The following is a 143,148-nucleotide window of genomic DNA, read 5'->3' on the forward strand; positions in this document are numbered from 1 at the left end:
GGGCTCAAATTCACAAACTGCGAGATCATGACCTGAGCCGAAGTCAGATGCTCAACTGACTGAGCCACCCAGGCGCCCCCCAAAATATGTTTAGTTTTATAGAAATGCCAGAGCATGTTCCAAAGTGGCCGTGTCATTTTGCATTTCTACCAGCATTGAACAAAGGGGTTCCTGTGCTTCTCATTCTCACTAGCACCTGGTGTTGTCAGTGTTCTAGATATTGGCCATTCTACTAGATGTGTAGTCGTATCTCATTGCTGTTTTAATGTGCATTTCCCTGATGGCATATGATGTTTAGCATATTTTCATATGTTTATTTGCTCTCTGTATATCTTCTTTGGCAAAATGTCTGTTAAGGTCTTTGGCCCATGTTTTTACAGTTGAAAAATTCTGTTTGTCTTAATGTTGAATTTTAAGAGTTCTGGGTATATTTTGGATAACAGTCCTTTATCAGATATGTCTTTTGCAAATATTTTCTTCCAGCCTGTGGCTCGACTTTTCATTCTCTCAACAGTGTCTTTTGCAGAGCAGAATTAAAAAAATTTTTTTTAATTAGAGAGAGAGCACGTGAGCTGGGGAGAAGGGCAGAAAGAGAGACAGAGAACCTTAAGCAGACTCTATGCTCAGCACGGAGCCCATCATGGGGCTTGATCCCATAACCCTGGGATCATGACCTGAGCCCAAATCAAGAGTCAGATGCTCAACCAACTGAGCCCTCAGGTGCCACAAATTTTAATGAAGGGTGACATCAATTCTTTCTTTCAAGGACTGTGACTTTGGTGTTTGTATCTAAAAAGTCATTACCAAACCCAGGGTCATCTGGAGTTTCTCCTGTGTCATCTTCTAGGAGTTTTATGGTTTTGTGTTTTACATTTGGGTTTGTGATCTATTTTTTTTTTAATTTTTTTTTAACGTTTATTTTTGAGACAGAGAGAGACAGAGCATGAATGGGGGAGGGTCAGAGACAGGGAGGCACAGAATCCGAAACAGGCTCCAGGCTCCGAGCTGTCAGCACAGAGCCCGACGCGGGGCTTGAACTCAAGGACCACGAGATCATGACCTGAGCTGAAGTTAGCCGTCTAACCGACCGAGCCACCCAGGTGCCCCATGTGACCTGTTTTTTTTTTTAAGTTTATTTATTTATTTATTTATTTAAAAAAAAATTTTTTTTTTCAACGTCTTTATTTATTTTTGGGACAGAGAGAGACAGAGCATGAACGGGGGAGGGGCAGAGAGAGAGGGAGACACAGAATTGGAAACAGGCTCCAGGCTCCAAGCCATCAGCCCAGAGCCTGACGCGGGGCTCGAACTCACGGACCGCGAGATCGTGACCTGGCTGAAGTCGGACGCTTAACCGACTGCACCACCCAGGCTCCCCTAAAGTTTATTTATTTATGTTGAGAGAAACAGAGTGTGAGTGGGGCATGGGTAAAGAGAGGGAGAATCTCAGGCAGGCTCCTCACCATCAGCTTTGAGCCCCATGCGGGGCTAAAACTCACAAAACTGTGAGAACATGACCTGAGCCAAAATCAAGAATCAGACACTTGACTGACTGAGCCACCCAGGTGCCCCGGCCTGTGATCCATTTTGAATTAATTTTTGTGAAGGGTGTAAGATCTGTGTCTAGATTCTTTGTGTGTGTGTGTGTGTGTGTGTGTGTGTGTGTGTGTGCATTTTTTGTCCAGTTGTTCCAGTACTATTTGATAAAAAGATGCAATTGCTTTTTAAATGAGTTGGATGAAAGAAGAAATGTGCAATTGCATTCTTTTATAATTACCTACATAAGGACCTTTGCTGCAATTGCTTTACACATAATTTAGAAGAAAGGAATAGAAATACACAATTACATTTTTTATAATTGCATACATAATGACCTTTACTGGCACACTGTTTTGTTGCATATGGATTTGAATTAATGTTTTCAGTCTGAAGAAGGTCCTTCAGAATAGCATTTTAAAATAAGGTAGCACTGCTAGCAACAGGTTTCTCAGATTCTGTTTGTCTACAAATGCCTTTATTTCATCTTCATTTTTTTTTTTAATGTTTATTTATTTTTGAGACAGAGGGAGACAGAGTGCGAGTGGGGGAGGGCCAGAGAAAGAGGGAGGCAGAATCTGAAACAGGCTCCAGGCTCTGGGCTGTCAGCCCAGAGCCCGATGCGGGGCTCAAACCCATGAACCGTGAAATCATGACCTGAGTTGAAGTCAGACACTTAACCAACTGAACCACCTGAACCCAGGTGCCCCAATTTCATCTTCATTTTTGAAAGATAGTTTGGCTGGATATAAGAATCTTGTTTCACTTTTTCTTTCATCACTTTGAATTTGTCATCCCATTGGCTTTGGCCTTTACTCTTTCTGATGAGAAGTGAACTGTTAATCTTATGGGATTCCCTTGTATATGATGTAGTTTTTTTCTTGATGTTTTCAAGATTTTTCTTTTTGTCTTTTGCTTTTAACATTTTGACTATGATGTGTATGGATCTCTGTGTTTATCCTACTTGGAGTTTGTTGAGCTTCTTGGATGTGTAGATTAATATTTTTCATCAAATTGGTAAGTGTTCAAGAAATTAATTCTTTGAATATTTTTTCTGCTTTTTTCTTTCTATCCTCTCCTTCAGGTATTCTCATTATGTGTATGTTGATATGATTAACGGTGATATGATTATCTCTCTGAGGTTCTGTTTATTTTTTTCTTCATTTTTTTCTCTGTTCTTCAGAGTATTTAATCTCCATTGATTCTTTTTTTATGCCAGCTCAACTGTACTGTTGAGTCCCTCTGATGAATTTTTCATTTTAGTTTTTGCAATTTTCAACTCCAAAGTTTCCATTTTGTGGTATTATTATTATTATTATTATTTCTATCTCTTCATATTCTGTATTTGATGAGACATTATCATCATACTTTCCTATAATGCTTTAAGCATGGTTTCCTTTAGTTCTTTGAACATATTTATAATAGCTGTTTTGAAGTATTTGTCTCCTAAATCCAATGTCTAGACACCTCAATGGCAGTTTCTGTTGTCTGGCTTTCTTTCCCTCTGTGTGGATCATACTTTCCTATTTCTTTATATGTTTCTTTTTTTTTTTAAGTGTATTTTATTTATTTATTAAAAAAATTTTTTTTAGTTTATTTATTTATTTTGAGAGAGAGAGCACAAGCAGGGTAGGGGCAGAAAGAGAGGGGAGTGAGAGATTCCCAAGCAGGCTCCACGCTGTCAGCCCTATGTGGGGCTAGAACTCACTAACTGTGAAGTCATGACCTGAGCTGAAGGCAGATGCTTAACCAACTAAACCACCCAGGTGCCCCTAAGTGTATTTTATTTTTGAGAGAGAAATAGAGAACAGGGTAGGAGCAGAAAGAGATCCAAAGCAGGCGCCACGTTGACAGCAGAGAGCCCAATGCGGGGCTCAAACTCACAAACCAGGAGATCATGATCTGAACCGAAACCAAGAGTCAGATGCTCAATGGACCTAGCCACTCAGGCACCCCATCTTAAAATGTTTCATAATGTTTTGTTGAAAACTGGACATTTAAGGTAATATAGTAACTCTGGGAACTGATCATGACCCCTCACCCCCACCTTAGGACTTTTTGTCATTGATGCTTGTTTTGTTGTTGTTGTTTAGTGACATGGGTGGAAAAATTCAGTGAAGTCTGTTTTGCTTGTAGTGCAAAGCCTCTGATATCACTTTTTGGAAGATGTAGCAATGGACATGAACTCAGTCTCCCTTCCCTCCTGGGACGGTTCCAGTTTTAGCTGGGTTCTCATTGGCTGTCTTTTTTCCTGATCTCCCTGTTAAGCTTCTGGCTGGTCTGCCTCTGTTGGTTTCACACTCAGCTCTAATCTTCACTAATTGATAGCTGATTGTTCTGTTATTTTTCACAATGTCCTGGGGCATAAATTGCTCCACATCTGATCCAATAAATTTGGACCCCTTTGCAGGGGTAGTTCTTGAGACCAGTTTTTGAGGCTTGCTCTGTCCCCAGGTTTTAGCTCTTTCCCTGGTTTTCTCTGTTAAACTTCTAACTGGTTTACTGTTTCACTTGTTCCATCATGGAACTACCTAAGCCTCCTCTAAATTACTTACCACCAAGATTTCCATTGTCTTCAACAGTGCCTTTAGACTTGAACTTCCTCACACTCTGTTCCAAATAAAATCAGGCTCCTTAGGCTGAGCTACAGAACTCTTTGTCTCTCTATCTAAGGCAGAAACTTTGTGCCAGTGCTCACACAGAAATAACACACTTCTCTTGGAGTGATACACCTTTCCAATGAACTGGAAGGGGATGAGAGGAGGGGGTAATAGCTCCTTGTCTTCTCAGCTTGCCTCTCCCTGCCTGGAACCTCTACCCCACAAGTGAGCTGGGACAGGGTGATTTGGTTCAGTATTTTTAGCCTGCTACACCTAGGTTAGAACTTTTACTCTTCAGGAAGGGACTGGTTGGAGGTAGGGAACCTCAGATCTCTCAGCTGTGCTTTTTTGGAATAGAATTTCTACACAGGAAGCTGGGGGAAAGGGGCTGTATTAGAAAGCCCTTCCTAGGGAGAAACCATTATCCTAGCCTAGGAGATGGGAAGCCCCTTTTTCTTGGCAGTATTCACATGAAGTAGTTTCTGTCACACTCAGCTAGGGGAGGGAGGGAGCAGGTTGTGGCTTAAATGCCACAGACTCTTGCTGTTCTTACAGAGATTTAGTGTACTTTATTGAATAAATGTTTTTCTATTTGCTGGATGCCCTAAGACTATTTTCAGAAATTTTGAATCATTTGTCTGGTTGGTTTGGTTTGTTGGTTTTTACCTCCCTCCATCAACCCTCAGTTTGTTTAATGTTTATTTATTTTTGAGAGAGAGAGACAGAGAGACAGAGCACGAGCAGGGGAGGAGCAGCGAGAGAGAGACACAGAATCTGAAACAGGCTCCAGGCTCTGAGCTGTCAGCACAGAGCCTGATGCGGGGCTCGAACTCACAAACTATGAGATCATGACCTGAGCCAAGTCAGTGCTCAACCAACTGGGCCACCCAGGCGCCCCGACCCTCAGTTTGTTTAAATGGTTGTTTTTTATAGTTGCTAGCAGTTATGGCTGTTTCACTGGGGAGCAAATTCACAGAGATCCACACACTGCTATTCTTGGATGTAATTCTCCCTGCCTTGTTCTTTTCTTTTTCTATACTATTCTTTTTCATAGCATTCTTTTTAAAAATGTTTTTAATCATTGTAAACTTATTGGTATTATAGCCATCATCTGAAGTTCTTGGTGGTGGGGGGAGGGTCTAATCTTGCTGTATATTTCATCTGCTGGCTTTCATTCATGATGGATTATTTCCTTATGTGTTTTGTAATTTGGGATTGTGAGCTCACTTTTGCTGGTGTTTTATCTATGGGACTTCTGTAAGGCCTGTGTTGAAGGTGTGTCTCTTCAGAACTGTTTTATATTTGCTTTCGGTAGGTATCTATGTTCATTGTCAGCCTACAACCAATATATATATATTTTAATTTTTTTAACACTTATTCAATTTTGAAAGATGAAGAGAGACAGAGCATGAGCAGGGGTGGGGCAGAGAGAGAGGGAGACATAGGATCCAAAGCAGGCTCCAGACTCTAGAGCTGTCAGTCAGCACAGAGTCTGACATGGGGCTCGAACTCAAAGACTGAGAGATCATGACCTGAGCTGAAGTCGGACGCTTAATTGACTGAGCCACCCAGGTGCCCCAATATATATATATTTAAATAAAGTATATTTATTTTGAGAGAGACAGAGAGAGTACAGGGGAGGGGCAGAGAGAGGGAGAGAGAGAATCCCAAGCAGGCTCTGCAATGTTAGCCAGGAGCCTGATTAGGGGCTCAAACTCATGAACCTTGAAATCATGATCTGAGCTGAAGTCAGACACTTTAACTGATTGAGCCACCCAGGTGGCCCAGCCTATAACCAATATGTATGTTAATTTTTAGCATAAGATCATTGAAATTCTAAATCTATATGTGGTGTAGGCTCATGGTAATGAATTCCCAAGGGGGGGTTTTCCTTGTACTTCTAGCTGAGGCCAATCCTCATTAATTTCGATGTAGTCTCCCTATTTGGGTGGTAGATTTGTTTTTCTAGTCCATCCTTTCTTTGAGGGTTCTGGTTTTATGTAGGAAGCTCAGCTTTGCCTTCTTGCCTCATTGGGGTTGAATGCCAGGTCTCCTGTCTGTTTGGCTATTAAATCCAAGTTCCCATCTGTGTGGTCCAATAGAACGTGCCACAGTGATGGAATTGTTTTGTATCTGCTGTCCCATATGGTAGCCACTAGTCACATGGGGCTTTTGAGCACTTGAAACGTTGCTGGTGAGACTGAAGAATTGAATTTTAGGTTTTAATTTATTTCAATTAATGGCAATTGAAATGAATTTAAACCTAGATTGCTGTTTGTGGCTAGTCCCTACCATATTAGATAACATTGCTTATCTAAGAGACTACATATGTGAAGACAATCAAAGCATCATTTACTTCACTTATCATTTTGGTTTTTAGTTTCCTCTTTATTTATGGCCCCAAGAATTTATCTTACTCTCTTAACTGGGCATTTAAAAGGACATTCACTTTTATCTTGTATTTTTTTGCTAGCTGGAGAGGTTTTATGTTACTTAGTTCACAGTATTGCCAGAAGTAGAACATAGTCTCTGCTTTCACTTTCTCTCCCCTCCAAATCCATCATCTTTACTGCAAAATAACTTTTCCAAAATGCAGATCTGTTCTTGTTACATCTCTGCTCTCAAGAGTTCCCTATTCTGAGGGTGCCTGGGTTGAGTGTTGGTTGAGGGTCCGACTCTTGATTTCGGGGTTGTGGGATGGAGCTCCATGTCAAACTCCGTGCTGAGCATGGAGCCTTCTTGGGATTCTCTCTCTCTCTCTCTCTCTCTCTCTCTCTCTCTCTTTCTCTCTCTCTCTCTCTCAATCCCTTTGCCCCTCTCCCTGCCCTCTTTCTCTCTAAAAATAAAAAATAAAGAAATAAATCACATCCTAAAAAAAAAAAAAAAAAAGAGTTCCCTGTTCTCTCAGAATGCAGTCCATTCTGCATATGGGCTGGCATATGAGGTCCTACCTGTTTCCTCAGCCTTATCTTGTATTGCATCTTCTTGCACCTCATATTCAAGCAGTGTCCCATACTTGTAATTCCTTAAAAGTGTCCTGCTATTTCATACCTTTGGTACTTTGTTGATCTTGCTCCTTCTACCTGGGATGCTCTCCCTATCCAGCCCTGTCTGCTATCTGCTAACCACCATCTGCTCATGTTTTACAACAGCTTTCATACCCCATCCTCCTTGAATGCTTTACTGACTCCTATTTCATACCTCTTCTGGACCCTATATAACATTTGGTCATAACATTCATAATATTTTATTGTGTCTCCCTCCCAGTGTGGGTTCCTAGGAAAGGACTTGCCTTGTTTTAGTGTCTAGAATCCCGACACCTAGCCTGGGGACTGATACATGGAGTTGCCTCCTTTCCCCAAGAGGGTAATGGCATGTCTGTGTGACATCTGTGGGACAGCTCAAGGCACAGCCTTGCTCCAGGTATTGGAGGAGCTCTGAACTGGGGCAGGAGGAGTGTCCATCTTCAGAGAGCTCTAAAAGCAGTTTTGAGGCTCCAAGTTCCTAATAAGCCGCACGCAGCTTCACAGACTCATCCTGTCTCAGTCCCAGTTCCCTGCTAGCTTCCCTTTCATTTTCTGATAGTCAGTATGGTGACTGTGTAGTTGAGAACCAGAGATCCCTGCTTGTGTCTTTTCACAAGTACCTGTGAGGTTCCACACACCCCTCTGACAGTTCTCTTTGGACCTGTTCTTTATTCTCGCTATGAAGGTGAGAGAGGGCAGTGATAGTGAACTGAGAATGGATCGGGAATGAGTGGGGTCTTGGTTCAGTATTTGGAGGGGCTGGCCCTGCCTCACTGAACCTTCCTATGCTGCTGAGCTGGCAGGGATATCTTTCCCTTACTCCTAGTCTGTCTACTGCTGTTCCAGGAGGACAAGAATATTAGGTCCCCAAATGAACCTTACCCAGTACCTAGTGTTTAGCAGGTTCTTAGGTAAGTATATTTTGGTTTGAAACCTGCTTAGTTTGTCCCTGTCCCCCAGGATGCCCATGAGTGCTGCCATCCTGGAGAGTGGTACACAGTGAGAGCACTGGGCTAAGAGAAGTCTAGATCTAACCCTAACTCTGCCCTTAACTGCTGTGTGACTTGGAGTAAGTTGTTTTACCTCTCTGTCTCTCAGTTTGAGAGATATCTAGCATAGATCCTCAGGGCTTATGAGGTCCTTGGCATCTGTATCTTCCCTTTGCTACATCCTTGTAGGATATTTGCTCTCACTTTATATATGAGGAAGTCTTTTTGTCTTCCTTCTTCTTGTCATGTCTTTGTCAAGCCCTTTCCAGGCTGAAGCAAAGGCTGTGTGTGTGTGTGTGTGTGTGTGTGTGTACACAGAAGATTAGAAAAAACCCAGTGCAAAGAGGAGATCCTTCCAATACCTAGGCCACCAACTTATTCTTTCATGTACTCGGATTTCTTATCCTTATTATATGTGGTCTTTTATTCAGGGCCTCAGATCTGAAAAAATTGGGCTAAAAGATCTTGTACAGAAAGTTAATCTAATCTGGGGCACCTGGGTGGCTGAGTTGTTATGTGTCAGACTCTTGATTTCAGCCCACAATTTGTGGTATCAAGCCCCGCATTGGGGTCTGCACTGACAGTGTGGAGCCTGCTTGGGATTCTCTCTCTCTCTCTCTCTCTCTCTCTCTCTCTCTCTCTGTGTCTCTCACTCTGTGCCCCTCCCCTGTGTCCTCTCTGTCTCTCAAAAATAAATAAACTTAAAAAAAACCAAAACAAGAAAGTTAATCTGATTGACAGTATATTTCCCAGAAATACAAAGGATAACTTCAAAGTGCTGTTACAATTCAAGTGGCTGGGGAGGGAACCTGTCCTGGAGGCACCTGTGGGAGGAGGGGCTGGGCCTGCCAGGTGAGAGCAGGAGGGGAGTACTGTGAGTGGTGAGTGGGTCGGTAGCCGGCAGGTGTGGGGAGTGGGAGCAGATCTCTGAGTGTTCCCTCAGAAGCCCAGTTCTTTGCCTTCATCAGCTGCTTTTGTTCCTTCACCTTCTCTTCATTAACTTGAGCAGAAGGCTTGGGTCAGCTTTCAGGTTAGTTGTTGGCTGGTGTTTTCCCTGGGGGAGAGCTGGGAGATTGGCTATAATCACTCCCATTAGCACTTGGCTGCTCCCCAGTCTGCTTCTTAACCTGGACTGTCTCAATCCTGATGCCTGCTGGGTCTGCTGTGATGCTCACACCTGAGTGCAGGCTGCATCCGCTGTATCTTCCCCATGTGGAGGGGCCTTGGCACCAGCTGCCATAGCGGAATCTCTCACACTGAAGTCTGTGAAGACCAGCTCCAAGAACCACTGTCCTAATGAGAGTGGCTTTGCTCCCTGGCACTTCCCAAAGTGCAAAGCTGTGGGGGACAGAACTCTGGATGTGGCCTCAGGAATCCAGCCCAGAAAACCATCATTAGTGGCCTGTACCATGAGTAAATGTTCCTTGGGACGTTAAGACAAGAGCTAAGAGGAATTAGGATACACCAGCTGCCTTTAACTGAGTACATACTCTGTGCCAGGCACTAGGCTAAAACCTTTGAATTCATGACCTCTCTTAATATAACAGCCTGTTAAGGTAGATGTTGGTCCCTTTTTACAGTTGGATAACATGAGGCGCAGAGAGGGGAAATAACCAAGCTAAGTGGCAGAGCTGAGGCCACCGACCCCAGAGCTCACGTTCTGTCTGGCATGATGATTGGACATAGAACTTTTGAAAGGCTGTATGTGACAGAGGCAGATGGAAAAGTGAAGGCTGTGGTTCTAAATCCCACATTTACCATGGCTTAGTTGTACAGACTGGAGAAAACAAGTTTGGCTCAAACTGACCCTTATTCAAGAGGCAGATTTAGGGGCAAGGCCTGGGCTTTACTGTTTCCTCCTCCCTGGCACTGCAGGGTGTCATCTAGGAAGGGAGCCCCAATGGCAATGAAATCAAGGCAGGGAACTTGGAGCCTGAAGTATGTGGGGAAGGAGGAAGGGCCCTAACCCTTGCCAGGATGTTTGCATTATACATGAGCCTCGGATTTTTTTTTTGAGCCCCAAATGCTCTAGTCATTTCTTCTCCCCTAAATCTGTAAAGCCAGAGCTCTACCTGCTGCCTTTCTGAGTTGCTGGTGGATATCTAGCCCCAGTCATGGAATAAATCCTAGGGGCTGAGTCAGAAAGAGCTCTGAACTGGTAGCTGCAGGCCCACTGTGACTTCTGTCCACAGTGGCTGGTTGTTAACATTCCCCATCACTGTCTTTGAGCTTTTGTTTTTTATCAAGGTACCCATACCTCTAAAGATGCCTTTATTTTACTCTCTGCTATGTACATCTTTATTAGTTGCAATTACCACTTTAAAGACCTCTGAGAATACCAAAAGCCCCACTTGGCTGGGGCCACATAAGTAATTCCTTTACCTACCCTCTCTCCCCCAGCAGTTATATTCAAAGAACTGATCCATTCACTGGAAATTGGAACCTCTCTGAGGGTCTATCACTGAACTCAGTGCGGGGGCACATGAATATGTGGAAATACATGACTGGGCTGGTCCTTTTAAATTGTATAGCCTGACGCCTTCATTAGTTTTTAAGTGCCTGAAGGAGAGGCAGGATGCCCCAGCCAGCGGGCACTGGACAGAGCCAAGGGGCCAGAGCTGCCTTTCTGCCTGCAAAAGTGTGCTGACCAGGAGGAGAGGCCTGAACCTGTCGTCTGTGTCTGGTGCTCAGGCGCATGGTCTGCACTGAGACCAAGGGCATCCAGTTGTTAACGCTTCAGCAGTTCAGCTAGTGGGATCTCTGAACGACTTTCCTAGGAATCCTATGCTCGGGTTAGTCCTCCCAGCGCCACCACCGACCCCCCCACCCCGCCCCTTCCCGATTCCCAGCCCCTCCCTCCTCCCCCCCTAGGCCCACCACAGCGCTCCCCACCCAACTCTTGTGTCTCAACAACCCCTTCCCCCTTTTCTTCCTGCTGATCCAGCGAGCCAGGCTTTCTCCTTCTCTGGTCTCTCCTCCTCCTCTCCCCCTTGAATCCAGTCCTGGTTTCCCCGCCACCAGCCTCCCTTTTCTCTCGGGCTCCGCTCGCTCCCCGCCCCCGCCCCCGCCCCCGCCGCGCCCGTCGTCACCGCGGAGGGTTCAGCTCCTCGCCTTCCCCGCTCCCAGCCACCCGGGGCTTGGCTCGCCCAGTCCGGTGGCTCCAGTCCGGATCTCGCTGCTGCCCGACCCGGGTACGAGTCCCAGCCGCTCCGGAGGAGGCGGCGGCTGGCCCCGGCTCCCCTCGGCCGCCTAGCCAGCCCAGGGTTGGCGGGGAGGGAGCAGCTGGGCAGCCCCCGGAGCCCCTTGGAGGACAATGCACCCAGCGCTCGGCAACCCCCGCTCGGTCTCGTCCTCGTCCGGCTCCTTCCCGCCGCCCCCCGCCGCCGCCCGGCTGCAGCCCCTTTTCCTCCGGGGGGGTTCCTTCCGCGACCGGAGAGGCTCGGGCGACAGCAGCACCAGCACCAGCACCAGCCGGGGGGGAGGCGGCGGCAGACGCGGCGGGGGCGGCGGCGGCGGCGGCTCCCGCTCCCCCAGCAGCAGCACCGGCGCCGAGCGAGAGGACGACGACGAGAGCATCAGCATCAGCAAGCCGCTGGTGCCAGCCACCGCCGCCGGGCTCCCGGGACCCCCGGCTCAGGGGGGCGCCCCAGCCGCCGACCCCGCGCCCGCCGCCTTCTCCTCCTCGGCCGCCACCTCCTCCTCCACCTCCACGCCCACCTCCTCCTGCAGCATGACAGCCGCGGACTTTGGCGGGGGCGCGGCGGCCGGGGCCGTCGGGGGCCCCGGGGGCCGCTCGGCTGGGGGCGCAGGCGGCACCGGGACAGGCAGCGGCACCTCCTGCTGCTCGTGTTGCTGCTGCTGCGGTCGCCCGACCCGGTCGGGCCGTAGGAGTCGACGCCGCGGCTGCGCCCCCAGCCCGGGGTGCCGCTGGGGCTACCAGGCGCTGTCCGTGGTGCTGCTGCTGGCGCAGGGCGGTCTGCTGGACCTGTACCTCATCGCCGTCACCGACCTGTACTGGTGCTCCTGGATCGCCACTGACCTGGTGGTGGTGGTGGGCTGGGCCATTTTCTTCGCCAAGAACAGCCGGGGCCGTCGGGGCGGCATGGCGAGCGGCGCGCACAACCACCACCAGCACCACCACCACGCCGCGCCGCCCCTGCACCTGCCCGCCTCCTCCGCAGCCTCCGCCGGGGCTGCGGCAGGGGCCAAGGCGCGCAGCGGCCGCGGGGGCGCCGGTGGCCCTGGGGGCGGCCCGGGGGCTGTCGGGTCAGCGGGCGAGTTCGCCTTTGCCTACCTGGCCTGGCTCATCTACTCCATCGCCTTCACGCCCAAGGTGGTGCTCATCCTGGGCACGTCCATCCTGGACCTCATAGAGCTGCGCGCGCCCTTCGGCACCACGGGCTTCCGCATCACCATGGCGCTGTCCGTGCCCTTGCTCTACAGCCTGGTGCGGGCCATCAGCGAGGCTGGCGCCCCCCCTGGCTCGGCGGGACCCCTACTCTTGCAGCCCCAGCAGCACCGAGCCGCCGGCTGCTTCCTGGGCACGTGTCTGGACCTGCTCGACAGCTTCACCTTGGTGGAGCTGATGCTGGAAGGCCGCGTGCCGCTACCCGCGCACCTGCGCTACCTGCTCATCGCCATCTACTTCCTCACCCTCTCCTCGCCGGTGCTCTGGCTTTACGAGCTCAACGCCGCAGCGGCAGCTTCGTCCTGGGGCCAGGCTTCAGGGCCGGGCAGCTGTAGCCGCCTTCTGCGACTGCTGGGTGGCTGCCTGGTGGACGTGCCCTTGTTGGCGCTGCGCTGCCTCCTGGTGGTGAGCTACCAGCAGCCCCTCTCCATCTTCATGCTCAAGAATCTCTTCTTCCTAGGCTGCCGTGGCCTGGAAGCCCTAGAGGGCTGTTGGGACCGGGGGAGTCGGGCCTCCCCCAGTCGGGGGAGAGGGGGCTATGGCGCTCCGCCCTCTGCCCCACCGCCGCCGCCACCACCACCACCACCACCTCAGGGAGTCTCTCAGCTGGGCCACTGCATCTCGGAGAATGAGGGAGGAGCCCATGGCTATGTCAATACCCTGGCAGTGGCCTCCCAGAATTGAGGAGGGATAAAGGAGAGGGGCTTACTTTGGGCTTGAGAGACCCCAGCCCCTTATCCTCTGACCTTCTCTCACCCAGATTTGATCAGGCTCCATTTGGAAAAGGTAACTGTCAGTAGGGCTAAGGGCCAGTGTGTCCTTCTGCACCCTGTGAGTCAAGACTGCTTGGAGGGAGACCAGCCGCTAATGATGAAGGAGGAAGGTCCACTTGATTCTCCCTTCTCCATATCCTACTCTAATCTAGCCTCCAGGGGGCTGGATACCTCTGCTTCTTGCTTTTCCCACTGCCATCCTAATTCCTGTCCATTGTGGGGGAGCATGGAGTAAAGGTGGTGCCCAGGCAGGGGGTGCTGGGCCTTAAGCCTTCCCTCTTGCTTGGAAGTGCCAGCTTCTTATAGGCTGTGGTTAGTGGTCACTGTCCCATGCCTTGAAACTGACCCGGAATCCACTGTTCCCCTGATGTGTCTATTGGATTTTTTTCCCCCAGATAGTAGATGCAAAGTCTGTGTTTGTCTCTGTGTGTATAGTGTTGTTTTCTTGTGTCCACACTGTGACCCCTTGCAATCAGTAGATCTGGGAGGCCCTGCCCTCCCCACCACACATATGACCACTCTCCTCATTGCTACCTGAATTTGTGGCCCTGAATTCCCAGAAAGAGCTGGGCTCCTGGGAGTTGCCCAGTTGCTCTCCTCCGAGGGAGAAGCTCACCCAGGACCTTCCTCAATTCTACTCCTCTCTTCTCAGCTTGGGGAGGAGAGGGTCCCTACTCTAAGGACCAAACCACACCCTTTCTTGGGTGAGTGAGCATTTCTACCTCCGTGCTTTCAACTTTTGTAGCATCATGTGCTGATGCTGCTTGCAAAAAATAAAGGCAAAATACTCAGAAGTTGCATTCAACATGGCCACTGGATCCAGCTGGGGTTTGGTGCCAGTCTTATTACAGGGTCTGTGGAGTATCAGCCATTGGCTTGCTCTCCCTGTCTCCTTCCCTTTGCACCTGGAACTCTTATCCTTCCTGAGGTTTGTTGCTGACTGAGTCAGATCTTGGCTCAGAACAAAAGCTTTGGTGGGGTTCCTGGATAGATGTGAAGTTGGGGCTCCCATCGGCTCAAGGAAATCCAATTCCCCATCTGTCCTTCCTCTAGGAAGCCTGGTGTGTATCAGAAAATGTGGTGATGACCTTCGTCCTCGGCTCTGGTTAAGAGAATTTCTACGGAGAAGGCTGGGCAAATCTTACCTCCGCCCTGCCTTCCTCCCTAGTATTCTCGCTGAGGTTGATGATGAGGGACACCCAGGGGTTGCCCACTTATACTCTCTACGTGGGACCTCACTCTTGGAATCTTTGAGGCAGGATAAGTGTTTTTAGGGGAGGTAAGAGTGCAGGAGGGCAGCTGGCAGCAAGGCCAGGAAATACTCATTTTCTTCCACCCCAAAATAAGATGGGGTGGTGCTATAAGAATTTTTGTTTTCCCCTCCCCAACTTCTTAAGCTTGAGAAGTCTTGTGTGGTTTAATGAACCCTGGACAAAAGACTAGAAGTCACGGACTATAGTTTTGACTCTGTCACTCACTAGCTTTGAGTGACATGTCACTTGCTTTCTGAGCCTCAGTTTTTCACTTGGGGCCCTTCTCTCTCAACTTCTTGGAAGTTTGTTGACAGAAGACATCTGTCCATGTAGACAGAGAGAGAGACAGAGAGGCTGATGGCTTGAGCAGAGAGTTCTGAGCCTCCCCTACTGTCACAGGGGGGGACGATGGAGGAAAAATGTTTACACTCAATGTATTATCTGTGTTCCCAGCCCCTCACCCTACCAGGTCCAATATTAGCTAGTTGGATTTTACAACGAATCTTTTTTTTTCTGCCTTCTCCCCCTCCCCCCTCTTACCCCAATCCTCTCCCTTTAAATTCCCTGTGCTTGAAGTTCTGGGCCCAGACCCTGGGTGGGCCCCCATGGCTGCTCCCTGGGTCCCCATATCCTCTCTCCAGCTTTGCTCTCTCTGCTACCTAATCTCAGTGACTGTGAAAGGGCTCTGTGTCTGAGCCATGGCCAGCCCCTGGCTGGCCCCTGCCCCACCCCTCTCTCCTGTTTGGATGGTGGTCTCCCGCTGAATGACTGTAAAATCTGAGTGCTGTTGAGTTTTCTGTGGGAGGCTGTGATAGGTTCCAATGAGCTACCACTTCCCGAGATATGACAAGAGATTTATGGCACCTGGGCCAATTCTGGCAGAGGCCAGGCCTGCTCAGGCTCTGTCTGCTGCCCCCCCACCCCCTCACCCCTGGACATTCTCTTTCAAACATCTGGTGCAAGCACTTTGTGCTCAGGGGTCAACCCCTTCCTTCTGGTGTTTCTTTCTTGAGTCCTTTTACTTTCTTTCCTTGCCCCACGCTCAACAAGAAAAAACCCCTAAAGTTTCATTTTTCTTGCTTTCTAGGGGCATCTTTAGTGGGGGGGTCAAACTGGAGATGTTTCCCGTGGGTCTAAATAAAGATAAGGTGCACTGTCTCCTGAGGCTTGTGCTGGCAGTATAGTTCACAGAAAAGTACTCTGGGTTCAGAATTCAGACTGTCTGCCTCTAACATTTGTGCAAGTAAGGCATGCTCTTGATCTGAGCCTCTGACTCCGTATCTGTTTTAAAAGGGGGTTGGACTAGACCCTCTGTAAAGGCTGTTCTGCTATAATGTGCCCTGGTTCTGGTTCTATGTGTCTTTGTGGAGGAGAGCTGGCAGGTAGAGCCTGGAAGAAGGGAAGCGGCAGCTCACTAGCATTTATCACGTTTTTTCCCCCTTTCTCTTTTTAAAAATAAAACCAGCCTCTGTTCTGAAAATAAAAAAAAGAAGCCTTGAGACTTGTGACAAGCTTCCTGTGTGGTTTGTTTAAGATCTTTCCTGTCCTGGTTTCCTTACTAAATTCTTAAATGTCACTGTGACATTTGTCATTTTATAGGCTTATGTTAACATCGTGGGTACACCTTGGCTATTTCCTTCTGGGTGGTTGGCATGCTATTCAGAGAGGCAGTGTGGTTTTGGCCTTGACCTGGGGGGTGTCTAGCCAGGCTTTCTGTAGGCAGAGCTAACTCAGGTGGGCGCTTGGCCTGAGAGAGATTTCCCCAGCCATTTGGGGCTTTCACTCCCATTTCTAAGAATAACTTGCCAAAAGAAAGATTGAGAAACTTATGTTTAAGTACTCTGTCCTCCTCTATTACTCTTCCCTCAGCCAAAGGCATGAATTATGTATGAATGAGAATAAGGCCTTTAAAAAACAAACACAAAGGGGACTGTGAAGTCTAAGACAGAACATTGAGTCTGCACAAAAATAATAGATTTTTTTTTAGCATAGATATAGCCACTCTGTGTTGTTGCCCTATGATGCTTCTGGCCATTCCAAAGGCTACACAGTGGTTGGACCCAGAGGGTGAAAGAGGCAAAATCAGAGCATGGGAACGGCCTGGCCCTTGGCTTGCTCTCTGTTCTAGCTGAGGCTGTGGGCACTTACCTCACCTCCCAGGTTTTCATCAACAGGAGCAATATTATCTCACAAAGCTGTGGTAATAATTAAATGAGGTGGCATATGCAAAAATGGTCCTTTTCCTCAAGATATTTATAATCATGATGGGGGACAAAATTTACATATAAAATAATGACAAAAACATAAGATCATGTTTTCATTTGTTCCTAAATCTAGATGTAAAATAAGATGATTAATTTGACTAAGCATGTTGTAAATATTTACACATTTCTCATAGTTAAGCAAGCTAGCTCTTACCCATTTGGTCAACTGGAACATATATGAAAACATCTTTGTGAAAATGAGAAATGGCATAAGAATGGGCAGTATATTCAGAGTGGGCAGGGCTGAGGTCTCACTCAGGCCTTGCCTGAGGGGTTGAGTCTGACCCTGAAGTTCCGGCCCTCTGGAAGAACCTGGGAACATGCCCTGTGCTCGCCTTGAGTCAGGCCCTTGCACAGCAGCCCATTTCATCCTCACAGCCATCTCCAAGGGAGCCTTATCTCTATTTTCCTGAGGCCCAGAAAGATAAAGTAGCTTGCTGAATACCACACTAGAGTCAGGAAGGGAATCCAGATCAGGGGCCCCTGGGTGGCTCAGTCAGTTAAGCGTCTGACTTCAGCTCAGGTCATGATCTCTCTGTTTGTGGGTTCGAGCCCTGAATCAGGCTCTGGGCTGACTGCTCGGAGCCTGCTTCACATTCTGTGTGTCTCTCTCTTGCCCCTCCCCTGCTTGTGCTCTCTCTCTCAAATAAACATTAAAAAAAAAAAAAGAGAGAGAGAAGGGAATCCAAATTTGAACCCAGGTCTGTCTGCTTTCCAGATATTCACTACCCCAGGCAGCCTACAGACTTAGCTGTCAATTAAGCTCAACTTTCCCTTATTAAAGCTTCAGAATGGTCTGGCTAAAAAGCAGGGGCTGGTTTTCATATTCTGTGTGAGTCCCAAGAGAGAGGCATTGAGCAAAAGTCCACTAGTGGGACACCCATGTCAGGGTGCAGGCAAAAGTAGGGGGCCAGCCACCTGTGCCTCATTCCTTTCTGCTCTCTCTCCTCTTCTCAGGTCACTATTGTATCTATCTTCTTCCTCTCTAATCAGAAAGGAAGAATCCAGTAAACAGCCTAAGGGACTACTCTTCTGAGGAAAGGAATCTAGGAACTGGGGTGTCGGGAGTGGGGGCATGTTGAACAAGAACTCTTGGTATCCTTCAAGTCACGAGAGAGGGGACTCCATGTTCCTCTAACAGACAAGGCTGGCTCACCTGTCTTAACCAACTTAAATGGACAGGATGTGAATGTGGACCGAGTGCCAAGATCTGGGGGAGGCAGCAGGGCATGGAGAGCTGGAGAGGAGACCAAAAGAAGATGGACCTTGAAGCCATTTAGGAGTGATGTGGGAGGCCATGAGTGGGCACCCCAACTTCGCAGCCTGTACCCACGGGCTGGGGGCAGTTGCTTTATTTTATATTCTCTCATAATAAAGAATATTGGATATTACTTTTGTAATCTGAAAAAGCAAACACTATAGTGAGAAAGCCATAGCAACAGAAGAGAAGCTAAACAGTGAGGTTCCTAAACTGCTCTGACCCAAATCAGGTCAGAGTGCTCCTTGCTAAGAGGCGATGAGACCTAAGGGAGCCTCTGGACTCCTCACAAGAGCAGCAGTGGGTAGGGGTAGCAACACCTGGATGCTGTGATGGCTACCATGTACTGAGTACTGCCATGTACTGATTTCTCCTGTGTACTAAGTACTACCACATACTGAGTACTACCGTGTACTGAGTACTATCATGTACTACTGAGTGCTGTGTGCAGGACACACCCAAGTGATTCACATGCACGTTCCAGCCACTCCTCACAAGACCTCTATGAGGTAGGAGCCCCTGCTGCACATCCTGCAGCCTGAGACCTAAGGAGGATTACTTGGTAAGCCACATGGCTGGCAAGCAGCAGAGCCAGGGTTCCAGATTTGGGTTAACCTTGGGCTAACCAGCCCTTGGGTTGCCTCTTTTTAAAGAATCTCTCGGGCGCCTGGGTGGCTCAGTGAGTTAAGCATCTGATTTGTGCTCAGGTCATGATCTTATGGTTCAGGAGTTCGAGTCCTGCATCGGGTGAGCACGAGCCCTGCTTCAGGTGAGCCCTGCTTCTCTCTCTCTCTCTGTCCCTCACTCACTTGCACCACCCCCCCCCCCAAAAAAAAATTCTCTCTCCCTCTCTCTGCCCTTCCCCTGTTCTCCGTAAATAACTTAAAAAAAAAAAAAATCTCTTTCCAGATCCCTGGCTTGAGACCCACAGCTGGAGCTGGAATACCAGCTCTGCTTTAATCTAAGCTCACGCATACTTGGGCCCTTACTTTCTTGCACAGCCTGAAGCAGCCTGTGTCTTGTGGCCCTTAACTGACAGGTCTTTTCAGGAAACGCTGGAGCAGAATGGCACCTGGCACTGCCCTTGTGTATTTGGGACGGGAGCGCACCAACTGCAAAGCTAAAGGACACAGGATTAAAACTTTCCACTGCATTGTAAGTACATCTTCCTCTCCCTTATGCCTTATTTAATATTCAAAGATAAGCAGAAAATCAGTAAAATTCATCATAGCCTGCCATGCAGAGATCCCGGCTCAAACTGCTGAATGGATGTTTAAGTGACTAACAACTCCCTGAAAGCCTGGACACCTCTGAGGTCCTTCCTAAGCAGAAAAGAAAAACTGGTTTTGGAAGCTGAGTTGGAAAGCACTGTATTGAACAATGTCTACATCACCATTTAATGATCCCTACTGCCTCTTTTTTTTTTTTTTTTTTAAACTAGGAACAAGACAGCAGGCAAGTCCACTTGGAAGTTGGAAGCTGGCTTGGTGCAAGCATGCAGACTTGGGCCGGACACCAGTCACAGCTACTCCACTGCAGGCTTCGGTCGTATATTGACTGTGGGTCCTCCCACCCACTTGAGCCACTTCTGCACTCTATTTAGGAGAGGGCCTGAGTGGTAGGAAAGTCACAGCTTGGAGGACATCTGTTCTTGGAATGGTGTTTCTGGGTGAAGTAGGATTTTATTAGCCATGTTTCAGAATAGTATGAAAAGAAAGGCATGGCTTTATTTATACATGCTCTTGAAGCTCTTGGCATTTGGCTGACAGCAGACACCACAGGTTGACAGAATTTCCAGCATTTATGCTGGAAAGACCAGTATGAGACTGAGGCTTTAGGGTAGGGCAGGGAACAGGGGAGGAGCCAGGGAAGAACATTAAAGAAAGGGTGAAGCCTGGGGACTTCATGATTCCACTTACATGTTATGTCCAAAATGGAGAAATCTATAGAGGGATGAGGAATTTAGGGAGGTTGGGGTGAGGATTAAGGACTGCTAGATTTCGATTTCTTTTGGGGGTAAGAAAAATGTTCTAAACTTGATTATGCTGATGGTTGCTGAAGTCTGAACTCTTAAAAGCCATTGAACTGCATGGGGGCAGCTGTGAATGGTATGGTATGTGCATCGTATCTCAACAAAGCTGTTAGGAAGAAAAGTAGCAGCCCTGGAGATAAACAGGACTTAGTGAACAATGCTAATTGAGGACATTTTAGCCTCAGAGGCCAGCAAAGCTAGAATTCAAGGTTTGTGGGGAATGCAATTCAAATGGGAATGTCTTCTGGGCACCAGCACTACACTGGCTAGGGCCATTCTGCCACCACAGAGAGCCCTGGCTCCAGCAAGGAAGAGCCCACGGTGGTATTCCACACTCTGCACATTTAATGCTTTCTAGAAGCTGGGGAAACACCACAGGCTGGTAGGCATCTGGACCCAGCTTATTGGAGGAGAGATGGAGCCTGAGAGGCTGGCAGCTGGGAGAACTCAGTTCCTTTTCTCCCTTCTCTCTTAGTCTATTAGGGCTGCTTTAACAGAACACCATAGGCTGGGCTGCTTATAAATGCAGAAATTTATTTCTCACAGTTCTAGAGGCTGGCAAGTCCAAGATCAAGGAGCTGGCAGATTGGGTGTCTGGTGAGAGCATGCTTCCTGGTTCACAAACCATCTCGCTGTGCCCTCACGTGGCAGAAGGGAGGAAGTCTGGGGCTCCATCCACGTGACCTCATCACCTGTCCCTCCACAACCGTCACACTGGGGATTAGGTGTCAATGTAAGTATTCTGGAGGTGCACAGACACCTTACCTGGTCCTGCTGTCAGGCTGTGTACGGGCCACACTCTGTCTGGGACTTAGGCCTGATGCCGCTGCCACTATGAGGTGAAATCGCACCACTGGAAAGGACTCTACAGTTAGGAACTCTTGACCCATAGTAACATGGAACTCAAAGTAACTACCCAGAATTCTAACCAGAGTTAACACATTTATTCATTCTTTTATTGATAATCTTCCTTTTGTGCACACATATGCATGGGTGTGGCATACACACAGGTAACCTGTGATACTTGGTTTCCCATTACGTGCCAGAATCCTCACCCCTTCACTGAAGCTTGAAGCTGTGACTCCATTCCAGAGGCAGATGGCATCCCAGTGTGCTTGCCAGGACCCCAGAGGGACAAAGCCTTCAGTTTCTCCAAAGGAGGCACTTTCAGGAAACACTTCTTCAAACACTGGGCCTTAGCATCTCTCCTCTTTGAACCAACTCAGACTTTTAAAGACAGAGTGGTACACTTTCCTCTCTCCTCAAAGAGGCCTGCTTCTGCCAGCCCTCTAACTCCTGCCCTGCCCCTCTCTGCCCACCCTGATGTGAGGTCCGTATCTCATACTCAGTCTTGGGCGCCCAGCTCTGGTGCTTCCTGTGCTCATGGGGGGCAAGAGGTGTGCGGATGGGGGGCTGCTGCCCAGGGGCCCGCTCACGCAGTCCCTAAAGACCCTGTCTTTGAGTGCCAAAACAGGGGCTCAGGATTTCAGACTTTTCTCCCCGTTGAATGCTGTTAGGTTTCATACCACACATTTCCATCCTGTCTCTTCTCAAAACTGAGCTGAGGTGGCTTTCAGGTATGTCTGGTCCTCAGCCTCCTTCTCTGCAGAGCAGCAGCTTCCCATATCAAAGGAATCCCAGGCCACAGGGCTGATGTCCCAAACCCCAGCCTAGCCCACATGCCTTCTCCAACTGGGGCTCTAGCTGCCTCTCCACCACTTCTCTTACTGCTCCAGCCCTCACCCCACCTGCTGCCTTCTGCAACCACAGTGTCTTGGCCCAGGTTTCCCTTCTTTGTATTTTCACAGCCCTGGGCAGACCTCTACAATGGCCTTACTTCGCTCATGACCATCCTGTTTGCTAATCTGTTGCTCTCACTAGATATTAAGCCCCTCCGTGGCCGGGGCCAGTATCTCCTGCAATTTACCTTTGTATCTCAGATGCCTGGCACATAAGAGGTGCAAGATAAATGCTGAATGAATGAAAGAATTAACGAATGAATGAATGGTGGAGACTCAAGGACACTTTGTCACTAGCTCCTGGGAATGGGCTGTGGATTCTTGTGGGGAAGAGACATCATGACCAGAGGGTCAGAGAAAGAAAATTAAGGGGGATGCCCAGGGATCAAGAGGTTAACACTTCAAAGGCAAACATTTCACACACGGACATATGTATACATACAGACACTCATGTGCACACTTGTGTACATACACGCACCCTTCTCCCAACACTTGGGGTCTAAGGAGGCCCTATGGCATCTCGGGCTCCACACCGTCCCAGCCAGAGTTCTTCTGAAGCTCTTGGAAGAAAAGTTGCCGCTGGAGGCTTCTCAGGCTCTCTAGGTCCTCAGGCGAGAGCTGCTTGGCCGACCTCCCCAGGTCCTGCTTTTCTCCCTCCTCCTCCATTTCCAGGAGTCCTTCAGGGGGCTGCGGGGAGCTCCTGGAGATGTAGCCCTGGTCGGACTGCACTGACTGTCGCTGCCCATCCTCACAGGGAGCGTACAGGTCTTTGAGGGCTGCTGCGGCGCTCTCCCAGCCCTCCTGGTCCTGGCATCCCAGACTCTGTTGGAAGAGTGAGAACATCAAGCCTTCGAGCTGTTCCCTCACATCTTCCGGGAGGTGGCTGGGCGATGCCCTAGGCGTGCTGCAGAGGGGCGGGTCCTCTGAGTCCACGGGGAAGAGGATGCTGTTCCGCCGAGGGCCGTGGCCCTCTAACAGTGGCCAGGCCTCATCTCCCTCTACCACGGCCAAGCGGCTGGCTGTGCTGCTCCCGGTGGCTTGAGGGACAGGCTGTACTGCCTGAGTTGGAGGCGCCTCCTCCACAGGGAGCACCTCTTTCTGGAGCGTCAGGGCTGCCAGCTCTCCCTGGGGCTGAACTTGAGGTTCCAGCCGGGACATTACCCTTCCTTCCTCACAGACGCGCAGATCGAGCACCAGGCAGCCCTCAGAGGCAGGTTCCTGCACCAGGGGCTTTTGCTTGATGATCCCTCCTCCCGGTGGCAGCAGCGGCTCTTCAAACACCTCTTCATCCAGGGATGGGAGGTCCTGGTCCTCTGCGGAGCAAAGGTTCTCGCGCTCGAACCAGTCAGGGCACTGAGCCTGCCACTCCCGGAACCTCTCCACGGCCTCCTTCAGCAGCCAGCCACTGGGGTTCCGCAGGTAGTTCTCACCCGTGAGCTCCCCAACGCGGTGCATCCGGCCGGGTTCAAACATCTCCAGGTCCTGGATTCGGAAGTAAACTTCCTCAAATTTGTCCATGAGTGGGTACCTGGGAGTGATGTTGAAGAGGTCAGGAATATCACTCTCACTGCTGATGTCACGGAAGTAGCAGACAATGTAGGTGCCGAAGCAGGCTGGCTTCTTAAAGTCTGGCAGGATCATGTTCATGGCCGCTGTGAAGAGGTCACCCCCGGGCTTCCAGCAGTCACACCGAAGCTGGACAGCAGGCTCCTCCCAGCCGAGGATGGCCTGCCACTTGGCGCGGGTGCCTCGGGAGCACAGGATGATGATCTTGGAGTTGGTCTCTACCATTTCCTGCTTCTGGCGGCCCACCCAGGTCATGATCCCCACCTCTGAGATGACCTGCTCCTGCAGCAGGTCGAGGGCCACTTCGGTGCCACAGACGGTGAGCAGGAACTGGGCGAACTTTAGGACCACATCCACGTAGAGGGGGTGGTCAGCTGAGTAGACGATCCAGACCTTCCTGGGCTTCAGGGGTGGGGGCGTCAGGCTGCTCTTGGGCAGGACATCTGAGGGAAACAAGGAAAACCAGGCCCACAGGTTCAGGTGTGCATCTGCAATGATCCTCAAACCACAGGCCAGGGGCAGAACTCCTAATGGGTCAGGTCAGGAGTACCCTAGACCAGGAAGAGATTGGCTCCCTAGCCGAAGTAATGCAACTGAGGTCTCTGAATAAGCCAATGTTGCTATTTCGCCCATTTTGGCTGCCTGAAAAGAATCACAATTTGACCCCTTCTGGGACAGTGAATTTCTTTCTCAAGATTCCTATCAGGCCTTTAGCCGATACTTTAAAAAGAAAAAGAGACACAAAGGCCTGTCTATGGAATACAAATATCTGTTATAGGTAGGACCTCTTTTTATAAAAGATGGTCCCTTCCCTTCCTTCTTTGTCCAAGTGATTTAAAAAATGTTATCTTAGCTTTGCTATTTGAGGTCCCCTCTGTGTGGTGGTACTAGGAAGCAGGTCCTCTTACGGGGAGGTCTCCCGAAGGAGCTCAGGAGTTAAAATGCAGAAGGCAACCCACCCATGTCTCTCAAGAGAACCCTCCATCAAGCCTTTGACAGCAAAACACACCAAACAGAGGCCACCCACACCAGGAAATACTGACCTGTACATTTGGTGTCATTCCCGTATTTTTCACGAGACCCTGAAAGAAACAAAAATACACTGGAGCAGCTCTTTTGGAAGAGAAATAGGGACCAATTCACAAGGGCACCTGATGGCATGCTGTCACACCCCTGACACAGAGCAAATGATAAGGGAGGGCAGTTATTAGATGCTTCAGGGCCTTTGCAGGACCCCGTGCTGTGTGGAGTCACTCAGGTGTGAATCCCAGGTCAGCCACGAACAGCTGTGAGATCTGGGAAAGTTACCCATGCCTCAGAAACTCAGTTTCTTCCTCTGTAAAATGGGTCTGTGTGGCACAGATTAAATGAGACTGTATATGTGAAGCGTCTGGCACACTGAACATAGTCAGCAGGGGTCACAAGCACTTGGCAGCACTGACCCAGCAGGGACCCTCAGAGCGGTGACTGGGAGTTCCACCCACGTCCCTCATTGTAGCCCTGGTTCCTCTCCTCTCCACAGCTGGGCTGCTTCTGAGAAACACCCCACTGCAGGGAAAGCCTCTTCCTCAGAAGTGTCCTTGCCAGAGGCTTACAACACATCTCCAGAAGTAGCCCCCACCAGGCCGGTTTACAACATTTCCTCCTACTATTTTTGAGGTGAGGAAGAGAAACAACATTCTTAAGCAACTGTTCCCCCTGAGCTACAAAGAGGGAAGCTGTGGTGCAGGAGTCGGCTCCCCAGTGACATGGCAGGGAGAACGGAACCCCCGATGCCCAAGGAAGACATGCAGAACCTTCATTTCAATCCCCACCTTTTGGGCCCTTTCCCAGAACTACCAGAAGATAGTTAAATGAGTGAACTTTCCTTCATGTCTTCTTCATGTGTCCTTTCGTGTCAGTGTGGCATGGGGCACTTCAGTAAAAGGTCAGAAGTGCAACAACAGAAATGAAGCAAAAGCCTCTCTGGTGTCTGTAGGGAGCTTTACAGTTTATAAAGTGTTCGCAGAGATGTTAACTTATTTGACCCTCCCAACAATCCTGTGGAGAAGAGCTCTCTCACTGGGTCTTCCAGTGCCTGGTCTGGCGTTCTTCCCATCACACAATAAATAATAATTAATAAAACCTACTCCTGACGAGATTTGAATGTGTGGAAACAGCTCCCAGACTACTGAAGGAAGGGCCCGGGCCCAATGTGGAGGGGGTGGGGGGTGGGGTGGCAGGGAAAGGCTGAGCCCCTAGGCTAAAGGCCCTTGTTCTCTCCTGCTCAGAACTTGGCCAGATCATTCAATCCTCACACACCCCTGAGGGGGAGGTGTTATCCCATTTTACGGAACAGAAGATCAAATCTAGGGTTTGTTAAGCAATTTGCCTATGCCTGCAAAGCAGGGAGGCAGAGCTGGGACCCACACCTGTACGTTCTGGGTCTACCCAGAGCCTTCTTTTCACACCATGCTGCCCCTTCACCATTCTCCCTGACCTAGGATGTACAAGTCTGGGGGCTGCAGGATGGAGTCATTCAGGTTCTCCCACCTGCCTGGCTGATCATGTCTGATGCAGGGAAATTCTACCCTAGCTCCTTCCATCCAGTTTGCTTTAATGGTATTAATTTTAGTAGCAATAAATATAATTATAGCTAACATATGTTGAGCAAATATGTGCCAGGCTCTATGCTAAGAATTCATATATAAACATTATTTCATGTCATCCTTATATTTGTTTTACGATGTGGGTATCTTTATAAATTCCACTTTATAAAAGAGGAACCTGAGGCTCAGAGAATTAAGTAATCTGCCCAGGTAGTAAGTGGTGGAGCTGGTATTTGAGCCCAGGGCAGCCTTCCTGCAGGCTGAGTTCTTGACAACTGAGCTTGGTGTGGCCTAAAAGAGGCAAGTTCTGTTCTTCAGGCTGGGGTTGAAGGGTGCCCTCCTAGTACAGCCTTACAGAGACTGCAGCAGAAAGAAGGGGACATAGGAATAAAGAGAGGAATAGAGGGGAAAACCCCATGACCCACCCCCACAGCCCCTGCCCTTACTGGGTAGCCTCCAGGTCATGCAGATGATCAGCAGGATGACGGAACCCACCAGCAGGATGGAGATGCCCGTGATGAACCCGTACACCCACAGGGGTATATAGTCTGTGGTAAGCAGAACAGCATGAGTGATGTAGCAGAGGGGGTCTGCTATGCCAGCCCTGAGCTCCCCCAGCCCCTGGGCCCAGCCCCTGGGCTGTCCACTCTGGCCTGCACCATGACACGGTGATGATCTCCACCCCTGGGCTGGCCTCTTGGTTCAGCCTTGTCTGCCTGGCTCCATCCAAGGCTCAGTCAGGGACGTCTCACGTGGCCCCTGGGAATGGCCCCTGCGGACTCCTACAGCGCTACGGGAAGGAGAGTGGGGCTTACCTGTGATTGAGACTGCAGTGAGAACAAAGGGAAAACAGTATTCTTAGTTATTAGCAGTGACCACAAGAACCATCACTGCCCCCACTGAGGGCCTGGCAGTGACCTCGGCCCTGCACTAGCACTCCAAATGCCCGGTAAACTGAGTGAAAATATCCACATGGAACACCCAAGTTGTCGGTCTATTAAGAGATGACCCAACTCTCAACCGGGAGGCTAGGTTCTCCTCCAGGCCAATGCAATGTCTGCTGCTTTCTGGTCTGCATTTGGCTGTAGCCACATGCTAGGGGGTGGGTGGCTTATGAGTGGGAAGTTGGCAGCGGTGCAGGGGGAGGGAACAGGCTGCCGAGCTTCTGGCCCTCGGGCCAGAAGCCGAAGCTCCACCACTTCCTTTGTGTGTGATCTTGGACAAGTTACTGAACATCTCTGTGCCTCTATTTCCTCATCTATGAGCCTGCGGAAAGGACCTTCTGCTTCACAGTATGAAGAGTCACAATTTGTGAGGACTGAAAGTGGACATGGTAAAACACTTCATTCAGTACATGGTCCATAACTGTAACTCTCTGACAGTAACAATTCCTGTTTTTTTCAGTCTCAAAAGTTGAAGATCAGAAAGGTTAAGTATTTTGCCCACGGCTACATAGCTAATGAAAGGCAGTCAGGAGTCCAACCCAGGAGTGTCTTTAGAGCCCCACATTGCAGGCCTGAGTAACTCTAAGTAAAATTAAACTCCGCCCCCACCCTTAGAACCAGGTCAGGGTTCAGCTCAAGGTGTTGACTTCATTCACACTCACCCCCTAAAATACCCCAGAGCAGCCATAAACTTCCTACCTGGAGGATCTGGAATTTCCGGGCAGGGTACAGTTATGGAGTGTCTGAGGCAGTCGTTTAGACAGCTACTGAAGAAGGGCTGGATCTGTGAGAGCAGAGAGAGGGATCCTGAGATGCTGGGGAGACTTGGGGTCCTCTACTAATGCTTTCTCGCCAGCAGGCTATTTGAGGACACACACCTGGCTGGTTGCTCCAGGACCTCCCTGTGCTGTCGGACAGATCGCCCATCAGCTACAGGGGCCAAAGAAGCCCGGCCAGGTGAATCTGGGAGAAAGGGCTGGGGAAGGTGGACATGATGTCTCACCAGGCAGGGAGGCCCAGTGGGGCACGGTGCCAGGTCCTCAGAGAGAGCACGAGTCCCTGAGCCGCCCTCCTTTCCTAGTCTGCCCTTCTAGGAGTGCTACCTGTGCATGTGCTCCCACACCTGTGCACACTACACTCACTCACCTGTACTCGGTGGCGGCAGCACCAATTAGAATCTGACAGGGTGAGCGTGACATTGGACCGCTGGCGGGAGTCCTGGTACGCAGGCTGTAGGGAGAGGAGAGGACGGGTGAGAAAGTGCTGCAGGTGGCTGCTGAGAACGCTGGCATCGCTGTCCACTGTGCCCCATAGGAAGGCCACACACACAAATGCTTCTTGGGTTTCTGTTCCAGGAAAGGCTATGTTTCCCTAGGGCAACTGGTTCATTGTTAATTCGTGAACACATCTAGTAACTGGAATTTCTCTTTGCTTTGGCTGCTGGCATCGTGGGGACAATCTGTGTTCATAACCAACGGCCTGACACACATTTTCAGTAGTAACTGCACCCTGGTTCCATCTTACTTCCTCATCTTTATTTCCCCTTTGTCTTAATACCCACATTTAAAAATATTCAGATCCTTTTTGGAATAGGTGGAAAACAACAACAACAACAAAAAGAACAGAGGACACTGTGGGGAAGGAAGAGCTAAAAGGACCGGGGAGGTGAGCAGGGCAGAGATCAATGACATTTCTATCAACTGCAGAATCAACTATAAGAGACAAAGGAAAGATCAACCACAGAACTGATTCTACATCAACCACGTATCAGAAGGAAAGAAAAAAAACAGATGCGCAGGATTGGGGTTGACTAAGCATGGTACTGAGCGCTGGGCTTCTGGCAAAGGTTCTGTCCTGACAGTGGAGGGAGACTTGAGGCTGAGGGAGGCAGCATGGTACTACACTGGAGGGGTCAGGACAGTGGCAACATTACCTCGGGCACCATCAGTGTGTGCTGGAAGCAGCTGTGGTTCTCCGTGTGTGGAAAACTTGTCAGCAGGATCTGGTAATGGGTAGATTCATTCCACAGGGTGAAGCTCACCCACAGCTGGCGGGCCTCCAGGGTCTCCACGGTGATGTTGGGGTCCCACAGGCTGCCTGGTCAGGGCGCAGACACAGGCTGGGAGTGAGGGGAGGGCATGTGTGCGTGTGTATGCTCCTGGGCAAAGCTCCCCCAGCAAGACCGCCAGGTGTGGTTACCTGAGCCCACGCATGGTGTGATCATCTTCATCCTGGGGTCTTCGCAGCCTATCAACCCAGAAAAAGGTGAAACAACTAAGCCTCTGCCTTAGAAAGTTTGCTCTTCCAGACACCCGACACCAGGGATACAACCTGTTTCCTTCTGGGGAGGCTTCAAAGATGGGCCCTTCAAAGCCAGTTCCCAGACAGCACTGCTGCCATTAGCCAGAGGACCCACAGAACTGGGGGCTGACCTGGTTGTCTCCTCCTTCCTCTCTCAGGGAACCTTCCAGACTCAACTGTACTCCTCCTGAGCTTGCTCTGAGTGACCCAAGAATCTCAGCCCACTCCGGATCCTCCTCCCACCTCCAGCTTTCTCTGTGGGTTGCCTCTGACTCTTGACAGGGGCAGAAACATTTTGTTCCTCCACAGCAGTGTTTCTCGAACTTTCCTGTGCATCATCATGGGTAGTTTCTGATTTAGTCAGGTCTGGGGTGGGTCCTGAAAATTTGTACTTCTAACAAGCTCCCAGGTAATTTGATGATGCCACTGGCCCAGGGATTGCCTTGAGGACCACTGCTTCAGAAACATCTTCCTAACCTCCCTTCCCCAATGGCATTGACTGTATCATTTTCACTTTGGTTTAAGAAGACATGTGATAGGTATGAATCTCTGTAGACTGACAGTCACTGAGTCTACTGCAGGAACAAGCGAGGGGACTGGGGGGATTCACACATTTGACAAGCACTTACTGAGCACCCAATCTGTGCCAGGCACTGTTTTAGACAGTGGTGAATAAGATAGAGTCCCTGCCCTCTGGAGAGCACATTCCAGTAGAAAAGACCAATGAAAACAAACAGCATAATGTAACATCACAAATATAGGGTGATAGTATGTCAGGGAGTGATGGGTAACATGAAGAAAAATAAAGCAGGGTAAGCAGATCGTGTGTGTGTATGTGTGTGTGTGCATGTGCCCATGTGGAGTGCTCTAGGAATGGAGAAGACTGTCATCATCCTTAACAAGCACTTCCTGATGACCTACTATATGCAAGGCACTGTGTGGTTCTGGAGATTGTGCAGACCCTGAGCAAGCCCCAGACCCTGTCCTCAAGGGGGCTGGGTTTCCATATGTAGTTGGCTTTGAACAATGAGAAATGTTGTAGGTTGTGGCTGAGATTCTGGGGAGGACAGAGAAATAGATGGTGCACACACATTAAAGGTTTAGAAGATAAACCCAGCAGTCTTCTTAGGCAGGATGGATTAGTGGGGGAAGAGGAGACGGTATCACACATGGGATGGTGGTGGATAAATGCAGGTAGGATGTGGGGTAAAAAGTGAAGAATCAGGTGGGGACAAGTGGGGAATGAAAAAGAAAAAGGTGCAGAGCAAGGTGACGAGAGCTGGAACCAGACTAGAAGCAGGAGTTAAAACTCTCTCAAGAGTGGCTTGTCCTTCTGACCCTTCAGGGGGAGGGAGTTGGGGAGTTGGGCAGGAGCTCCCCAACTGTGGCATCTGTTTATTCCGTAGGTATCACATGCTGTAATGGCAGTCACAGTCCAGCTGAGCAGGGAGGCTGATGTCTGAGCCACCTGCTGGTTTCTTCTCCAAGAGCTGAGTGGTGAAAGGAATGGCTTGGGAGGGCGCTCTTACCAGGTACGGGAAAGTTCCTGGACTGGTGGTTTGGGTCACCATCAGGGATGGGTTTGGGCAGGTGGTGAACAGTCACCTCATACTCCTGGCCAGGTTCTACCACAAAGTGGCTGAAGGTAAAATGCCACTGAAAAGAGGGAGGAAGGGGAGGTTGGAAAGGTCACATACACACTTCTCACCGAGAGAACTCCAAGCCCACCCGCCCTCAAAAGATCAGTGAAATGGGAGAAGAAAACAACCACCAAAGCAAGATCCCAAATCAGAGGGAGGCATTTCTTTGTTCTTTGTTTCTTCTGGTCTTTGCTGCCTATTTTAAAAAAGTCTGGCCCCTCATCAGTAGACTGTAGTGTCATATGCCAGAGAATCTGGGGAAAGCCAAAATAGTCCTCCTCCATCGTGAGCCCTCTCAAACTCCAGAACTACAGCGTAAGGGAGCCAGGGAGCTGAGCCAGAGGACTTGGGGCTATTGGGAGATTTAGCACACAAGAGGCAGTTCTATGCCTTTGCCTATTTTGGGCTTTTCATATGAATGGAATCATTCAATATGTGAAAAAACAAAAAAACAAAAAAACCAAGAGGCAGCTAAATACCATTTGTTAAATGACTCTTCCTCCTTAAGGGAAAACCAGGGATCTCTTGAGAATGTTCTGGAGCAGGAAAGTGCAGAGGGAGGGTTACAGATCCCCACTGAGTCTGCATCTGTAGGCACCTTTGTTGTACAGGTAACAGAAGGTGTGCAGATATTTTTTTTCTGGATGGTGCAGATGATGTGCATTGATTCCACCTCTCATTCTAACTATCCTGGTGGTGGACAGAGGTTGGTGGTGGTGGGGCGGTTTGCTTCTAACTTGATCTAGGCACGTGGTCCTCACCATCCACCTGGCAGTCAAGTTTGAGGGTCCTAATTACATACAGGAGAAGGGATCTGTCTTGGCTGCTTGTAGTTGTGGGGGATCTGCAAACAGGTACTTTTGCAGATTTCAACCAGCAGTTTGCACACTGGAGCTTACACCAGAATCACTGGGCAGGCTTGTTCAACACCGATTGCTGGGCCCCGCCCTTATAGTTTGATTCTGGAAGACTGGAGTGGGGCCCTAGATTCTGCATTTCTGACTGGTTCCCAGGTCATGCGGATGCTGCCAAGGACCATACTTTAAGCAAACTAAATGAGAATGAACATTTTACCATCGGGCAGTGAGCAGCCAAATAAACGGAAACCGCTGCAGAACTCACTGGCTTGTGCCCCAGCCACAGTGGTTCTCTAGGCTGGGCAAAGCTGTTTCTTCCTGGAGGCAGGCCCCAGTTTATCTGGTTACAAAGAAAGAGAGCAGGAGGTGGGGCCGTGGAAGTCCTTCCCATTCAACTCTTTTTACAATGAACATCTAGTTACAGTTGGAAGCAAAAGCCAGGTGGGTATGTCTGGGAAGTCTTCAGAAACATGTTCTGTTCCTCACTGTCACCAGAGGAACACAATCCACTCTGGAGCCAGACACTTACCCGCTTATGATGATGCTTCAGTCTGGTCAGAAACTCAAACTTGACACACAAACGTTCATTGGTGTTCAGCTGCAGGACAGACAACTCTGCACCCTCCAGGTAGAGGATGCTGGCTGCAGGCCAGAGGGAGGAGAGGAGACAAACAGATGTAGATCAACAAACACAAACCGCGGGGTGTGGTGCTTCCCCATCTGTTATGCTTACTCACTCTTAAAAGAAAATCTGCACATTGTACCTAACCCTCCACTTCCTGTTACTTTTTGCTTGCTCTTGGGCCTGAGTTAGCCTCCTGCCTTGCTGACAATTACCTCCCAGCTGGGCAAGGACAAATGAAACTTTATACTGGGCTAGAGGCAAAGGCTGTGCAAATTTGTGGCTGGGATGTTGGCAACATGGCACGGGTGTCACACATGGCTGTCCCAATCCTTGGATAGGCTGGGGCAGGCACCAGAGGCTGGAGACTTATAAAGAGGATAACCTCCCCCAGGCCCTGGTCACAAATGTGGGGCTGGCTCTTGTTCTGTCATACAACTCTCTATCCCTGGAGAAGGTTTTTTGGGGGAAGGGTGTTGTTTTAAAAAATGCCAACTCCTAGGAGCAGCTGGCTGGCTCAGTCAGAAGAGCATGTGACTATTGATCTTGGTTGGGGTTGTGAGTTTGAGCCCCATGTTAAGTATAGCAGAGATTACAAAAAAAAAAAAAAAAAAAAAAAAAAAAAGCCAGCCCCTAAATTAAGAGGAAAAGCAGGCTGGCAAATGTGTTACCATTTTCCAATAGATATTTGGTATTGCAGTCAGAGAATTAACCATTTGACTTCCTTTTCCAGGGTGATAAGGATTTTAGGCTGAAGGAAGGATGGTGGGTTGAGAAGATACCATCATTGGTTAATATCTAAAATGCTGAAGAAGTATTCATGTATTGCATGAAATGATAGAGCCTTTCAGCATGAAATCTGGGCCCTCATGTCTGAGCATAGGACTGGGAACCCAATTCTGAGTCTGGTGGGAGAGCCGTATGGTCTAGTCTGTGGATTCACCTGGAGGTAGGTAGAATCTCCCAGGCAGAATCTGACATGTCCACTCACCATCTGTCTGCAGGGTCCATCTGATGCCAGCTACAGGCAGTAGGTCTCCATGCTGGGTCTGGACAAAGTCCAGGTGGACCTGGACATCCTTTGGGGATGAAGGGGTCAGATTTCGAAGGTGGATCCAGCTGTCATCCAGGCAGGTACCTGGAGCCAGAAAAAGCAAAAATTAGAGACCTCCATGTTCTGCAAGAACCTGAAGAAACTGCAAAAGAATGAGGCATGCAGGTAAGATGCGCCAGCAGTGGCTCCAAAGAGCTAGATCTTAAACGCTCAGGGGCCTGCGACCCTTAGCTGGGTTCTTGGCTTCACCACACTGCCCCCACCCCTTTCCAGCTTGTCTGGGTCGCTGCAAATCTCTGAAGCCTAAAGGGCATGTTAAGAGAGAAGACAAAGCATGAAACTTGGTTTTGAGATAAAGCAGTGAAATGGGAGTACAGGAAGGATGGGGTAGTGATAAAAGTTGATTCATTTTATATGCCAGGGGTCTCTAATTAGCACAGACACTTGAAGTATGTGCCTCCTTCTTTTTTTTTTTTTTTATTTTTAAAAAAATTTTTTTTTTTCAACGTTTATTTATTTTTGGGACAGAGAGAGACAGAGCATGAACAGGGGAGGGGCAGAGAGAGAGGGAGACACAGAATCGGAAACAGGCTCCAGGCTCTGAGCCATCAGCCCAGAGCCCGACGCGGGGCTCGAACTCACGGACCCCGCGAGATCGTGACCTGGCTGAAGTCAGACGCTTAACCGACTGCGCCACCCAGGCGCCCCTGTGCCTCCTTCTTGAAATAAAACACAAAACAGGACCAACACCACAGATGTCTCTCACCTGACAGTGACAAGCTCTGGCAAATCAAATCGTATTATAGATACACCAGGGCAGCACCCCAGATAATATTTTCAAAACCCAAATGACAATTCTGATTCTCACTTTTGGACTTTTGCATAATGGATATTCTTGACAGGAAGCACAGGTACACACATCCTGGATTCCCAAGGGCACTTCCTGCTGAGGGCTGTATCCCTTATCCCAAAACAAAGTGGACTGGCAGCACTCTTGTCGGAGATCAGCATGGGGTTAGCATTTTATTAACAAGGCAATGACAAGACTAACAAAAACAGATGACTTACTATTCTTGACTACGCAGTTTAGCCCCTGTGGAAAAAAAGAAGGAGGTAATTACAGCTGTGAAAGAATGGTAGTTCACCAGCCAGGCTCCCCATGCTTCCCTTGGCTCCTTCTCAAGGATAAAATGTACACAGCCACCCACTCCCACTTCAGGCCGCTCCTGGGGCAGGGAACCATATTCTCCTCACACTTCTCTTATCCTGCACTCCTATCCTTGGATAGGAGAAACAGGATGGCGGTGGGTACAGTGGCTGGCAAAACAGAAAGGGCATTTTCTGAGTAACTGGTAACAGCCAGGAACTTCCCAATTTTAAAAGACACTGAGAGGGTTCTCTTGGGGCACCCTGCTGAAGAGGCCTCTAAATACCCAGCAACTTCTAGTCTCCATCTGGATAACAGTGCTGTAAGAGGAGGGAACAGAAACTATATCCCTCGTTACAGAATCAGTTATGGAAAATTCACCAAGTCTCTACAAGCTCCTTTAGGTGCCAGATCCTGTTCTGGGTGACTTAGATATATTATTTCACTAACCCTCATACACATATGATTAAGTATTGCCCTCTGCCCTGTTTTATAGATCAGAAGACCTAAGTACAGATATTACCTTATGTCACTTCCCACTTGGCAATCTGTGTTAACTCTCTAACCCAGAGGAGCTCTGGAGAGCCGAATTTAGAAGCCTCAATTACAAACAATAGGAGATGTGATTACTGGGCTTGAGTTTGGCCAGCTGACTCTACTTTGGAAGACACACACACATCCCTGGAGCTCAGCCACCTTCCCACCACTTACCAGCTAAGTGACTTTAGGCAAGATATCAAACATTGCCAGGCCCTGATTTCTTCAATAAAATCAGAATACCCATAACACTAACTTCACAGCATTGTTGAAAATCAAATGACACAAATATAAAGATCATGGGGCAGGGGGTGGGCTGGTGGTGATGGTGGTGTAGGTTTAAGGAAGCCCCTTACTTTCCACTTCTAATATATCTCTATTACAAAAAATTTCAAACAGCAGAAATGTATTTGTGTATTAATGATGCAATTAAATAAAGTAATACAGTGCTCCTGGACTGTTAAACAGGCAGCTTACTAGAAGCCCTAAGAAAATCGTCATGAGGAATTTTGTTGGCTGTAGTGCCCAGCGAACTATGTCATTGCCTGCTAAATGAGACAATATTTGTCCAGTGTTGGGCACATAATAGTTGCTCTTTAATTACTGGCTGCCCTTCCTTGGAGCTTGGCATATAGTAAGCACTCAAAAAATGGAAGCTATTATTATTATGGTGATCTCCATGTATTCAGATTTGGCAGTGGAGCAAAGGAAGAACTCAGGCACAGTTGTTTCTAGTTATCTAAACTGGCAAAATGGACCAATCATGGCTTGTGGGACAGAAAGTTGGATGTCGAAGCAGATCAGAAATACGATTTTTGATTTTCGGGACAACACCGAAATTTGGTATATGTGTGTAAATAGGGTGTTGGGGTCAGCACCCACCTTTTTCTGTAAAGGGAGCAGAGAGCACCTAGGTGGCTCAGTCAGTTAAGCGTTGGACTCTTGATTTTGGCTCAGGTCAGGATCTCATGGGTTCCTGAGTCTGAGCGCTGCATCAGGCTCTATGCAGGGCCTGCCTGGGATTCTCTCTCTCTCTCTCTCTCTGCCCACCTCCCCCTACCCGGCCCCTGCTTGTGCTGGCACATGCACTATCTCTCCCTCTCAAAATAAATAAACTTAAAAAAAAAAAAAAAGCAGAGAGACAGGGCTAAAGATGGGAGGGGTAAGATGCTGTGCCACCAGGGTTCACTCATAAAGTGGATACAGGGATGATATACTTGAGCATGCTCCAGGATTGACTTCAAGCACACCATTTCATCCATACCTGGGCATCTGGGACACCAGTTCATGAGCCCATGGTGTCCAGATTTTCTGTAGCCTGTCCAGCTCCTGGTGATGAGTTATCATTACCCAGGGCCATCAAAACCCTGCTAGGCTCTCCCCACATATTCAACAAAATCTACTAGCTGTCTGCTCACTCTAGTGTCACTCTGTTTCCTGGCTGGTGAGGAGATTACCTCCCAAGCACAAGCTCATTTCTCCGTCCACCGGAAACTCCTAGGACCAGGGCATAGCTGAAATCAAGAGTCAGATGCTTAACTGACTGAGCCACCCAGGTACCCCTAATTTATCAAGTTTTAGAATTATCTTTGTGCTATCTTTAAAAATTGGGTAACTTATCCTTTTGTTCTGTGGTATTGAATGCCCATCAATAGGGAATGGCTGAATAATGTGAGATCTAGTTTAAATCTCACTATCCATCAAGACAAATGGTTGGATAGACTGCTCTCCACTATGGAATATTATGTAAATACTAAAGAGAATTAGTTACATAGAAATCGACTGACCTGGAGTGATGGCTAAGATGTGTTGATGAGTGAGAAGAATAAGTTGCAAAGAACTTTTTATCATATGACCCAATTTTCTATAGAAACAAGTGATGAAAAAACCCTTCCCATATATTTACATGTGTTTGAATATGATTGTATGAGCATATGAAAATATGTGGACAGATATATAGCAGGCTGTTAACACACTGGCTACTGTAAAGGGATGGAAGCAGAAGAGATGGAGAGAGGGAAGATAAAGGGGAAAAGATTTAAACAGAAGAAAAAAATGTGCATATAAGTGAAATATAGAAAATAGAAATATAGAAAAATAAATTCCATTAGAAGTTGTGGCATGTTGATCATGTACATATATCTTTTCCCCTTCCCCATATGAAAATTCTAGGAAAGGGAAAATTTTATAAATTTTCAAGGACAAAGAGGAAACACCAGTGGACAAAAGAGGTGAATACATTTTTAAAAGCCAAAGAGGAAGGAGGAGTAGACGACTGGCTCAGGCCAAGTGGAGGAACTTGCATCTGAGTTCCTTGCTGCAGAAGGAAATGAGACAAGAAAGAAGCCAATGGCTCATCAGAATCTTTTAAAGAACCAGGTCTTAAAGGTATCAGGTATCTGGGGAGGTAGTATAAACAAAGGAACTGAAGGGGGTGTGGTAAAGTGAAGGTCTACATAGAGAATGTTGGGAACTTCAGCCTCTTTTTCCCTGCTCTGATTTCAGAACGCTGGCAGCCAACCCCTGGGAAAGGACCTCCAGATGCTGACATTAAAGAGTCCACTGATAGACAGGGCAAGTTCATCATTAGCTTGACCCACTATATTAAAGTCTGATGACCAATAAGCCCTATCTATACAGAGTATGTAATCAGCTTTTTAGGACCTCATTCTTTAAAAAAAATTTTTTAATTAAGTTTTTCATTTTAATTCCAGTATAGTTAACATACAGTGTTATATTAGTTTCAGATGTACAATATCATGACTCAACACTTCCATACGTTACTCAGTGCTCATCATGATTAGGACCTCATTCTTAAAATATTCTCAGACAGCCAAAGAGTATCAGATACTTAAGAAGGGTTTCCTGCATGAGAAATAGATCAAAACATACAAATTAAAAAAAAATACTCTTGAAGGGAATAAGACAATGGTAGGAACAGAATAAAATTAAAACTAACAAAATTATAATACTTTCAAAGAGATAAGAGAGGACAAGGACAGGATACTGTGGTAAAATGAGCAAGCTGGGAATAAAAATGAACCTTGGAAATAAAAAACTCCATAGAAGAGTTGGGCTACAAAATTCAGGAAATTTCTCTGAAAGTAGAATAAGCACAATCAGAAATCAGAGAAAATATGTGAATATTTAGGAATCAATTCAGGAAATCAAAGTATGATTAACTGGATTTCCCAAAGACTGTTATACTGGAAACAGAGGGGAAAAAATTAAAAAGCAGAAAAATCCACTCCAGAACTAAAGGATACATATTTCCAAATTAAAAACATTCATTGAATGGCCTGAAAAAAAGGCCCAGACCAAGGCCCCACTTCATGAAACTTTTGGAATAGCAGGAATAAAAAAGAAGATCCTAAGTGTTTCCAGAGGGGGAAAAAATAGGTACCATACAGTCAGGAAGGCATTGGCTTTCTTAGCATCTGTACTGTTGGCCAGAAGGCAACAAATCAATGCCTTCAGAATTCTAAGGGAAAATGATCTTTAATCCATGATTTTTATACCCAGCCAAATTAATCAAAAAAGTGTGAGGGCATGTATGTGTATATATTTCCCTCATATCCTTATGCATTTTCTTAGGAAAATGCAGGAGGATATGTTCCAGCAAAATAAGGTAGTTAAGCCCTGAGAAGGAAATCATAGGGTCCAGGACATGGGAACTGTAAACAGGACAGATTATCTAGTATGATAGTTGTGCCGTGGTGCAAGTCCAGGTCCAAGCTGGAGAATGTGGGGTTCCAGGAGGGAGTTCTTTGGGGGATGAGGAAATGAAATTGATGGGATATCTGATGTTTGGGGAAAACAGTATATGACAAATCTGATAGAAAAAACTAGTTATATGGAAAATTATGGAAGATAAAGAATTAAAAGAAATATCATCTCACAGAGGAAAAGAAATTACACCAGAAAATAAATATAATCAAAGGGCACCTATTTGCCTCAGCAGTGAATATTACTTACTTGGTATAAACCCCATGGATTTCATTGAGATTGTGATGTAACTACAATGGGGATACTGGGAGAAGCAGTGGGAGCAGAAGTATAAGAAATTTAAATTTTTATGTTATGAGTCAATAGGTAATATCTAAAATTGACAAGTCAAGAAAAAACAGTGTAAGTACATTTAGAAATGTGGAGGCAAATGCCAGAGGAAAAAAAACACTAGGGGTACCTGGGGGGCTCAGTCAGCTGAACATCCAACTCTTCATTTCGACTTGGGTCATGATCTCATGACCCTAGGATCAAGCCCCACATAAGGTTCTGTGCTAGCATGGAGTTTGCTTAAGATTTTCTCTCTCTCTCCCTCTGCCCCTTCCCTGCCTGTGCTTGTGTGCTCCCACAAGTGCATACATGCACTCTCTCTCTAAAATAAAAACAAAACAAAACAAAACAAAAAACTAAAAGAAGTATATGTGATCATCTCTGGAAAACAGTTTTAGGAAGTGCTGAGGGCTGGGACAGAGATCTGATGTTTTTGGTTTTAAAGGTCTTAGTATAATTTTAAAAGGATCACCATGATATTATACATGCTGCCAAATCAAGCATAGGATTACTACATATTACCTTGATAAGAATTAATTAAAAGACAGACTTTTATTCAGGACATTACTCCAAAGAAAAGAAGGGATTAAACAGTGAGATAAACGGATGAAAACATTAATTTGTTTAGCGGAAGGAATAGCAGACTTTTTCCTTTTAATTTCCATGTAGAATTTCCTTTAGTGTGATGTCTTAAATGATGTAAAAAATGCATTCAGGCTCTTCTCTGAATGCTACTGAGACAGATCTTGTTGTATTCTCCTCCAACAAATCATCCCAAATTTCTTTACTTCAAATGTCCACTTTAAAAAAGATAGTTGGATCAGAATATTATTTATGAGCTACTTGCTTGTGAATGGCATTATGTTAGCCCTCCTGCAGAAATCTGAGAAAGAATGTTGGTGAGGAAGATGGCACTAGTAGCAGCTAACATTTACTGAGTTCTTCTTTTGTGCCAGGCATCATGCTAAGCACTTTATACACATATTTCATTTAATCTTTATAATAGTCCTATGAAGTAAGTACCATTATCCCATTTTTTTAAAAATTTTTTTAACGTTTATTTATTTTTGAGACAGAGAGAGACAGAGCATGAACAGGGGAGGGGCAGAGAGAGAGGGAGACACAGAATCTGAAACAGGCTCCAGGCTCTGAGCTGTCAGCACAGAGACCGACGCGGGGCTCGAACTCACAGACCGCGAGATCATGACCTGAGCCGAAGTCGGACGCTTAACCGACCAAGCCACCCAGGCGCCCCCCATTATCCCATTTAAAAAAATGTTTATTTATTTATTTTTGAGAGAGAGAGAGGCAGACAGAGAATCCCAAGCTGTCAGCACAGAGCCTGATGAAGGGCTTGAACTCACAAACTATAAGATCATGACCTGAGCGGAAACCAAAAGTTGGATGCTTAACTGCTTAACCAACTGAGCCACCCAGGCTCAGTCCCATTTTTACTGATGAAAAAACCGAGGCACAGAGAGGTCAGCTAAGTGGCCCAAGATCCCATAGAGCTAACACTCAAACCCATGTAGTTTTGCTCCAGAATCCTTGCTCATTTTTTTTTAAAGTTTATTTATTTTGAGAGAGACTGAGACAGCACGAGTGGGGGAGGGGCAGAAAGAGGGAGACAGAGAATCCCAAGCAGTCTCCACACTCAGCACGGAGCCTGATGCCGGGCTTGAACCCACGAAACTGTGAAATCACGACCTGAGCAGGAACCAAGAGTCAGACATTTAACTGACTGAGCTACCCAGGCACCCCCAGAATCCATGCTCTTAATCACTGCTATACTGTCTACATTGAAAAAAAAAAAGGGACACCTACAACAGGTAAGCCAGTATTCTCTATCCATAGTGGTAAAGATTAAAAGGAAGAAATTTATTTCACTATGTTTAACTGTGTGCATGTAATGAACATTACCAAGTGCCTGGCAAAGAAAAGCGGGCTCTGAAGCCACATACTGCTCTGATTCTCAGTACAGCACTCAATAGCTGTGTGACCTTTGGCCACTAGCATGTAATCACGCAGCCTGGCAGGTTATTGTGAGTGTGGAATGAAGCTAGCATGTTAGCCCCAGGCAGGGTGCCTGCCACAAAGCTACAGGTGAATGTTAGTGCCCTTGTACCTTCCAAAGCCACAGCGCATGTAGTCTGTTGCTTTCACTCACTCACTCACTCACTCACTCACTCACTCACTCACGTATTATCACATGACCCTGTGAGGGGAGAATCTTTTATAGGCAAGAACATTGGTCCACAGCAGTGGAGTGGACCCAGGGCTACAGAGTGGGTGAGCAGGGAAGCTTGACCCAGAGACCATATCTTCTGACCTGGTGTGTCCTCTTCCCTGCACGGTACTGCCATGTGCTTTTGGCTGCTGGCTGCTATGTGATATCACAGTACCGAGATGGAAGTCTCGCCGTGAGCAGTCAAAGCGAGGAGCTGGGTATGATGGTCAAGGAACCTGTTAACTGTGCTGGTTCCACTGCCAGCAGTGACCCTGACTGCTGGAATGCTTATACCATGTAAAAAACATCCACAGAACACAACTTTTTACGCCAGGAGTGGCCTGGCAACCAGAAGATAAGGGTTAAATCTAACAGTTTTTCTACCACAAGTCAAAACCACAAAGTGCTCAGGAAAAAAAAGAAAAAAAAAAAGAATTTGTAATACAACATACATCCTGTCTCTAAAATCGTGTGTTAACACTCATACTGACCAAATCCAAGTCACTGTCTTTTCTTGAGGGCTTTCCTCTTGGCTAGCAGTCATGGCAAACCTGTGAGAAAGCCCAGGCAGGGGGAAGGGCCAACCAGTAGGCTGCCCAGGGAAATGCAATTACTTATGGTTTCTCCAGTATTGATTTTTGTGGGGAACTCAGAGTCATCTGGGTTTTGAGGTGCTAAACCCAGGAAGCCAGAAATAGTGCTATGCTTGGTGTCAGTTTACCCTTGCTTTTCCCGCAGAGCTAACCATTCATTCATTCATTCATTCATTCAACTTTAATTCCACAAATACTTATCAAGCCCCAAGTCCTGTGCTTGCAGCACAGAACAGGTATGTAGAAGGCTCTACTCTGTCTTGGGAGAGAGTCACTGAGTGAGAACTCCAACCAGGCTTTGGATAGACATTTGTACTCTGGAAAGTGGTACACACTTTGTGATGGTTCATCCAGGTCTTTCATTATGGAAGTGAAGAAACCCAGGTGCAGGTCACCTACGCTGCCTAAGCTTGCAGAGATTCTAAAAGTGAAATCAGGATGTAAATTTAGGTGCTCTGAAGCCAAGTTTTTGTGGTGTCCCCTACCCTCACTATATTGCGTTGTATCCACAAACACCAGTGGAGGCAGAGAAATCTGAAGGGTGTTGTTTCTTTCTTTTTAAAGAGACTAGTCGATGAAGCAGGGAAGCTGTTTGTTCATGGAGATGAGCGGTCTGTGAGCCAAGTGTCTATGTAGAGGCAAGATGGAGGGAAGGCAGAACAGAGGAGATGGCAAACAAATTTGGCCGGTAAGTATCTGTCTCCAGCCCTGTTCCTGACTTTCTTTTTTTTTTTTTTTTTAATTTTTTTTTTCAACGTTTATTTATTTTTGGGACAGAGAGAGACAGAACATGAATGGGGGAGGGACAGAGAGAGAGGGAGACACAGAATCGGAAGCAGGCTCGAGGCTCTGAGCCATCAGCCCAGAGCCAGACGCGGGGCTCGAACTCATGGACCGCGAGATCGTGACCTGGCTGAAGTCGGACGCTTAACCGACTGCGCCACCCAGGCGCCCCTGTTCCTGACTTTCAATAGCTTCCCACTGAGTGATTAAAATCAAACACTTAGTCTAGCTCTTATACCAGGCCATGATGGAGTCCCTACCTCCCTTTCTAGCTTCTTCTCTCACTTTCCTGCCACATTCTCTTGTGCAATCACACAGTTTATCCTGCTCACCCAAGGGCCTGGGCTCAGCCTCTGTCTACCACCTGGACAGCTCCCACTACCCCTCAGGGCTGCCCTAATGTCTTATCTGCCCTGAAGAACATCCCAGCCGGAAAGTTTTTGTTTCCTCTGGAATTCTGTACACTCCTGGTTGCACAAGGAGCCCTTGCTACAGGCTGCCTTGCACCATAGTTAGCACCTTCAAGCCTCTTCCCCATCCTAAACGATTTGAGTCCCTGCACATTAGGGTCCCAGGGGTGTTTCCTCATAGTTTCAGTTCAGAGCAACAGTATCTTGTATTTTGCAGACACCTGGCAAACGGCCATCAGAAAATGAACACGAATTCTCTAGGTACAACAGTTCTATACCAAGTCTGTGGGAAGGATCTGCTGAGCACATGTCCCCTACTTTGCCTAAAAGCGGGACTCACAAGGACATTTCCCAACATTATTCATATAAAAAAAAATTCTTCCAAATCGTCACTCCCTCTCCACTCTCTTTTGGCAAATCCTCCATGACATTAGATAAGGAGACATATCTTTGGTTGTTTCACATCCTCTGACTCAGATACTGGGTCAGAGGTGGTGGAGGGGAGGGACCTGAGGAAACCAGAGAGAAAGTGGAGGAAAGAGACATTTCTGAGGGGAGAAGCTGTGGAGGTGAGCAAGGTGATCTGCTGTTTGTTTTTTTCCCCTTAAGATGGTCCTCCACAGAAGGCCACTACCCGACAGGTGGGTGTGTCACTTTCCGAGGGCACATTGGGGGTACTACTTGACGGGTCCGAACTGGATGAGGGTGGCGCCGGCGGTGGTGGAGGAGCTGGAAGGGCGATGTCTTAATCCTCTCCCCAGTCCTTAGGGCTTCTCGCCCTGGGGAGGTGTTGCCCAGCTGCCCGGAGCCAGCCAGCTGCATTCCGCACAACTGTCCCCGTCCCACCGCTCCGTCCCCTCGGCCCCCGCAGGCTGTCCGGCCTCGAGCACAGGGCTCTAGGACCGCTGGGTCCCTCCTGGGGATAGCGGAGCCGAGATCCGTTGGGGCCCCCAAGCTCCTCAGAGCCTCCCCCTAATCAGGTTGCCGGGGGGCTGGCGGGGCTTCTTTGAGGGAAGCTCCCGAGGTCCGGACGGGTCTCCTGACCTCGGGTCCTGGCCCGCTCCGGCACCGCGGGGATTTGTAGGGCGCACGGCTTGGAGGCCGCTCGGGTCCAGTCCCCACTCCTCCGAAGGGCTCCCCCCGCCTCCCTTTCTAACCGGCCTTGCCCAGCCTCTCCGGCCAGGCCCCGCGCCTCCCTCTCCTTCCCCGAACCGTGGGGCCCCGGCGGCGGCGGCGGCGGCGCTCCCGCCTCCCACACGGGACGCCGGGTCGGGTTGTGCAACACGCACCGCGCGAACTTCTCTCCCGCAAACTCCCTCTTCTCGGTTTCACCCCTCAACTCCCACCAATCCGAGTGTCCTCCGGAGCGCGCCCGCTCCGAGACCCCCAGCCTAGACTTCCCGCCGGCCCGGCCTGGGGCACCTCGTCCGCTACCACCGCCTCTGTCCCTCACCCACGTCCCAGTAACCTCGGGGCGCGTCGGGGTCTCACCTGCTGGGAGCAGACCGGTGCCGGGTAGTCCAGGAGCCGCGGGGAGGCGCGAACCGGGGCCAGCCCGCTCAGGAGCAGGGACAGCAGTAGCCGTCCCAGCAGGGGCCCCGGGACGACTGGTGGCCCGCGGCGCGGAGTCCCCATGGCCCCGCACTGTCGCGGAGAGCTCGCGACCCGGCGGCTGGGGCGCTGCGAGGGACCGGCCCTGGGCTTTCCCTTCCGCCGAGAAGCCCCGAGTCTGCTCGACTTCGCCTGCTTCCGGCTTCCAGCCGCCCAGGGGGCGGGCCGCCGAGGGGCGGGGCTTTGGCCCGACCAGCGCTGCGCTGGGTCCTCCTTCGGCCGTGCGTCCAGGTGCGCGCTCCTCCCCGCGCTCCCGGGGCCTGGGCTTGACTCCTGCGCGCCGGCTTCCCGCCGCCCCGCCCACCGCCTCTCCTAGCTCTCGGCTCCCGCCAGCTTGCAAATTTCATCTCCGCGCTTACCCGCCTGCCGTGGCGCCCGGCTTTAGCTCTTTCCCGCGTTGCCCGCGCCCCTGGTTAGTCTTCTCTGCGTTTTCTTCTCGGTTCCTGGACGTCAGGCCCCAGCTCGAGACTCCAAAGGAGTCCGATCGATTTCTTACTCCCTTCCCCTCTATTCCCACCCCTGGCAGCTCAGTTGTCTGGCTCTGTTCTGACTTTCTTTTTCTCAGTCAAGGGCTGCTGCTGCCGGCTCCGACCCATTTCTCAGTTGGATTCCGGGGGAGGAAGTAGGAGCAGTCATTTCCCACACAGTTGGCGTCGACTCTGGGAGATTGAATTCTTGGGGGGCAGGCACCCGGTTTCGGACCATTCTGCGTGCTCACAGCGCCGAAGACTTCCGTATTTCCCGAGACTTACCCCACGTCCGTTGGAGGACGGCCATCGCGACCACAGCTCCTTAGTCTCCCTCCTGATGACTCGTCCTCTGGAGGAGCGCTGACTGCATGCTTTCCTGTCCGGACTCCCCAGATTATCCAAGTTGGGCCGCGTCTCCCTTCTCCTGACTCCTGCCACTGCCCGACCCGGCTCGTGGCTTCCAGCCTCTGCCTCCCGGATTTCACCCTACCCGCTCCCGGCACATTTGCCTTTCTTAAACTGCATGTCGTATCCCCTTCCTGCGTTTCCCCTACACCCACCTCCCCCGCATTTCTCTCCTGGTCAACTCTAAACGCCTGGCCTGGCCTGGCCTTTGAAGCCCACGGAATCTAGACGCATTTAGCTTTTCCGTGTGTTTCCCACCCACGGACTGGAGCTCCCAAGTCTGGGTCGGTGGATTTTTTCATTGTCTGAAGCAGCCGCCATCCTTTTCTGCTGCTGAGGACCCCTGGCGATTATCTCTGTTAGCCCCACACCCCCAACAGACTGCTGCTCAATTAGGCCTCAAGCATCCTGCTCTCCGAACATCTTTACCCGTTTTTTTTCTTTTTAATGATTATTTATTTTGAGAGAGAGAGAGAGAGAGTGTGAGCATGAGTGGGGGAGGGATGGAGAGAGAGAATCCCAAGCAGGCTGAATGCTCCAAGCTGTCCTGGGGCTTGATTTCAGCAACTGGGAGAACGTGATCTGAGCTGAAACCAAGAGCCCTGGATGCCTAACCAGGCGCCCCTTTACTTGTTCATTTCTGAAAGAATCTTGGAAAATTCTGCATCCTCTCACCCATTTTTCTAAATGTTTATGTTTGAGAGCGCGAGCGCGCCTGAGAGCGGGGGAGGGGCGGGGAGCGGAGGTGGGGGGGAGGGATGGGGAGAGACACAGAATCTGAAGCTGGCTCTAGGCTCTGATCTGGTCAGCATAGAGACTGATGCAGGGCTCGAACTCAAGAACAGTGAGATCATGACCTGAGCGGAAGTCCTGTTCCCAAGTCAGATGCTTAACCGACTGAGCCACCCAGGTGACCCACTCTCCCCCATTTTTTAAGACGATACTTAAGGGGTGCCTGGGTGGCTCAGTCAGTTGAGAGTCTGACTTTGGCTTAGGTCATGGTCTCACAGTTTGTGAGTTCAAGCCCCACATTGGCTCACTGCTGTCGGCGTGGAACCGGCTTTGGAGCCTCTGTCTCCACCTCTCTGACCCTCCCCTGCTTGCACTTTCTCAAAAATAAATAAACGTTTAAAAAAAAAGACACTTAAAATTTTTAACCCTGTAATTAAGCAGATGTAGAGGATATAGTTAATTTGACATTTGTAGCAGGCAGCTTCTGAGATGGCTCCCACGATCCCACCTCCTGGTATCCACATCCTTTTATATCTCCCTCCCCTTGAATATGGGCTGAGACTAATGCCTTGATTCCAACAACAGAATAGGAATAGAATAAGACAAACATGATGGGATGTCACAATATTAGGCCACAAAAAGACCATGGGTTCTGGTTGTTTGGTCTCTTTCTGGGTTGCTGTGAGCTGCCCTGTGGAGAGGTCCACATGTCAAGGAACTGAGAAAGGCCTCCAGTCAACAGCCAGTAAGAAATTGAGGCCCTCGTTTCATAATTATTAGTACTTAATTGATCAAAATGATGTAAAAGTGACACAAGTTGGGGCGCCTGGGTGGCGCAGTCGGTTGAGCGTCCGACTTCAGCCAGGTCACGATCTCGCGGTCCGTGAGTTCGAGCCCCCCGTCGGGCTCTGGGCTGATGGCTCAGAGCCTGGAGCCTGTTTCCGATTCTGTGTCTCCCTCTCTCTCTGCCCCTCCCCTGTTCATGCTCTGTCTCTCTCTGTCCCAAAAATAAATAAACGTTGAAAAAAAAATTAAAAAAAAAAGTGACACGAGTTTTGATAGTAATTATTAAACAGAATAACAAACATTTGAAATTCTCTTATGAGACGAGTAATTTTTTTCCTCATGTATCTGAGGGCAAATACTGCTTATTCACAGAACAAGACTGTGTTCAGCATTTTAAATATTTTGCACATAAGCCTCGAAAACTTTGTTTACATAAATAATTATGATACTAGGTTTGTCATAACCATGTTACTCAATTCTTTGAACCCCTTCTGAGTTACATGCCCCAAATCATATAGCTATCTGTCACCAAATATTTTCGATGGTTTGGCAGCTGATAACTTGACTGGGTCCTCCTTCAGTTTTGGTAATGCAATACTTGGCAAGACTTGACAACAAGATGTCATTAGAATCCTATTAGACACCAGTATTCAGGGAGATTCTTTTGTTTAGTGCCGGGTGAGATTTTTACACCCCCCAGGGCTGGTGAGAGGTCTACTTTTCTTTTCAAAGTGGGAGAAGGGCAAATGTGAAAAAGAGGTGGGGAAGGAGAAGATGCCTCCCATACCTGGGCCCTTGATGGCTGGCATCTTCCCAGGCAGGTAAGTTTTTAGAAGAGGAGAGAGAGATGCTGAGGTTCTAGAAACCCATTTTCTTCAAACTGGGATCAGCAAACCTTTTCTGTAAAGGGCCAGTTAGTAAATATTTTATATTTTGCCATATGCCCTCTATCCCAGCTATTTAACTCTGCCCTTGTGGCACAAAAACCGCTATACCAAATTATGGAAAGAACCCAAATGTCCATCAACTGATGAATGGATAAAGAAGATGTAGTATACACACACACACACACACACACACACACACACATTGTATATATACAATGGACTACTACTTAGTGATGAAAAAGCATGGAATCTTGCCATTTGCAACAGCGTGGATGGAACTGCAGGGTATCATGATAAGTGAAATAAGTTAGAGAAAGACAGGTATCATATGTTTTCACTCATATGCAGAATTTGAGAAAGTTAACAGAAGACCATGGGGGCAAGGAAGGAAAAAAAACAGTTATAAACAGAGAGGGAGACAAACCATAGGAGACTCTTAAATACAGAGAACAAACTGAAGGTTGATGACAGGGGGTGGGGGAGAGGGGAAAATGGGAGATGGGCATTGCAGAGAGCACTTGTTGGGATGAGCACTGGGTGTTGTATGTAAGTAATGAACCACAGGAATCTACTCCTGAAGCCAAGAGCACACTGTATACTCTATATGTTAGCTAACTTGACAATAAATTATATTAAAAACAACAACAACAAAAGCTGCTATAGATAGTATGTAAACCAAGGAGTATGGCTGTGTTCCAGTAAAACTTTATTTACAGACACTTATATTTGAATTTCATATAATTTTTACATTACCCAAATACTATTCCTCTTTTGATATTTCCCCCATTATTTAAAAATGTAAAACCCATCTTAGCTCCTGAGGTCGTAAAAAGTAGGCAGCCCGCCAAATTTGGGCCATAGACTTTAGTTTGCTGACCCTTGACCTGAAGCATCCATGCCCCTTGGGAATGTGTATTCTAGTTTGAACTCAACATTCTGGTGCTTTAAAAACTACCAGTGCCCAGCCCTGCCCTCTCCATATTGATTTAGGTGATCTGGGATGGAATCCAGGCATTAGCTTTTTTTTTCCTTTCTTTCTTTTAGGGTTTCCCAGGTGATTTTAATGTTGCAGCTGGACTTGGACCACTATTCAAATTGCCATAGGCTCTTACACAGCTCTCAGGTATGAAGCTGCTCTGTGCTACACTTACTGTATTTCATCCAGAGGAAAGCATCACCATCATAAGATGAGTTGCAATTTGAAAGATTATAAAATGTAAAAAAGTGGGTGTCTTCAGTTTAACAGAATCTTGCCTACAGGACTGATCCTTCCTTACAGGTGGGGATCCTGGCTTCCCCACCACTGTGTTCCTCTCACCCTTCAGTGCTCTGCTTGGTGTGCCGTGTTGAATAAATACTTACTGAGTGCACCATTGTACTGCTTTGTGTATTGCATGTTCTCTGGGCTCTTACTGTTTTCTTCCCTTCTTCTCTGCCTCATCCTGAGGAAATAGTAGATAGTCAGGAAGCATTTGTGGATTTATCGATTATTAAAGGATTAGTAGGCTGATATCAGGAACTGGAGTTAGGCAGGAACTGAAACTTGGTGGTGTCTTTGGCTGTGGAAAAAGAGAAGAAGGCACTGCTCCTACTCTTGGATGATGAGAGAGAGAACAGAGTGGTTTTTGCCATGAGGAAGATGGGATAGAGTCGGGAGGTAAGGAAATAGTCTCTGATCGGTATTTGTCTATTATCTCCCTGTATTCTCTACTATGTATAATCTCAACCAAAGAAGGTCTGGGAGTCACTTTACACTGTGTTTAGAAAGCATCTGTCTCATAGCAGATGATCAACAAATATATTTTGAATAAACTATTGGATAAATGTGTCCACTAAGGCTTACTAAAGCCTGAGAGAGGTTTTTGTATGTGGAAAAATTATTTATAATATTGGTGTTTTAATTATCATTCACTTACTTATGAAATTTAAGTCCTAGTTTTTCTCAAGCTTTTAAATTCAACTTACAAATCTTGCTAGTCCACTTATTAATCTAGTAATATTTATTTAAAATAAGAACACTTTTACTTGTTCTTTGATTCATGTACAGTTAACTCATAAATTTAAAATTAAATTGTCTTTAAATATTTAACACTACTCAAAACTTGATTAATTATATTTTCTTAGACATTTCAAACCATATCACAAATTTTATGTGTCTGCTTCTCGCAAATATTTCTAATGCTAAGCAAGTAGACTTATAAATTTAACAAACAAAATATTCCTAAGTGTTTAAGTAACACTTGCAAATCTAATTGTTAACAAACTACAGAAGGTTATTGCAGTAATAGTTCATATCCTGATTTGTTCATACCTTGTTGAGTAATCCTCTCTCATACTTACTCTGTGCTTGGTCATTGGAATTGCTTGGACCAATGGGATGATAGCATATGTGAAACACTGGGGCTTTCTCTCTCTGTGTATTTGGAATCCTTAAACTCCCATATGAGGAAGCCTGGGCTAATCTATTGGAGGATGAGAGACCATGTGGAACAGAGACCAACAAACCAACAGCCTTCCAACCACCTGACATGGACCATTCAGCCTGACCATTCAGTACCAGCTGACCAGAAAAGCTGTTCAGTTGACCCACAGAATGAAGAGAAATAATAAGAGAGAATTTAAGTAACTAAGTTTGGGATGTTTCAAAGCAGCAAAAGCAAACTGATATATAAACTGAAATTCTTCTTATTTATAATAGACCTTTTCAGGCCAAACTTTTTTCCATGAAACCTGGACCATCCATCTGCTCTATAATAGAATATCTTTCATAACTTTTGTGCTCCTGATTTGAGTTGAGGAGGTAATGAACCCTGCATCCAGATTGTAACTAATTCCTTTTTTCCTGTTTGATTGGATTCCATACCCTTCAAATATTTCCCTTTCTTTTATCAACTCTCATTACAAATTTTTTTAAAATGTTTATTTATTTTTAAGAGAGAGAGACAGAGACAGAGCATGAGCCAGGGAGGGGCAGAGGGAGAGGAGACACAGAATCCGGAGCAGGCTCCAAGCTCTGAGCTGTCAGCATGGAGCCCAATGATGGCTTGAACCCACAAACTGTGAGATCATGACCTGAGCTAATCCTGAGGCACCCAGGCTCCCCTCAACTCTCATTAAAAAAATTTTTTTTAACATTTATTTATTTTTGAGAGAGAGAGAGAGAGAGAGAGAGAGAGAGAGAAGGGCAGAGAGAGAGAGACAGAATCCGAAGTAGGCTCCAGGCTCCCAGCTGTCAGCACAGAGCCTGACTCGGGGTTCGAACTGTGAGATCTTGACCCAAGCCGAAGTCGGGTGCTTAACCGACTGAGCCACCCAGGTGCCCCTCAACTCTCATTTTAAAGTCATCTGTATGGGCACCTGGGTGACTCAGCTGGTTGAGCATTTGACCTGACTTCAGCTCAGGTCATGGTCTCATGGTTCATGAGTTCAAGCCCCACATCAGGCTCTGTGCTGGTAGGTTGGAGCCTGGAGCCTGCTTTGGATCCTGTGTCTCCCTCTCTCTCTCTGTCCCTCCCCTGCTCACTTTCTTTCTCTCAAAAACAAACATTAAAAAAAATTTTTAAAGTCATTTGTAGATATCTTCCCAATGGTCAATGGGCCAATTACCCTTCTAACTGTAAAGCTTGATCTTTAAACAAATAAAAAATAAAATGTATTTAATAATTTCTTAACATAATAAACGATGCCAGTGTAATACAATTAATATTAATACCAAGGTGATAAGAAAGAGAATAACATGATCATCATTAATATATCCTACATAACCATCCTTTTCATGAGTTGAAATTTTCTTCTAGGATATTTTATGTTTTTCTCCTTCTGGAATACCATTATAGGCTGATGCTTTTCTCAGATTTGTTCCAATGAAATATAATGATTTTTTCTTTTTATTCAAATTATAATATCTCAGCCAGGGAAAAATCCTTAAAACTTGCTCTTGTCTCCTCAGTGCCATCCCAGATGGTCTGAAGTATCTCACTTTCAAGGAATAAGGTATTTTAGTCAACAAAGGTGGAATTAGCTACTTTTCACCAAGCTTTGGTTATTTCAGTGGTGTGTTAGAAACCCCATTCAGTGTTCTAAGGGTACATTCGAATTGTTCCATGTATGTCTGAAATGGGTGATTTTGCTGTGGACCATTTTTTTAAATATATATTTTAAGATAACATTATGTAACATTTAATAAACATTATTATTCATTTTTGAGAGAGAGAGAGAGAGAGAGGGAGACAGACCATAAACAGGGGAGGGGCAGAGAGAGAGGGAGACACAGAATCTGAAGCAGGCTCCAGGCTCTGAGATGTCAGCACAGAGCCCAATGCAAGACTCAAACCCACAAACTGTGAGATCATGACCTGAGCCAAAGTTGGACACTTAACTGATTGAGCCACCAGGAGCCCCTGCTGTGGACCATTTTAATGACAGAACAGTTAGACAGTCATCCCCCCCCCTTATCTGCAGTTTTGCTTCCCATGGTTTTAGTTACCCCTGGTCAACTGTGGTCTGGAAACACAATCCTTCTTCTGAGGTATGGTCACAAGGTCAGTAGTAGCCTAATGTTTTATCTCAACACCTGTGCCATTCACCTCACTTCATCTCATCACATAGGCATTTTGTCATCTCATATCATCACAAGAAGAAGAGCGTGAGTACAATAAATCAGATATTTTGAGAGACATCACATTGACAAAACTTTTATTACAGCATATTGTTGTAATTGTTCCATTTTTAAATTACTTATTGTTGTTAATCTCTTATTGTGCCTAATTTATAAATTAAGTTATCATACGTATGTATAGGGAAAAAATAGTACACATAGGGTTTGGTTTTATCTGTGGTTTCAAACATCCACTAGGGGTCTTGGGATATATCCCCGTGGGTAAGGCAGGTTGGGGGGGGGGACTATTATACTTTTAAAAGTAAAGAGTTCATAATGATGTTTTCAATATAATTTCCACTTTATCCAATCCTTAATTGTTGTTCTGACATAAAAATATTTTACTTACAGCATGTCTATTTAAATTCAATACGACATTTCCAACTAAATTTAATAGAAGTACGAGTTGTAAGTCGCTAAACATATTGGTCACATTTTATGGAGCAGATTGAAAAATAGAGAAATATTATCTAAGGGGAAAGTTCTATCAAATTCTACCAATGATTAGCTTTGCATTCTGGGAGGCAAACAAACAGATGTATTGGGCTTTCTTGCCACTTACCTTCTAGGCAAAGGAAGGTCCCAGAATCCTACGGGATGTCAGCACCGTTCTTGGAGGCAGCTTCTTTGCAATAATAGAAAGTGCTGCTTTTCCATTTCTATTTTTTTTAATGTTTTTAATTTATTAAAACGCCCCAGAAAGAGGGGGTGGGGTGGGGAGAGACAGAGTGTAAGCGGGAGAGGGGCAGAGAGAGAGGGATACAGAATCTGAAGCAGGCTCCAGGCTCTGAGCTGTTAGCACAGAGCCCTATGTGGGGCTCCAACCCATGAACTGTGAGATCATGACCTGAGCCAAGTCAGATGCTTAACCAACTGAGCCACCCAGGCGCCCCTTTCCATTTCTATTTCTAAGAGAAGTTAGAATTAGAGCCCGAAAGAACTATTGCAAAAAAAAAATTTTTTTTTTAAAGGCCTCCAGTCCAGGGATTGTTATGGTGAAGTCCATGGGTAGGTTCTAGGAAGTTTATAAACACTCAGAAATAATTTGCAAAATGTTTATGTGTTTATGTCTTACCCTGGAAAGAGAATTCGTAAATTTCCTCACATTCTTGAGAGAGTTTTAGTATTAACAAAACAAAATAAAACCACCGGCAGCACCACAACTAAACCTCAATACTGATTTAGTTTAATATTGTCCCTTAGTAATAAGTAAACTGATAAAGTAAATCACTTGCCTGGAATCACAGTATGTGGCAGAGCCTAGGATAGAGACAGAGTACGTGATCATTACATCTAGGGATAATTACTAAATTTATATTTTAAAAGAACATTGAGATTTGGGGAGAAATTGTGCAAAATGAGTCAAAAGAATCAGAGGCTTAGAAATGATTCCTATTTCTGAGAGACAGAGAAAGATGTAATGAGAGGTACAGAATTATGTGTAAGTGCTTGTCAATAACATGGCTAGAGGTTAGTGGTCACTGAAAGAAAGTAAACTATAAAAACATTTGCAGAATATTTCTCAAAGTCCCAGCAGGCTTTTTCATAGGAATTGAAAAGCTGATTTTATTTTTATTTTTATCTATTTATTTTCTTTAATATATTGAATTTTTATTAATGTACTTCTATATCTGTGTATGTGGATGTGTGTTTTTCAGAAACATTAGAAAGTTGTAGACATGATGCTTGGCCCCCAAATATTTCAGCAAGCATCTCTGCAGAGTAAGACAGCTCACTGCATTAACAGAATGCCTTTATTACACCTAAGAAAATTAACACCAACCTGTTAATAATCAGATCATAGTCAAATTTCCCCTAATTGTGCCCCTAAATGCTTTAACTATAGCATTTTTAAATTTTTTTTAACATTTATTTATTTTTGAGACAGAGACAGAGCATGAACGGGGGAGGGTCAGAGAGAGAGGGAGACACAGAATCGGAAGCAGGCTCCAGGCTCTGAGCCATCAGCCCAGAGCCCGACGCTGGGCTCGAACTCACGAACCGTGAGATCGTGACCTGAGCCAAAGTCGGACGCTCAACCGACTGAGCCACCCAGGCGCCCCTAACTATAGCATTTTTAAAACCATGGTTCATTCAAGTTACACATATTGCATGTGGTTGTTATGTCTCTTTAGATCTAGAACATGTCCCTCACCTTTTAAAAATGACATTGAGGGGGCGCCTGGGTGGCTAAGTCAGTCAGGTGTTTGACTCTTGATTTAGGCTCAGGTCATATCACCGTTCGTGGGATCAAGCCCTGAGTTGGGTTCTGCACTGACAGCTCAGAGCCTGCTTGGGGTTCTCCCTCTTTCTGTCTTCTCCTCCCCTGCTTGCTTGCTTTCTCTCTCAAAATAAATAAATAAACTTTAAAAAATAACATTGAATATTCCACATTTTTATATTTTTCTGACAACTTTCTTATAGTGTCTCTTAGCACGATTTTTTCTATCCCTTATGTTTCCTGTAAACTGAAAGTGAGGTCTAAAGGCTTGCTTTGATTCAGGTTAAATCTTTTTGGCAAGATTATCCCCCAGGTGATGCTGTGTATTTCATATGTTGTCACATTGGGAGACCCAAATAAGCTCGGGTTTTTCCCACTGTTATTTATCTTATTTTTTAATAGTTTTATTGAGGTATTCACAGATCATACAATTCACCTATTTATTTATTTTTTATTTTTATTTTTTTTGTGAGAGAGAGAGAGGGTGCACGTGAGTGAGGGACAGAGAGAGAAAGAGAGAGAAGCAAGGCTCACCTGATGTGGGGCTCGAATTCACAGACCATGAGATCATAACCCGAGCCTAAATCAGATGCTTAATGACTGAACCACTCAGGTGCCCCCAATTCATCCAATGGAAGTGTACAGTTCATGCTATTGGGTTGTCCCAGGGCTGCATAACTACTCCTTTTACCAATGCTAAGTCTGATCACCTCGTTGAAGAGGTGATTGCCAGGGAAGAGAAATATTTTAGATTACAAAGATTTATTGAGCTCTATGAGTTAAGCGCTGCATGGGGCGCTAGGCTCAGGCCCCAGGACTGAGAGTTTAAGGGTTTCTATGTGACCTTGGAGAATGCAGCCCCAGTGAGGTTGTGGGGACAGAAGTAAGATCCCAAGAAGAATGTGGGTGCTGGGGTTGTGGCACACTTAGTTCATGAGGTCACCACACACACACACACACTATGGGGGAGGGGCAGAGAGAGGCAGAGACAGAGGATCTGAGGCAGGCTCTGCACTCACAGCAGAGAGCCCCACGTAGGGCTCGAACTCAAGAACCATGAGATCCTGAGCTGAAATCGGAGGCTTAACCGAGACACCCAGGCGCCCCAGTTTATGAGGTCTTAAAATCACAAAGAAGCAAGGACTTCGGAGGTGGCTTGAAGGGGTAGCAGAGTAACCCGTAGAGCCATGTTGAGTGGAACTCAGGGCAGCAACCACGCCTTTCCTTTACCTGCATGTAGCTGTGTGCCTGTATGCTCTGCCCCATTGCTCCTCGGCTGTAGTTCTGGGTTTGTACAGAGCAGCTTTCCAGACAGGTTCAGGAAGTCAGAAGTCCAGGTGAGAGCAGATGGGAGTAAACCAGAGGTTGCTGGGTGCAGACTGAGCACCAAGCCGGGGCACAGCTTTCCCAGCTGATTTAATCCTTGAAGCCACCCTGGGAGGCGGGCACTGCATAGCCGAGCAAACAAGTTGGGAGAGATTGCTAATTAATTTACCCAAGGTCACACAGCAGGGTTTTTGGGTACACACGAATTGGGTCTATCAGTTTTTATTAAATGTTTTTATTTATTTATTTTGGGGGGGGGGTGCCTGAGAGAGAGGGAGAGAGAATCCTAAGCAGGCTCTACATTGTCAGCCCAGAACCTGATGCAGGGCTTGAACTCCCAAAGTGTGAGGTCATGACTTGACCCTCTGTGCAGTTCTTTGAGTGTTTGTCCTCTACCCTTGTGGAGTGGGACTCACCAATTCACCCTCTCGTGGGTCTCCAGCGACCTGTGGAAGTCAACGTCTCCCCTCAGGATCCCCAGTTGCAGCAAGAATATCACTGGGAACAGCAGAGGCGCAGGTGTGATCCTCCTCCCTCCTCCTTGGCATTTGGTTCTGTCGGCAACATTTGGTAGTGGGGACTAACCGGGTCACAGACTACTCCCCTTGCAGCCATTGTGTCATTCTTTTTCAACCCATATTGTCCTTGACCTTTCTTAGCCACTCATTCTATGTTCTCTCAGTTCTCTGAGATTACCTGACTCTGTCCGTTCTTGGGTCAGGTATCACTTGGATGTTAATTTGGTTGGGGGCAGAAGACATTCAGAAGAATTTTGACTTAGACACTGTATTTCTGTTGCATATAAAAGTTCAAATAGGTATGAAGACTCTACTTTATGAGGCCATCAGGGGGCCAGGATCCTTCTATCCTTTTATTCCACCACCCCTGGGGGACGGTCCTGGTCTGCATCTGGGGTGGCATTTCAGCTAGTGAGAAGCGGGGAGGGGAGAGGAGAGGGTGAGCCATTTCCATTGGAGTGTACAACCCAGAAGATACATGCCTCACCTGCTCACATCCCACTCACCAGAATGTTTTTGAAGGGAGGAGAGGATGGGGGTTGTAGTCTTATTAAGTGAAGCTATGTGTCCAGCTGAAAAAGAGCATGATAGCAGTATCTGCCACAGGCAGGCTGGGCTCTCAGGACCTCCAGTTCCATAGGCTGCTGGCAGTTGTGAGACAGTCCACCCCTCCCCCGCCCCCTGCTCCAGATAGTCTGCATACATCTCCTCCTACCACGCTCCCCTGTTCGGCTGGAGTTCAGATTGGTCCAAATCCTGCTAGAGGGAAGGTGGTTTTGAGATTATGGATGCTTATGGTCTGCTCAGAGTTCACCATTCTCCTAGGGCACCAGAGCCCAGCTTCACAGTTCCCATAGTCACTGCTGCTGAGATGAAAAAGGAACTACTTATTGGAGTGATGTCCATGTCCATCCCCACATCCACCCCTCCATTCTGAGTAAGAGGTTGAATTGAGTATGCTCCCCTTTTCCTGTTGATGGCTCCCGTAGGTTCCTGCCTTGGTATAAAACGTGCCTTCTGGCCTAGATTTGGCATATGGTGTGTATTTGCTTCTCTGGGAGTCCATGTCCTCTTTTATTTACTTCCATTGCCTCCTATAGATGATCTGATGGAGAGAAAGTCCAGGTTATGTCCTGAAGGAGGGTCAGTCTTGCACTTAAGGGTGCAGTTGATGAGTGCACATGAGTTCCTTCAACAGAGCAATAGTTGCAGTCTTCCTGCATGCCAACCCTTGGCTGTTGGCAAGGATCCCCATGGCTGCAGCAGCAGTATCCACTCAAACATGAAAGTGGTCTCTCCTGGTTATGGTGTATTGTTTGCATGTGTATCACAGAGTTCTAGTACATTTGGCTCATACGTACTATGTATCAATAAGACCTGTACATTGTTCACCAGTCAGATGAAGACCTATTTGGGTTCTGGCCTGGTGGGTGCATTCTGGGGGGTAGAACAGCATTGGATGCATCCTGGCACTGTTACCACTTCCTCTCTTGATGCTGGATCACGATCTCTTGCCTAGAGCAGCATGGTGACATGCCTCCAGTGTCTCCTTAGCATTGGATGCATCCTGGCACTGTTACCACTTCCTCTCTTGATGCTGGATCACGATCTCTTGCCTAGAGCAGCATGGTGACATGCCTCCAGTGTCTCCTTATAAACTAGAAGTCCTCCAGATGAGATGATCTACCTGAGTATTTCAGTGGCTCGAGGGGGTGTCCTTACCAGGTGAGTGCTGACTTGCTCTTAAATCTGCGGTATTGCTTTGCTCTCTGGTTTCACCACAGCTTGTATCAGATAAGGAATTCCCTTTGATGATCCAGTCCTGGGCCTTCTGAGCTCCTGAGCACTCTGTAATCCTTGTTGTGATAGCCCTGGAATTTCTGTAGATATCTGGGTTATGAATTCCTCCTGGTTGCTGTTTCAGAGACCACTGGCCTTATTATTGTCTGGGCCCTCCCTTTGTACACATTCCTGTCACAGTCCTGAGTCTTGGTGATCTGGTTTACTTCTGGGGCAATCTGTGGCATGATTTTATTTAATTCGAACTAGGGCAGTATGAAATACATCATCTTAAACACCTTTCTTGGCCAAAGTGGGTCATTACTTACCACTTACTTATTCTGCTCCTCTAGGCCCTACAGATACCACAGAGAACAAAACAAAGTCTTAATGTGATCTAGTGTCACAAACCCCTGTTCCTTTGTGTCTTTGCCTAGGTGGTTTGGTGAGTGTTAACCCCCTCTGATGGGTGGGGCAATTTGAGGGTTTCCAGGGCAGCTGTCTTACCACATATGGGGTGGGCCTCTGCATCAGGAGTGCAAACTGGTACCTGCTCCCTCAGCTTCCAACAATGTTCATCTCTGTCTCTTCCAAATGGTCTGCTTCTATGGCTGTCACCCTTACTTTGCTCAAGGTTATGCACTCTGGCCTCTGGACTGAGGGAATGAGGACGTGTCCTGACATCCTTACTCTGATCAAAGACCTGTCTCTGAGATGATGGAGGTCACCTGGAATACCTGAGTACCCGTGCCTGGAGCCCATGGGCCATTGCTTCCTTACTCTTAGTCCACTTTATTAGTATTTCCCATCTCCTGGCCATCCTGGGGCTAGGCCCTTACCCCTGGCAGGACAAGTCCTTGTGCTTTTGCAAATCTGTGCTGGGGGTCCTGGAGATGCAGACCTCTTCCCACTTTTCTCTTTTTCATTAAAAAAAAAAAAAAGTTGTTGCCTTGGCTGCAGGTGCTGGGTTTGAACCACTGTCTCCGTTTCCTCTTACTTGTCATCAGTTTTACTACTGTGCAGTCCCCCTTCCTAGAGCTGGGGTGAAGACTCCCCATTCCTTGCATTTCCCTTCAAACTCCCCTCCGAGCTCACCTGTCCCTCCTTCCCTAGTTGTCAGCACCAGGTCAGTCAGAGCTAGGAAGGTGAAGTCCAGCTAAAGACTGGGTTGAGAGAGGGCTGGGCAGCTGTATGGGAAAACCCCCTTTTTTTAAATTTTATTTTTTAGTTTTTTAAAATTTACATCCAAATTACTTAGCATATAGTGCAACAATGATTTCAGGAGTAGATTCCTTAGTGCCCCTTACCCATTTAGCCCATCTCCCCTCCTACAACCCCTCCAGCAACCCTCAGTTTGTTCTCCATATTTATGAGTCTCTTCTGTTCTGTCCCCCTCCCTGTTTTTATATTATTTTTGTTTCCCTTCCCTTACGTTCATCTGTTTTGTTTCTTAAAGTCCTCATATGAGTAAAGTCATATGATTTTTGTCTTTCTCTAATTTCACTTAGCATAATACCCTCCAGTTCCATCCACGTCATTGCAAATGGCAAGATTTCATTCTTTTTGATTGCTGAGTGATACTCCATTGTATATATATACCACATCTTCTTTATCTATTCATCCATCGATGGACATTTGGGCTCTTTCTATACTTTGGCTATTGTTGATAGTGCTGCTATAAACATGGGGGTGCATGTGTCCCTTTGAAACAGCACACCTGTATCCCGTGGATAAATGCCTAGTAGTGCAATTGCTGGGTCATAGGGTAGTTCTATTTTTAGTTTTTTGAGGAACCTCCATACTGTTTTCCAGAGGGGCTGCACCAGCTTGCATTCCCACCAACAATGCAAAAGAGATCCTCCTTCTCCGCATCCTCGCCAACATCTGTTGTTGTCTGAGTTGTTAATGTTAGCCATTCTGACAGGTGTAAGGTGGTATCTCATGGTGGTTTTGATTTGTATTTCCCTGATGATGAGTGCAGTTGAGCATTTTTTCATGTGTCGGTTGGCCATCTAGATGTCTTCTTTGGAGAAGTGTCTATTCATGTCTTTTGCCCATTTCTTCACTGGATTATTTGTTTTTTGGGTGTTGAGTTTGATAAGTTCTTTATAGATTTTGGATACTAACTCTATCTGATATGTCATTTGCCAATATCTTCTCTCATTCTGTCAGTTGCCTTTTAGTTTTGCTAATGGTTTCCTTCACTGTACAGAAGCTTTTTATTTTGATGAGGTCCCAATAGTTCATTTTGGCTTTTGTTTCCTTTGCCTCCAGAGATGTGTTGAGTAAGAAGTTGCTGCGACCAAGATCAAAGAGGTTTTTGCCTGCTTTCTCCTCGACGATTTTGATGGCTTCCTGACTTACATTGAGGTCTTTCATCCATTTTGAGTTTATTTTTGTGTAGGGTGTAACAAAGTGGTCCAGGTTCATTCATCTGCATGTCGCTGTCCAGTTTTCCCAGCACCACTTGCTGAAGAGACTGTCTTTATTCCATTGGATATTCTTTCCTGCTTTGTCAAAGATTAGTTGGCCATACGTTTGTGGGTCCATTTCTGGGTTCTCTATTCTGTTCCATTAATCTGAATGTCTGCTCTTGTGCCAGTACCATACTGTCTTGACGGTTACAGCTTTGTAGTATAGCTCGAAGTCTGGGATTGTGATGCCTCCTGCGTTGGTTTTCTTTTTCAAGATTGCTTTGGCTTTTCGGGGTCTTTTCTGGTTCCATACAAATTTTAAGATCATTTGTTCTAGCTCTGTGAAGAATGCTGGTGTTATTTTGATAGGGATTGCATTGAATATGTAGATTGCTTTGGGTAGTATCAACATTTACCAATATTTGTTCTTCCTATCCAGGAGCATGGAATCTTTTTCCTCTTTGTGTGTGTTTGTGTGTGTGTGTGTGTGTGTGTGTGTGTGTGTCTTCTTCAATTTCTTTCATAAGCTTTCTATAGTTTTCAGTGTATAGATTCTTTCACCTCTTTGGTTAGATTTATTCCTATGTATTTTATGGTTTTTTGTGCAACTGTAAATGGGATCTTGATTTCTCTTTCTGTCGCTTCATTGTTGGTGTATAGGAATGCAACCGATTTCTGTGTGTTGATTTTATATCCTGCAACTTTGCTGAATTCATGAATCAATTCTAGCAGTTTTTTGGTGGAATCTTTTGGGTTTTCCATATACAGTATCATGTTGTCTGTGAAGAGTGAAAGTTTGACTTCCTCTTTGCTGATCTGGATGCCTTCTATTCCTTTGTGTTGCCTGATTGCTGAGGCTAGGACTTCCAATACTATGTTGAATAACAGTAGTGAGAGTGGACATCCCTGTCTTGCTCCTGACCTTTGGGGGAAAGCTTTCAGTAATGGGAAAACCCTTTTTAAATTTGGAGATCATCAGCACTGTAAGCTGCTCCAGCTCCCAGCCCTGGGCTTGGACGTTGTCTCAATGCCCAGAGAGTGCTACTTGCATTTAGTTCACTCAGGCCAGGGATGCTAACCATTGGCCAATTCATGGAAAACTCCACTCAGAATGTGGACAGAACCCATGTTGAGAGTCCTCCAATTAGTTCCTGCTCCAAATCAGCAAGCAGCACTCTGGGAAAGGCTGACTTCAACCACAGCTTCTCCCTGCCCCTGAAAATTCAGCTCATCTAAACCTCTGGGTCTAATCCAGCCCACAGTGGGACATCCCTACAGAGCCCACAGTGGAAGGCCTGAAAAGGTAACAGGATGCGAGAGCCTTTTGCTCACCTTGAACTTCTCTTATTCCTGTCTTGAACCACAAGGTCTTTCAGACAAAATCCTGCCAACATTGGCCAAATGAGATTTGCCAGCTGCCAAGTCTGGCTGGCTTTTATGTGACAGGGTTGTTTTTGCTTCATTTCTATTATGAAACCAGCACCTAGGCTGTGCAAAGGCCATTCATGAGGGCAGCGGTAGTGGTGCTGAGGTTGTTCTGGCTCCCATGCCTTCCTTGAACCTCACAAAGACATTCTAGAAATGCTATGGTCAGAGCCTCAGGGAGAGAAGAACCTGCCAGGTCAGAGCCTCTTAAATTCTCTACACCCTTGGTTTCTGTGTCTCTCCTTCTATCTCCCTGACCATTCCATTTGTTTTCCTTTGTGGACTTCTCTCCTAGGTTCTGTCTCTGTCCAGAGCTGGGCTACCACTGGGGTAGATGGTAGGAAGAAGTTAGGGACCCAGGCGTCAGAGAGTAGCATGAGTCCTGGGCACCCAGAAGTTAGCAGATAGAGTGGGGCGAGATGAGGGCCAACTGCATGTATGAAATTGCTGATATTTCATCATTTTTGATCTATAAAATCAACAATTTCATTTGGTTCAAACTACGACTTCAGAAATTGCTTCAGCAGGGCCTATGTCTACCTATACTTTATTTTTTTTAAATGTTTATTTATTTATTTATTTTAGAGAGAGAGAGAGATTGAGAGAGAGCATGCACGAACCAGGGAGAAGGAGAGAGAGGGAGAGAGGGAATCCCAAGCAGGCTCTATGCTGTCAGTGCAGAGCCTGATGTGGGGCTCGAACTCAAGAAATGTGTGATCATAACCTGAGCCAAAATCAAGAAAGATGCTCAACAAACTGAACCACCCAGGCACCCCACCTATACTATAAAGGAGACTATAAGAAGGTAGTAGGGCACCTAGGTGGCTCAGTTGGTTAAGCAACTGACTCTTGGTTTCAGATCAGGTCATGATCTCACTGCTTGTGGGCTTGAGCCCCATATGGGCTCCACAGCTGGCAGTGCGGAGACTGCTTGGGATTCTCTCTCTCTCCCACTCTCTCTGTCCCTCCCCCACTCATGCTCATTGTCTCTCTTAAAATAAATAAATAAACTTAAAAAAAGCTTAAGTAGCTTACACAAAGGTAAACAGAAATAATTAAATTGGAAAAAACTGCTCTTTACAGCTAGCAACTCTGCAGTTCCAGAAGGTAGTGAAGTGCTGGAGTTTCATGTGAAATCATGTATAGCCAAGAAGTAGCTCTGTTTATAGCTGCTGAAAAGTTTATAGCCGACTTAAAATCCCCCTCACTGTCGAGGAGGGTGGAGCAGTGCAGCAGATCTCTGTATCTCCGAGCCTGGCATGCCTGTCTGGGGTACTTTTTCAGAGCAGGCCCTGGAGTACTATCATTCTATGCTGTGAGGAAGAGCATCAGCTAGGATTTTAGAAAGAGTTGGTAAAGACCTGGTACTTCCAGGGTAGCTCAGACAACTCTCTGCAAAGACAAAGTCTTGCTATAAGGAAGCCTGCACAGATGCTGAGATGAGCTGCTTACTATCTGTGGAGTCAGCTAAGTAGAACTCTCTGAGCCTCAGGACGCCTAGCTGTGCTGCCAGCTCAGAGCCTGGAGCCTGCTTCAGATTCTGTGTCTCCCTCTCTCTCTGCCCCTCCACCCCACTCACACTCTGTGTCTCTCAAAAATGAATAAATGTTAAAAAAAAAAATAAAACCTCTCTGAACCTCAGTTTCTTCTGCTATAGAATGGGATGGTAAGTCCTACCTCTTACGACTATATTGTCCACCAGAGTTGCCATATCTAATACCACTGGGTGGCCTGAACAACAGAAATGTATTTTCTCACAGTTTTTGGGGCCACAAGTCCAAGATCAAGGTGTTGGATGGGTCCATTTCTGATGAGGCCTCTCTTCTGGGCTTGTACATGGCTGTCTTCTTGCTGTCATAACATGGCTTCATTTCTGTGAGGGTGCAGAGAGAGAGAGAGAGAGAGAGAGATCTGATATCTCTTCCTCTTCTTATAAGGATACCAGTCCTAACAGATTAAGATCTCATCCTTATGACCTCATTTAACTTTTATTACCTTCTTATGGGCCCTATCTCCAAAAACAGTCACATTGGGGATTAGAGTGTCAACATACACATTAGGGAGGGGGCACAACTCAGTCTAGAACAGACTGTTTTCAGAGTATCAAGACATAGATTATGCTCTGAAAATGGCAGTTCTTTTGATGTGGGTCATAGAAGAGGTCAAGCAGGTTCAGTGAATCTGCCTGCTGAATCAAGAAGGTCTGAGCAGACTAAGCCAAAGATACCCCCAGGTCCTTGGTGAAGAAGAAATAAAAGTAAAGACCACACCCATACAGTAGATTACCAATATTTTGCTACACTTCTTTTTATGCTTTAAAGGTTCATTTAATAACTATCTGTGTTTTTTTTTCATGATGACACCTTCTCCCTTACTTCCTACATTCTGTCAGCCACTAGCTGTCCTTGATCTACATTCCCCACTCTCCTATTAGTCCAGGTCTCCACTCCTGATGAATTAGATACTCACTGTGGCTTCCTCTGTTCTTTTGCCACCATTCAGTCCCACCCACTCTCACACCCTAGACAGGCTGGTAGCTTAAAGTATAAACTAGATCATATCACCTCTCCACTCGAAATGTTTTGATGATTCCTATTATTTTTAGGATAAACTCAAACTTTATACCAAGCTTTCAAGGGCCCTCCTTATATCTTCTGGCTCTTACCCATCTCTCCAGCTTCATTGTCTCTCAACCCCGCTTTCTCATTCTCTGACCTAGATGCCTCTGGGTTACTGCTCAAGCTGCTCTGCCTGCCCACACTCATCTGTTCCCCACACCCTTATACCAGACTCATTTTTTAGATCTCAGGTTCCAAGTGACACAACCCAGAAAGCCTTTGTTGGGAGATTAGGCTGCGTACCTAGCCCATGTGCTCACATTCTTTTTGTCCTAACAGCTATCTCCCCATATTGAAATCTGTGGTTGTCTCTATCTCCCCCTTCAAACTGTAAGTTCTGGGGAGGGTCTTATTTATTGTTGTGTTCCCAGCATCTAGCACAGCAACTGGCACATAGTAGGTACTCAATAAATATTAGTCAAATTAACCAATTATGTTTTTTTTAACGTTTTTATTTATTTTTGAGACAGAGAGAGACAGAGCATGAATGAGGGAGGGGCAGAGAGAGAAGGAGACACAGAATCGGAAGCAGGCTCCAGGCTCTGAGCCATCAGCCCAGAGCCCGACATGGGGCTCGAACTGACGGACTGTGAGATCGTGACCTGAGCCGAAGTCAGATGCTTAACCGACTGAGCCACCCAGGCGCCCCTAACCAATTATGTTTTTAAAAACTGTTTTGGATAGTTGTATACCCATGTTCATAGCAGCATTATTCACAAAAGCCAAAAGGTGAAAACAGTTAACTGATTCGTCCCCAGTTAACTGATGGATGAATGGATAAACAAAATGTGGTATATCCATACAATGGACTATTATTTAGCTTTAAAAAAGAAAGAAATTCTGACACATACTACAACATGGAGGAAACTTGAGGACACTATACTAAGTAAAATAAGCCTGTCACAAAAGGATGACACAAAAGGATGATATGACTCCTCTTATTTGAGGTTCCTAGAGTAGTCAAAGTCATAGAGACAGAAAGTAGAATGGTAGTTGCCGAGGACTCAGGGGAGAGGGAAATGAGGAGTTAGTGTTGAATGGGTACAGAGCTTTAGTCTGGGAGGAAAGAAAAGTTCTGGAGATGGATGGTAGTAATAGTTGCACAGCATGGGGAATATATTTAATGTCACTAAACTGTACACTTAAAAATGGTTAAAATGATAAATTTCATGTTTGTGTATTTTGCTGCAATAAAAAATAAACACTAAAATCGTTTTTATAAAATTTCAAACAACAAGAACAAAATAAAACCTCTAGGTAATTCTGGATAGAAAGAAAGAGATAGAGAGAGAGAGAGAGAGAGAGAGAGAATGAATCAGGAGGGACCCCTGCAGGGATCTGTGGTTGAGATTCAGGAGCCAGTGGGCAGACTAGGTTAGTAGCCCTCATAAAGGTCCCTATGTAGTCAGGCTCATTGTCTCTGGATGTGCTTCAAGTTATCCTCTCACCCTCTCAAGACTGCTGCTGCTCATTTTTTTGTTCATTTCAATGGAGATGATTAAAATAAACACTTGGGGTGCCTGGCTGGCTCAGTTGGTTAAATGTCTGACTCTTGATTTTGGCTCAGGTCATGATCTCACTGTTGTGAGGTCGAGCCCTGTGTTGGCTCTGTGCTGACAGCATGAAGCCTGCTTGGGAGTCTTTCTCCCTCTCTCTCTGCCCTTCCCCCACTCATTCTCTCTTCCCTCCTCTTTCCCAAAATAAAATGAACACTCAGGGTTTTATATATCACTATCCTTAAGGTCTATTCCACTTGGCAGAGTACTTAAAAGAGGTTTCTTTGCAACTTTGGAAGTGAAACATTATTTAAGCACCCAGTGGCCGACTGTTCTTCAAAGATGATCATAACTTTATCTCCCATCTTGCATGATTTCTGCAATGAGACCATTAGGAAGAGAGGTCTATTTCCCTCTCCTTGAGCCTAGATGCAGAAGTGACATTGTGTGGCTTTTGAGGCTGGCCTCCAAGAGGCAGTGTAGTTTCTGCTCTTTTGCTCTCTGTGAGAGCCAGCTGCCATGTAGTAAAGAAGCTGCAGATAAAATACTGAGTGATGAGGCAGCTAGCATGTGCAATGAGAGAGGCCATGCTGGGTAGCTGACTATATGGTATGTGAGTGAAACTTCTTAGGCCTTCCAGCTCAGCCCAGCTGCCATTCGACTGCAACTTCATGGACACCCCCGTTAATCCCAGCTGGAACAGAAGAACTAGCCAACCAGGCATTGCCCAGACTTTTAACCCACAGAATCATTAGAAGTAAATAAGCCATTGCTGCTCTAAGTCACTAAGTTTTGAAATGGCTTGATTTGAAGCAATAGATAACCCAAGCCCCATCTTCTACCAAATTAAACACTAGAATGTATAATTGTAGTACAGCATTCTAGTACCTCCACTCCAGTTTGTATTCATTGTACAACATACATCAACATAGATATAACAGAAAGAAATCCATATACAACACCACCGTTCCAATGCTTTCTCTGTTTTCACTTATCCATACGTTTTTCTGTTAGTGTATGATAGGCATACTTAGTGAAACAATGTTGTATTTATTGAGCACGTGACATTGTGCTGTTTTTCTCTCTCTTCACATTGTATTTTTCATTCACCCATTGAACAAGCATTTACTGAGACCTACTTCATGTTAGGCACAGAGGATTTGGAGCTAAATGACTGCATACTATTTTTTCCATATTTTTAATCATTCACATAATTCCTATGAAATTGCTCTTTGAATTGAATGCAAATTAATCCAGGTGTTTCTTTTCTTGTCTATTTATAAATTTTAGCTCTGAAGAATGTGTGGTAACCTATAATATGACCTATAGTATCAAACCATACAATTAAAATTATCAGGAAAGGAAAATAAATATACCATGAACCTAGTCTAATAGAATTACTATAATTGAACATATAGCTCTGAGATTTCAGGCAAGGCAAAAAGAAAACAGTGAAACAGTCATTCTCATTGCTTGACTTAAAGCAAGCCCATCACACTTCTGATGGGGATGGAGATCTTGACTTCCCTACACAGGAGGAACTGGTGATGGACTAGAGGTGAGGAGGTGGAGGCAGTATACATAGGAGAGGGTCAGCTTTATCCAGGAACTTGGCTAGGAGGAAGAGTAGGGTGTAGGGAAGCTAGGCAAGGGCAAGAGTGCTGGTGGGAAAATTCTGTAGCGAGGCAGAAATCGAGGATTCAGGAGAGAGTTTTGACTGAGGAGATGGGGTCCTTGGGAAGGTCCAGGTATGGGATCTGGGACTCATTTGGAAAATGAGGGAGTTTCCTGGCTGGCAATCACTGTTTTTTCAGTTTAAATGAGATGAGAGTGTAGCAGAAAGGGGTTGGAGGTTTGAGAAGAATGGGAAAGGTACTAGCTACTCCTTGTTGAATCTGCTGATAGTCTGTTTCAGAGTCATACTATTGAGGCATCTGAATCCAGGAGTAGATAAGGAAAAGCACAGACCATGACCTTGATATCACCAGGGCCCTGGCTCAATCTTCCAAGCAGGCTCCTGACCCTGTACAAACCCTCCATTCTACACTATAGAATACTTGATCTGAAGGTTCTCCTACACCTGCTTTTCTGAGAGTGATGATTTGTAGAGGCTGTGAAGACAGGCAGGTGGCATAGCCAATGGGGCAGCTAGCTGAGAGATTCTAAGGAGAGGAACAGTTGGTGAGGAAGGAGAGGTTTCCCGTTGACCACCAGGTTTTACATAGGAGAGGAGAGAAAAAGCAGGGCTTCAGAGCTGTGGCAGCAGAAGCAGGGACACAAATGGTCCAGACCAGATCCACTCCTCCAGCCACTGCAGTAAAAACCTGCCCTTTTAGTCACCACTCAACACATGTTACCAGAGATTTGATGCTTCAATTTGAGTGACTGGGATTTGGCCACAAAACTGTCTCTGAAGGAAGGAAAGCAAAGATCTGTGAGTCTGACCACCAACTGTTTTATTTCCCATGAGAGTTGGCAGGTGAGGGTTCGGAGACCCACCATGGCCTTCCTCCTTTCCTCCTTATTATCTTTGGACCATGCGCTTGCAAAGCAGATGAAATCCAAAGTTTAGGCTGCCAAGTTAGACACTCTGGTTTCTAATCCTGACTCCTCCATGTACTTGGCTATATAATGATCATGGGGGAGTTACTTAGCCATTCTAAATCTCAGTTTTCTTGTCTAGAAATTGAGAATATTTATCTCATAAGGTTGTTCTAAAGAATAAATGATACATCAATGTCCATTTATGGCAGAGTGCCTAGCACATAGTAAATGCCCAGTATGTGCATTGTTTTCCCACTGTCCCATCTACCCCCTTTGGCTCTTCTCCTTGATCAACCACTGCTCTTGGCAGGCTTACTGGGTAGTCCTACATCCATGAGCTCACTCTGGAGCCTGCCTCTCATTCCTATGTATGACTATTTGAGTGATGTGAACTGATTCTTGGGGGTAATTTAGAAATATTGCTGAGTCTCAGACACCTTTGAAGAAGACTTTTAAGCACTAGCTGTGACAATTTTTCAGTAAAATGCAAAGCATTTAAAAAGAACCCCAGAAAACAACAAGTGTTGGCAAGGACATGGGGAAATTAGAACACTTATGTATTGCCGGTGGGAATGCAGATGGCACAGCTGCTATGAAAAACATTGTGGTGATCCCTCAAAAAAATTAAACATAGATTTACCATGTTATCCAGCAATTCTGCTTCTTGTTATATACTCACAAGAAGTGATTGGAAAGTCAAACATATCTGTACATCCATGTTAATAGTCGTTTTATTTATTTAAAAATTTTTTTTTCAACGTTTATTTTTATTTTTGGGACAGAGAGAGACAGAGCATGAACGGGGGAGGGGCAGAGAGAGAGGGAGACACAGAATCGGAAACAGGCTCCAGGCTCTGAGCCATCAGCCCAGAGCCTGACGCGGGGCTCGAACTCACGGGCCGCGAGATCGTGACCTGGCTGAAGTCGGACGCTTAACCGACTGCGCCACCCAGGCGCCCCAGTCGTTTTATTTATTTATTTATTTATTTATTTATTATTTAATGTGAAATTTATTGTGAAATTGGTTTCCATACAACACCCAGTGCTCATCCCAACAGGTGCCCTCCTCAATGCCCATCACCCAATTTCCCCTCCCTTCCACTCCCCATCAACCCTCAGTTTGTTCTCAGCATTTAAGAGTCTCTTATGTATTTAAGAGTCTCTCAGTATTTAAGAGTCTCCTTCCCTCTCTGTAACTTTTTTTCCTCTTCCTCTCCCCCATGATCTTCTGTTAAGTTTCTCAGGATCCATATAAGAGTGAAAACATATGGTGTCTGTCTTTCTCTGTATGACTTATTTCACTTAACACAACACTCTCCAGTTCCATCCACGTTGTTACAAAAGGCCATATTTCATTCTTTCTCATTGCTAAGTAGTATTCCATTGTATATATAAACCACAATTTCTTTATCTGTTCATCAGTTGGTGGACATTTAGGCTCTTTCCATAGTTTGGTTATTGTTGAAAGTGCTGCTATAAACATTGGGGTACAAGTGCCCTTATGCATCAGCACTCCTGTATCCCTTGGGTAAATTCCTAGCAGTGTTATTGCTGGGTCATAAGGTAGATCTATTTTTAATTTTTTGAGGAACATCCACACTGTTTTCCAGAGTGGCTGTACCAGTTTGCATTCCCACCAACAGTGCAAGAGGGTTCTCATTTCTCCACATCCTCTTCAGCATCTATAGTCTCCTGATTTGTTCATTTTAGTCACTCTGACTGGCGTGAGGTGATATCTCAGTGTGGTATGGTCGTTTTATTCACAACAGTCAAAAAGTGGAAACAACCCAAATGTCCATCAATGAATGTATATATAAGCAAAATGTAGTATTTCCATACAGTGGAATATTATTTAGCCATTAAAAGGAAGGACAACTTGACACCTGCTACAATGTAGATGAAACTTTAAGATTTTATGCTAAGTGAAATAAGCCAGTCGCAAAAGGATGAATATGGCATGGTTTCTCTTAGAGGAGGTTCCCAGAGTATTCAAACTCCTAGAGACAGAAAGTAGAGTTGTGGTTTCCAGGGATTCAGAGAGAGTGGGGGGCGAAAGGGAGTTATTGTTTAGGGGCAGAGCTTCAGTCTTGGAAGATGAAAAAGTTCTGGGATGGATGGTGATTATGGTTGCACAAGGGTGTGAACGTACTCAATGTCACAGAAGTGTACACTTCAAAATGATCATAATGGTAGATTCTGTGTTAATGTGTATTTCATCACAAAAAGCTCCTCAAAATTTGTTAAATATTCTAAATCTCAAATTAAATGATTGGTCACTGCCATGTACAAGAACACATGTAAAACAGGACAACCATTGATGATTACCCAAATTAAGCTAATAAAAAGATTTAAGAAAGGTCAAGGCCAAGATGGCTGAGCAGCATGGAAGTTTTTTAAATCTCTTTTCCCTGAAATGCAGTTAGATCAACACCAAACCATCTTGCACACCTAAAAAATTGATCTGAGGATTAACTCAACAATCTGCATAACTGAACCACAGAACTCGGCAGGTACATGGCACGGAGAGGTGAACTGAGGGAGAGAGAAGCCATGGAGGGTAGGGACCTGTTTTTGCTTGTGGAGAGAGGACAGAGACAGTGGAGAGAGTACAGGAAAAGCCCTCTCCCCGAAAATAGCTGGAGAAAAAGAGAAAGAGTGGAAACACCCATAAGAGAATTAATAAGAAAGAGAGAAAGGAGAAAGGAGAGGGTGTGGATACCATTATGACTCAATGAACAAGAGAGAACAGAGTCTGAAACTCCATGACTTGATACCTGGTGGAGCTCTGGTGGGAACAGTGAATCCCCAGGAGCAGACAGTGAGGTCCGAGGGATCCTCGGGCCACATAGGGAGAAGTGGTTCCTCTGCTGAGAAGACATTTGGTAGGTTGTGTGGACTCCCCACAGGCAAAGGTCCCAGTGGACCCTGGAGAACAACCATGTTTGCTGGTGTTGGAACAAGGGACATCCACACGCACATACTGGGCATTTACTATGTGCTAGGCACTCTGCTATAAATGGACACTTATTTGTAAATAGTATGCGCATTGTTTTTCCACTGTCCCAACATCTGTACCCCCAACGTGAAAGAACCCAAATATATAAATCAATTAATCACAAACATACAGAAACTCATTGACAATAATACCATAATAGTAGGGGACTTCAACACCCCACTTACAGCAATGGACAGATCATCTAAACAGAAAATCAACAAGGAAACAATGGCTTTGAATGACACACTGGGCTGGGTGGACTTAACAGGTATATTTAGAACATTTCATCTTAAAGCAGCAGAATACACATTCTTCTCAAGTGCATATAGAACATTCTCCAGAATAGATCACACACTGGGACACAAATCAGCCCTCAACAAGTACAAAAGATCGAGATCAGACCATACCTGTTTTGAGACCACAATGTTATGAAACTCAAATGTCAACCCCAAGAAAACATTTGGAAAGACAACACATACTTGGAGGCTAAAGAACATCCTACTAAGGAACGAATGGGCTAATGAAGAAGTTAAAGAGGAAATTAAAATGTCCACAGTCCAAAACCTCTGGGACTCAGCAGGGGCTGTCATAAGAGGGAAGTATATAGCAATCCAGGCCTTCTTAAGGAAGGAAAAAAGTTCTCAGATACACAACCTAACCTTACACCTTAAAGAGCTGGAAAAAGAACAGGAAATAAAACCCCAAATCAGCAGAAGATAGGAAATAATAAAGATTAGAGCAGAAATCAATGCTATTGAAATAAAAAAATAGTAGAACAGGTCAATGAAACCAGGAGCTGGTTCTTTGAAAGAGTTAACAAAAGTGATAAATCCCTAGCCAGTTTGATCAAAAAGAAAAAGGAAACGACCCAAATAAATAAAATCAAGAACAAAAGAGGAGAGATCACAACCAACACTGCAGAAATACAAACAATAGAAGAGAATATCATGAGCAATTATATGCCAATAAATTGGGCAACCTGGAAGAAATGGACAAATTCCTAGAAACATATAAACTACCAAAAGTGAAACAAGAAGAAATAGAAAATTTGAACAGACTCATAATCAGTAAAGAAATCAAATTAGTAATAAAAAATCTCCCAAAAAACAAGAGCCCAGGTCAGATGGTTTTCTAATTCTACCAAACATTTGAAGAAGAGCTAACACCTATTCTTTTGAAACTATTTCAAAAAATAGATATTGGAGGAAAAATTCCAAACTCATTCTATGAAGCCAGTATTACCTTGATTCCCAAACCAGAGACCCCACTAAAAAGAAGGACTGCAGACCAATTTCCCTGATGAACATGGATGCAAAAATCCTCAACAAGATACTAGCCAACTGGATCCAACAATACATTAAAAGAATTATTCACCACAACCAAGTGAGATTTATACCTGGGATGCAAGGCTGGTTCAGTGTCTGCAAAACAATCAATGTGATGCATCACATCAATAAAACAAAGGACAAGAACCAGATGATCCTTTCAATAGATACAGACAAATAATTTGACAAAATACAGCATCCTTTCTTGATAAAAACCCTCAGGAAAGTAGAGATAGAAGGAGCATATCTCAAGATCATAAAAGCCATATGTGAAAGACCCACCGCTAATATCATCCTTAATGGGGAAGAACTGAGAGCTAAGTTCAGATAAACTAAGGCCAGGAACATGACAGGGATGTCCACTCTCACTACAACAGTAGTGGAAGTTCCAACATAGTATTGGAAGTCCTAGCCTCAGCAATCAGGCAACACAAAGGAATAGAAGGCATCCAGATCAGCAAAGAGGAAGTCAAACTTTCACTCTTCACAGACAACATGATACTGTATATGGAAAACCCAAAAGATTCCACCAAAAAACTGCTAGAATTGATTCATGAATTCAGCAAAGTTGCAGGATATAAAATCAACACACAGAAATCGGTTGCATTCCTATACACCAACAATGAAGCGACAGAAAGAGAAATCAAGATCCCATTTACAGTAGCACAAAAACCATAAAATACCTAGGAATAAATCTAACCAAAGAGGTGAAAGAATCTATACACTGAAAACTATAGAAAGCTTATGAAAGAAATTGAAGAAGACACACACACACACACACACACACACACACAAACACACACAAAGAGGAAAAAGATTCCATGCTCCTGGATAGGAAGAACAAATATTGGTAAATGTCGATACTACCTAAAGCAATCTACATATTCAATGCAATCCCTATCAAAATAACACCAGCATTCTTCACAGAGCTAGAACAAATGATCCTAAAATTTGTATGGAACCAGAAAAGACCCCGAAAAGCCAAAGCAATCTTGAAAAAGAAAACCAACGCAGGAGGCATCACAATCCCAGACTTCGAGCTATACTACAAAGCTGTAACCGTCAAGACAGTATGGTACTGGCACAAGAGCAGACATTCAGATTAATGGAACAGAATAGAGAACCCAGAAATGGACCCACAAACGTATGGCCAACTAATCTTTGACAAAGCAGGAAAGAATATCCAATGGAATAAAGACAGTCTCTTCAGCAAGTGGTGCTGGGAAAACTGGACAGCGACATGCAGAAGAATGAACCTGGACCACTTTCTTACACCCTACACAAAAATAAACTCAAAATGGATGAAAGACCTCAATGTAAGTCAGGAAGCCATCAAAATCGTCGAGGAGAAAGCAGACAAAAACCTCTTTGATCTTGGCCGCAGCAACTTCTTACTCAACACGTCTCTGGAGGCAAAGGAAACAAAAGCCAAAATGAACTATTGGGACCTCATCAAAATAAAAAGCTTCTGTACAGTGAAGGAAACAATCAGCAAAACTAAAAGGTCACCAATGGAATGGGAGAAGATATTTGCAAATGACATATCAGATAAAGGGTTAGCATCCAAAATCTATAAAGATAAACTCAACACCCAAAAAACAAATAATCCAGTGAAGAAATGGGCAAAGGACAGGAAGAGACATTTTTCCAAAGAAGATATCCAGATAGCTAACAGACACATGAAAAAAATGGTCAACACCACTCATCATCAGGGAAATACAAATTAAAACCACAATGAGATACCATCTCACACCTGTCAGAATGGCCAAGATTAACAACTCAGGAAGCAACAGATATTGGCGAGGATGCGGAGAAAGAGGATCTCTTTTGCCCTGCTGGTAAGAATGCAAACTTGTGCGGCCACTCTGGAAAACAGTATGGAGGTTCCTCAAAAAGTTAAAAATAGAACTAGTATATGACTGAGCAATTGTACTACTAGGTGTTTATCCAAGGGGTACAGGTGTGCTGTTTCAAAGGGACACATGCACCCCCATGTTTATAGCAGCACTATTAACAATAGCCAACGTATGGAAAGAGCCCAAATGTTCATCGACAGATGGATGGATAAAGAAGATGTGGTATATATATATATATGTATGTATATACACACACAATGGAGTATTACTTGGCAATCAAAAAGAATGAAATCTTGCCATTTGCAACAACATGGATAGAACTAGAGGGTATTATGCTAAGCGAAATAAGTCAGTCAGAGAAAGACAAATATCATATGACTTCACTCATATGTAGATACAAAACAGATGAACGTAAAGAAAGGGAAGCAAAAATAACATAAAAACAGGGAAGGGGACTCTTAAAGAGTATTATTAGTAGTAGTCGTATCAATAAAGTATGGTGACAGGTACCCTCTGAAGAATTGTGGATGGAACAGAAGCCATGTGCATGAAAGAAAAGGAAATGTTCTATTTTTCTCTATAGTCTTAAGAAATCTCCTGGCAAAGATACAAAGTATAGAGATTGTCATAGGGCTTCTAGAACAACCAGACACACCTGAATAGTTAAATTCATTTATTCATTCCATCCTTTTGTTCATTTATCAAGTCTAATTAGACCCTTATGTGTCATTATCTATACCGGATGATATGGACATTTTAACTGTGAATAAAGTTTGACTCCTGACCTCCAGAAGCTGATAATCTAGTAGGAAAGATGAGATATGTAACTGTTGTGCAGTTGGGCGTGTCCAGAGTGGACAGCCTTTATCATAGGCTGAAACGTGGAGAGAGGAATAACCATATCATGGGGCACAAATACTGCATGTGTATAAAGATATGAAACTGACAGCTGGTAGCAGATCTAAAACCTGAGCCATCTCCTTGGATGTGCTTAGGATTCTTGGCCGCCTGCTCGCAAGTTCTGACACTGTGTTCTTCTTTCCTTTCTTGCCCTTCTTGAGGTGCTGTCAGGAGTCCTGGTCTTGGATTCTGTGGTCCCTTGAGATTCTGAAGAGATGGCTGCAGCGGCAGTGGCTGGACTGATCCCTGTGCTACACTCAGTGGCTGGTGACAAATCCCGCTACTATATTGGGCGACAGCTGTGGTTTGGGTTCATCGCTGTGTATGGAGTGGTGGTGTACGTGGTCCGCATGCCCTGGGTTCCCATCCATGAAGATTTCTGGTGCCATGGCAACATTACCAATACTTGTTTGATTGAGTGTTTTGAAAAAAGTTTTAACAGTCCTGTAGTGGGAATTTGGTACTTTTTTTTCTTTATTTTCTTGGCCCTCTTCTTCCTCATGGAATTCTTCATGGCTCAGATTCGGCACAAGCAAATCAAAGCCAAGTCAGTGGAGTCAGCGGCAGGTGAAATGGAGGAGGGCTCCATGGTGGGAATCCAGGAGCATGCCCCTTCCCCGAAGAAGTCCATCCTGAACTTCCACCAGGAGAAGATGCTTTTGCTTTTGTATCTCCTTTACTTCCTCCTGCAGGTTGGTGCACAGTGTGTGTTTTTATTTTTTCTCATGTACCAACACCTGCCCCTGGTGAGCCAAGCCATCATTCACTGCAGCACCAAGAGCTGTCCAGGACCCTATTTCTGCCTGATCAGGGGGACCATGGAGAAGCGAATGTCCATCTACACCCTCATCACCTTATCCTTCATGATCATCCTCTTCTGTTCAGGTTTCTTCATGTACAGCATCCACCATTACCTGCTAAAAGGGCTTGCCAGTGCTAAGTTTTGGCTTGACTAATGTTTGAAGTTCTTATTGAGAGTCTTTCCTCCCTTACACTAGGAAGTTTGTGTTCCTTTAAATATTGTGTCTGGGGCAGGGCTTCTTCCTGCTGTTTCTTTGCTTTAGTCCTTCATAAAATAAACATTTATTGTTCTTGTGTCCTCTCTCTACAGCCAGGCTCAGGTTGTCTAACTGTGTGTGTGTGGGGTGGGTGGTACACACTTGATAACATTTCAGAGTTTTCTCAAATGTGTTACCTAATTTGGTCCTCCCCAGAAGCCTGTGGCCTTGAGCTTGCTACTTCATCCTTCCAGTATTTTCAAATCAGGAAGAGCTTTCATAGTCTTAGAACAAGAGCATTAAAGATTCAGAGGAGATTGGCTGACTTGTGCTCTGGCCTCCCCAATTTGGGTTGTAAATAAAGGGAAGGTAATTCTTCTCTACAGGAAAATTCTCAGCTGGACTGTCAGAGCAAGTTACTCAAGCTCCTAGGTGTGGGCGCAGTCTTGCCACCTCACTTGAGTCTCCAATGATGAATCCCACTGGGGAGAGGATGAGTGTGGGTAGGGTGGGAATGAGGTTTGGAGGAATCAGTGCACTGGGTTTCACTATGTTCAGAATCTTGTCTCTCTCCAAGACCTGACCTGTCTATCTTTTTAAAATTTTATTATTATTTTTCTGTACCTGTTTATCTTGAGTTATGTTGAAGCTCAGGTCAAGTCTACACATACGTTACTAACAATGCTTTGGGCTCCCTGCTGAGTCATGCTATTTGCAAGCACAAGGTGGTTTGACCAGATATGGCTAAAGCTCTCCACATCTGGGGGGAGGCAACAAGATGGGGATCAGATTGAATATGCTACAGAGAAGGTATGGCTAGTTACCTCATCCTGTGCTAAGCAGTTGTCCCCAGAACTAATTTGAGTAGCCATCTTGTGCCTGAGGCTTAGGTTCCTTCCAGGTGCTTAGTGTGAGATGAAGAACGAGGGCAATGCCAAGAGCCTTACCTTGTTGGGTACAGTCTGTGTTGTCCAAGCAAGCATAATGTTCTGAAACTACTTAGTTGGATGTAGTTGGAATTTTTTTGAGGCTGACTGTGACAGGCAGATCCCAAGGTCTCCCCAATGATTTTCTGCCTCCTGGTATCCATGTCTTTGTATAATCCCTCCTTATGAATGTAAGCAGAAACTGTGACTTGCTTCTAACCAATAAGATGTCACTCCTTTGATTATGTCATATTATATATAACTCTATTTTAGCAGATTAGAACAAGACTTTCCCTTGCTGGCTTTGAAGAGGCATTCATGGCAAGGAATTGCAAGTGGCTTCTTAGGGCTGAGAGTGGCACCCAGCTGACTGCCAGCAGAAAATGGGGTCATACAACTGCAAAGGAATTAAATTCTTCCCACAACTTGAAAGAACTTTAAAGTGGATTCTTCCCCAGTCAAGCCTCCAGATGAGAATACAGCCCAGCTTACCCCTAGATTGCAGTTTTGCAAAACCGTGCACAGAGGACCCATGCCTGGGCTCCTAACCCACAGAAACTGTGAGATAATATGTGCATGTTGGGGTGCCTGTGGGGCTCAGTTGCTTAAGTGTCTGACACTTGATTTTGCCTCAGGTCATGATCTTATGGTTTGTGAGTTCAAACCCCACATTGGGCTCTGCACTGATAGTGTGGAGCCTACTTGAGATTCTGCCTCTTTCTCTGCCCCTCCCCCACTCGTAGTCTCTCTGTCTCTCTCAAAACAAATAAATAAACTTAAAAAAATATATGTATGTTGTTTTAAGCTGCTAAGTTTGTGGAGATTTGTTACATAGCAATAGAAAACTAACACACTGACCCCAGGGGCCCCACAATGGTATAAGAGCCAGTGGAGGCTGGCTGGTCTCAGCATTAATGCATCTGAGGTTTTCACAGCTTTTCTTCCATCCCAGGAAACAATACTCCTTTGCTTTCTTCCAGCAGGTGACCCAGTCACAGTCTGAGGGGCTTGTATAAGTTTTAGCAGAGAGTGCCAGAGACTAAGGTGACTGCTGCTTCTGACCCTTCTGCCTAGATAAGAAGGCTCCTGCATAGGCCAGCCCTGGAAAGATTCTTACTGTCCTGAATGATCCACCTTGATCTGCACTGGTGTCGTACAGGTGGGATCTGAGATTCCAGAACCTCCTGTTGCAATACTACTGTAAAATGAGAACTTGCTGGGCTCACACAATCTCCACCAGGCACAAAGCTTGGCAGTTGGTGCTGCTGGATGCCACCTTCTACTATCATCCTAGGCTGGGCATCTTTGAGCACAACTGTGTGCAGGGGCCTCTGAGGCCCCATTTTGAAACTCAGCTGGGTTTGTGGGGAGGCCACACCCTGTGGATGCGGTTTTATCCAGTGCATGCTTGGAAGTTGTGTAGAAGAGGGAACTGTGAAAAAATTTAGGGGTGAATCAGAGCCAAGTGTTGCTGTATATCCAGTGCCCTGAAGAGTGTCTGGTACATAGTAAGGACACTAAATACATTTTTGGGCAAATGGAATATAATCCTGTGCTCTAAAAGAACCTTGATGCTATTCCTAGAGCTTGTGGGTAGTGGTAATACTATTCTCAGGCAGGTTTATTGAGAGTCAAAACTCAAGGTCTGGTTTATATCCCCAGTAAACCTTGCATTTTCCCTTTCCCTGGGCTTATCCTGGTTGCAGGCATGGTGCTCAGTGGTTGGATCTGTGCCATCTTGTTTCACAGAATAGAGGCTGCATCAGAGACTTTAGCTTAATTACAAGAAGGACAGTCTGGACAGTGACAGCAGTCCGTCAACAGCTATATTTGAGCATGCAATTATCCAGATGAAGACTGTCTCAGACAGAGGGAAGAGCAAGGGCTCTGAGGTGGTGTATTGGTCAAAGTTTAATCAGGAACAGAAATGACACCAATAATTTGAACAAGGAGAGTTTGGTGCAAAGTCTAAGTAGTCAAAGGTGATTAACTACGTAATGGGATAAAAGAGGACTATAAGGGATCTGGAAGTAGCAATCACAGAAAACAGCTTCTGCTTCTAGGACTGATGGAGATGAACCAGGAGGGAAGGGTATGACTGCTACAGGAACATGTAGCCTGTGGGGGATGAGAAAATCTGCCAGAGGGTGACAAACTTGGGTCAGAGCTACTCTGTAGAAGCAGACTCACTTGTCAGAGAGTGCAAATGAAGCCAGTCCATAGGGCTACTTAGATGAGTTCTAGCAAGCCTCCCACACACCAGAACTTGGTGGCTGCTGCACCAAGAAATAGCACATTGAAGGAATTCTCTTCTTTCTACTATTGCCTCCTAGTGTCCTTCCAGTATTACCTATTTTATCTAATGACAAATCTTAACACTAAACCATCTGGCAAAGGAGAAATGTTTACAGGGTCCAGCCCTTGTATCACAAAGGTGGGGCAGGAAAAAAAAAAGACAATAAATTGGTAACTGGCAGTCTATCCTTTGGGCAACTCAGCTTCCATATGTACCTTCCTGCACACATTTAAACTTCTAAACAACAATGAAACAACTCTGTTTCCACCTAACAAAGCTGTAGTTGTTCTTTGTACAAGGAAGCAGTGCTCACACTTTCTCCAAACTGAAAATAGTCAAAATAGACATTATACCCATTGCTGACTGTATTCAGTACTTTCAAATTTGGTCATAGTTCCATTGAAAATTTTGTTACATAATGGCTAAATTATAAAGTTAATTTTCTTTTCTTAAAACATTTTTTCCTAATGTTTTATTTATTTTTGAGGGGGGGGGGCAGAGAGAGAGGGAGGCACAGAATCTGATGCAGGCTCCAGGCTCTGAGCTGTTAACACAGAAACAGTGAGATCACGACCTGAGCCTGAGTCAGATACTTAACTGACTGAGCCACTCAGGTGCCCCTACAGAGCTAATTTTTAGCAACTTGTATATATAAAATAATAAGGGAAGAAATAAGAGAGAAGAAAATAGTTACAATTTACAAATAAATATGTACACAAAAAGAAAATATGTAAAACTGATATAATCCTTGTAATTGGTCACAAAGTCATAGTTGATATTTCTCCCTTCTTATGTTTTTCTTTGCCCTGAGCCAGAAACTTAAGTTTCTAATAGGGTGACCCAAAATATCCTAATAGGGTGACCCAAACTGTCATTTCTGAAGGGTCTGAATCTTCAAGAGTCTTAACTTTTCCTTTTGTTTGCTATAGTTTTCCATTAACCTTCACTATTGGGCATGGAAGTATTTTGGGTTCCAGAAATAGTTTTCTTTGTCCCCTACGTGTAGGGGCAACTCAATTTCTCACTGGCAATTGTGATCAATCACTCCAGTCTGTAGAGTAACTCTTTTTTTCCCCTTGTCTGTTGGTTCAGCATAAAGATTCCCACATAGCCAAGTGGTGGTCTCATCTTCCAAATCAATAGAGCCATCATGCCCTTGATAGAAGCACTTCCCCACTGGGAACTAAGACCTCCAAATCAGAAGAGTTCATGGTTGCTGAATGGGAAGTGAAAAATTCTGCCAATGTTTTTTTAAGTATAATAGTGAGAGGAGCTTCTCTCCCTTCTACTCTTTGATTCAGAGAGTATATATATTCTGGCTGTGTGGAAGATAGCACCACATAATGGCTTCTGATTCAAAGCATGTATTTTAGCCTGTTAGACCCCATCTTTTCAGGATGCTGTCTCACAATTGATATTATAACTGAGTTTTCAGTAAGCCCTTCCACCTTTCAATTCAGTCAGCTGCTTCTGGGTAATGGAGTATTGTGGGAGATTCTATGGGCATGAGCCTGTTGCTATACTTTTTTTGCTGCCAAATTAGTTCCTTGATCAGACACAGTTCTGTGAGGTATATATCTATCATCCAAGCACTGTGAACCCCCACTCTGACTGGTGGGACACAGTGGTGTTTTGGATTCTTAGGAATTAACTTCAATTCAGAGCCTGTATCTACTGATCCCTTATTAGTCTGGGTATTTCCTTTTCTCCAGTGCCCAGCTACTGGTAAATGGCTACAGATATCCTCAGGGAAGTCCTAGAGGAATGTTTGCTGTATATACTTGTGGCCATTCTGCAGAGTGTCTCCCCTTTAACCAACGGTCTCTGGATATGTGAATTGGCTTAGGACTAGAAACTGGATGAAAGATCATGAGTCTCCATTGCAATGACTCAAACCAGATCTTTAACCAACAGAACTAGAAGTTTTTCAGTTATATAGATCCAGGTTGGCAAACATTTATTTATTTATTTATTTATTTAAAAATGTTTAATGTTTATTTATAACAGAGAGAGAGGGAACAGGTGAGGGGCAGAGAGAGAGAGAGAGAGAGAGACAGAATCCAAATCAGGCCCCAGGCTCCAAGCTGTCAGCACAGAGCCTGATGTGGGACTTGAACTCACAAACTGTGAGATCATAAACTGAGCTGAAGTAGGACACTTAACCGACTGAGCCACCCAGGCACCTCTGGGTTGGCAAACTTTTTTTTTTTTAATGAAATTTATTGTCAAATTGGTTTCTATACAACACCCAGTGCTCATCCCAAAATGTGCCCTCCTCAATACCCATCACCCACCCTCCCCTCCCTCCCAACCCCCATCAACCCTCAGTTTGTTCTCAGTTTTTAAGAGTCTCTTATGTTTTGGCTCCCTCCCTCTCTAATCTCTTTTTTTTTCTTCCCCTCCCCCATGGAATTCTGTTAAGTTTCTCAGGATCCACATAAGAATGAAAACATATGGTATCTGTCTTTCTTTGTATGACTTATTTCACCTAGCATAATACTCTCCAGTTCCATCCACATTGCTACAAAAGGCCATATTTCATTCTTTCTCATTGGGTTGGCAAACTTTTAATGACAAAAGCCAAATAGTAAAAATTTAGGCTTTGTAGGCCAAACAGTCCCTGTCACAACTAGTTAACTCTACAGGTATAGCAGGAAAGCAGCCATAGACAGTATGTAAATATATGGGTGTAGCTGTGTTCCAATAAAACTTTATTTATAAAAATAAGTAAGGGTTGGATTTGGATCATGGGTCATAGTTGACTCCTGTCATGGATCTAGCAATATTTTAATAGGAGATCTCTTTTATTACTATACAATCAATTAACCACCACTTGAGATCCCAATTGGCCAAAAGCATTCTGATTACCTTTGTTCCTGCTCCCCTTTATTTATTTATTTATTTATTTCAATATATGAAATTTATTGTCAAATTTGTTTCCATACAACACCCAGTGCTCATCCCAAAAGGTGCCCTCCTCAATACCCATCACCCACCCTCCCCTCCCTCCCACCCCCCATCAACCCTCAGTTTGTTCTCACTTTTTAAGAGTCTCTTATGCTTTGGCTCTCTCCCACTCTAACCTCTTTTTTTTTCCTTCCCCTCCCCCATGGGTTTCTGTTAAGTTTCTCAGGATCCACATAAGAGTGAAACCATATGGTATCTTTCTCTGTATGGCTTATTTCACTTAGCATCACACTCTCCAGTTCCATGCACGTTGCTACAAAGGGCCATATTTCATTCTTTCTCATTGCCACGTAGTACTCCATTGTGTATATAAACCACAATTTATCCATTCATCAGTTGATGGACATTTAGGCTCTTTCCATAATTTGGCTATTGTTGAGAGTGCTGCTATAAACATTGGGGTACAAGTGCCCCTATGCATCAGCACTCCTGTATCCCTTGGGTAAATTCCTAGCAGTGCTATTGCTGGGTCATAGGGTAGGTCTATTTTTAATTTTCTGAGGAACCTCCACACTGTTTTCCAGAGTGGCTGCACCAATTTGCATTCCCACCAACAGTGCAAGAGGGTTCCCGTTTCTCCACATCCTCTCCAGCATTTATAGTCTCCTGATTTGTTCATTTTGGCCACTCTGACTGGCGTGAGGTGATATCTGAGTGTGGTTTTGATTTGTATTTCCCTGATAAGGACCTGCTCCCCTTTATGTAGTAAATGTGTTCACCTTGTCAGGCAGTGACATGCTGTCTCTTGATCTTTCTAACTCCAGGATTTCATTGAACATATTGAAATCAGTGTAGCATCCCCCATGGCCATATCTAGTCTACAAATGAGAGTAACTACAGAGCTTTGAAAGGATGCAGGTACTCCTTCACTAATTTATTTCTCAAAATCTTAGTGATGGGAGGGTCTTCTAAGCCTTCTCAGGGAATGTGGTTGAGGGTATGGGTATGCATATTACACATGATAAGTACATATCAACATTTCCATCTTCCTAAACCTTCAGATACCTTCCTTCATATCAGATCATGGAAACTATGGTATCTCACTGTCATTAAGCAGAGGACATTACTGAGTCCAAGAGTCAGTTGACCACCTAAGTAAGGTGTCAGAGCCACTTCCATCTGCATAATTTGAAATACAAAATCTGAAATCTCTAGTAAGTACATACATATAAATTAATTTGGTTTGATACAGAGTTATATTCCACTCTCCATGTTCTTTTTTTTAAGTTTATCTATTTATTTTAAGAGAGAGAAAGAGGAGCAGGAGAGGGGCAGAGTGACTGGGAGAGAGAGTGAATCCTAAGCAGGCGCTAAGTTGATGAGGGGCTCGAGCTCATGAACTATGAGGTTATGATCTGCACCAAAATCAAGAGTTAGATGCTTAATCAACTGAGCCACCCAGGTATCCCTCTACTCTCCATGTTCTAACTCCCTTAGAATACACTCCCACATATTCCTACGTTTACAAGTCATAATTTATTTAGAGTACAAGCCATTTCCTCTTGGGTCATACTGTGTGTCTGAGTCCCTGACACATGCTGAGATTTGACCCAAGTTGTGGGTCTAGAAGCAATAAGAGGTGATGATAGTGCATCTTGAGGAGAATAAGCATCCCTTTCAAGACATCTGCCTTAGATGATGTTATCATAGTTTTCCAGCAAAGAAGGCTAGTCATTATAGCACTTATCTGCTTCTGTTGCAAAGGGATGCTCAGAATTAGAGATTTTAGAATCTCAACTTCATTTGAATCCTACCAGATTTCTCCATCCATGTTTCAAGGTCTCATTATTTCTGAATCAGTGTTCTTTCACTTAAGAAGCTTGTGAAGGCTGTGAATCCAACTGCTATTGTAATTCAACCACTTTCACAGTTAAATTTGTGCTTGATATTCAGCAATATTAGTTATAAGAAATAAAATATTATAGTAGGACTGTGGTAGGAGCTTTCTGATTCTCAGGTTATGATCCTGAGCCTGTCTTTTTCTTCCCATAAGTAATGCAATGTACTTGGGAAAGTCAGTTCCACACCACAGTCCTTGTCATTACTACTGCCATAATAATAAATGCAGCAGCTACTTGGGCTCCCAAGGCATTAATTAATACATCATCATAGGCGGCAATTTTATTAACTGGGATGTCACTCTATGTCATGGATAACTGGCATCCAATTTCCACTAACAAAGAACTTAGTACTGCCCTCAGATGCTAATACATGACCAAACTCACTCTCAAATTCTATCGTTGAGAGTCTGTCTTTCCAGAACATTCTAGTATCAATTCTATATCAGGGTTCAATCAGGAGACAGACCCCACACCAGTAATTTGAATAGAAGAAATTTAATATAAAGAATTGTTGCTTTTAAAAAGGGTTGGCTATCAAACTAGAAGAAAAAAGTAGCTACTATCTCTAGGGCTGAGGGAGAGTAGTTTAGGAAGGAACTAAGAACTTAGAAAAGCTCTCCTCACCACTCACCTCAAGGCTGATCCAGACATTCTTGGAGAGGCATGGCTGCTACAGGATCACACAGCCTGCTAGTGCTAAGGAAACTTGCCAGAGGGCATGGGTCAGAGAAGGTCCATAAACATGGCCTGTTGGGTGGTGGAGAAACCTGCTGGAGGTCATCAGCAGGCTGGAGCTGGTGTGTAAAGGCTACTGAGATGACCAGTACCAAGCCTCCCACATACTGCTCCATGGCTATATGCCTAAAAATAACACACTGAATTGTGAAAGGAAGTCCTTTTATTTTGCAATGGACTTTCAGTGCCCTCTATTGACAAAGACTGTACTAAGCATTGAGCCAGCTAGCAAAGGAGAAATGTTTATGTGGTTGAACTCTAGTATCACAGAGCAGGGTAAAAAGCATAGGTTTAGTGCTCAGCAGCAATAAATTGATAACTGGTAAAGGGATGAATGCATTTTATGTGTTTAATGGACAGCAAGAAGGTGATTATAGCTGGAAGTGAGTGGGATGGGACAATGGTGGGAAATGAGGTCTGAGAAGTAGAGGGGTAGGTGAAGCCAGATGCTTAAGGCTTTATAGATCATGGTAAAGACTTTGGATTTTAATCCAAATGTGATGAGAAAGCATTAGACAGTTGAGAGCAGGGATGTGATGTAATCTGATTTATTTAAAAAGGTCAGTCTGTGGACACTTGATTTTAGGAGCAAAAGTGGAGTTAAAGGAGGCTCTGTTTACCAAGTGCCAGCTAATCCATGCTCCATCTTCTTTAGGCTACACTCTCTTCTGGGTTCTAATCAGAGCGACCAAAGGTCTTCATTGGATGAACAACTAAGGGGCCAGAACTTCTTTACTCTCAAAAGTCCTAGTTATAGACAACATGCAGTGTAGCCACCCTAATACTAACATATCTCAAATTCTCTCCTTTCCTGAGCACAAACCTGACATTTTAAGATTATTAGGTAGAATTTCTAGAGGTGACTGCCACTCATTGCTATGTTTGGAGAATGCCTGAAGTACAGGTAATTCATCAAGATCCTCTTCCTCAACACCTCAGAGTCTTCTCTTTTTTGTTCCTCCTATATCCTATCAGTCCCAACCCATTAGTCTGATCTCTGATGTAGAGTGCCGACATTCCTCTAACTTAAGATGCTCTAGAGAAGACTAGGGGGGAGTCCCACTGACAGTAGCTTGACTTTGAGGACTACCACACCTTCAAAGGAGTTTTCAGAAGAAGTCTTTCCGGTAGTCTTAGTCTGGAAGACTAAGAAGAAGAAACATAAGAAGATGTTTAAGATGGCAGCCATGTGTAGAAGGTCAAGCCATCTTTCATTTCTCACTGGATCTTAGAACAGAGGCCAGATCACTTGCTTAATCTGACTTCATTGCTTCTCTAGACAAATCAAAATTCCTAGGTGGGTGAAATAGAAGTTTGCCTCACGATGCCTCTGGTTCTGTTACCTAAACCTTTACCCTCTTGCATATTTTGTTGTACTTTCCCTTTTGTCTCCACTTTCCCTCCTCAGTGCTGACGATTGCTCCCATTTCCCATCAAAATCTGCTCTCAAATCTTTTACTTATATCCTCTAAGACCTTTGGTTTCCCCTGGGATGTAATGGAATGAAAGAAGCTTAAAAATTTTCCTCTCCCAGGGACCATGCATTTTAATAGAAATCAGTCTGATACCAGCAATTTGAAATGTTTAGTCTAAATAAGAACAACTTGGAGAGCTTGCTGAAATGCATATTGATGGGCTCCAACCTCAAAGTAGCTGATTTAATAGCTTTGAGATAAGGACAAGTTTGTGGGTAAAACAAGAATATGTGTTCTTTCTAAACAATTTTTTAAAGTTTATTTATTTATTTTTGAGAGAGAGAGAGAGAGAATGAGAGAGAGACAGGGAGAGAGGAAGACAAAGAATCCCAAGCAGGCTCTGCACCAGCAATGCAGAGCCTGATGTGGGGCTTGAACACAGGAACCATGAGATCGTGACCTGAGCCAAAATTAAGAGTCAGTTGCTTAACTGACTGAGTCACGCAGGCACCCCAAGAATCTGTGTTCTAATCAAGTATCCCAAATGATTCTGCCAGGTGGTTCAGAAACCACACTTTGATAATACCTAAGTTAAAAAGAAGAGACACAAATGATAGAATTGCATGTGTCAGTTGTGAGAAGAGAAGGCTTTACTGAGTATCAAGAATTATGTCACACAGATAATGGTATTCAAATATATAACTATATTTTCTGATTCCGAAATTGTGTCACATGGAATCTCAGTGGAGCATCATTGAAACACTTGGGCTTAAATTGTCAACCTTTGTGATGGGGGATTTTGATGTTCTTTGAACTTCTCAAGAGTGCCAAATTCTGCCCTGCCTCTCCTCCCTGTGGGATTCCCCAGGAAATTATATACATGGCATTGTAGTCAGTTGGAAAGTAAATGTTACTCTATCATTAGCCAGAATAATGTCTGATAATGTACAACATAATGCTCTGTGAAGGCTGGATTGGAGCCTGTCATTTTGGCTCTTGGTGAGTTCAGAGTCTTCTGCTCCCCCACTTTTCACAGACTAATTCTTGGGCTAATATATCCCTATATGCTGTGAAGAGCAAGAGATTGAGGGACTGGTGAGCCACTTACCTGGCAAGCCATATGGAAACAAAGGGAGAAAAAAATAAGAGATAGAGATTTGTAGAAAGAATGCTTAGTTCTGCTCATTACATGGAGGTTAGAAAATTAAAGGACAAGAGGGAGTGTCATGTATGTATACTGATTTTTTTTACCATGCAGTAATTCAGCCCATTAGCAACTGCAGCCCAGTTAATATCTAGTACCTAGATATCTAGTTAATATCTAGTATCTTTGTCCTCTTTCTTGTGAGGACAAAGGAAGAAATGGGCAGAAGTAGACCTGATATAGGAAGAGTGTTTGAAGGCCAGGCCAGGCTGAAGGAGCTGACACCAAATTATAAAGCAGAAGTGAGGCCCTGCACACATAAGGGATGCCTCAGTTTGGTGATGTGCTCTTACGGTTATGTTTAATTCCTGCCATGGGCTATCCCTCCACTCCTTTTACTCCCATTCAGGAAAGCATACAAAATGCAAGGCAGAGTAATTTCATTATAGGGTGAATCCTGAATCTATTCTCATTGGTTAAAGGTATCATTTACAAACTTTGGTGCTTTAATAATGACTGGATCTGCTGATGGGTTGTGACCTTGTGGGCAGGTCCCTGTGGAGTGTCCTCCCAGCCTGCTCTGGTAGCTACTGTCCCCAGCTCTTTCACTCCTCTGTTCTCCTCATAGGGCACTAGACTTCAGAGCTTAGGGTATGGGTGGTGGGCTAGGGAGGAGGGAGGCTCTGGAGAAGTAGGGAGGTTGGTTGATGTCCTTTAATTCCTAAAATGGACTTGAACATCCAACGGTGGGAGGGTTTCTGTTGTTATAATTGTATTCAACTAAGACACATGGATTTCTGGGACAAATTATTTTTACACAGGGAATTATTCTGGAAGCTTTGTCAGAGCCAGTTTAATAATAAAACAGAACCCAAAAAAAAGAACCTTGAATTTTTAATCTTTAATATACATAATCTGATCTTCCCCCTCCCTCCTTCTTTTCTCCCTTCCCTCCCTCCTCCCTTCTTCCCTTCATTCATTCAAAACCAATTTTATGCCTTTCCAAATATCGTGGGGGAGGGGGGGAAGCTGCTCTTCTGTTTTGTGGATTATCCATTCAATTCCTCCTATTCTCTTTCCTTGTCAACTTTGTTTTTCTGTTAACGTTTTCATTGGAAGGAGTGAATAAATTGCTGAAATAAGGTTAGAGATTATCATCGGATTCAGATTTCACATGTTTTCCAGGCCCCCACCCCTCTGGAGGTTCTGAGAGGGTAATCTGGCAGTTAAGTGTATTTTTGTAACCTGTAGGAAACACAAGAAGAGGAAGGATGTGGAAGATACGATAAAACCAGTGTAGACATTGTTAAGAAATTTATTTGCAATTCTTGTTTTTTGTTTTTTTTTGTTTGTTTTTTAAATAACATCATTCCTTAGATAAAAATGCAATCTTACAGGAATATACATAGCGTCTCACACAGAGATGACCCTGAAGCTCTTCTTGAAAGGTTACCCCTTCTAGATTCCCTGGCCTTTCTCAAGGGCGAGAAGGCGCAGCAGGCGAGGCCTTTGACAACGGGATTAGTTGATGATTACAAACTGTACAACAGTATTTACAACAGTAAGACTGTGAAGTCGTGGAGCCTGGAGAGGAGGGGTGTGCAGGGGTGTGGGGGGTGGTGACAGGCAGTGGGATGACGATGGAGGCACCGTTCATCTTTCTGTGATGCTCTGAGAACAAGCATGATACAAATTGGTTCGGGCCTGAGCAAGAGGACATGAGGAGAGGGGGGTGTATCTGGAGCCTCTTATGTGGACGGAAATTTTGCTTGGCAGCTCTAGGGTATTAAAACAAGATGATTATGAGAGTAACAGACATTCCAGTGCTTCATCAGCTGGGGACCCACCACCCAATTTCTTAACAAACTTGTGTGTTTTTCCACAGGTTGTTCTCAACTACTACCATCACAGATTTGTCCAAATTTGTTTATGCCTTTGATACCCACAGCCTATTTGGTGCTAGACCTCATTCCCATGAGGCTCTAGGAGAACAGCATATGTTCTGGGCAGGGCAGAAAGCGGCTATGGGGTAGTGCATAATCTAGTTGAGAAACCAAGAGATGGATTCCAAACTTGGGGGAATGGGATGCAGCTTGATGCATGGGTGGTGTGATGTGTGCAAGCAGAAAAGAGCCCATAGCATTTGGGTCACTGGAGTTGCCTTACAAAGGAGCCCTTTGCACAGGGTTGTTTGTTTACCGTCTACCCTTGATTCCCAAGTTTTTTTTTAAGCTTTAATGTAGTTTCCCCATGTTGGGAAATCTTTGGGGGAGGGGGCTTGGTACAGGATGCAGTGACCTGTCCTCTTTTGTTCCTCCTTGACTCTACAGAAGGGAGCCTTCTCTTCTCTTCCTTCCTGGTTGCAGGCTCAGGAGAGACTTCATGCAGGGGGTCTGAAACCTGCAGCCCTCAGCATCCCTTGGCAGTGACTCAGTGCTGAGGCTGGTGCCCACTCACCCTCATCTTCCTCATTCCTCTGCTTATACACTCCGGGGCTCCAAGAATATCAGAACAAGAGTTCTTCAGGCTTAAACTGAAAATAAGAACCATCCTATTTCCACAGTTCTTCACATAGAAATTACCCTCCCTTAAGATGTACAACCTCTTCCATCAAGAGACTTTTCTGATAATGATCTAGGTGAAAAATTTTCTTATGTATGAAGTACATGAGTGATTTTTGGATGGCAAATTTGTAGTAAATGTCTGATTTATGGTAGATTAAATTGTCATGCTGCCCTTTCTAGGAACCTTATGAAAGTCATTAGATTCTGGGAAATGGGGTGTATGGGATGTCCCCCAAAAGAGAGTATAGCTGTGGAGGCCAGCATCTGATCTGAAGGGAGAATATTTGGTGATGTAACATTTGAAGCTTTTGTTTAATTTTCTCGTCTTTGTCTTGTCTTTCTTAATTTGGTAGAGATTTAGGGGATTTTTGTGGACAGTCCCAACTCTGACTCTGCTCTCAGTGTTGAATAGATTTGTTCAACTCAGCTCGATACATCCTTCTGGAAATCTCTAATTCCCTTTCAGAGACCCATCAAAAGGCTTTTCTAGAATACTGGAGAGCCAAAGGGCCAAAGGGTCTATACCACTGCATCTGCTGTGGAGCAAGACTCTTAAAATCATGTGAGGGAAAAGTCTTGATTTTAGAAGTAGTAGTATTTCTCAATATAGATAAATAATATTTAGTTCACAGTAATAATAGGTTCAGATGACACTATTTCTACCCAAGGAAGTTATTCTGGTTCTCTCTCCATTTCTCTCTACACAGTGCTCAGTCCTCTGGGAGGACAATATCATGTGTGCAGAGCTCAACCCCTTCACTAGCACCTGTTCCTTAAGGAAGTGTGTGTGTGTGTGTGTGTGGTGTTCAAATATCTCCCCAACCATGTAGAAGTCTGGCAGAAACCACCTGTTCTATTGGTATCTGGCTTCAAAGCAAAGTTTCATTGCTTTGAAATAAAAAAAATAAAGTTAAAACCAGAACTAGTTTCACAAAGAAACTATGTAAGAATCTGCACATTGGACTCCTCTCAACTCTTCTGTTGACTAGACTGGGGGGTGGGGAGAAGGAAAAAGGGGGGTTGGGCAGGAAGCTGGAATAGAGAGAATGGCTTGGGGAATGGAAAAGAGGCCCTCTCTCTCCCTGACAGTTGTAGGACACTTCGTTCCCTTGTCTCTTTTCCTTGTGTCTCCTCAGAGGGAGCTGATGGGGAACCTGGATGTGGTGACCAGGAGCTTCGTCGTGAGTGACATTAGACCTCCCTTCATACCTTCCAACTGACTAGAGTCAGTTTCAGGTGGCATACTGGCTAATACAAGGGGAGGGACACCAGCAGAGAGGAAAGATAGTGTGGCAGATACCCCACATCTAGCCAAATAGTTTGGGAAAACAATGCCAGATGGAAACTTTAGTTTTCTCTTTTTCTAAAGTTGATCCTTGAGGCATCAGCCTCTCCCCTGTTCTTGCCATTGTGGGTGGTTGAACTGGACACTTCTTTCCATAAAATGGGGACAGATGCATAAAGAGTCAAGACATACCCTTTGTTTTGGCCCATTTCCCTTCCTGTTCTCTCTGTGCCAATACTTTCCCCTGACCAGAGCCATGTCTTTTTTTGTTTATTTTTTTTGTTTATTTTTATTTTATTTATTATTTTTTTTTTTACTAACTCGGGGCTTAAATGAGTCTTCTCGAAACCAGATTGCCCTTTTCTGGTCTCTTTGCTAAATAGTTTCTAACTCTTAGACAATGATACTTCATTTTTTTTTCTAGGTCCCTCAGGATTGAGATGCTTTCATCCTCCTTAGCAACATTTATAATTGTACTTTGATGAGGCTAAAAACCTGACTACCAGGGTTATTTTGTATGCCTGAACTAGGTTCTTGCTACATATCTTGACATTTAGGAATGATGGGCATATATCAACGGGCTTCTATGAAACCCTTTTGATACCTTCCAAACTCTTCATTTTCAGGGTGTTCTTATTTCTCAGAAAGATATTACTTAGGCATTGAAAGGTACACTTCTCCTGTGGTTGCCTTATTATCTTTAAGTGAATGATCAGGAAAAGTTCTGGAAGGAAAATGGTTGTGAGAAAATGATAGCTTCTCTCCAGACAAGCCCCTGAGATTTGGAAGCAGCGTCATAGGATAAAGACAGAGTAAGGAAACCTTGTTCCTTTGTCCTTGGACCTCCCAGTCAGAGGGCAGCCTGTCAGACTTAGAAGGTGAGGGGAGGGACTATAACTAATTGCCTGTGAAGCAAAGCAGAGAAAAATTCATGGATCAAGCCAAAATCTAGGAAAATATTCTTCTCTTTCTGCTCAAGACCAAAAAGAACTTTCTAGAAACAGACAGAAAGGAGACAACTGAAAATCACACACATGACTACTAAAAAGCCAAAGTGTGGAAATAAAAGAGTCTGGGCCATTCAGAGGACAAATAAAAATCGCGTTCACCGCCCCCAGAACTTACATTGCACTTCTTCAAGTCCTGTTGGTCCTCAGCCATTAGCAGCTTTCTCCTGCCACTTAAGGGTTCTCAGAAGATTTGACAGTTATGTTTTACAAGGTCATGGGGTAAGCTCTACTCTAGGTGGAGGGTAAACATCTAATGGACGAGGTTCAGGATTTCATGACTGATTTAACCAGTCTGTCATGATGACAAGTATCTTATGTCAGCCCTTTACCAATTGACCATGAGGTCATGCCAGAAAGACTCATGGCTCTAGACAGGGAACTCCCATATGAAACTCCTTTCCTTCATAGAGGCATAGGGCCAGATGCCCTTGTCACTGCTGACATTGTCCCTATAGGGTGCAAGGCTAGCTGGTCTTCTGACAGAGATGACTATAAAGAAGAAGGGACCTTGTAGGCATGAGTGGTGAAGGGTAAGGGGCATACTTAGGTACGGCCCTGGGGGTAGCTGGCATGAGCCCAGCCTGCAGCCGGCTAATGAGATTTGGTGATGCAGAAGAAGTCTAAAAGGAAAAAAGCAGCAGGAAGTCTGAGTGTGTATGTTGTGTGTGTGTTTGTGTGCATGTAGTCAATTAAGATTCCAAATTTCTATCCAGGGACCAAATGTACAGCAAGAACCAGGTATTAATCCAAAAGGGCTCCCCTCTCCATCATAATTAAAATCTTAGCAGCACAGTGGCAGACATCTTGGGAAACTAGACAAAGGATGACACCTAACTAATTTCTAGAAGGCCTTCACAGCACTGAAAACAAACCAAAAATGTTTGGATGGGTTGGGCTTGGAGAAACAGGAAGAAACCTTCCTGCTTCTAGACAGTAAGTTAACCTGGGAGTATCTGGCACATTTCTCCACTTTTTCATGAATCAGTCCTTGAAAGTGAAATTCATCTTCATTGGGGTAGTGGACTTTCTCCAACTTTAATTTCTAGGCTGCTCATATAAGGGCTGAGAGCACACTGGGACCAGAAGACATTCAATGAGTAAATCCTGGATGAATGGTTGGGTCCTGTTTTCCCCAAATCACTTCCTTTTCAACCATCATTGTTGAACTCTATTTGAAGGAAACAGCACCAATAGGATGATGTTCTAGGTAGACACAAACGGGCATAAGAGATGCTCCCACAAAGTCTCTGGTTCCACTATCACTGTGAACTCCTGACACGTCCTCCCCAGTCCTGGTCCTTTCCATGGCTGCCACACACACGAGGGTGGGTCTGGAAGAAATCCTGCTCCAGAGAGGAAGAGATGAAGTGAATAAGACAGAGCTGACGTTTGGATGGACAAAGATTTTTACCTGGTTGCTGTTCTCTGGCCCCTGCCGTCTGAGTTTGGGTAGAGCAGTTGCCAGGGGGAGGACTCCCTTCCCTCCAACCAGCCCGACTCTAGTTCCATCCTCTCAAGTCAGTGTACACTTTCCTGAGGAAACCACTGAGGAAAGTTTGTGCGGTGAAAGTGAACAGAAAAGCCAGCCACTTCTCCCATGGGGGACGTTGATGCCAGCCTGGTGATGTCCCCTCATGGTGAAGGAGTGTCCCTAGAGAAAGTCCAAATCAGAGAACTGGAGCAGAGTGGATAGAATGAAGACAGGAATAAGACATGTCCTGGTCTCTCAAAGCAAGATGTAGTACGAATATACTTATATAGTTTTGGAAAAATTGAGGGAAATGGAAGCGAACACAAGATATGCAAAACAGTAATGTCCAAACCTGTTTGTGGATCGCGGGGTAATGATTTACACTGGTGATACCTTTGCTCATTGTAAAAATTAAAAGAATATTCGTTCCCTTTCCCCCAACCACATATAGAAAAGCACTTCAGAGTTCGAGGGTAAAGCTTGTCACACTTCAAATACAAAATGATTTACTTACATGCAGCAAAATATACAAGAAGTGAATTCAAAAACAAACTTAATTCAATTCATTATATTCGCTTGGCACAATTGCAATTCAGTTTTAAAAAAATATTTGTAAAATACTGAAACTGACCTGAATTCAAGTATAACAGTTTCTTCAACAGAAACATTATCAATGCAATAAAACATTACACGGAATATATCGAAGCAAAACGCCTTCTTGAGTTTTTCCCTTAAATTTCTCTGTTTTTTTTTAAATACAGCTTTAATGCCAACACAACTCACAATTGTATTTTTTAAATGAATATTATTGCATTGTTTTTGCATATCTTGTGGGACAGAAAATGCAAAGAGTTACTGATTCCCGTTTCAGAAGCAGAGACAGTGGTTTGTTTTTGCTTTCAAATGGCCCCAGATTCAGATCTCCCCACAGTTAGACCAGAAAGGGGGAGCGACACACTCATTCACGCATGGGCGCACTGCATGGGTGCACATACACACGTAGGACATGTGCCCAGACAACCCACTACACACACACACACACACACACACACACGTAGCACACACACTCACAGAGACTCTCTCATCCGTGCTTCTGCTCTCTGGCACCCACGGATACACCCAGCATTAAAAAGAACCCAACTCAATCACCCATATGTGCAAGACCACATCAAGTGCATTACTTTAAATTATAAAACCAAACCCAAAAAATTGTTGTTACTACCTACGGAAATTATAACAAATTATTGCGCATACACAATGGCTGGTAAAACTCGGACTACAGCGGCTCCACAGAACCCACCGTAGAAAAAGAAAACCACAATCGTTTAAATAATACAGTAAAACCAAACCCGATTTACATTTGCAAAAGTGAAAACAGTAAGGTGGGTGGCTACAAAGCTTTGTAAACACTTCTTCCTCCCCTCCCCCTGGGAAAACAAAATGAAAATAAAAACCAAAAAAACGAAAACTGCAACATGCTGTCAAGAAATATGTCAAATCACAAAACAAAAGAGCGCTCAACAGAAGCTCAGCACCACCTCGTCGCGTCAAGAACTGGCTGCCCCTTCCCTGGCAGGCAGCGCCAGCTGCCCCTCCCCGCCAACGCAGGCCCAGCCGCCATTCTGGAGCTGGGAGCCCAGGGCAGGCTAGGTGAGCCTGACGCAGACGAGTGGGCGTGGCCGGGGCCTTGGCTGTGAGGCTGCCCCGCGCCCCCCGCCAGCTGCTCCGGGTTCCCGAGCTCCTGCAGCCTCTTGCTGTTCCTCCTCCCTCTCTGGGATGGGGCTGGGTCCTCGCTGAAGTCCTACCCCTGCTTCCTTCTGCAAATCCACAGGGCCCTGGCTCTATGGAGACAGTGAGGCTCATACAGAATATGTGCAAAATGATTTTTTTTTTTTTTTTACAAGCAAAGTTGACACCCGTTTGACATAGGGTCCTTTTGGTGAGGGCTACCGCAGGAAGCTGAGGTTCTCTTTCATGCCCGGAGGCGAGGGCAGACGTCTCTTCTCTTGCTCTCCCTCCCTGATTCTTCCACTCCTCCTCACCACTCTACCTCTGTGCACACAACACAAACTGGGATTGCTGCCTTCCATGCCCCCGAAAAACTGGCTCTCCACCACCACCCAACTCTGCGTCTTGTCCCAACGAAATGAATGAAGACGCTGTTCCGGTTAACTCCAGGTCACGAGAACAGTGAGGCACTTCTGAAACGAACCCATTAGGAACATTGAAACAAATAAAAAACCCAGCGTCTCCCCAGCCCTAGCTACTACAGGCTGCCGACGTGGGCTCTGCTGTCCTGGAGCTCTTCCTCGCTCTTCCGACACGCCAGGGTGGGCGCGCAGGTCTCGCCCTCTTGGCCCTCTGCTCTGTCCTGCCCTGGGTCCCTGCAGTTAACGAAAGGTAGTAGGGTGCCATTGGGGCTCTGCTGGGCGCCCCCACTGAGGATGTTGTCTGCGGCGTTCTCCATCTCCTCTATGGTCATGTCACAGGCGTCAGCCAGCTCCTGGGTTGTGACCTCAATAAACTTGGGATCTTGAGCAAACTGCCCCAGTCCTTCTGAAATCAAGACCTGAAGCAGGAAGGGAGGACCATGAAGAAGAACCAAAGAGGAACATTATTCCTGGAGCTTGACTCTTCTCTTTAGGGCTAGGGCAGGGGGCGTATAATTGGTACCTTTGGGAAGTGTGTGTGTGTGTGTGTGTGTGTGTGTGTAGGGGTGCTCACAGGAAAGGAGTGGACACAGAGCATTGCCCAAAGGAATCAGGGGTGCGTAGGTTGGAGGGGAGATGTTTTGGCTGGGGCACTCAAAAACTGTTGTCAAACACATGAGAACTCAACTTACAGAGGGGGCCAGAGGGGTGCTGCTGGGCCGTTGTCTAAGGTAGAACCCAGCCCACCCTGTCTTTTCTCCTCCCTGCCACCCCCACATGCCTGTCATATTATTCTTGCCAAGAAACCTTCATCCTCCTTTTGTGAAACTTGTTAACCTTTTGTTACCTTGTGCCCCTTGCCTATTGCTGGCTGGCTGCCTCTGTGGGAGAGGATTGTGGGGAGGTGTGCAGAACGGCATGTTTGCACCTGCTTCTGTTCCTGCCCCAAAGGCCAGCAGGTGATCCCAGAGCTGCTCCCTCTTTCCTAAAGGCTGCTTTAGTGACTGGCTCTGAGCCAAGGGGAAGGGATTCATAATGAAGCCTGGAATGCCTTCCTCCCAGTTCCATTTGTCCTGCTCCCCACCCCATCACTCTTTATTTCCTCTCCTGCTTAAGTTTTCTTCAGAGCTCCCACCCTGTGGGACATGCCACACACATGTTTATTTATTGTCTGTGTCTCCTCACCACAGCATGAGCTCATGGGAGCAAAAACTGGTGTCTCAGCTATATCCCCGCACTTAGAACAGAGCCTGCACGTGGTCGGCACTCAATGGAAATCTGTGAACTGAATGAGGGATAATCAAGGTCAAGTGAAGAACAGGGCTTCAGAGCTGGAAGTGACCTTAGAGGCCATCTGGTTTAACTCTCCACCTCCTGCACAACAGCCTGACGACTGGATGGGCGGTGTCTCTGCCTGCATGTGTCCAGTGATGGCGGGCTCACCCCTTTATAGGAAAGCCCTCCTCATTTGGGAAAAGCTCTGTTGGAAAGGTCTTCCTCATGTGACCTTGAATCTGCTCACCTGGCAGGTTGATCTGCCGCTCCAGGCCTGCACTTAAGAGCCCCTGCCCAGGACATGAGGGGCCTCACAGGTTTGAGATGGCTATCATGGCCTCCTAGGCTGTCCCCCCTCCAGGTTTGCTTCCCTAGTTCCCCCGACAGTTCTCATAGGAAATGGCATTTAGGGACCCTGCCAACCCCTTGCTGTGTTCCCCTTTGGGCTTGTTCCAATTTGTCACAGTCCCCCAAAACGTGGTGCCAGGAGTGCATTAGCTGCTCTGGCCAGGGCAGAGCATGGAGGAGCCGGAAGCATTCTTGTTCTAGAACAGTGATTCTCACCCCTGGCTGTGCATTAGAATCATCAAAGGGCTTTTAAAAATATCCATTTAATGTGTCCTAGGTTTCCGGAGCTCCTGGGTTATTCTAATGAGCCCCAGGCTCGAGAACCACAGATACTGATACTGAACAAACCCAGCCCAGGCCCACATTTGCATCTGGAGCTCTCAGAGCTCACCACTGGCTGTAAATTGGTGCCCGGGGCCCTGCTTGGGGTTCACTGGCCTGTGGCAGGGTTATGTTGCTCAGTACTTTCTCCTCCTACAGCAGGCCCGGCCCAAGCAGAAGCCTATAGCGTCTTGTGTGATCACCATTTTCTGCACACCATGCCCTTATTCAGTGGACCCTGGGAGTCAGGGTCTTTCTGGCCAAGAGACTCGACATCCACTCTACTTGGGAAAGGACCAGATCCTCCCTTCTCCATTCTTCATGCAAAGCCCCCTTGCTGCCCTCAGCCTTTCCTTCCCCCTGTCTGCCTGCTGTGCAGCTCCGGGTCACTTACCGCTTCTACCAGGCTGCTGGCACTGCCGTGGAACTGCCTGCCCTGGGCCCCAGCCTGGCCGGGCACAGTGAGGGACACTGGCCGGGCTCTCCGGATGGTGCTGCCACCTCCACCACAGGGTGTGGGCTCCCCAGACCAGGAGCTGCAGTGGATGGACGGGAAGCTGCTGTTGAGTTTCTCGTTGGATTCGGCACCCTCCAGCCGCAGGGTGGGGATAGGCTGTGGGGGCCAGCCTCGGCTGCCTGGAGTGGCTGGTGGGGTGGCACAGGGCCTGGGGGATGTGCTGGGGGAATGGCTTCTCTGGAGGAGGGGGCTCAGGCCTGCCACCGCCAATGCCTGCGGACACACAAGGAACACGGGTTATTGGAAGCAGTCAGGCCTCTGCCTATTCCTAGCAGCTGTTGTTCCCAGCGAGCTCCACCTACCTGGAGCCCACATCCATCATTTTCAGCCCTCTGAATCCCACCCCCCCACCCCACCCCCCCGCCCATCACGACCCAGTGCTCATGTCTGCCACCCTAAAATATATTCTGTGATCATGTCCGTCTGCAGTGATCGCCTTCTCCTCCAAATCCAGAAAGTTGCAAAGGAGTGGAATCAAGCTCGTCTGCCTTTCAGCACTGGCCCTATCACCAGTCATCAGTGAATTCTTTTGCTTTTGGTTTTCTCGTGAGCAGTCTACCAGGAATGCTGCCCTCATCAGCTCTAAAACCAGAACACGAATGCCCTCTATCTACCTATCTTGCAGGGTTGATGTGAGGTTCAAGTGCAATATGGTCTGTGAAGCACCATCAAGTGCTAGAAAAAAAATCAGTGCTTATTGTTTTAATTTTTACAATTAGGCTATTAAGAATGTCCTGCTGATCCTTAGCTCAGCTTGTCTCTGAGCTGTTGTTCAAATCTTACACTGTGCTGTGATTAGACTATTTACATATTGTATCCTCTGACCTCCATGTCACCACCACGACAATTTCTCTGAGTGGAAGTGTCCATGGGAGAGTGTGCAGTGGGAAAGCCCAGACGGAGAGGAAGAGGAAAGGGAACATGGCAGTGGGTTGGGGGGTAGTGGAAAGGCATGAAGGGGGGAGTGTAAATAAAGCAGAGGTTCCTAACCTCATGATAAGAATAGATGGGTGAAATGAACTTCTAGAAATCTTTTTAAATAGCACATACAGTGTCCCCCCGGCCTGCCTCCCCTGCCCACAGCTCTTGATGGTCCCCAGCCTGGGTCCCTGGTTCCCTGGAGATCTGAGGGAAGTATAAGGCTATGCTCAATACTCCAGAAAGCCCAGTGGAAATCATATGTATGCTGGCAATGCCACATCGGCTAAGCAAAACAGTGGATACTTTGAGCCGAAATCATATCAACTTAGCTGAGCCACAATGGCCATCTTTTGCACATTATAAGTTTTGATTGGCAGTTGAGTGCCTTTGGGTATTAAAAGAAATCATCTAATGCATGGGCCTGTGGTGAGGGAGTATACAATTTGAGAGGTAAAAACTTTAGGAAATTTAGACCCTAATTTGCCCAGAAGTAAGAGGCTGGCCTTTGGTTCTTTGAGGTTTGCATTATTTCTAAAATCCTGAGATTATGTTGGACATTGGTGTCTTGGATTTCACTGGCTCAGTTGGAGTCAGCCATGCCAAGAGATACTTCAACGGTCAAATCTCTCTGGACCTGCTTTCCTTGAATATCAGTCTCCTCCTGACCATGTTGCTGGCAGAATCTTTGATCATTTCTATGTTTTGGTGTATCTTGCAACTCTGTATAAGTACATCTATAAGTAACGCTATGTAAGTACATCCGCCTGAGTGCTCTGTAGTGTAAGCCAATGTCTGTGGAGGGAACATCTGCACCATTGTAGGAAGAAAGATGAGGCAGAATCCTGGCACTGCTGATCCTTTGGGACCACATGAGGAGCTCCTGTTCACCAGTATTTGCTACATCTCCACCCTGGGAACTGACACCCCTTGTTAACGTTCTCACTTGCGTGGACAAGTGCCCTCATCGGGGGCTGTTAGGGCCAGGGGTTGGGACTATGAGTGGTCAAGACAGGGAAGACTGAATGGTGTCTTGGGATTTGCCATAATCATGGGGGTTTTGTAGCCTGTGGGGTGATGGCCAGTGACATATCTGAAAGTCTGGGCTACCTGATGATGAACCAGATGCAAGGGCAGGACTGTCTTCTGAGAGATGTCTCCCCCTTGATTCTTCTGTCGCTTCAGACATTCCAGGTGGAAGGAGGCCCTTCGACCTGCAAAGCCAGCCATAGAACTGTGATCAGCAAAGGGAAAGGGGACACAGGCCTGTGAGGCTCATACCCTGGGAGGTGTAGAAGCCATGTTAGTGGCCCTTGGATCACCTTCTCTCTACTATTTGGCTCCCATATCAGGTAGCATATGGTCAAGTTCCACCCAAAAGCCCTGCCCTTAGAATCCTGTCTCATCACTGGGCAGCCACTGTGTGGGAGTTGTCTGAGCCAGGCCATGGCAGTTTCTCAGCCACCTGAATGCCTGACCAGTCATCTGGGGGGTGATACCTGGCTGGTCACATCTGGAGTGAGAGGTGTGAGTATTCACCTAGTGAGGCAGAGCGGAGGAAGCCCCTCTTTGGAGATTGCCGGATATCTCTCTTGTCCTCCTCCGGTGGTGTTAATTGCCGATTTTCATCATCCTGATAGGAGAGCCTGGAACAGAGAACTCCTGGAGCTTATTCCGGGAGGCTGAGAAGTTCCACCCCATAGGGACAGCTGCCACCCCTGAAGGCAGTTTGCTTTCTCCCTTAGCGAAGGGAACTCCCACTTTTTGCTCTCCTAAAGGTTTGGCGAAGGGGCAGCAGGAATTCCCCACCCATCCTCCACCCCCCAAGGCTGGGCCTGGCTCTCTGGCATCACAGATGTTTCCAGCTCCTCATACACGGTCTGTCTGCTCATGAGCCTTGCATTTCTGATTTGAGGCAGTGGAGGCGATCTTGAGTCAAAGTTGGTGAGAAAGTTGGAAAACAATTTTTGGCCCACAAGATTCTTTCCAGGAACAGCCTAGGCTCCACTGTTTACATATGTGGGTGCTATTTATCATGAGTACTCCCAATTTCAGCCAAAACTTCTCTCCTTCCCCTAATTTCTCCCTGGCCTGCCCACCCTTCATCATCAGGACACACAAGTGGTTACCTATAGCAAACACCCAGTCATCTAGTCAGTGACCAGCAGAGCTGTAAGAGGCCTTAGGGGGCATCTACTCAATGGCTTCTAAGCCTTTTTGATGGAGAGTCACAATAAGAAATATACTGCTCGTGGTCCCATATACATAGACACACCTAAATGAACTCGGCTTCTGGAACCATACTTACCTTTATTGCATGCATTGCTCTCTGGTGGCTTCTATGCTACTTTAGTCTATTCTATTTCATCAAACAATGTCAGCTGCAATCCACTAAGTTGATTTCACAGTCCCCAGTGGGAGCAGCCTGCAGTCCAAGAAGACAGGTGCATTCTAACCCCTTCATTTTACAGACAAGGCCACCGACTCTGTTCCTGCTGTGTGACTCCACATGCTTCGAGGGCAGAGACTGTGCTGCCTTCCTTGCTCCTAGCGCACTGCCCTTGAGCCTTTGTAGATGTGCAAGAAAATTTCTGACTGAAAACCTCCAAGCCTTTCCTCTCATTTTTGACATGGTGAACTCATCCTATTATATTCTCTTCTATCCAAATTGTACCCACTCTTGAAGACCCAGCTTCTGTTTGATCTTGTGCAAGGAGGCTGTTATGGTCACCTTGACCCAGACCTTCTCTGAATGTCTATCCCCCTCATTGTTTGTACCACTCTGTGAACAAGTAGTTAGAAAATCTCCATGTTTTCTCCCTCTTCTGAGATCTTAACTAGTTTGTAAAATATCCTTGAGTGCTGAGGCCGGTTTATTCATGCTCTAGCAGAGTGCCTGGATGCACCAAGCACTCAGTAAGAGCCAAAACGGAAGGACGCATATGCTTTTACTGATTTCTAGGGTATGTGGCCATGTGAAAATTTGCAGTCTCTACAAATCAAAAGGCTAAAGGGCCGGTCCTTCTTTTAGGGAAGTTACTAAAATAATGCATCTTAAACTTTTTGAATGCAACCCACAGTCATAAATACATTTTATGAGACTCAGTACACACATTAAACAAGTATTTCACTGAATAATACCTTTGTGACATTGGATACACTATTATCTATTGTCTTATTCTAACCTATTCTATGCTATTGTGTACTATGTTATTCTTTATTTTAAAATGCTGATCTTGGTCTGGCTTTCTGGAGCCTGGGGAAGTTTCTGGAGGCAGATACAGAGTTGCTTTTTGTGTTTCTTCATTGATTCCAGGATCCTCTGGTCTTCAGCCCCCTGGAGGAGACCATGTTGAGACTGGAGAAGAGGCTGCCTAGAGCTGCTGAGCCTGCTGGACCAGACAGACAATAAAGGGCCAGCAGGAAAATGTACCAAGACTAAGAACCCAGCATGGGCATCAGCTAAAGTGGATAAACTCCAGCCTTCAGAAGGCTTCAGCCTCTAAAAACTCTGGGGAGAATCTAGCAGTTAGTGGCTGATAAAGTCAGGGCCAGAAAGCTGACTAGACAAAGGTGTGGATGTGATGTTCAGCATTGGAAAGCTTTAAGCACAGTCCTAGCAGACAGTGTGCTGGGATGATGTTACAACTACCAGGCCCAGAACTTCCTTCCAGTCCTGAAGCTGGAGGAAGAAGCCTTCTACCATAGCAACTGCAAAGAGCCAGGCATCAAAGCACTTGTGAGGCCTGTGAAAGAGGCTGACTCAGACTATACATAGGTTGAAAAAAACAATCCCTGTTATGACCCATCCAGCAAAGAAGAGAGCCCCAAATGGTCCAGGGTGGATGTGCAGTTTGTTTGGATGAGGAAGAATTTCAGTATCCTGGCTGAGCTCAAAACCCATCACCAAGCTCACAAAGCCACTAGAGACCCTTTAAAAGAGATGGCTCTCTTCACTCGCCAAAGACTCAACTCAGCCCTGACCTGAGAGGAGTTTGATTTTATTTTGAGCCTAGGGAAAAAGGAAACAAGTTAACTGGGACACTGTTGCTGGAATGGGCAAGACATTACTCCAAAGAAGTTAAGCTTTTATAAGACAAAAGACGGTGTGATGAGGCTTGCATGTTATGTTCACCTGGGCTCATGTCCATAGGTGGTTTTCATGTGCCCTTTCTTCTTTCTTTCTTTCTTTCTTTCTTTCTCTTTCTTTCTTTCTTTCCTTCTTTCTTTCTTTCTTCTTTCCTTCCTTTCCTTTCCTTCCTTTCTTTTTCTTTCTAAAGATTTTATTTTTTAGTAACCTCTACACCCAATGTGGGCCTTGAACTCATGACCCTGAGGTCAAGAGTTGCATGCTTTTCCAATTGAGCCAGCCAGGTGCCCCTCATGTACCTTTTCCAATAAAACATTAATATATAAAAAAGTATTGATCATAACTAAGTAAATGTCACAACCCTCGAATGGGTCTGGACTTGTAGTTAAAAAACGCTTCTCTTAAAAAATTCAAACCGTAAGAGACTCTTAAGGACTGAGAACAAACTAAGGGTAGATGGGGGCTGAGTGATAGGGGAAAGTGGATGATGGGAAGGGAGGAGGGCACTTGTTGGGATGAGCACTGGGTGTTATATGGAAACCAATCTGATAATAAATTATATTAAAAATTCCAGCACTGACAAAAATCTTGGCCACTGTTTGCCAGCAGTGCCCTCTGCTGGGTAGCTTTATTATAAGAAGCTTCATGAACATTTATTTGTCAATACATGTATGTGTGTACTGAGTCTCACTCCAAAGTATGTTTATGACAGTTTGTTTCAGTAAAAAAAGTTTATGAAACACTGTTTTAAAGTTTTCCTGAAAGTATTGCATCACAAGAAAAGCTAAGCTAACTGGGGGATAGTGTGCATGTGTGTGTGTCGGGGGTGGGGTGGGGTGGGTGGAGACACATACATCCATCTCCCTAATGAGGTGACAGATGCTTTAGGCATCTTCTGATATATGATCTCCCCCTCCCCAAGTCATGCCCAGAGGAGGGATTTCAGGGAGCTTCCCTTCACCCCCAGACCCTTTCCTGCACATGGGCTAGCCTGGGGGCAGAGCTCACATCTCTGTGGAGATCAGGCTGGGCTCGCTGCAGTACTCAGTGTCTTCACTTATCTTCACGTCATAGGTCTCGTCCTGAGAGACCTCTTCCTGACACACCATGGCTATCTGGCTCTCCCGGGAGTGGCACCTGAAGTGTCCAAGATGGAGAAATAAAGTCAGAAACTGCTAATCCCCACCATTCCTTCAGCAGGTGAGGTGGCACACATTGCACATGCACTCATTCACATGTGCAATGCACTCACACAGGGAACACGCACGCACACACACACGTGCACACACACTCACACAAAACTGCTGTGGCCTCTTCTTCCTGCAGTCGCTGACAAAGCCACGGAGCCATGGAAGCAGTAAGATTAGAGATAGAATTCCACATGGAACAAGCATCTCTGGGGTAGGATCCAAGGAGATCTGAGTTCTGACCCCAATTCAGTTGCCCTTTGGCATAAGTCACTAGCTCACCACATGCCTCAGTATCCCTATCAATAAAATTGAACTAACATATGCCCTGCTTGACTCAGAAACTTGTTGGGAGTAACAAATGAAGTAACAGATGAGATGGTGTTTTGAAAGGTAGAAAGGACCAGCTTTTAAAACAGGGTCCTGGACTGTTCTATACAGGTCGGCATGGGCCTGTGCAAGGGCTGTCCTTTCCTTCTGCTAGAGACAGCTGGGGCTTTGGGTGCTAGTTGGGCAGAGCTGGGAAGTTCCTGGTGTCACATTTTGACATGGCTTTGGGTTTGTCATTGGCTCCTTGGAGTGAAGGCACGGAGAAGAAGCCTCACATAGGGGGGTTTGTTGTCCTGGGCAGTGAGCTTGACTCCCTGCTGAGCTTGAGATCCTCCCACACCAGGATGTACCTTGGATTATTTTGTTTTCCCTCCAGACCAGGATCTTCTGCTCATTTGGTCATGTCTTCTTAGCTCTGGTCCAGGTGTTCTCTCTTTTCCTGTCTGTGCCTCGCTCAGTACCTCCCTCCATCTTTCTTCCTATAGTTCCTGAATGCTGGGGCCCACTTTACTCATGGAGGCATCAGGGAAATATCCCAGTTTATTTTCTCAGGGCTCAGTGATGGATTGGCATCTTAGATTTGACCCTGAGCCAGTGGGCTGTGTGCAATTCAGGAAGCTACCGTTCCTGGGTACCTACCTGGTTCTCTGGAGAAGGCCCTAACAGATGGCTGCCCACCCCACAGTAAGGACAGGTGAAATGTTGAAGGCTCTTGATGGAGTGGGAAGAGAGATATGTGAAAAGAGCTTTGGTGAGGCATGATGGGATGAGCTGGAGATGGAGAATGGCAGCAGGCAGGCAACACCACTTCTTGGGGGCCACTGTGTGCAAGACATGCTGGCCTGTCCCCATCAAAAGTAAGGCTAGTCCTGGGGCCACTGCACTTAGCCTTGAACTGCAAGATGAAGGATGAGGCCCCAGAGCTACAACCTTGGTTAAGTTGTTCCTCCTCACCAAGCTGAAGCATACTGCCTTGAGTGTTGTTTACTGTGTTGGGAAGGGAGGGAGCCGATGTTTAGAGAGCACTTACTACATGCTAGGCATTGTGCTAGGTGCTTTGCATGTACCATAATCATTGATAGATGTATCTGTGAGGAGAGGAAGACAATCCCCTGATGTCTCTCCTATCTCCTCTCTAAAAACCACTCTCCCTTCATTTAATATGGAACACAGTTTGGAAAATACCCTTTGAAGGGGGTATTAGTTTACTCTGAGAAGCTAATGATGGACACAATGAGCCTTCATTAAGAAGAGGTTTTGGTAAGGGGAGCAAGGGAGAAAATGGCACTAAGACTGAGTCCCTGAAGGTTGTAGAAGGGGAAGAGGTTTACAGAAAAGGGAGGGGCCACCAAGACAGTCATGGGTCAGCCACTTAAACCTTGATATTCCTCTGTACAAAGCTAACCCTTTCACATCAGCATACAAAATCCAGTGCCAAGCACACTGCCCTGCACATAGAAGGCATCAGTATACATCTCTTGAGCAGGACTCACCCAACACTGCTTTTGGGTGGTTTAACCAGCCAGGCTTCCAGGCAGTAAGGTTTGACTTGGCTCTCATCAACACTGTTAAATGCCCAGGCCACGTAGGCTTACATGGAGCCATTTGAAAATGGGTGGTAAGAACAGAAGTGAAAACCAGGGGGCAGGTATGCTGTCTCCTTAGATGAAAGCAGCTTCAGGACACTTGTCGAGAAAGACACTCACACTTCACGATTATTTTCTAAGTTTGCAAGCAGGAGGGATCTGCCCAAGAACATGGCATGCTGGGGATCTTCCCAGCCTGCTGTGGTGGGGAGGCCGTCCTGCTCTGGAAGAGCAGCTCAACTAAGGGTGAAGTGGCAAGATGTGGAGGCATGTTCCCACCCACCCGGCCTTGGGTACCCGGAGCTGTTGACAGAAAAAGCGGGGAGACCCTTTAAGCCCAGGCTGTGCTTCCTGAGGCCCAGAGCATGAAAGCAGGCACCTACCGTCCCAGCACATCATAGCAATGTATCCTGGAGCACCAGGGAGCAGAGGGTGGGGAGAAAAGCATGCGTCAGGAGATGGGAGATCAGTCAAACTACCAGGAATGATCCTACACTGGGGCAGAATGAGCAAGTGCTACCGTGAAGGGCCTCCTGACACCAAAATGCCCCTCCCAAGAGGGTTGAGAAGGACATAAAGAAAAGATGGTAGCTCCGTTCCCATCCTAATTGAGCCAAAGGCCAGGTTTAGGCAGACTTGGGAAAGGCCAGGGGAACAGAGTCTACTGTGGAGCCAGAATGCCGACATCCCAGGGATCAGGGGCTGGAGCTCCTCTGCTTGGTTAGCATGAGAAAGCACAGGAGGCTCTGTCCACAAGTGTGCATCTCAGGACACTTGTTGGGCAGTGGGGCCATGGTGCCTTTTCCCGAGGGTGGCTGCCACATATAATCAAGGGCAAGATTGGGAAGCAGCATTTTTCTATCTCTTGATGGGCTCTGGGGCAGCAGCCTCCATCCCAGCTTGAGGGGTGAGTGGTAGGCCTGGGGGCCAAACTCTCCCCCCATCCACTCTGGGCTGGAGTGTGTGGGGCCCCTGTGCATGGGCCCTGGATGCCCCACCCTCCTGCTTACCTCTTGGAGCTGAGCTTCCATGCTGCCTCCTGAACCCGGACAGCAGGAGACAAGGGGGGCCCATGGCCCTCCACGGTGCTGACTGCGCTGGGGTAGCCAGCGGGACGGGGGAAGCGGCCCAGGGCAGTGTTGTTGGCATTGTTGATGTTGGCGTTGGAGCCAGTGGACGAGTAGCTGCTGGGGGTGAAGGTGGAGTCCACCAGTTTCTCGTGGGATGGCGACTCGGTGTCGCCTTGGCTGTTACCCGCCTTGTTGATGTGCAGTGGGCGCTGGGTGGTGAAGGTCTGGGGGAAGGCGCTCCGGCCGTCGCTTTGGTAGTAGCTGACGTGGTTGCCGAACAGGCCACCGGCCCTCTGTAGGCAAGATGGGAGGGGTGGGTGGAGGAGAAAGCCCCCTCAGCTACCTCTCCTTCTCAGCGAAGGCACGGAAGGTTGTCCGCCTTCCAGAGAGCACAACCACGCCGGGCAGCACATGGCAAATGGGGAACTCTTCACCTGCGTGGCCTGGTGGTTTGAGAGGGAGGGACCCAGAGAGTCCCCTCTGAAACCACTGGGGGGAACAGTGAGGGACAGGACCTCTTGCAGAACCAGTCAGGCAGGGAGGCTGCTCCCCTGGGACTTTCTAATGAACCCCACGAGGAGTTTCAAGGACCAGTGTAGGATGGCAATCCTTAATTGCAGCCAGTGCTTGGCTTGGCAGCTGTGAGGCACGGTGAGGGCTGAGGGGTGGGGAAAGAGACCAGGGGATTCTAACAAGAATTTTTTAAATGGAGATCCAAATGGCTCACTGAGCTAGAAACCATGTTGGCAAAATGGTTTTGAAAATAAGGATGACACATTGACTCCATTAATTATATCATGGCTTTCTCTCCCCTGGGAGGTTCTTAGAGATTTCAAATCAGGACCCAATGTTTTTTCCTAACACTTTTTTCTTGTCCTGGGTGAGTGGGAAAGTAGCTATCTGCAAGTTGATCTGTGGGGTCTTGCTGGGGCAGTGTTATCATGGTGCTGAGTCCCTGAGGCCATTCAGTGATGGACATTTCACAGTGATGAAGATGAGGATGGTGATGACAGGGTAGCCACAAGGAGGGCAAGCTCCTCCCGGTGACTCCATAGCCCAGGACCCCTGTGTGGTCCCCCTGTGGGAGCTGGAAGGGAGAGTTGTGAGCATGGCCCCATTGCAATGGTGGTCAGTAGTTTCTCCCTCACTTGGGAAGGGTTTTAGCCAAGTACCTCAGGGCTTAGGCATGGGCCACAATGAATGGAGAGAGCAGGACCCAAGAGTTCCACTATCCTGGCAGAGTCAGGTTTGGTTTTCACTTCTAAAACTGACACTCAGCCTTCATATCCAGGATGGGAGAGGGAAGGAAGGCTGGAGGGGATTTTTGTGACCTGGAGAACACATGCTTTATCTCAAGAGGATAATTGCCACTTGGCTCCACTCCTCTGCTACCACGTGGGAACATAAGCCAGATTTTCTGATTTTTTTTAAAGAGAAGCCAGAGGTCTAGATTTTTATTTGAATGTGCTGAATTTCCAAATGTCGGCAAACAAAATAGTTCTGCAGATTAGATGAGGCCCAAGAGCCACCATTTGCAACTTCTAATGTAGAAGTTTCTCCTAGGAAACATTTCCCTTAAGAAAAGGGCTCCTCCCCTCTTTCTCCAAGAGCCAGTGACACTCTGTAAGCTGCCATGTCCTGGGAGCCCAGCCTTGAGATGGAGTCAGCCTTGGAAAACATGCAGGGATAGGAAATAGTTGACTGGGAAGAGCTTGGAATCTGCCTTAGAGTTCAGGGCTTTCTCCCTGGATTTTCTTAGCAGAAAAGGTGAAGCCAGCCCACCTTCTTACTTCAAACCAAACTTTAAAAAGATAAGAGAGTGCTCCTATGGCATCCACCTACCCTGAAGATGTCATCTTCGGAGGCAGCAGACACAGCCTCCTTCATGGCCTTGTCCAGCTCCTCCTCAGCTGTCAGATCTCCAGAGATGGCCCGTCGGATCTCAGGCCCAATGTCATGCAGCGTGCGCAAGCCAGCCTGAAACCCAGAGGGGCACCCAGCCACCTGACCCACCTGCCTCTCCACAAGGCAGGTGAGCCTGAGAGGGTTTATCTGTGTGTGCTAACTGGGGATGTGGTTCGGGACCTCTCTTGTCTGCCCCAGAGTGGAAGAATCCATTTCTCCACCCAGGAAGGATAAAGGGCTGTTCCAGAACTTCAGCAGAGCTCCATAGAGCTCTGGGGAGCTGTGAAGCGGGCAGGACTGTGGAGGGCAGGGTGTGTGGGAAGCAGTATGTAGCCCCTTCACACACCCACCTGTAGAAAGGTTGGAACTCTCAGAAAGTTTCCTTCTGAAGGGACCTGGCCTCCAGCCCACTGATGACAGATTTAAGCCCTAGCCAGAGGTTGGAAGAAGGTGACCAGGCCCTTCCTTAGGGTGTGGACCCCCCCTCACCCCTCACCTGCAAGGACAGGGCGTTCCTTTGGGAAGGCTTGCCCACAAGGCCCTGCTCTTTGCGCTTCTTGAATTTCCGGAAGTACTCTTGGATCAGGAAAGTAGCATAAAACTTGCCAACGGTGACCTCATCATCTGAGATGTGAGAAAAAAAGGACAGCAGGGAGATAAATGGGGGAATTCAGTTGGGCTTCATTAACTTTTTTCAGCATCCAAACTTTCTTAAGTTTTTTAAATTTAATTTTTTAAAAAGAGGTAGTCTAGCCAGAAGATGGCGGCTTAGGAGGACGCTGGGCTCACCGCACGTCCTGCTGATCACTTAGATTCCATCTACACCTGCCTAAATAACCCAGAAAACCGCCAGAGGATTAGCAGAACAGAGTCGCCGGAGCCAAACGCAGACGAGAGGCCCACGGAAGAGGGTAGGAAGGGCGGCGAGGCGGTGCGCGCTCCACGGACTGGCGGGAGGGAGCCGGGTCGGAGGGGCGGCTCGCCGGCCAAGCAGAGCCCCCGAGTCGGGCTTGCAAAAGCGGAGGGGCCGGGCGGACTGTGTTCCGACAGCAAGCGCGACTTAGCGTCTGGGAGGTCAGAAATTAACAGCTCTGCTCGGAAAGCGGGAAGGCTGGAGGACAAAGGGAGGGAGAGCTGCTGAGCGCCCTGACAACAGAGCTCAGTTTGGTGGGGAACAAAGGCGCTCGCCAGCGCCATTTCCCCCCGCCCATCCCCCAGCCGAAATCCCAAAGGGAACCGGTTCCTGCCAGGGAACTTGCTCGCTCCGCGCAAACACCCAACTCTGCGCTTCTGCGGAGCCAAACCTCCGGCAGCGGATCTGACTCCCTCCCGCTGCCACAGGGCCCCTCCTGAAGTGGATCACCTAAGGAGAAGCGATCTAAGCCTGCCCCTCCTGCCCCCGAGCACCTTGCCTACCCACCCCAGCTAATACGCCAGATCCCCAGCATCACAAGCCTGGCAGGGTGCAAGTAGCCCAGACGAGCCACACCACCCCACAGTGAATCCCGCCCCTAGGAGAGGGGAAGAGAAGGCACACACCAGTCTGACTGTGGCCCCAGCGGTGGGCTGGGGGCAGACATCAGGTCTGACTGCGGCCCCGCCCACCAACTCCAGGTATACACCACAGCACAGGGGAAGTGCCCTGCAGGTCCTCACCACGCCAGGGACTATCCAAAATGACCAAGTGGAAGAACTCCCCTCAGAAGAATCTCCAGGAAATAACAACAGCTAATGAGCTGATCAAAAAGGATTTAAATAATATAACAGAAAGTGAATTTAGAATAATAGTCATAAAATTAATCGCTGGGCTTGAAAACAGTATAGAGGACAGCAGAGAATCTCTTGCTACAGAGATCAAGGGACTAAGGAACAGTCACGAGGAGCTGAAAAACGCTTTAAACAAAATGCATAACAAAATGGAAACCACCACAGCTCGGCTTGAAGAGGCAGAGGAGAGAATAGGTGAACTAGAAGATAAAGTTATGGAAAAAGAGGAAGCTGAGAAAAAGAGAGATAAAAAAATCCAGGAGTATGAGGGGAAAATTAGAGAATTAAGTGATACACTAAAAAGAAATAATATACGCATAATTGGTATCCCAGAGGAGGAAGAGAGAGGGAAAGGTGCTGAAGGGGTACTTGAAGAAATCATAGCTGAGAACTTCCCTGAACTGGGGAAGGAAAAAGGCATTGAAATCCAAGAGGCACAGAGAACTCCCTTCAGACGTAACTTGAATCGATCTTCTGCACGACATATCATAGTGAAACTGGCAAAATACAAGGATAAAGAGAAAATTCTGAAAGCAGCAAGGGGTAAACGTGCCCTCACATATAAAGGGAGACCTATAAGACTCGTGACTGATCTCTCTTTTGAAACTTGGCAGGCCAGAAAGAATTGGCAAGAGATTTTCAGGGTGCTAGACAGAAAAAATATGCAGCCAAGAATCCTTTATCCAGCAAGTCTGTCATTTAGAATAGAAGGAGAGATAAAGGTCTTCCCAAACAAACAAAAACTGAAGGAATTTGTCACCACTAAACCAGCCCTACAAGAGATCCTAAGGGGGACCCTGTGAGACAAAGTCCCAGAGACATCACTATAAGCATAAAACATACAGACATCACAATGACTCTAAACCCGTATCTTTCTATAATAACACTGAATGTAAATGGATTAAATGCGCCAACCAAAAGACATAGGGTATCAGAATGGATAAAAAAACAAGACCCATCTATTTGCTGTCTACAAGAGACTCATTTTAGACCTGAGGACACCTTTAGATTGAGAGTGAGGGGATGGAGAACTATTTATCATGCGACTGGAAGCCAAAAGAAAGCTGGAGTAGCCATACTTATATCAGACAAACTAGACTTTCAATTAAAGGCTGTAACAAGAGATGAAGAAGGACATTATATAATAGTTACAGGGTCTATCCATCAGGAAGAGCTAACAATTATCAATGTCTATGCACCGAATACCGGAGCCCCCAAATATATAAAACAATTACTCATAAACATAAGCAACCTTATTGATAAGAATGTGGTAATTGCAGGGGACTTTAATACACCACTTACAGAAATGGATAGATCATCTAGACACACGGTCAATAAAGAAACAAGGGCCCTGAATGAGACATTGGATCAGATGGACTTGACAGATATATTTAGAACTCTGCATCCCAAAGCAACAGAATATACTTTCTTCTCGAGTGCACATGGAACATTCTCCAAGATAGATCATATACTGGGTCACAAAACAGCCCTTCATAAGTTTACAAGAATTGAAATTATACCATGCTTACTTTCAGACCACAATGCCATGAAGCTTGAAATCAACCACAGGAAAAAGTCTGGAAAACCTCCAAAAGCATGGAGGTTAAAGAACACCCTACTAACGAATGAGTGGGTCAACCAGGCAATTAGAGAAGAAATTAAAAAATATATGGAAACAAACGAAAATGAAAATACAACAATCCAAACGCTTTGGGACGCAGCGAAGGCAGTCCTGAGAGGAAAATACATTGCAATCCAGGCCTATCTCAAGAAACAAGAAAAATCCCAAATACAAAATCTAACAGCACACCTAAAGGAACTAGAAGCAGAACAGCAAAGGCAGCCTAAGCCCAGCAGAAGAAGAGAAATAATAAAGATCAGAGCAGAAATAAACAATATAGAAACTAAAAAAACTGTAGAGCAGATCAACGAAACCAAGAGTTGGTTTTTTGAAAAAATAAACAAAATTGACAAACCTCTAGCCAGGCTTCTCAAAAAGAAAAGGGAGATGACCCAAATAGATAAAATCATGAATGAAAATGGAATTATTACAACCAATCCCTCAGAGATACAAACAATTATCAGGGAATACTATGAAAACTTATATGCCAACAAATTGGACAACCTGGAAGAAATGGGCGAATTCCTGAACACCCACACGCTTCCAAAACTCAATCAGGAGGAAATAGAAAGCTTGAACAGACCCATAACCAGCGAAGAAATTGAATCGGTTATCAAAAATCTCCCAACAAATAAGAGTCCAGGACCAGATGGCTTCCCAGGGGAGTTCTACCAGACGTTTAAAGCAGAGATAATACCTATCCTTCTCAAGCTATTCCAAGAAATAGAAAGGGAAGGAAAACTTCCAGACTCATTCTATGAAGCCAGTATTACTTTGATTCCTAAACCAGACAGAGACCCAGTAAAAAAAGAGAACTACAGGCCAATATCCCTGATGAATATGGATGCAAAAATTCTCAATAAGATACTAGCAAATCGAATTCAACGGCATATAAAAAGAATTATTCACCATGATCAAGTGGGATTCATTCCTGGGATGCAGGGCTGGTTCAACATTCGCAAATCAATCAACGTGATACATCACATTAACAAAAAAAGAGAGAAGAACCATATGATCCTGTCAATCGATGCAGAAAAGGCCTTCGACAAAATCCAGCACCCTTTCTTAATAAAAACCCTTGAGAAAGTCGGGATAGAAGGAACATACTTAAAGATCATAAAAGCCATTTATGAAAAGCCCACAGCTAACATCATCCTCAACGGGGAAAAACTGAAAGCTTTTTCCCTGAGATCAGGAACACGACAAGGATGCCCACTCTCACCGCTGCTGTTTAACATAGTGCTGGAAGTTCTAGCATCAGCAATCAGACAACAAAAGGAAATCAAAGGCATCAAAATTGGCAAAGATGAAGTCAAGCTTTCGCTTTTTGCAGATGACATGATATTATACATGGAAAATCCGATAGACTCCACCAAAAGTCTGCTAGAACTGATACAGGAATTCAGCAAAGTTGCAGGATACAAAATCAATGTACAGAAATCAGTTGCATTCTTATACACTAACAATGAAGCAACAGAAAGACAAATAAAGAAACTGATCCCATTCACAATTGCACCAAGAAGCATAAAATACCTAGGAATAAATCTAACCAAAGATGTAAAGGATCTGTATGCTGAAAACTATAGAAAGCTTCTGAAGGAAATTGAAGAAGATTTAAGGAAATGGAAAGACATTCCCTGCTCATGGATTGGAAAAATAAATATTGTCAAAATGTCAATACTACCCAAAGCTATCTACACATTCAATGCAATCCCAATCAAAATTGCACCAGCATTCTTCTCGAAACTAGAACAAGCAATCCTAAAATTCATATGGAACCACAAAAGGCCCCGAATAGCCAAAGGAATTTTGAAGAAGAAGACCAAAGCAGGAGGCATCACAATCCCAGACTTTAGCCTCTACTCCAAAGCTGTCATCATCAAGACAGCATGGTATTGGCACCAAAACAGACACATAGACCAATGGAATAGAATAGAAACCCCAGAACTAGACCCACAAACGTATGGCCAACTCATCTTTGACAAAGCAGGAAAGAACATCCAATGGAAAAAAGACAGCCTCTTTAACAAATGGTGCTGGGAGAACTGGACAGCAACATGCAGAAGGTTGAAACTAGACCACTTTCTCACACCATTCACAAAAATAAACTCAAAATGGATAAAGGACCTAAATATGAGACAGGAAACCATCAAAACCTTAGAGGAGAAAGCAGGAAAAGACCTCTCTGACCTCAGCCGTAGCAATCTCTTACTCGACACATCCCCAAAGGCAAGGGAATTAAAAGCAAAAGTGAATTACTGGGACCTTATGAAGATAAAAAGCTTCTGCACAGCAAAGGAAACAACCAACAAAACTAAAAGGCAACCAACGGAATGGGAAAAGATATTCGCAAATGACATATCGGACAAAGGGCTAGTATCCAAAATCTATAAAGAGCTCACCAAACTCCACACCCGAAAAACAAATAACCCAGTGAAGAAATGGGCAGAAAACATGAATAGACACTTCTCTAAAGAAGACATCCGGATGGCCAACAGGCACATGAAAAGATGTTCAGCGTCGCTCCTTATCAGGGAAATACAAATCAAAACCACACTCAGGTATCACCTCACGCCAGTCAGAGTGGCCAAAATGAACAAATCAGGAGACTATAGATGCTGGAGAGGATGTGGAGAAACGGGAACCCTCTTGCACTGTTGGTGGGAATGCAAATTGGTGCAGCCGCTCTGGAAAGCAGTGTGGAGGTTCCTCAGAAAATTAAAAATAGACCTACCCTATGACCCAGCAATAGCACTGCTAGGAATTTATCCAAGGGATACAGGAGCACTGATGCATAGGGCCACTTGTACCCCAATGTTCATAGCAGCACTCTCAACAATAGCCAAATTATGGAAAGAGCCTAAATGTCCATCAACTGATGAATGGATAAAGAAATTGTGGTTTATATACACAATGGAATATTACATGGCAATGAGAAAAAATGAAATATGGCCTTTTGTAGCAACGTGGATGGAACTGGAGAGTGTGATGCTAAGTGAAATAAGCCATACAGAGAAAGACAGATACCATATGGTCTCACTCTTATGTGGATCCTGCGAAACTTAACAGGAACCCATGGGGGAGGGGAAGGAAAAAAAAAAAAAAAGAGGTTAGAATGGGAGAGAGCCAAAGCATAAGAGACTGTTAAAAACTGAGAACAAACTGAGGGTTGATGGGGGGTGGGAGGGAGGAGAGGGTGGGTGATGGGTATTGAGGAGGGCACCTTTTGGGATGAGCACTGGGTGTTGTATGGAAACCAATTTGTCAATAAATTTCAGAAAAAAAAAAAGAGGTAGTCTATTAACATGGTTCAAAAGTCAAAAATATACTAAAAGGTATACAGTGAAAACTGTTTTTTACCACCCCTCCCCCATCTGCCTAGTTACCACCTTTTAATAAGTAACCTTTCTCAAATTAGTTTATTTTTCCAAAAAAGTCTTTCTGCAAATGCTTTCTGAAAATAAGCAAATATATTCTTATCCCATCTTTTTTTTTTTTTACACTAGAAGTAGCCTATTGTCAAAATTATTTCCCACCTTGTTTTTTTTTTTTAAAGTTAAAAAAATGTATAAAAAACTTTAGTGGTGCCTGGGTGGCTCAGTCGGTTAAGCGTCCGACTTCAGCTCAGGTCACAATCTTGCAGTTTGCGAGTTCAAGCCCCACATCGGGCTCTGTGCTGACAGCTCATAGCCTGAAACCTGCTTTGCATTCTGTGTCTCCCTCTCTTTCTGCTCCTCCCTAACTCATGCTCTGTCTCTCTCTCAAAAATAAATAAACATTAAAAAAATTAAAAAAAACTTAGCTTATATTGCTAACTCATTTTTATTGGATTCTAAAAAATTTTTAGATGTTTGCTTTTGAGAGAGAAAGTGCAAGTTGGGGAGGGGCAGAGAGAGGGGGATTGCAGATCTGAAGCAGGCTCTGCACTGACAGTAGAGAGCTTGATGCAGGGCTAGAACTCACAAACCATGAGATCATGACTTGAGTCAAAGTCAGACGCTCAACCGACTGAGCCACCCAGGTGTCCCTATTTGATTCTAAAACTTGAGATGCCCATCATAAACTGACCAGTCCCCTAAGTGCAAACAGTTCTGCTTAAAGATGGGGTTTGGTGTAAGGAGCACCTTCTCCTCTAAGTCTAGGTTTTTCTTATAATTAGACAGATTGGGTTTTCTTACCATGTGGCTTAGCTGGGTCCCTGCTGGGCTGGACCCCCAAGTTACACATGACATAAGCAGCCTCTGTCTTGGGAATGAACCAGGTGGTGGAGAAGCCAATGACTCTCCAAGGAGAACACTGCATGCCCTATGAGTAGCTCCTTGGTTCCATCTTCTTCTCTGGGAAATGGGCCCAGGAGATAGCTTGTAGGTTAGATATAGGGGCTTGTGATGGTTCTCTTACTCCTAGTTGTACTTTAAGAATAGCCAAGTCTACAGCAGTGATGACCTTCTACATGACAAAGACCTCATTACCATGTGAGAGGGAAAGCCCTGAGTTCCCTGTTTAGGGTAGTTGGGGAGGAAGAGTGGTAGGGAAGAAAGAGCTTGGAGTTCTAGCATCCCTCAGACCTGGGTTTGGATTCTGAACATACTAGGTAGTCACCATGTAGTCTTGGGTCAGCTACATAGTTTTGAAGAACTTCAGTTTCTTGAGCAAACTTCATAGTAACGTTATAAGGATTAAATAATGTATGCAAAACGTCAGATGATGCTTGGCCTGTGTAGGTGACTTTTCACTTAGCTTCTGTCCTGCTTCCCTTTGGGAAGTGGTTCTCAACAGGGGGGGTGGTGTCACAATTTAAGGAGTGTTTTGGGATTGCGTGGGACTTTCTTTTAGCTGTCACAGTGTGCTACAGCTATTAGGTGGTTCCAGATGTGTCCCTTAAAATACAGGCATGTTTTACACAACAAATAATAGCTTTGCAATCTGCTAGATGTCCATGTGGGGACATAACCTGTCTATAACTATCTAAGCTAAGAACCTAACTGCATTTTACATATGAACAGAAAATAATTTTTTGCCTGCTTTTAACATATCCAGAATTTTCCAGGAATATAACTGCTGTGTAAATTGATGGAAGACCATATTTGCTTTGTTTCCACTTGGTTAAGAGGGGTTTACATTTTGGAAAATTGTATCTCTGATGGCAACACTGCTCGTGGTCTGAGTCACCTGCGGTCTGCTGCGGTCTGTAAGTAGTCACCTACTTACATCGGTCTGCATTTGTTCTATGTATGTGCACATACGTAGGTGCATGTATGTATACATACCTGTGGATATTATATTATTTAATATACTTAGTTATCCCTCAAAATGATAAACACAAAATGTCAATGATATTCAATATCATCTTAGTTCCTTCAAACACAAACTTATTCATCATATGTAGATGTGTGCAAGTATTTCAGTTAACTATGACTTTTGGCATAGTGTCATAAGCCATAGTGCTTTAGCATGTATATATTGAAGAACATTTGACTTTAATGTATTTTATATTAAAGTGTTATATTAATATTTTGGAAATTATATATGTAGGAAGATTATTATTTTCATTCAGGGTAGTAGTAAGAGCATTATAAACTTTTTGTTATGAAAAGGGGCTTTGGATTCGACAGGGTAGAGAAACACTGCCCTAGGAGAAACAAAAAGAATTTCAACCCAGAGAGGATCTCAGGGGATTCTTTTTCCAGGGCACCATTATTTCCAGAGCAAACAGCCTGGTAATTTATGGGGAAACTTATATTTGCAGAGTTTCCTTGGAAATTCTGTCAAACCTCTAAGTATTGAGGGGCCTTGCTTGGTCTTGAAATGTAGGATTGGACCAGATTTCCAAGCTGACATTCTGTATCTGAGTTTGTGAAGGGCATGGCACCCTCGTCCCTTCTTCTTTTAAAAAAAATTTTTTTTAACGTTTATTTATTATTGAGAGACAGAGAGAGACAGAGCGTGAGCAGGGGAGGGGCAGAGGGAGAGGGAGACAGAGAATCTGCAACAGGTTCCAGGCTCTGAGCTGTCAGCACAGAGCCTGACGTGGGGCTTGAGCTCACAAACCGTGAGATCATGACCTGAGCCAAAGTTGGACGCTTAACCGACTGAACCACCCAGGTACCCCTACCATCGTCCCTTGTAACCAATAGCACCTTTGAGCCCCACACACAAAGGGCCTGGGGAAAGCAGGCCTCCCAAGACTCTAGTAGATTCAGAAACCAGGCAAGAGATCCTGAAGTACTCACCACCTGCAGGGGGCACCACTTGGTCTAGCAGCTTCATGCTGGTACGCTTCCAGATCTTCTTGATTATGGCCCGCAGCTCCTCATTGGCTTGTTCTAGGTTCCCTGAGGGGAGGGAGATGCAAGGCTGAAAAGGATCATCAGCCCCTTGGGGCCCTCCCATGGAGTGGGTCCTTCTGTGTAGAGTGGGAAGCCGCTACTGGTGGCATTTTGCCCCACAGAGAGACATGGTCCACGAGCTTCACTCTCTCTCTAGGCTACCTCCATCCATTTCTGTTTGTATTGTTCTCTGCACTCCTACTTCCCCCTCCCTCCATTCCCTGTCCAGTGCAATTCCTTTTTGCTTCCTCTCTGCCTGTTGCTTGGGCCAGCCACTGGTATCCCTTCACCCCCACATGCTGCTTCCTTGTGGGTGGCACTTGGAGCAGACCAGACAGCCTGCCCTGACTAAGCTCAACAGCCACCTGCCAGAGAGCATGAGGGACTGTTCCAGTGCATGGCATTTCTCATGGGCCTCTGTGGGTGATTGGGAGGTTTCCCCCGCATAAGGCATAAAGCATCCATACACAGGGGGACCTTGGTGTCAAAGCCCTTTTCTGAGTCTCCTGTGGGGAGGATGTGGCAAAAAAATTTCTACTTCTACCTCACTGTAGAAGTAGAAATCAGTAGACACTGGGTTCTGTTTTGGAGTTTCTCTGGGTCTACTTTTTCCACTGGTAAAACGGACTTAATTTGATGCCTATCTGGTGCAGCCTCTAGGCCACTGGTGGTAGAGCAGCTGTAAGAGAGGATATGGTGGGCAGTAGTCTAAAATTCTGCCTGAGCTATCTCCCACCACCACCAATATATACACACCCTGCATGGTCCCTGGGACTGTGACTCTGATGGATTTTACTCCTGTGATTATATTATATTATGTGGCTCCTATCACCTTAAGATAGGGAATCTAGGTGAGCCTGACCTAACACATGAGCTCTTTAAAAGTAGAGAGTTCACAGGTGCAAACTTCCAGTTATAAAATAAATAAGTCCTGAGATGCAATGTACAGCATGGTAACTATGGTTAATAATACTGTACTGCATGATAGTTGCTAAGATCTTAAAAGTTCTCATCACACACACAAAATTATAATTATATATGGTGATGGATGATAACCAGATTTATTATGGTGATAATTTCTTAATATATATAAATGTGGAATCATTATGCTGTATATCTGAAACTAATGTAATGTTATATGTCAATTGTACTTCAATAAAACCAAACCAAAACAAATAAAAAAGTAATGCATGAAGAAGGTCAAAAGATAAAACTAGAGAGTTGTCCCAAGTTGGAAGCAGAAGGAATAGGAGGTAGCTGCTATGGCCTGAGAGAAAGCACACACTGATGCTGTGATGCTTGCTACAATGGCAAGAAATGAATTCCTCCAAAAACCTAAATGAGCTGGAGCTTCTGGAAGAGGACACATCCTGATCAATATCCTGATTTGGCTTTGTAAGACTCTTAGCAGAGAACTCAGCTACTCCATGGCTGGACCCCTGACCTTTAGAACTGTGGGCTCATAATAGGTATTGTTCAAGCCAAAGAATTTGTGGTAATTGGTATAGGTATAGGAAACCAATACAGGGGTGTTTACTGCTACTACACAGGGGAAGCAGTATGGTTGAGAGCTCTGGTGTTAGACTATCTGAGGTGAAATCTGCCCTGTGGCCACACCAGAGAGTCCTGTGGAAAGTGGTCCAACAGGAGTAAGCAGAGGTGGCAATGGAGAGAGAGTGATGGATTCCTGAGTCCCCTGTCAGATCCAAAAAGTACCTGGAGCCAGAGGATAATCCTGGGCATTCCAGTTATGGAGGCATCCCTAACGGTTAGGTTCACTTCCTGGTTAGGTAGTTAGTGGTTTCTGACATATACAATGAAAGAGTCATGACTAAAATAATGCTCAAATAAAAATGCTTATCTTTTGTAGTGGGTTGAATAGTGTCCCCACCAAATTCATGTCCACATGGAACCTTAGCACATGGCCTTAGTTGGAAATAGGGTCTTTGCAGATGTTACTAGTTAAGACAAAGTCATACTTTATTAGAGTGGACCCTAAATCCAATACTACTGGTGTCTGTATAAGAAGAGGAGAAGACACATGGAGACACACAGAAAAAAGGCCATGTGAAGATGGAGGCAGAGACTAGAGTGATACAGCTATGGCCAAGCAATACCAAGCATTGCTGGCCCCCACCAGAAGCTAGAAGAGAGTCACAGAGCAGATTTTCCTTTGAACCTTGGGGAAGAACAAATGTCACCCATACTTCTCCCATTCAGTAGGTTGCCTTTTCCTTCACTGTGAAATTTTTTTGGTTTGACGTAATCTCGTTTGTTTATTTTAGCTCTTTGTCCTTGCCTGAAGAGACTGGTCCAAAAATATTGCCAAAACTGACGTCAAAGAATTTACTGCCTATACTTTCTTCTAGGAGTTTTATTGTTTCAGGTCTTACATTCAAGTCTTCATTTAAATTTTATTTTTGTATGTGGTGTAAGATAGTGGTCCAGTTTCATTCTTTTGCGTATAGCTGTCCAATGTTCCCAGTACCATTTATTGAAAAGACTTTTCCCCCATTGTATATTCTTGCCTCTTTTGTCATAGATTAATTGACCACATATGTGTGGGGTTTTTTCCTGCACTTTCTGATTCTATTCCATTGATCTATGTGTCTGTGTTCATGCTGGTACCATACTGTTTTGATTAGTATACTAGCTTTGTAGTATAGTTTGAAATCATGAAGGATGATATTTCCAGCTTTGTTCTTCTTTTTCAAGACTGTTTGGTTATTTACTTTTGTGGTTCCATGCACATTTTGGGATGCTTTGTTCTAATTCTGTGAAAAATGCCATTGGTATTAAAAAATTTTTTTTAGTGTTTACTTTTGAGAGAGACAATGTGTGAGTGGGGGAGGGGCAGAGAGAGAGACACACACACACAGAATCCGAAGCAGGCTGCAGGCTCTGAGCTGTCAGCACAGAGCCTGACATGGGGCTCAAACTCACAAACCATGAGATCATGACGTGATCTGAAGTCAGATGCTTAACTGACTAAGCCACCCAGGTGCCCCGCCATTGGTATTTTGGTAGGGATTGCACTGAATCTGTAGAATGCTTTGGGTAGCATGGACATTTTAACAATATTAATTCTTCCAATCCATGAGCACAAAATATCTTTCCATTTATTCATGTTGTCAATTTCTTTCATCAATGTCTTAAACAGTATTCAGAGTACAGGTCTTTCACTTCTTTGGTTGAATGTATTATAGGTATTTCATTATTTTTGATACAATTGTAAATGGAACTGTTTCCTTACTTTATTTTCCTGATAGTTATTAGTGTATAGAAACAGTGATTTCTGTATGTTAGTTTTGCATCCTGTGACTTTACTGAATTCATTTGTCACCTGTAATAGATTTGGTGGAGTCTCTAGGGTTTTCTCTACACAATATCATGTCATCTGCAAATAGTGACAGTTTTACTTTTTCCTGTTCAATTTGGATGCCTTTATTTCTTTTTCTTGCCTAATTTCTGGCTAGGACTTCCAATACTACGTTGAATTAAAGTGGTAAGAGTGCACATACTTGTCTTGTTCCTGACTGTACAGGAAAAGCTTCAGCTTTTCACTACTGACTATGGTGTTAGCTGTGGGTTTGTCATATATGGCCTTTATTATGTTGAGATACATTCCTTCTATACCCACTTTATTGACATTTTTGATCATAAAATGAATGTTGAATTTGTTAAGTGCTTTTTTCTGCATCTATTGAGATCATCATATGATTTTTTATCCTTTGTTTTGTTAATGTGGTATATCACATTGATTAATTTGTGGATGTTGAACCATCCTTGCATCTCTGGAATAAATCTCGCTTGATTGTGATGTATAATCCTTTTAATGTATTGTTGAATTTGGTTTGCTAATATTTTGTTAGGAGTTTTACATCTATATTATCAGGGATACTGGCCTGTAATTTTCTTTCTTGTGGTATTTTTGTCTGGTTTTGGTATCAGAGTAATGCTAGCTTTGTAAAATAAGTTTGGAAGACTTCTTTCCTCTTTAATCTTTTGGAATAATTTGAGAAGAATAGGTACTAACTCTTCTTAAATTTTTTAAATTTATTTTTATTTTTTAATTAAAAAAATTTTTTTAATGTTTATTTTTGAGAGAGCGAGAGAGAGACAGAGCATGAGCAGGGGGAGAGGCAGAGAGAGAGAGGGAGACACAGAATCAGAAGCAGACTCCAGGCTCTGAGCTGTCAGCACAGAGCTGGACATGGGGCTTGAACTCTATGAGATCATGACCCAAGCCAAAGTTGGACACTTAACTGACTGAGCCACCCAGGAGCCCCCTTAATTTTTAAAATGTACTTATTTTTTTTTCAACGTTTTATTTATTTTTTTTGGGGGGGGGGGACAGAGAGAGACAGAGCATGAACGGGGGAGGGGCAGAGAGAGAGGGAGACACAGAATCGGAAACAGGCTCCAGGCTCTGAGCCATCAGCCCAGAGCCTGACGCGGGGCTCGAACTCCCGGACCGCGAGATCGTGACCTGGCTGAAGTCGGACGCTTAACCGACTGCGCCACCCAGGCACCCCAGTACTTATTTATTTTTGAGAGAGAGAGAGAGAGAGAGAGAGAGAGAGAGACAGTGAGCTAACAGGGGAGGGGCGGGGGAGAGAGAGAATCCCAAGCAGGCTCCACACTGTCAGCAAAGAGCCCAATGTGGGGCTCGAACCCATGAACTGTGACTATGACCCACCCATGAACCATGAGACTATGATCTGAGCCAAAATTGAGTCAGACACTTAACCGACTGAGCCACCCAGGTGCCCTGATACTAACTCTTTTTTAAATGTTTAGTAGAGTTCACTTGTGAAGCTGTCTGGTCCTGGACTTTTGTTTTTCAGAAGTTTTAAAATTACTGTTTCAATTTTATGACTTGTAATTGGCCTATTCATATTTTCTATTTTTGTGTGTGTGTGATTCAGTCTTTGGAAGGTTATGTGTTTCTAGGAATTTATTCATTTTTTTTTTTAGGTTTTTCAATTTGTTGGTATATAATTGTAGTAATCTCTTACCCTTTGTATTTCTTTTCTTTTTAATTTTTAAAAATGTTTATTTATTTTTGAGCAGGGGAGGGGCAGAGAGAGAGGGAGACACAGAAACTGAAGCAGGCTCCAGGCTCTAAACTGTCAGCACAGAGCCTGATGCAGGGCTTGATCCCAAGAACCGTGAGATCATGACCTGAGTTGAAGTCTGACTGTTAACCGACTGAGCCACCCAGGCACCCCTTACCCTTTGTACTTCTGTGGTGTCGGTTGTAACTTTTCTTTCATTTCTGATTTTATTTATTTGGGTCCTCTCTCTTTTACTCTTGAGTTTGGCTACTGATTTTTTTTTTTTTTTAAATTTTTTTTTCAACTTTTTTTATTTATTTTTGGGACAGAGAGAGAGAGAGCATGAACGGGGGAGGGACAGAGAGAGAGGGAGACACAGAATCGGAAGCAGGCTCCAGGCTCTGAGCCATCAGCCCAGAGCCTGACGCGGGGCTCGAACTCCCGGACCGCGAGATCGTGACCTGGCTGAAGTCGGACGCTTAACCGACTGCGCCACCCAGGCGCCCCTGGCTACTGATTTTATTTATCTTTTCAAAGAACCAGCTCTTACTTTCACTGATCTTTTTTTTTTTTTTTTTTTCCCCAATCTCTATTTCATGTATTTCCACTCTGGACTTTATTATTTCCTTCCCTCTACTAATGTTGGGCTTTGTTCCTCTTTTTCTAGTTCCTTTGGTTATAACGTTAGATGGTTTATTTGGGATTTTTTTTTGTTTCTTGAGGTAGGCCTGTATCATTATGAGTTTCCCTCTTAGAATTACTTATGTTGCATCCCATAGATTTTGGAAAGTTGTATCTCCATTTTCATTTGTCTCAAGGTATTTTTGTTTGTTTGTTTCCTCTTTGATTTCTTTGTTGACCCATTGGTTGTTTAGTAACAAGTTGTTCAGTCTCCACATGTTTGTGGGTTTTTTTCCAGTTTTCTTTTTGCAATTAATTTCTAGTGTCATACCATTATGTTTGGAAAAGATGCTTGATATGATGTCAGTCTTCTTGAATTTACTGAGACTTGTTTTGTGGCTTAACTATCCTGGAAAATGTTCCATGTGCACTTGAATAGAATGTGTATTCTGCTGTTTTGTATGAAACGTTCTATATATATTTATTAAGTCCATCTGGTCCAATGTGTCATTTAAGGCCAATATTTCCTTATTGATTCTCTGGATGATTTATCCATTGATTAAGTGGGATATTAAAGTTCCCTACTATTATTGTATTAATGTCAATTTCTCCCTTTATGCCTATTAATATTTGCTTTATATACTTAAATGCTTTATGTTGGGTGTATAAATATTTACAAATGTTATATCCTCTTCTTGGATTGAACATTTTTTCATTGTGTAATGCTCTTCTTTGTATTTTGTTATAGTCCTTGTTTTAAAGTCTATTTTGTCTAATATGAGTACTGCCTCACTAGCTTTCTTTTTGTTTCCATTTCCCTGGAATATCTTTTTGCATCTCTTCACTTTCAGTTTCCGAGTGGCTTTAGATCTGAAATGACTCTCTTATAGGCAGCATATAAATGGGTCTTGTTTTTTATCCATTCAGACACCCTATGTCTTTTGATTGGAGCATTTAGTCCATTTATTTTTAATGTGATTATTAATAGGTATGTACTATCATCATTTGGTCAGTTGTTTTCTGGTTATTATTGCAGTTCTTCTCTGTTTCATTTTTCTTCTTTTGGTGTCTTCCACTGTGGTTTGATGGTTCTTTAGTTATGTTTGGGTTTCTTTCTCTTTATTTTTGTTTATCTATTGTAGGTTTTGGTTTGTGGTTACCATGATGTTCATAAATATTGCTCTCTCTATATATATAGCAGTTTATTTTAAGCTAATAGTCACTTCAGTTTGAACAAAATTTGTTTTTAGTTTGAACACATTCTAAAAGCACTACATTTTTACCCACCACCCGCAATATTTTACGTTTTTGATGTTATATTTGATATATTTTTTATTTTGTGTATTATTTACTTACTGTAGTTATAGTTAAATTACTATTTTTGTTTTCTTAATATTCATACTATCTTTTTTTTTTTTTTTTTTTAATTTTTTTTTTTCAACGTTTATTTATTTTTGGGACAGAGAGAGACAGAGCATGAATGGGGGAGGGGCAGAGAGAGGGAGACACAGAATCGGAAACAGGCTCCAGGCTCTGAGCCATCAGCCCAGAGCCTGACGCGGGGCTCGAACTCACGGACCGCGAGATCGTGACCTGGCTGAAGTCGGACGCTTAACCGACTGCGCCACCCAGGCGCCCCTTTACTATCTTTTTTTTAAATGTTTATTTATTTTTGACAGAGAGAGAAACAGAGCATGAGCAGGGGAGGGGTAGAGAGAGAGGGAGACATAAAATCTGAAATAGGCTCCAGGCTCTGAGCTGTCAGCACAGAGCCCGATGTGGGGCTTGAACTCACAGACCACGAGATCATGACCTGAGCTGAAGTTGGATGCTCAACCGACTGAGCCACCCAGGCACCCCTATTCATACTATCTTTTTAAGTGGCTGATTTACTGATAAATATAAGTATATAAATACATATATTCTCTTTATCAGTGAGTTTTTTCTTCATGTACTATTTCCAGTTATGGCCTTTTCTTTTCTGCTTAAAGAAGACCATTTAACATTTCTGATAAGCTTGGTTTAGTGGCGAGGAACTCCTTTAACTTTTGCTTGTCTAAGAAACTATCTCGCCTTCAATTCTGAATGATAACCTTGCCAGGTAGAGCATTCTTGGTTGACAGTTTTTTCTTTCAATACTTTGAATATATTATGCCACTCACTTCTGGCCTGCAAAATTTATGCTGAAAAATATGATGATAGTTTTATGGGGGGTTCCTTTGGGCATAACAAGTTGTTTTTCTCTTGTTGCTTTAAAATTTTTTCCCCTTGTCTTTAACTTTTGACAATTTAATAATATTCCTTGGTATAGGTCTCTTTGGGTTCTCTTTTAGGACTTTTTGTGCTTCCTGGACCTGGATGTCTGTTTCCTTTCCCAGGTTAGGGAAGTTTTCAGTCATTATTTCTTCAAATAAGTTTCCTGCCCCCCCGTCTCCTTCTGGAACCCTTATAATGTGAATTTTAGTGCATTTGATGTTGTTCTAGAGGTTCTTAAAACCATTCTCATTTCTAAAAATTCTTTTTTCTTTTTGCTGTTCTGACGGGATGATTTCCACTATTCTGTCTTCCAGATTGCTGATCCACTCTTCTGTATCATCTAATCTGCTGTTGATTTCTAGTGTATTTTTCAATTCAATTCTTGTATTCTTCATCTCTGTGACTTCTGTTTTGTACTTTCTTATATTTTGTAACTCTTTGTTGAAGTTCTCACTGTGTTCTTTCATTCTTATCCTGAGTTTGGTGAGTATCTTTATGGCCATTACTTTGAAATCTGTCTGGTAAATTACCTATCTCCATTCCATCAGGGATTTCCCACCCCCCCCCCCCCCCCCGCCGCCCCCGGGTTTTATTTTTCCCTTTCATTTAGAACATATTCTTCTGTCTCCTCATTTTGTTTGACTTTCAATTTTTGTTTCTACAAATTAGGTGGAATAACTACCTCTCCTATTCTCAAGGAGTGGCCTCATGTAGGAACATCCCCTGTGTAGATTGCATGTGCCTGGAAGTTTTGGCTGGCTGGCTGGAATTGAAGCCAGCAGGGCCTCAGGGAGTCAAGGGACATACGGTGCTTGGATCACCCTGATGGAATGGCTGGAGCTCAACAGCCACTGACTGGGGGTGTCCTGGGGTGCACTGAGACCAGGTCACTTTGGTGGGTTGGCTGGAGTTGGTGGGCATGGGTGGGGGCTACCTGGGGGAAGCTGGTGTGGGCTAAGGGCCTGGGGCTCATTGGAGCAACCCTATCAGGCCAACTAGAGCACTTAGACCCTGCTCTCATCTGCATTATCAAGGTGAAAGAGGAATGTAAACAATGGTGCTTTTTGGTACCTCCAACCTGGAAAGAATTCCAGTACTCCCCCCACCATTTAGTGGATGTAAATGGATTTCCTTCACTTATAGTCCTGTTGCCTGTTTTCCCCCTGTGTCTCAGGGTAGGTGAGTCTGGGGGCAGGTCCCTCAGTGCTATCCCTCCTCACTGCAGGTCATCACATTGGTCAGGGTGTTCCCATGGTTACCATGTTTTCATCTTTCCTGCCATTCTCTGTGTGGTGCTTCTAACATTTGTTGTGCAGAAGCTGTTTTTCAGGATGAATTGCTCTATATGTGGGTGTAGATTTGGTGTGTCCTTGGGAGGAGGTGAATTCAGGGTCTTCTTACACCAGAATCTCAGACTGCCTCCTCAACCTTTGTTTCTCTTTAGTTTGGCAGCATAACTTGAACTATTTTCAATTTTTTAAAGATTAGCTCATTACTTTGACATGTGTCTTGCTGGCCTGGTTCTTGTTTTCCTTCCTTGTAGATGTTTCTATTATTTTGTGGAAGGATTTAACTGAGAAATGGCACTTCTTTGGATTCTTCACTGAACTGAATTCCCACACATCATTATCATTCTTATTTTACAAATGAAGAAACTGAAGTAGAGAGAGAATAAATGCCTTATCAAGTTTTAAACAAGCTTCAACAGCTGACTTTGAGGCAGGTGGTCTTTTGACCACACTCTAGGAAACATTGTAATTAAGCTAGAAGCTCTTGGAGAGCAATTGCATCTTCTTAGGTACATTCTATATAGCCTTTTCCACAGAGTGGTTCAGAAATACTTATCAATTACAAAGACAGCTGATTATCTCAGCCAAGGCTGCTGCTAGCCCATAGGGCACATTTGTGCAAACCAGAAGGCATCCCTTCAGGTGGACACATCCCTAGGGAGCATGGCCCGGCTAGCAAAGCACAGGTGAGATCTTAACCCATACCTGTCAGCTAGCTGAGCACCTTGATCCAGGCACAGCCTGTATAATTGTACGTGATTACCTTGACCATAATCACCATTTGCCAATATGACCCCTTCCTGACACTTCTAATTTAAAAAGAAAGGTAAACATTTGAGAGATCCACACAGTCAGTAAAATTTCATTTAGATGGGGCTTAGTCCTGCTTCAGGTAACACTCATCACCTTCTGCTTTTGAAGTATAAGCTATGACTTCAAGATATCACCCAGAATCATTCATAGAAATTGATGGAAAGCTAGGGTTCAAAATAAATAGGCTAGAGGCCAAAAGGCCATTCAAGGAGCAAAGGAAACATGAGCAGGCCAGGCCTCTTCAGTATGTGAAGGTTATCACTGAGCCGCTGCTCTGATACACAGGATGGGAAGATCCTGGGAGCACTTTATAGCCTATTGTTTTTCTCTTTTGTTAACCTGTTAGACCTTCTGAATGGCTCTCCCAGTGGCCCTTTGATGACCCTTACCTTCTGTTTTGATCCGCAGGGCTGTCCGGACTAGGGCAAACAGGGTGGCATTGAACATGACAGTCCCATCACTGTTCAGAGGCATGTTCATGGAGACCAGGCGCTGGAGGAGAAAGGGAGGCAAAGCTGGTGATTACAGCAAACAGTTCTCCAAGGACCTACAGAACCACCATGGCAGGAGAATGCCAGGAGGGAGCCTTGAAACTTGTGTGTGTGTTGGGAGCAGTTGGGGGTTGAGGCATGGGTCACTAAAATGTATTCAAAATCTGTTCGGGGGAGAATCTCAGCTCTGCCATAAGTACTTTCACCCTACCACACAGAGTGAAGGAAGAATGGAAATTGTCCTTATTAGACACTTGCCTCCACAAAAGGATGGTAAGCCCACACAACCCCCTCCTCTGCTCAAATGTCTGCTCAGGCATATGGGTGTGCTTTCTACTGGCAATGAAGAACAGCTGCATGCCAGGCATTTGCCAGGAGCCCACCTGCCAGCAGCATTCATCCAAAGCCTTGACAAGAGACACAGTAATGGCAGGTTTGCATGCAGGAGGTGTAGTGTATCTTCTTTTCTGTATATTGAAAAATATACCTCTGCATCAAGCTGAATTAAAAGCTTGTTGACTGGATTGGATCAGATTGCCCTTTTCCCTCCATTCTCACCACCCAAAATAGCTGCTATTGCATTGTGCCCTGGTGTGCGGCCCTCAGCACACACCAGAGTAATTATGAGAAAGAGCACCATTCTGGCATCTGCTCTCAAGATGTGGTCAAAGATCTTATTCGTTAGATTGTATGGTGTCCCATTAACCATAGTGCCAAAAAGGTTTATAATTTTCCTGAGTGACTGGATCTTCTTGACTCTCAAGGACAGTGTGAATTGTGGACTGGCCGTGGGGAAGCTCAACACCCAGGCAGTCTGGAAGGCACAAAGACACACTGTCACCTTGTGCAGGCCACATTTGTCCCTGCTTTTTTGTCCATTGTCCCTTGACTTTACATTTAATTTGTGCTCTTTTTTTTTGGTCTTATCTTCTATACCCTTGGAAATCTTCTAACATCTTTTTTGGAACAAGGTGGAGATGCAAGTGAGAAAAAAATGAGTAAAACAGAGCACAATTCAGTTCTCTATTTTCCATGAATGGTTTATCCACAGAGTTAAATTTTTCTATTTGAGCCTCTTCTGTACAGCTCTCTGATCTCACTTTCCCTAACCCTTTTCAGCTCATTGTTATTCCAATAAGGAGTACAAAGTGGTGGAAATGGGGATTGAAAGAAGAGGGGAGAGAGTGGAAACAATACCCTTCAGCATTTGTGAGGCTACCTGGTTGGGATTATAATGAGGTAAGGGAGGTGCCTGGACACACAATTGAAGGGGGCGCTCACTCTCAGGGTCATGTGAGGGCCACATGAGCAACAGTTAGGTCTAAAGAGACTAGGATGCTTGTTTTTACTTTTATGGCGTCATGGACTCACTTAGAAATACGAACATGATGGATCCTCTCCCTGGTACAATTTGTGAGTGTTTCAGTGATTTTGCACACAATTTTAGAGATTTACAGGTCCCTGAGGCTGATACATAGACACTCTAATAGCCCCCTGATCCCAGGAAGAGAACCCCTAATCCATCTGTCCTTGGCTGGAAGTCTTCTAGGATGCCTAGGTGGTGCAGCTTGGTGGGACTGGGCATGTGGCTGGTTGGGTCATGAGGCATCCATTTCATCTTTCCTTTATGGTGTCTGAGGACTGATTGTTGGTAGGAACCTCAAAATATAATCTGGTCCATGCTCATTTCTTTAGGCACATAAAATATTGTCTTCAATCCCTGTAAGGATCAAGGTCTGACCAAGGTCACAAGACAAATAGGCCTCTTCCCTTCCATATTTTTTCTTTTTCTCCTTTGAACTCAGGTCATCTCTTACTTTGCAAGCCACGCGGTGAGGGCACAGCTTCCCAAAACCCAGTGGGGGCTGAATCCGCCGGAGCAGGGTCACCACATCTAGGTGTTTGATACGACCCCTAAAAGAGGAAGGAGAGGAGTCAAAGATCAGTCAAGAGTCGTGGTTTCGACTAGCAGCCCAGGACTCAGTCTGGGCTCTCCAAAGCTATTGTTCTGTTTGTCAAATTTGGTGCAGAATTGCAGAATTGCATGGTAAAACTCCAAAACTAATATATACATTTTAATGAACACTTTTCCACCAGTGCTTTTAATGAACAATTTTCCACCAGTGCTTTGCTTAAGGTGGAAGAGACTTTCAGGAGTACAATGAGATTCTTACAGATACTTGTTGCTGCAATCTAACCATCTGACCAAAAGGCATTTATTGAGCGTCAACCGAATGTGATGGACCTATGAGTGTATCTTTGAACCTGAAGCAAGAATGGAGTGAGATCTACTTGACTAAATATTTTAACTTGAATACTTACTAGTTATTCCTGACACTAGGATCCCCCATCCTTCTGTCCAACTGAAAATAGCAGACATGTTCCTGACTTAGCCAAAGATGCCTGGCGTATCACTGGTCCTTTTGACCTTTGGCCCTGGGGTCTGGTGCAGTTCAGTGTTTCCAGTCGATCTACCCAATGCTAAACTGTTCTGAACCTCTTCTATAGGTGTGGTCACATAATGTTCTCTGGGTTTTGGGAATCAGTCTTTCTCTCTGGGAACTTACTTAGCTTCAGGATCATACTCTGCCCAGATTCTTTTAAATTCATCCAGATGATGGGGACCAAGGATTGACCAGTCTCTTGTCAGGTAGTCAAAGTTGTCCATGATGACAGCTACAAAGAGGTTGATGATCTGCCGAGGACAGAGATATGATGAGTTTCTACAAGAGGACCTCCTGCACGGTTGAATCCTCTTTGCCAGCCGGTGCCATGTGTGGCAGAAGCCCATGTTTCTAAAGACCAGCTATATTCACCATTTAAAACACCAGTCCCTGGAACTTGGGTCTCTTGGGTATGAATTTGCTTGCATCAGAGCAGGGTTGGATGAACCCCACATGTGGGCTGGACAGTTTCTCTCATACACAATTGCTGGGTAGCGCTGCCAAGGACAGAGGGCAGCTTTATCCACCACCCTTCCTGCACTCTGCATCAAAGTGTCGAAAACATACAGGTTGCCTCTAGGCCTCCACACACATCCCCTCTGTCCTCTAGTACAATGACACCATCACAAGAGCCAAGAATGGACAAGAAAGATGCTAGTTGGGCTCACTCTGGCCCAGGGCTTTGTGTCCTTGTCTGATGGTTGGACATTCCTCCTAACTCAGTCTCTGCAAGCTAGTTCCTCTGATGGAGTTGCTCTGACTGCAAGCTGCAAAGGTAGATAGAGGGCCTGGGCTGCCTTGAACTGCACACTCATACCCATGGCTGTTCAGCCCCACCTTGGCTTACCAGGAAGGCACAGAGCATGTAGAAGCTGATGAAGTAGAAGACGGCAAAACTGCTGCCACAGGGCGTTTCCCCTTCCGTGCTGTTGCTGGGCTCTGACTCGGGGGCACACTTCTTCCCTGGCATGCAGGCCAGCATGATATCTTGCCATGCCTCCCCTGTGGCACACCTAGGGGAGAGCGGTGAGAGAGTCTACCACCCATGGGGCCCATCTCATATCTCTGGATCTTTCTCTTACCCCTTGTGCCATCCTCCCTGCCCAGAGGGAACTACTGAATTGAATTTGGTGTTTATCATTCCCTGAATGGTTTGATACAGTCACTATCAGATACAAAAATATATATCATTGTTTTGAATGTTTTAAAACTATATATAAATGGTGACAAACTGCCTTTTCTGAAAAGTCCCTCTTTTTTTGCAATTCATGTTAAGATTTATCCATTTAGTTCTAGTTCATTCAACATAACTACCATATAGGAGTATACTCTATGTATATACCATTAAAAAAACCCATTGTCCTGCTTAAGGTTTTTCTTTTCTTTTTTGCTATTATAAAGAAGACTGCAATCAAAATGCAGGTCCATGCCTTGGATATCTGCTTAGAAAATGGAAGTTAGGGTCGTCTTCACTTTCACTAGGTATTCCTGGTTCTCCAAAGGTTTGTCCAATCTATGCTCTGGTCGTCAGTGCAGGACAAATGCCATTGCTCTGTGGACTTGCCAACTCGTTTTCAGTTTTGCTGAGGTATAATTGACAAATAAAATTGTAAGGTATTTATTTTCTTTTTTTGAATGTTTATTTTGTGTGTGTGTGTGTGTGTGTGAGAGAGAGAGAGAGAGAGAGAGAGCACAGGCACACATTGGGGAGGGGCAGAAGGAGAAGGAAAGAGAGAATCCCAATCAGGCTCTGTGCTATCAGTGCAGAGCCCCATGTGGGGCTCCATCTCACAAACTCTGAAATCACGACCTGAGCTGAAACCAAGAGTTGGATGCTTAACAGATGGAGCCACCCAGGTGTCCCCAAAGTTGTAAGATATTTAAAGTGTACTTCATGATGATTTGATTTACCTATACATTGTGCAAGGATTCATATGGTAATTTTATTTTTAATTTTTTGAGTCATCGTCATACTTTTTTACACAATGGCTATGCCTTTTTCTTTCTCACCAACAGGGCACAAGGGTTCCAATTTCTCCACATCCTTGCCAACACTTGTTGTTTTCTGTTTTGTTTTGTTTTGTTTGATAGTAGGTATCCTAATGAATATGAGGTAGTATCTCACTGTAGTTCTGATTTATATTTCCCTTATGATTAGTGATGTTGAACATCTTTTCACATGCTCATTGGCCATTTATATATCTTCTTTGGATATTTGGAGAAATGTCTATTCAAGACTTTTGCCCATTTTAAAACTGTTGTTGTTGAGTTTGGCAATCGATTTTTTGGCATTTAATTTTGTTTCTTCTGCAATTCTTACTTTTTATTTTTCTTATTGCATTGGATAAAACTTGCAGTATAATGTTGACTAGGAAAAGTGATAGTATGTGCTCTTTTCTCTTATATTTGCTAATTACCTGGTATAGACTGAATGTGTCCCCCACCAAATTCATGTGTTGAAGCCTTAAACCTCAATTAATTTGCAGGTGAGGCCTCAGGAGATAATAAGATTTGGATCAGGTCATAATGCTGGGTCCCCCATGATAAAATTAGTGTCTTTTTAATAACAGAAGGAGAGACTTGAGCTTTCCATTTTTTCATCATATGAGGACACAGCAATAAGGTGGCTGTCTATAGGCCAGGAAGAGGGCTCACACCAGGAACTGAATTGACTGGGACCTTGATCTCAGACTTCTAGCTTCCAGATGTGTGAGAAAGAAATGTCTGTTGTTTAAGCCACTCATTTCATATTTTGTTAAAGTAGGCTGACCAAACTAATAATTTCCAGTACAGGAAAGTGATTGTTTTCTTTTGTTAATCTTCCACTTTACTGATTCTATTAATTGTTATAAGGTTTTTGAGTTGATTTGCTTGTTTTTTCTACCTGGATTAGACTGTTGGGGCGCCTGGGTGGTGCAGTCGGTTAAGCGTCCGACTTCAGCCAGGTCACGATCTCGCGGTCCGGGAGTTCGAGCCCCGCATCAGGCTCTGGGCTGATGGCTCGGAGCCTGGAGCCTGTTTCCGATTCTGTGTCTCCCTCTCTCTCTGCCCCTCCCCCGTTCAAGCTCTGTCTCTCTCTGTCCCAAAAATAAATAAACGTTGAAAAAAAAAAAGACTGTTGTTTGCCAACAATGACAGTTATGTCTACACGTTTTCATATTTATACTTCTTGCTTTTTTCCCCCTTTCTTAATACATAAGGTAGTAGCCTTATTTAGCCTTATGGAATGACTAAATGGAATGACTGAGGAGGTGTTTCTACCTTTTTCTGTTCCTGAAAAGTTTATGTAACATAGGGATGATCTATTCTTTGATATTTTGGTAGACATCACACATAAAAATACTGGATCTTGGGACTTTTTGAGGACTAAAACTTTGACTACCTTTTCAATTTCTATTGTGACTAATTAAACAAAATTTCCTCTTAAGATAATTTTGTGATTTATATTTTCCTATATAAAAGTGCCTACTGGATTTTCAAGTATTTGACATAAATTTGTTCATATTTTATCATTCTGAAAATCTCTTGCATATCTATAATTGTATTTCTTTTCTTATTCTTGATGTGTCTTTTTAAAAAAATTAGATTTGATGAAGTTTTGTCTATTCACTGGTATTTTCAAAGACTTAGTTTTAGGGTCTATTGATAAATATTTTTGTTTCATATTTTATTAATTTCTGCTTTTATTTTAATAAGTGAGTTATTTCATATTTAGGGGTTATTTTGCTATTCTTTTTCCATCCATTGTTTTGGTTATTATAAATTTGTAAAATAAAATTTTGGCTTTGAAATTTTCTTTGGTATTGATTGATACGTCTTATAAATTTAAGATGTACTGCTCTCACTTTTCATTTCTAAGAAGTATGTAAGCTTCAGCTTTGAGTTATTTAGATCAGTGACTCAAAACATTTACATGAATAGATTTTGGAGGGACTACTGATTTTGTGGTTAATTTATAATTTTTGCTGTTTTGGAGTCGGGGGAAGTTTTACAATTTATTGAATTTTTCTTTGTGACTTAAATCTTGGCTAATTTTTGTGAATGTTTCTGGGTGCTTAAAAATAACTTTTTTTTTGCAATTTATTGAGTACAAATTTATTACATTAAATTTGTCAGTTGTGTGTTTTTTGAATTTTAATTAATTAATTAAAAATTAAATATTTATTTTTGAGATAGAGAGAGCATGTGTGTGCATGCCTGCACAAGTGGGGGAGGGGCAGAGAGAAGGGGAGAGGATCCTAAGCAGACTCTGTGCTGACAGAAGTGAGCCTGATGTGGGGCTCGAACTCACAAACTATGAGTGGCTGAAGTTGGACACTCAACCAACTGAATCACCCAGGTGTCCCTATCAATTGTGTTTTTAGATATTCTTTACCCTTTCTTTTATTTTGTTCTATTTGATCTGTCATTTTTGGCATATCTCCCATTGTGTGTATTTCTGTGTGTGTGTGTATGTGAGTGTTCATTTTTTCCTTATTATTCTATTAGTCTCATTGATATATTTCCAAATTATATTGTTAGGCTCATGTAGTTTTGTGATTATTATGTAATCTGGTGGATTATACCTTCTATCTATATCAAATATCCCTCTTTGTCTTATTTAGTGCCTTTCATTTGGAATTTTATTTCTTCTGATACTGTTATTACTACATCTATTTTTTAAAGCATTGTTCTTTTTCCATTCCTTTATTTTTATTTTCTTTAAATCATTTTATTTTACTATATTATAAACAGGCTACAGTTAGATTTCTTAAAACCAACATTAGCGTATCTATCTTAAATTTAATTTTTAGTGATTATTAATCTTTGCTTTTATTCCTGCCATCTTGTTTTCTTTTCTAATTTTCTTTCCCTCCCTTCTCTCTCCTTCCTTCCTTCCTTCCCACCTTCCTTCCTCCTTCCTTCCTTTGCCTTTCCTTCCTTTTGTGGAATTGCTAGGTTTTACTTGCTGATTTTTGCCCCCTCTAGTGATTTGGAATGTACACATTTCCATTTCTGTTTTTCTAATGGTTGACCTTCAAATATTTAACATATATATTTACACACTTTCCCCTGGCTGTGCATAGGGTTGAATAGCATCTTTTCCTTTCTACAACAAGAGAAGAATGTCAGCACACTTTCATGTTTCTTATTCTTCTACCACCTCATTCTTCTGACTTTGTTGAGATAATTTTAAGGTTTTTACTTGCAAATTGCTATTGAGGTTTTGGACATTTTCCCTTAACAGTTATTATTTCTTATTTAAAAATTTATTACAAAAATTTTCAACCATATACAAAAGTAGAAATTATAAAGAAACCCCAGGTACCCATCACCCAATCTTAACAATCATCAATATTTTGCTGTGTGTGTTTCATATATCTCCCCCAAATTACCCTTCTCCCCTTTTCGCTGGAATATTTTATTTTATATTATTTTATTTTATTCTTTTGTATTTTGGATTCTCACCTTTTAAAAAAATTGAAGTAGTTGACACAGTGTTAACATTAGTTTCAGGTGCACAGCGCAGTGATTCAACAAGTCTATATGCTCTGCTCACTGCAAGTGTAGCCACCATCTGTCACCATACAATACTAGTATAGTACCACTGACTATATTCCCTATACGGCACCTTTTATCTCTGTGATGGAATAGTTTAAAGCAAATCCCAAACTTCATGTAATATCATTATATCAACCCTAAATATTTCAATATGCATCTAAAAAATAAAATGATAACTTTATGTAACCACAATATAATTATTACACTTAAAAATTAATAATTCTTTAATAACTAATACCTCCCTTAACAACTATTTAGATTTAATATAAGGTTTATAATTTCTTTGTTCATAACTCATAACTATAAACTTCATGGCTTCTTTACTAATATTACTCTGTTCATTCTATTTGTTAGATTAATTTTTCATTCTGTGGAAGTGCATCCTTGTGTAGTTGTTTCAGAGAAGGTTTATGGGAAGGAGTAAACTTTCTGGGTTCTTATGCTTTTGGAATCTATTTTGCTTTGTTACAGTGCTAATTAGGCTGCATTATAGGAGTCTAGGTCCAAAAGTACATTTTCTTCATAATATTGAATACATTATTCCTTTGTCTTCTAGTATGTACTTTTGCTAATACCAAGTATAATGAAAATTGGTATTTTTTTCAATTTTAACTTGTTTTATTTTTTATTTTTTTTAAATTTACACCCAAATTAATTAGCATATAGTGCAACAATGATTTCAGGAGTAGATTCCTTAGTGCCCCTTACCCATTTAGCCCATCCCCCCTCCCACTACCCCTCCAGCAACCCTCAGTTTGTTCTCCATATTTATGAGTCTCTTCTGTTTTGTCCCCTCCCTGTTTTTATATTATTTTTGTTTCACTTCCCTTATGTTCATCTGTTTTATCTCTTAAAGTCCTCATATGAGTGAAGTCATATGATTTTTGTCTTTCTCTGACTAATTTCACTTAGCATAATACCGTCTAGTTCCATCCACGTAGTTGCAAATGGCAAGATTTCATTCTTTTTGACTGACAAATAATACCCCATTGTATACATATACCACATCTTCTTCATCCATTCATCCATCGATGGACATTTGGGCTCTTTCCATATTTTGGCTATTGTTGATAGCGCTGCTATAAACATGGGGGTGCATGTGTCCTTTGGAAACAGCACACCTGTATCCCATGGATAAATGCCTACTAGTGCAATTGCTGGGTGGTAGGGTCGTTCTATTTTTAGTTTTTTGAGGAACCTCCATACTGTTTTCCAGAGTGGCGGCACCAGCTTGCATTCCTAGGAATACTTTTTTTTTTTTTAATTTTTTTTAATGTTTATTTATTTTTGAGACAGAGAGAGACAGAGCATGAACGGGGGAGGGGCAGAGAGAGAGGGAGACACAGAATCGGAAGCAGGCTCCAGGCTCTGAGCCATCAGCCCAGAGCCCGACGCGGGGCTCGAACTCACGGACTGCGAGATCGTGACCTGAGCTGAAGTCGGATGCTTAACCGACCGAGCCACCCAGGCGTCCCACCAGGAATACTTTTGAAAGTATTTTTTTTCTTAGGAAGCTTTAAGGATATTTTCTTTATTCTTGGTATTCTAAAACTTCATCATAATGTGTCTAAGGGACTTTTTGACAAACTTATTCTGCATTTAGTAGGCCATTTCAATCTGAAGGCTCAGATCTTTATATGAAATTTTCTTTGATCATTCCTTCATTTCCTTCTCTCCATTCCTTCTGTCTTTTCTAGCTGAATTTGTATAAGAAAGATGGGATTTTCAGTTCTATCTTCCATGTGTTAATTTTTATTTTATATTTTCAGTTTTTTTGTCCCTTTGGCTGTGTACTAAGAGAATCCTGGTTTGACCTTTCAGCTCAGTACCTCATTCTTTAGCTGTGCCCATTTTCTGAATATTTCAACAACTGTATGTTTTTTTGAGTTCTTTCTTTAATTTGTTCTTATTAATAATGACTTCTCTGGGGTGCCTGGGTGGCTCAGTCACTTAAGCATCTGACTCTTGGTTTTGGCTCAGGTCATTATCTCACAGTTCGTGGGACTGAGCCCAGAGCTGTCAGCACAGAGCCTGCTTCGGATTCTCTTTCTCTCTCTCTCCCAGCCCCTCCCCTGCTCTCTCTCTCTCAAAATAAATGAACTTAAAAAAAAAACACTTCTCCTCCTCCTTCTTAATTTAACAGATGTAATATGCTCTGCAATCTCTCTAAAGATATGAATTATATTTATTTTCAAATCTTTTAGCTTCATATATTCTTTTTCCTCCTCATGTGTTCATTCATCTGCTAATTGAGCATGGTGCCTTTCTTTATTGATACTAGTTTCCCCCCAATACTTTGGTATTATTATTGACTGTTATTTGTGCTTCAGAACCCAGTTCACAACTCTGTGGATCAAATTTTCATTAGAGAGACTCTTTGGAGATCATGGAAGAAAGAGAAGATGTGCTGTCAGGTGAGGTGGGAAGGTAGCATCTCTGAGGGTGGAGTTCCTTGGGGGGACCTGTTCTACTTTTCAGACCTCAAAGCCCAGGGGTGTGATGTTCAGTGCTGCTGCTTTCAACTTGTGAGCATTAGCAAATGCTCTCCAAATACAGGTCCTTGAGGAGCTGGCCTGGTCATGGTCTCTCCTGTGCTGTGCACCTGTGGATCCAGGAAGTGCTCTCACTTTTTTCACAGGCCACACATTGTTGGGAAGGTGTTTTCTTCAGATCTTGTACCTTTGTCAATTGAACCCCATCTGATTTCTTCCATTTAGAAATTCCTCAACATTCCTGGTTCAGTAACAGCACTCTTTCATGTCCCCCCCCAACCTTAGTATTGTTATGGGTTTATTCTTTTAAGAAATATCTTCTGTCATCAAGGGCTTTAGGACAGGAGGGGAGATAGACCCATGTGCTCAGTCTTATATCTGTGTTCAGCTCTGATATTTAAATATGGCACAGGCTTAAGTGTTTTGATTTAATACATTTTGAGCAATAATGATACTTGAGCTTGGGTGTGGGGAAAGGATTTGATAGAACTTGGTGAAAGTGATGCTGTCTGATAGATCTCTGGATCTTCTGGAAAGGGACCCCAGGGAATGGTAGAGAGCTCACTGCCTCTCCCAGGGCCATAATATGTAGAATATATGATCTGGAATGGACTTTAGAAGTCGTCTGGTCCAGGGGATGGGGTAAATCATTCTCATCTGCCAGCCCTGGTCTAGATAGGGGCCCCAGAGTTCCAGGCTGTGAGGAACAGGAAACTGAGAAGGACCAAAGAGGTCATTAGGAGTCAGATGAGGAAGAAGTAGGTTGCAGCATAGACTCACTCACTTAGGAGCAGGCTGAGAAACACTCTTTTCTCCAGCTAGGCCTGAGGTGGTGGCCTTCCAAGAGGGGTGAAGGCTCATGGCTGGCTAAAATGAGGAGGAGACTAAGTGCATGAGGACATAATAACCCACTACAGCAAATGACACTGACATTGGTATAGCTGTACTTGTTTGCAAGGTAGCTGAGACTCAGAGAAGTTAGGTGTCTTACACAGCGAATGTGCCACAATCTTGGCTTGAAGCCTGTTTGGCTTCCAAACCACGGTGCTTTCAGTATTAGACTTGTGATGACCTAGTGCTTTTGGGTGGTTACTAGCCAGTGACCAATGGGCAGCTCAGTGGAAAGTATTGCAAATAACAATGAAACAACAGATTTCTCTCCCTGCACAGTCCCCTGGAAGAGTTCCCTCTCATTCTGCATCCAGACCATAGGGCTGCATCATGTAGGTGTGTTTGTATGCATCTGTCCTCAGAGACTCACCTGAAGAGAAGGAGCACAGCTTGGGGGAAGGTCTGAAAGTTGTTGTTCCGGTTGATCTCTGTGGTGTCATTCAGGGCAATTTTCCCAAACACCTAAGCAGGGGGAGAGGAGAGTAAGTCAGTGCATGGTGGACACTCATTGTTCAATGGACTCTTTAGGGGTCACAGCTGACTGTGGGTCAATCCAGCCCATAGCTGAGCTGAGTCCCCTGACATGACCTGGCAGGGCCTCATGGAGGCAGGCACCTGCTGACCTTTCCAGCCCCTGATCTCCATCCACCACACTGGGCAGGTGTAAGAGGAAAAGTACCCATGGGCCTTCCTGTGGGCCACTGGGAGCTGGGCTAAGAGCAGGTGGAAGCTGCAACCAGCACCCTGCTTTGTGTAGGGACAGAGGGTTCACTGGTCTTCTTCCCCTCCTCCTCCTCCTTCTGGCTGCAGATTCTTGAGAATATATATTTTTTCTCTTTCAAAAAACTTTATTGAGGAATAATTAACAAAGATAATTGTGTCTATTTAAAATGTACAATGTGGTGGTAATTTGATGTACAATGCAATGTAGAATTGTTACCAAGACCGAGATAATTAACACATCCATCATCTCACACAGTTAACACAGGTAACTTTTTTTTTTTTTTTTTTTGGTGTGG

General features: G+C 44.8%; 4 protein-coding genes and 1 pseudogene across 43 annotated transcripts in view; 3 read left to right on the plus strand and 2 right to left on the minus strand.

Annotated features, from left to right (window-relative positions):
- The first annotated feature begins 10,995 nt into the window (after positions 1-10,995).
- On the plus strand, positions 10,996-16,084 carry TMEM121B (transmembrane protein 121B). The gene has a single exon (XM_043561958.1). The coding sequence runs from the start codon at positions 11,465-11,467 to the stop codon at positions 13,241-13,243; it is 1,779 nt and encodes a 592-aa protein (XP_043417893.1). The 5' UTR covers positions 10,996-11,464; the 3' UTR covers positions 13,244-16,084.
- A 4,569-nt stretch (positions 16,085-20,653) lies between these two features.
- On the minus strand, positions 20,654-44,957 carry IL17RA (interleukin 17 receptor A). Of its 2 annotated transcripts, XM_043564703.1 has the most exons (13): positions 44,695-44,956; positions 34,519-34,543; positions 33,388-33,534; positions 32,304-32,416; positions 30,807-30,933; positions 29,176-29,223; positions 28,910-29,073; positions 28,123-28,206; positions 27,676-27,760; positions 26,848-26,859; positions 26,479-26,580; positions 24,488-24,526; positions 20,654-23,887 (listed from the first exon to the last, which is right to left on the minus strand). In XM_043564703.1, exons 1-13 carry the CDS (start codon positions 44,836-44,838, stop codon positions 22,389-22,391), a joined length of 2,589 nt encoding a protein of 862 aa, XP_043420638.1. In that variant the 5' UTR covers positions 44,839-44,956; the 3' UTR covers positions 20,654-22,388. The 2 variants fall into 2 exon arrangements, with proteins under 2 accessions (XP_043420638.1, XP_043420639.1); XM_043564704.1 differs by lacking the exon at positions 26,479-26,580 and having other exon boundaries at positions 44,695-44,957.
- Positions 44,958-68,744: 23,787 nt separating this feature from the next.
- LOC122473879 lies at positions 68,745-77,278 on the plus strand. The gene is made up of 2 exons (XM_043564705.1): positions 68,745-68,982; positions 76,330-77,278. Exon 2 carries the CDS (start codon positions 76,384-76,386, stop codon positions 77,122-77,124), a length of 741 nt encoding a protein of 246 aa, XP_043420640.1. The 5' UTR covers positions 68,745-68,982; positions 76,330-76,383; the 3' UTR covers positions 77,125-77,278.
- A 12,511-nt stretch (positions 77,279-89,789) lies between these two features.
- Positions 89,790-143,148, minus strand: part of CACNA1C (calcium voltage-gated channel subunit alpha1 C) — a 760,549-nt gene continuing 707,190 nt past the window's right edge. For all 39 annotated transcript variants that reach the window (XM_043563280.1, XM_043563302.1, XM_043563296.1 and 36 more), the window contains 14 exons: positions 142,500-142,591; positions 134,053-134,218; positions 133,329-133,456; positions 132,579-132,675; positions 130,660-130,762; positions 120,139-120,240; positions 111,014-111,141; positions 110,455-110,589; positions 108,553-108,905; positions 105,448-105,576; positions 101,889-101,995; positions 101,460-101,563; positions 99,309-99,644; positions 89,790-97,389 (listed from right to left, as the gene is read on the minus strand). In XM_043563280.1, the coding sequence (XP_043419215.1) occupies positions 97,087-97,389; positions 99,309-99,644; positions 101,460-101,563; positions 101,889-101,995; positions 105,448-105,576; positions 108,553-108,905; positions 110,455-110,589; positions 111,014-111,141; positions 120,139-120,240; positions 130,660-130,762; positions 132,579-132,675; positions 133,329-133,456; positions 134,053-134,218; positions 142,500-142,591 (2,283 nt within the window). In that variant the 3' untranslated portion in view covers positions 89,790-97,086. The remainder of the gene's footprint in view (positions 97,390-99,308; positions 99,645-101,459; positions 101,564-101,888; positions 101,996-105,447; positions 105,577-108,552; positions 108,906-110,454; positions 110,590-111,013; positions 111,142-120,138; positions 120,241-130,659; positions 130,763-132,578; positions 132,676-133,328; positions 133,457-134,052; positions 134,219-142,499; positions 142,592-143,148) is intronic.
- Positions 103,699-104,385, plus strand: LOC122473121 (annotated as a pseudogene).

Source organism: Prionailurus bengalensis, chromosome B4 (assembly GCF_016509475.1).
Source record: "Prionailurus bengalensis isolate Pbe53 chromosome B4, Fcat_Pben_1.1_paternal_pri, whole genome shotgun sequence".
NCBI classification, from domain to species: domain Eukaryota; kingdom Metazoa; phylum Chordata; class Mammalia; order Carnivora; family Felidae; genus Prionailurus; species Prionailurus bengalensis.

Bases quoted from the DNA above. Each gene is read 5' to 3' on its own strand.
- TMEM121B (XM_043561958.1), top strand. From the start codon at position 11,465: ATGCACCCAGCGCTCGGCAACCCCCGCTCGGTCTCGTCCTCGTCCGGC.
- IL17RA (XM_043564703.1), bottom strand. From the start codon at position 44,838: ATGGGGACTCCGCGCCGCGGGCCACCAGTCGTCCCGGGGCCCCTGCTG. The intron at 32,417-33,387 runs GTGAGTGGACAT...TCTGGCCTGCAG, and splicing joins ATGGACCCTGCAGACAGATG to CCAGCATCCTCTACCTGGAG. The intron at 24,527-26,478 runs GTAAGGGCAGGG...TGTTTCTTTCAG, and splicing joins CATGACCTGGAGGCTACCCA to GGTCTCGTGAAAAATACGGG.
- LOC122473879 (XM_043564705.1), top strand. From the start codon at position 76,384: ATGGCTGCAGCGGCAGTGGCTGGACTGATCCCTGTGCTACACTCAGTG.